The 121,896-nt window shown below is 42.1% G+C and overlaps 2 protein-coding genes and 1 pseudogene across 7 annotated transcripts; 1 reads left to right on the forward strand and 2 right to left on the reverse strand.

The window, feature by feature from the left end:
* Window positions 1–6,224: 6,224 nt before the first annotated feature.
* IL20RB (interleukin 20 receptor subunit beta) lies at window positions 6,225–33,732 on the reverse strand. Of its 4 annotated transcripts, XM_059663845.1 has the most exons (8): window positions 33,600–33,716; window positions 33,143–33,460; window positions 27,719–27,845; window positions 25,763–25,953; window positions 21,410–21,534; window positions 19,013–19,163; window positions 15,882–16,024; window positions 6,449–8,500 (listed from the first exon to the last, which is right to left on the reverse strand). In XM_059663845.1, exons 2-8 carry the CDS (start codon window positions 33,180–33,182, stop codon window positions 8,399–8,401), a joined length of 879 nt encoding a protein of 292 aa, XP_059519828.1. In that variant the 5' UTR covers window positions 33,183–33,460; window positions 33,600–33,716; the 3' UTR covers window positions 6,449–8,398. The 4 variants fall into 4 exon arrangements, with proteins under 4 accessions (XP_059519829.1, XP_059519827.1, XP_059519830.1 ...); XM_059663846.1 differs by lacking the exon at window positions 33,143–33,460 and having other exon boundaries at window positions 6,225–8,500; window positions 19,013–19,191; window positions 33,600–33,732; XM_059663844.1 differs by lacking the exon at window positions 33,600–33,716 and having other exon boundaries at window positions 6,229–8,500; window positions 19,013–19,191; window positions 33,143–33,567.
* A 14,413-nt stretch (window positions 33,733–48,145) lies between these two features.
* NCK1 (NCK adaptor protein 1) lies at window positions 48,146–117,490 on the reverse strand. 3 transcript variants are annotated; one of them, XM_059663848.1, is made up of 4 exons: window positions 117,353–117,490; window positions 66,873–67,116; window positions 51,089–51,801; window positions 48,146–49,070 (listed from the first exon to the last, which is right to left on the reverse strand). In XM_059663848.1, the coding sequence occupies exons 2-4, from the start codon at window positions 67,096–67,098 to the stop codon at window positions 48,876–48,878; spliced, it is 1,134 nt and encodes a 377-aa protein (XP_059519831.1). In that variant the 5' UTR covers window positions 67,099–67,116; window positions 117,353–117,490; the 3' UTR covers window positions 48,146–48,875. The 3 variants fall into 3 exon arrangements, with proteins under 3 accessions (XP_059519831.1, XP_059519832.1, XP_059519834.1); XM_059663849.1 differs by lacking the exon at window positions 117,353–117,490 and adding an exon at window positions 83,784–83,872; XM_059663851.1 differs by lacking the exons at window positions 66,873–67,116; window positions 117,353–117,490 and adding an exon at window positions 64,262–64,390.
* LOC132215528 (small ribosomal subunit protein mS33-like) lies at window positions 56,391–57,158 on the forward strand (annotated as a pseudogene).
* Window positions 117,491–121,896: the final 4,406 nt, after the last annotated feature.

Consider the following 121,896-nt stretch of genomic DNA (forward strand, 5'->3'; position numbering starts at 1 on the left):
CCGAGGGAGAAATTGAAGGCATAACTCTTTCATTCCATCTCAGGATAAAGCCAGGTAAGTGGAGAAAGGGAAATGGGGGAATAGAATCAAAACTTGGAATCCAACTTTCTAGCGCATGTGCCCTCTGACCTAGGAATCTGTCCTCCACACACTCACACAAGTGTGCAAAGATAGTTACTGCAACAGTATTTGGAGTGACAAACAAACAAAAACGGAAACAACCTAAGAATACAGCTGTTCATGATATGATTTTTGCTATTGTTGCGTAATTCAGTTTTACCTTTATTTGGAGTCTCCATTCCTCCTGGTGGCAGAAAATGTAACCGTGGTCAGTCCTGGAGAAAGTCAGGCATTTTATATTTAAACCTAGTCGTTGGAGATGTTTTCTCTTCTTACCTTGGCCTTTAGGTTTAGAGGCCCACCTTGGCTCATATTTTAAAAGGTGAGGTATCTGTTCCCCAAATCTCCAAATGGGAGTTTATCTCTGACCCCTCTGTTTCTAAGACCCCAAACTTTATTGGAGAGTTTAATAGCACCCCCATATGTTATAACTAACCCCCAGAGGAGGGCAGGGGGCCTCCCTTTTGGAAACCCTATTTCTCTATTACTTCCTCCCCATCTGCCCTCTTCCTCCTCCTCCTCCTCTTCCTTCTCCTCCTCCTCCTCCTCCTCCTCAGCTTCATCTAGTCTGGGGTTGGGAAGAGGGGGTAAAATCTGCCAATATATAATCTGCTCTGTCTTTTCTATCTTATATCTGGAATGAGAACTCAACAATTTGGCATATTTTGTCTGTAACAGCTTTCCTAAAACAATCACATTTACCTTTCCAAATCAGGAGCAGTCCAAGGAGGGATCCAGCGCCAAGTTTCAACACTTAGAAAAACTCCTGGAGTAAGCACCCACTATGTGCTGTACCTAACATGTGTCTGAACCCAATAATAGGTGCCTTGAGCTCACGGACCAAAGATGCAGAAAATCTCCTGACCAGGAATACAACTGGCACCCTTTCAGTGCGTGGGACAATGCTCAACCAACTGACCCATGCCAGCCAGGGCTGAACTGGAATTTTATTTTAATTATGGATATTTTTCAACCATTTCCTCTCCTATGCTTTCACTAGTTTCCTCATTCAGGAATTCTTTGTGGATGTGTGTTGAAATTTCTCAATCTATTTTCCATGACTCAACTTCTTATTCATTTTTTTAAATTTCTTCATTGTTTGGTGCTGTATTATATTTAATTTCTTTTTTCTCTTTTAATTCACTCATCTCTCATCCACTATTCTAGCCTGATGTTTACCCTACTTATCATAGTTTTTTTATTTCGAATAGCAATATTTTTCATATAAACTTGTTCAAGCTTAATAATTTCCTGGTCTCATTGCAAAGATGCTGTTCCCTCCTTACCTCTTCAATAGGTAACATGATGTTAAACCTAAAAATAATATCCAAATATTGTGCCTGTCACTCATTGAAAGGATACAAAACTGATTAAGTTGTAGGACATTTCAAAGGATTTATGAAGAGGATGTCTTTGGAGTGCTCAGCATTTCACTGCCCTCAGGGAAAGGGTGTGAAGGAGGCAGTTTATCTCTAAAACTCAACTTAGGATTCCAGGCAGAGTGTCTGATGTGTGTCCCCTGCTGTTGGAGAACAAAAAGGGTGGGTGCCGGGCTCACTTTGAGGAGGCCAAAGGGATTATGAATGCAAAATAGACAGCAGTGCTGGGAAAACCAGAGACGAGGGAGGGAAGCTGCAGCTGTGTACTAGTCTGGATTCTCCAGAGAAACAGACTACATATCGGGGGCGGAGGGGGGGGCGGTATGGGGAGTGGGGAGAATTATAAGGGATTGGTTCACATAACTTTGGAGACTAATACATCCCAAGATCTGCTGGTGGTGAACTGGAGAGCCAGGAAGACAAACAAGTGATTCCTAGAGCAAATTAAGCCTGAAATATCACTGGAGGAAAAAATGCAAAACTGACGCTGTCCTACTTTGGGCACATCGTGAGAAGGCAGGGTTCTTTGGAAAAGGCAACAGTGCTGGGGAGAATAGGAGACAGTAGGAAAGCAGTAGGCCAAACATGAGATGGGTTGACTCCATAAAAAAGCCATGGGCATGAGTGCTGTCAGCCTCCATTCACTGGATAGACCACACAACATGAGTCTGCAGGAGCTGAGGAGGGCTGCCGAGCACCATACATTGTGGGCATCACTCATTCACAGGGTCTCCAGGAGTTGGAGCCGACTCCATGGCACATAACACACACCAGGGTCCTTCCTAAAGGGGACCTAGCCTCCCTCCATTCAAGGGGCTCTGGGTCTGTAAACTAGCTCTCAAGTCTGGGGATTGATTGAAGGGGCCATGACTCTGTTTTTATGAATCAGATTAGACTCTATTCACTTGATCTAGAACTTTTCTGCTTACACAGATCAAGTGAAAATTTAGTAGGCTTCTAAGAACCTTATGGCCAACTAGCCAATGTCATAGATCTGTGTGAGTCTGATTATTTTGACCATGGCTTTGACTCTTGGTTATCCGTTACACTAGCCATGTCTACCTTGCCTTGGGTGCAGGTCACCACTTGGCTCCAGGTTCAATTGCTCCCATTGCGTTTAGGTTTCTCAATTCAATGAGTGCAGCTCCCACTGTATGGCCTAGCCTGCTGAGAAGAGTGGTCACAGAGCTCTTCAAGGATGCTGGGCCTCCTGCACAAATTTATTCTTTACAGTATTGGAAAAGGTTTGTCTTCTGGACCAGCCATGTGGGTGAGTAGGTCTTAAATGATAAAGCCACTCTCACATTCCAGTCTTCCTAAGCCTTTGAATTCCTTCCTCTACATTAAGCCAGGGGAGGTCAGCCATTTTCTTTTAAATCCTCATCTGAGGACATGATTATTGATTTTAGAAAGAGGGGAAAGGCAAGAGACAGACAGGCAGACATTGATGTGTGAGAGAAACATTGTTCAGTTGTCTCCTGTCTGTGCCCTGACCAGGGATAGAACCCACAACCTAGGCATGTGCCCTGACCAGGAATCAAATGCGCAACCTTTCAGTATATGGGACAAAGCTCCAACCAACTGACCCAACCTGGCCAGGGCATTTTTAATTTTCTCACTGTGGACTGCCTTTTAGCCCATATTTAAGTCAACCAAACTGTTGAACCAGCTCCCATTTTTTACAAAAATGCCCCTTTTGCTTTCTGCACCATGGGCAAGCAGCACATTCCTGGAGTGCTGTCAGCCTCCATTCACTGGATAGACCACACAACCAGCCTCAACCCCAGCTTCATGTGCTGAGCATGGGTCCCACTCTCTGGCCACGCATGGAGTACATTCATCTCCATTCCTACATGAACTTTGAAGCCCAGCCTATGTATACCCATTCCTTCTCCCGCTGGGCTGCATGTCATCAGCTTACTCTGAAGGTTTATTCTTCATTATTGGTCCATAAAGATGGTGTGACATGGCCCCGCCCCAGGTTAACTCACTCAGTCATTCAATAGAGTGAGATAGAGTGGACAAGCTCACCTCCAAAGTGGTAACATTTAGAGGTCCAAGAGGGCAGCTGCATAGGAGGACACGGAACTCACCCCCTCCCGTGAGCAAACTAAAATATACACAAATAGAGAGAAATACTCCTGTGAGACAACGGAGAGCTGAAAGAATCGCTTCTGAACAAAGAGAAAGAGAATAAATAGAGAAGGCTGGGAAGCCATGGGAGCCGTGGGAATTCTCCAGGCCCAGGAGCCAGTGAGCGCCATTGCTTACATCCCCCTCCACTTCAATAGGGTGGCCATGAGCTCTAATTAGGTGCTTTGACGTACCTGCAAGATCACCACAGCCTATTCACAGCTTCATTGCCCAGAGCCTTTTGCCTTCAAGCAAACAGAACACGCAGGAACACTGAGCATTGCAGGAGCAAGCAGGAACAGCTGAGCATTGCAGGAACACGCAGGAACACTGAGCATTGCAGGAGCAAGCAGGAACACTGAGCATTGCAGGAACAAGCAGGAACACTGAGCATTGCAGGAGCAAGCAGGAACAACTGAGGAAGACATATCCTTCTACCTGACAAAAAAAAAAATCTCATAAATTAAAACTAAGCAGCTTACAGTTACACATCTTTAAATTTCAGCATCTACTTGCTGCCATCTGCTAAATTAGAATCTTTATTTGAAGTACAGTAATCCTCCACCCCATTGGCCATCCATAATCTGGGCTTAATCTGAGGAGAGGGGGTTATTCCATCTTGAACTATTTCCAATTTCAAGACTCAGAAGTGAAGGTGAGACAGTGGTGAGTTAACTTCAGTGCAACAGGCCTCATCTGAGAAAACCCTTCCATGTGGTTAACGTGGGTGGGATGACATTTGAGGGCCTACTTCTGGGGTATGATCTCCTAAGGCTAGAAACCCAAGCTGATACTTGTGGGCTTCATCTTACGCTGAAGCAATTTGGTAGAAGACTTACTGGCATCTCCCGGAAATTTAGAGGTGTGTGGCCACATTGCAGATAAGTGGTTTAAGTACAGAGGAAAATGTGGGAGTTCCTGTGGTTTGTACAGGCACTTATTTTTCCAACAATCAGGTTTTTTAAAGTGGTTTTTTAAAATTTCCCCCATGGGGTCCTATGAAAGGACCAGGGGCATACACCTCCTCTACAGTAGGAGGGTTTGTGCTTTAGCTCTTGTGGCTTTTTGCAGGTTCCTGAGAAGGCTCCAGCTCAGTTTTTTCCTCCAAGGTCCTTAATGGGGTTTTGCAGCCTCTCACTGAGGGAGGCAGGAAGGGCTGTGTCTTCCTTTTGCTTGCACATGTGGCGCTCCCGCCCCTGGGAAGGATGGGTTTTTCCAGGCTTTGTTGATAGGTGCTTGAGGACCTGAAGCCTTGAGCCAGCAAGAGAAAACTGTGATTTTAAGTCAACCCTTGTATGGCATTTCCAAATTTCACAGTAGTTCCACGTGACTCCTTGTCCTAGTTCATGGCCTGAGGAACACCCCCAGAAAGTCAGTCTAGCCCAGGGATAGGCTAGATATAATGTAAATACAGCAAGCAGAAGCATTTTTTGAAACGTCATGAGTCCATAAGAATACACAAAGGAGCAAATGGGGGGAGGGGGAGTTAAGAGGTAGGAAAGGGCAGCGCAGAGGAAAGACAGGAGAGTGAGGCAGAGGCCAAGGCCCCAGCAGGAAGAGCTCTAGGAACAGAGGGAAGCCCCTAACTCTCAGAGGAACACAAGTGAGGAGACTGCGGCTCCTGAACTCTAAATCCACTAATGACAGTGAAGGTTTGTGAGGGGCCACGCCCGTGGAAGTTTTGTAATTGAGTTCTCACTCTAGGAAATTTGTCTGAGTTTTCCTTTATCTCAGCAAGTGGGAACAGAATTTTCCAGCACTCAACACAAGGTGGCGCCAGACACCCGTAGACGTAATGAGATCCTCCCCGGTGGGCTCAACTGGCGAACTTTCCCTGAAGGAAGTGAGTCACACCGGATTGAAAGGAAACAGAGATCTGCACCCACAGGAAGTTAGCCTAAGGAAAAATAAAGCACACAGAAAATAAAGGTAAAAAAATGTTAAGAGATGGGGTGGAGTAACACAGAGGTTAGGTAAGCAGATAGTCTACAATCCCTCTGTAGAAGGATTTTTTTTGTTGTTGACCATATTACAGATGTCTCCCATTTTCCCTTCCCTTGCCTCCCTCCACCCACTGTAGAAGGATCTTTTATTTTTTTTCATATATTTTTATTGATTTCAGAGAGGAAGGAAGAGGGGGAGAGAGCTAGAAACATCAATGATGAGAGAGAATCATTGATCAGCTGCCTCCTGCATGCCCCCTACTGGGGATCGAGCCTGCAACCCGGGCATATGCCCTGACCAGGAATCAAACCATGACCTCCTGGTTCATAGGTCGGCACTCAGCCACAGAGCCACGCCAGCTGGGCCCCACTGTAGAAGGATCTTAAAAGAACTTAGCCATGGAATCCCTGGCAGGACAGGCGATGGGCAGGTGCAGAAAGATTGCAAGTAGAGCAGCTGGTGAGGAGGCTGATGCAAGCGTTCAGGTGACACTGGGTCTGACTTGGGTCTGGAAATGGTGACAGAGAAAAAATGCTTCTGATTGGTATATTTACATTTACTAGTATTCTTCATTGATATAGTGAGTCAATAAGCCCAACACGATTTAATAACAAGACTAAGTATAAATGCACTCTACTCACCTTTTTTGAGAATTCATTGTATTAGCATTTGCTGTTTTGTGTATCCTTATGGACTCATGACTTTTCCAATTTATTGTCAGTTGATGTCAGCCAAGATTCTCCTTTGGGATGCTCCTTTTAGATTCTCCTTTTGGGGTTTTTGTTTATTGGATCCTGAAGGCAGGACTAAGAAAGCTGGGCTTGATCCTGGGTTCAGGCACACTCTACTGGGTTGAGCAATAACAAGGACTGCAACACATGATCAGTCTTCCATTGTCATCCTATTGGAGTTATTACTTGTGCCTCTTTTTACTGTTAAAGTGTCCTGGAAGGGGGGAAAGGAGGCCTGGGGTGTCAGGACATAGTGCTCCAGGAGAGAAGGACGTAACCAGCTACAGAGAAGGCAGCCCCTCTGGGGATTAGCTTAGTGTCTGGTGTGTTTGGGCTTCAATGAATGTATTCTGGGGACCTGAAGAAACAACAGAATAATCAATAGAACTTTCTGTATAGCCACATATACCAGCAAGAATGGATAGGCCCTGGGACAACTGTGAGAGAGACTCAAGCAAAGGGAAGTCATGGGTCATTTCTGGGTCCTGAACTTGGACAGGTACAGAGGGACAGTGGCCAGAGTGGAGAGGCTGGGAAGAGGGAAGAAGGAATGTGGTGATCAGTGAAGTAGAATAGTTTTTATTTTTGCAAAATGAAAATGTTTTCAGTGTAAGCCAAATATAAAATTAACAAATACCCTTCACAAAAGAGTCAAACAACACAAAAGCATACAAAATAGTACAAAGGGAAAGATCTTCAAGTATCTCATCTTGAGAGATCCCATCCTTTGATCACTTGAAACCCCACCAGGTGGAGAGATGGTTGTAGGCCTCTATCTTGTAGGGGGAAACACCTGGTTGAGGCAGTTAGATGGTCCCCACTGGGCTGGCTGGAAGGGGACCAGGAAGTGGGCATGGAGACAATCAGCTCAGAAGCTCCAGAGCGGTTAGGGGTGGGGGATAAGAAGGGAGAGGCACAGGCCTTGCCCATCAATCACTTTGCCAAAAAGAACTTCCCCTCTCCATTCGTTCTCTGACCCTCTTTCCCCCTCCTAGTGAAGGAGAGGAAAAGGAAGAAGCTTCCAGAGGCAGGCCTCTTAAGGAAAAGAGATCCCCAAAGGGATTCCCTGTAGAGTGAGGCCCCCAGGAAGACCCAGGAGCCCCCTGACCAGGGGAGGCTTTGGCCAGCTGCCTCAGTTGGAGTTCTCATGTGGCTAGAGGCTGCCCCCTTATTCTTCTCCTGCCCCATCCCTGACCTAAGGTCGCCCCTACACCTCCTGACCAAAGGTTGTCTTCAGTGGCCTCTCTGGACTCAAGGTCCTTGATATAACTAGAACCCTAAAGGTCACTTTTTTGGAAGAAACCAAAATGATTACCCAAGGTGGACCCCTTTCTGCTTTTAGTTCTATACTTTAACAACCCTACAGGAAAAAGGAACATAGCAAATATCGCACTTATTGACGTCCTTCTGTGTTGTCGTCTCATCATACACATACATTTTAGCTGCTGTCCTCAATGTGCACACACTATTCACCATTTACAGTATTTCATATACTCACAGCATTCCTGCACGTCCCAGTTTCATTGTAGGGCAGGCTGAGCCATTCACCTCTGCACAGGCATTGGCTTAAAGTGAAACCAACACCACTGTACCCATCCTTCCTTTCCTTTTCAAGGTTTCCTCTAGGAAAGTGGGATCTCCAAACCCACTTGGTGTACAGAGTCTCTGATCATGCCTGTTATACTTTTACATACTGCTCTTCGGAAGAGCCACACCAATTGCAATGTACAGCGTCACCAATTTCCCTACAGCTCTGCCAGGGCTGAATATATATGGTATAATAGTTGTATACTTAATCCACCCATTTTGTAATGAAAAACTGAGAGCCAGAGAGAACAAGTCACTTTCCCACGGTCATTCAGCTAGTGGATGGCAGATAGATCCAGTTCTGTAGGCACATCTGCCCCCACTCAGTGCTTTGTCTGCCAAACCACTCTGCCTCTGACAGTTGCTTCTAGAAATGGACACAGTAAGCTCTTCTGACTCCTCTTGTCCTTGGAGGAAAACAGAGACACAGAAGCACAGCCTTCCCCCTGTGTCATGCAGACCAGGTTTCTCAGCTTCATGCGGGCCTTCCCCACGCCTCCTCGATCAGGTTCTGAGGAGTTCTTCAGAAGACAGCACGGTGGTGGCACAGGCCTCCACCTCTTCCCTTCTGCAGCTGATTAACTTCTGGGGTGAATTGGTGATTTTCTGAAAAGTAATTCCCATTAATATTTATTAGATGATAGTAGTACTAAAATAGTAGTTGTAACACTATCACAAAATCCCAATTATTTGGTTAATTAACTTTTAAGCAGCAAAAAGCCCCAAAACAATTCTAACTCCTTGATCAGGGCCTTCCAGCATTTACGGAGATGTCTCCCAGTCCACTGAACAGCAGATCTGCTGGGACCCAGCTCCATCAGTGCTCCTCTCTCTGAGACCCTGCCTCATAAAAGCCCAGAATGTAATCCTGGTAAAAAAGAAAAAAAAAGTCTAATTTTATTCTACCAGCGAGCTCTGAAAATAACGACTTAGTCTGAGATGCTCTACCTACAGCACCTAGCAGGGTGTCCAGTCCAGAGATGGCGCTCCCGAAACACAAATCCATTCCCTACTCATATTTCATGTTCCTGCCATCTTCTCCCAGGGGCCCCAATACATAATCAAAGCCAGTTGTAAAAATGCAGGTACCAACTTTTCAGAGGGACACTCCCCAACCATTGCTAACCTGCTCACCTCCACCGAATTCAGGAGGTACCCCTGCAGTTATCTCCCTTGGTCTCCCCTTCATCACTCCGAAGAGTGGCAGGTGAGCACAGATAAACAGGCACAGTGGTTTCCTCCACCTCCATCCCCAGGAGACATCAGCTTCAGACAGTCCGTTGGCCTTGATCCTTGTTTCTAAAGAGGCAGCTTCAGGGCATCTCACTCAGTGTCTCGGGCAAATCATGGGAAAGGACAATGCCCACACAGGGCTCACTGAGCAGGGCTGCCTTTGTGGAACCCACCACCAGTTCACAGCTGCTGGCCCAGTCAGATTCTCAGGACACTGGCTACCTAAATCTGCAGTGTTATACTGGATTATTGTTTAACTTCTGGAGCAGCACTATCCAATAGGACTATAATGTGAGCTACAAATGCAATTTAAAATTCTCTAGTAGCACACGTTTAAAAAGTAAAAAGAAACAGGTAAAGTTAAAAGTAATAGTATATTTTATTTAAAATAAATAAATATCATTTCAACATGTAACTAATATAAAAACATCAATAAAATATTTTCTATCCTTTTTTTTAATGACTCTTCAAAATCCATCGTGTTTTATATTTACAGCACACCTCACTTGGGACTAGCCACATTTCAGGTGCTCAACAGTCACATATGGCGAGTGGCTACTGTACTGGAGAATATAGTTCTAGAACATTAAAGTAAAACAGCACAACCCCAGAATCTCAGAAGGTGCAAAACTGTTGTCCCACAGGTTAGAACAAACTTTCAAGCATGGTTCAGCTGACATGTATCAGTTTGAATTCGTTTTCAAAGTTTAAAAATCAGAAGATTTCTCATTAAAGTCTAGATTTTTGTTTGTTTGTTTCTCACTGAAAACTTGAAGATCTTGTAACACTGGCTCATGTGCATTCCCTCTTGGCAGCAACCTGCTGGAACTGAGAAGCAGCTGTCTTTTTTAGCTGGAATGTGTCTGCCATGGTCCTCACCATCTGACCCTATTGAATTACAGTCATTGCACTGCACACTCTTTTTTTTTTTTTTTTTTTTTTTTTTTGGTACCTATCTGGGCCCCAGAGGCATCTGATCTCAGAAACTCCATTTTCTATGAAGCACACAAAGTCATACTTGGGATGGTCCATTGAAGAATGACAAACTAGGGGCCATCGTTATGGGGCCACCCACATTACAGTGGAATGCGACAGCAAGAAGAGACAGAATAAAGGGAGTCAGTCTCACTTTAGCACCAAAGCCTCCATATCCATGAAGCAAGTATGGATGAAAGACAAGGAAAAGAAATTATATTTTTAGATCTGGAATATATACTTAGAAGTCTTACTATAAGTTTCCTTGTGTATGTGTTTCTGCTTTAGAATATTACTTGGTGATATCAACTTGAATGCAAAGACATTCTTAATGGTGTATTTCAGAGTGCAATCATCACCAACTATAAAATTAAAGATATGGACATGAAATATTTAATCCAAACAGATAAATAAACACAAACTCAATAGAGCTTTTTTTTTTTTTTTTTTTTAGTTTCGTTCTTTTTTTCAATAGTGTTCTTTAAAGAGTTGTCAAGGATTTCCACTTGGTAATTTTCCATGGTTTAATTGGAAAGATGTGTGGATTTTGCAACGATGGCTAGAAGTTGCTTTTTTTTTAATAGTTTGGAAGATTATCTATAACTAATGCAAATGTTGAAGTACAGCTAGACCAGTGATCGGCAAACGGCGGCTCGTGAGCCACATGTGGCTCTTTGGCCCCTTGAGTGTGGCTCTTCCACAAAATACCAGCTCTTCCACAAAATACTGACTTCTGCGCATGGGCCACGAAGTTTCAATCACACTGTACGTGTGCGCCCGCATGTGGTATTTTGTGGAAGAGCCACACTCAAGGGGCCAAAGAGCCGCATGTGGCTCGCGAGCCGCGGTTTGCGACCACGGAGCTAGACTATACCAAAGTCAAGGCTGAGAGGTAGGGAGATGGCGGTGGTGATGGGCAGCTCCAGAATCTGTTTGGGATTTAATGGATGCTAGTGATCTACTTCTCACACAGCACTATGGGAAATGCATATACTCAGATAAATTTTCCACTTAAAAAACCTAGGGAGAAACAGTAAAAATTAAAGGCCTCATGGAAAGGAATGCATGTAGGAACAGACACTGAAGCGATGTGGGAAGGATGATAAGGAGAACAGAGAAGCAAAAGTTAGTCCAGGGTAGTGATATCTACCTCCCGCGGGTGAAAGTGGTCATACTCTCATAGACTGTCCTTGTCTCTGGTCTCATCTAAGTTGTTTGGATTTCTCCAAAAGCTATTTGTAGGGTGTGGCTCATAATGCATTAGGATTCCTAGGACTTCTTCTCATTTGAGGCCTCTTCATGTGCATCTGAAATTCTATAAGGAACTGGCCCTTTACATGGCTCTTCCCCTGACCCTTTACTCTGTGCTCACTAACAAGACACTGGGTCCTGGAATGATCCTAGTGCCCCTGATCCGAGGGAGGAAACTGCTGGGCTGATGAATGTAGGACCAGAAGAGGAATAATGAGAGAGGTTGTTAGAAATGGAATGGTCTGTGAGTAGAGGGTAAGCATGGGCAACAGAGTTGAAAGGAAAACCATAAAGGGTGACTGCTTGATGGAATCCAACTGAGAAAGGCTGAACTGTTCACCATGTCTGGGGAAGAAGAGCTAGTGGACCTGCGCAAGCCAGCATCGCTTCCCTTCCATTATCATCATTTTGGATTGGTTCAGGCTCGCTGCTTTCACTGCAGGGACCCGCTTCTACTTATGCCAGAGGCGCACCAATCAAGCCAATCTCCTACAGATAACACCTTCAAAAAGTGATCAAAATAGAAAACTAGCTTCCTTGAATCACTGGAGAGCAACCGTAAGTTGACACTTGGAAGAAGGGAATGTCACTGGGCGAGTTTCCCTTTTTTTACAGTTCCTTGTCTGAGGGCAGGTCCCTCTTGGTGCCATAAACAATGACAGTCCTGCTGGCTTGAAGAACCAGGGTGCAAACACAAAAGTCAGAAAGTGACAGGACCAGAGTTAAGTGTTAATGGACTAAACATTCCAATTAAATGGCAAAGACTGTTGGAAAGTTTTGTTTTGTTTTTGTATGTTTTTTTGAAAGGCTAACTATATGCTACTATAAGAGACACACTTTAAATGTGAGGACAAAGATAAGTTTAAAGTAGAATCTGAAAAGAAGATAAACCATACAAACAGTAAGCCAAAAAAAAAAAAAAAAGCTATATTGATATCAAGATAACGAGTATTACCAGAGAAAAAGAGGGACATTTCATGATGATAAAAGGCCCAATTACTCAGGAAGATATATCAACCATAAATATCCAAGCTGCTAAAACAGAGCTTCAAAATACATGAAGGAAAAACTGACATAAAAGGACAAACAGACACCACCACACTCATAGTTAGAGATTTTGTTGTCTCTCCCTCAATAACTAATAGAACAACACAAAAAGTGTGAACAGTATCATCCAACATTTCGACCCAATTGATATTTACAAAACACTATACCATCCACTGCAGAATACACATCCTTTTCCACTCTGGGGAAGTGTGAGCCCCTCAAGTTCTTCCTGAAGGGAATGAGGCCTGCCCTGCCTCCCGTGTTTGATACACCACATTGCCTTCATGGTTAGCAGTAAACCATTTAGCAAACCGTTCAGACTGGGCTGGAGGGGGCCTGATGAAAAGCACATTGCTAAGCTTTATGAAAAGGGGGAAATGAAAGGAGTCAATACTCTATATGTGAAGCCTTCGAACAGTGCCTGTACTAATCTCAGCTAAAGTGATAACTGCCTGGAAGTACAGGAGAGAAAAGGAGAACAGGCTTCAGGTAGCAGGGTGTAGGGGTGTCCTGAAGACTGCATGAGGGAGAGCCGTTTCTCCTGCGTGGGGAGAGTACGGCCCTCCCTTCAGGGCCATGCAGCTGTCACAAAAGTGACTCCTGCCAGAGCGATTCCGGGCTGAAGCAGAACTACAGGAATATGTAGCTGGAAGGCAGCTCCAGCTCCAGTTGCTTCTGAGGAGCTGGCTGCTAACCCTCCTCCCAGGAGAGAGCTGTGAGAAGAAATCTCTGAGGTGATAGGAATGGGTTTGATTTTGTTGTTTTGTTTTGGCTTTGTGTTGCTTTGTGTGTTGAGGTTTGGCGGATGGGCACAGGAGCCAGCCAGATGGAACATGGGGGTTGGGACGGGGGGACTGCTAGAGGTCTGCTTTTGCTTCTCCCAATCCTGGCATGGGCACACAGGACTACCCACCCTGGGGAGCCTCAGACCTGTGGGACAGTGTCCTCAGGAGCGAGATAAGAATCCTGGACTTGGGAGAACCAAGATGGCGGCATAGGTTAACGCCGGAGTTTGCTGCTTTGAACAACTACTTCAAAAGTGAAACTAAAACACGGAACGGACATCACCCAGAACCACAGGAACGCTGGCTGAGTGGAAGTCCTACAACTAGGAGGAAAGAGAAACGCATACGGACACTCAGAGGAGGCGCAGTGCTGAAGTCAAATTCTGAGGTGCGGAGTGCGCGGAGCAGGCTGGCGGCGGAGGGCGCGGTTGTTGTTTTCAATCGAGAGGGAGTCGCAGACTCTGAGCTCCAGATACAGGCGAGTCTTTAGGGACCCAGGCTCAAACGGGAGAAGCGGACTGTCTGGCTTCGGTCAGAGTGAGTGCAGCTTTCTCTCCGAGCCTTGCAGCGGGTGCTGGGACTCAGAGAGGCAGAGCCCCTGGGGACAGGACTAAGAGCCGCCATAACTGCTCTCTCCGGCCCACCCTGTTGATCCTGTGCGACCCGCCCCGCCCAAGCCCTGCACGGAGGCATTTGCCGGATAGCCTCAGGCAAAGGCTAGATTAGCACCTCCCTAGAGGACAGAAGTTCTCTCACTGCTGTCACAGCTGATTCTCATAGCCACTTGGCCTGGAGGTCAAACCCTCCCTGGAATTAGCTACAACAATCAAGATTTATCTATAAGACTGCGAACAAAGACCACTAGGGGGTGCACCAAGGAAGCATAACAAAATGCGGAGACAAAGAAACAGGACAAAATTGTCAATGGAAGAAATAGAGTTCAGAACCACACTTTTAAGGTCTCTCAAGAACTGTTTAGAAGCTGCCGATAGACTTAATGAGATCTACACGAAAACTAATAAGACCCTCGATCTTATATTGGGGAACCAACTAGAAATTAAGCACACACGGTCTGCAATAATGAATATTAAACAGACGCCCGACAGCAGACCAGAGGAGCGCAAGAATCAAGTCAATGATTTGAATTGCGAGGAAGCAAAAAACATCCAACGGGAAAAGCAAAATGAAAAAAGAATCCAAAAATGCGAGGATAGTGTAAGGAGCCTCTGGGACAGCTTCAAGCGTACCAACATCAGAATTATAGGGGTGCCAGAAGATGAGAGAGACCAAGACATTGAAAACCTATTTGAAGAAATAATGACAGAAAACTTCCCCCACCTGGTGAAAGAAATGGACTTACAGGTCCAAGAAGCGTGGAGAACCCCAAACAAAAGGAATCCAAAGAGGACCACACCAAGACACATCATAATTAAAATGCCAAGAGCAAAAGATAAAGAGAGAATCTTAAAAACAGCAAGAGAAAGAAACTCAGTTACCTACAAGGGAATACCCATACGACTGTCAGCTGATTTCTCAACAGAAACTTTGCAGGCCAGAAGGGAGTGGCAAGAAATATTCAAAGTGATGAATACCAAGAAACTACAACCAAGATTACTTTATCCAGCAAAGCTATCATTCAGAATTGAAGGTCAGATAAAGAGCTTCACAGATAAGGAAAAGCTAAAGGAGTTCATCACCACCAAACCAGGATTATATGAAATGCTGAAAGGTATCCTTTAAGAAGAGGAAGAGGAAGAAAAAGGTAAAGATACAAATTATGAACAACAAATATGCATCTATCAACAAGTGAATCTAAGAATCAAGTGAATAAATAATCTGATGAACAGAATGAACTGTTGATTATAATAGAATCAGGGACATAGAAAGGGAATGGACTGACTATTCTTGGGGGGGAAAGGGGTGTGGGAGATGTGGGAAGAGACTGGACAAAAATCGTGCACCTATGGATGAGGACAGTGGGTGGGGAGTGAGGGCGGAGGGTGGGGCGGGAACTGGGAGGAGGGGAGTTATGGGGGGGGGGAAAAAAAGGAACAAATGTAATAATCTGAACAATAAAGATTTAATTAAAAAAAAAATAAAATAAAATAAAAGTGAGTAAAGCAAAAAAAAAAAAAAAAAAAAAAAGAATCCTGGACTTGAAATGAGCTGAGAAAACAGATGGAGATCCTAACCTTTAGGGCAAGTCCAGATTGTTCCTGGCCCCCAGCCAAAGCAAAGCACAATCTATGCCTCCCACATCCACACCCACGCACTTCACCCTGAGAACCAATGAGGCTCTTGGCAGGTGAACTGAATATGTTATGTCAGAACAAGTTACTGGATGCAGCTGCCATTATAATCATGGGAAGGGGCCAAGAGCCCTCGGCACACCAGTCTGGAAGGGTAAGACTGTGCGTGACTCCTGAGCTGCTGAGCATCCATAGCTGTGCTACCCCCCTGCTTGCTTGGCCATGCCAGGTCCTGGGGGCAAGCAGGAGTGGCCTACTGAAGAAGGTCCCCCACTCCCTGGAGAAGGGAGGACTCTCCAGCCCCTCTGATTAGAAGTGAAGTCCTGTGCATGCTCTTCTGCCCTCTTTATGCAAATTCTTGTCAATCAGGAAACATGTGCCCATGCCCAGCTACAGCCCAAACTACATCTGGTCAGCATTGTGCTGAAAGGAAAACAGAACACTTACCAAAGTGTCGGGGAGCACCACCCCGGGGCAACAGGAGTACCGGAGCAGCCGGCCCGTCTTCCAGATGGAGAGCGGCACAACCACAAGGATCAGCATGAAGCCAACAAATGCAAACAGGGCCAGCGCCAGGGGGAGGGTCTCTTCTGGAAATACAAAGATAAGAACAGGCTTAGGAGACACAGTGAAGATGCAATCTCCAATCCTGGGCCTCCCTCACATTCCTGGAGCTGGCTCTGCACTTGGCCAAGACAGCAGATGCCAACATCCTGAGACTGATTGTATGCCTCAGTGACTGAAATTACCACCACTGACACCATTTTTCTAGAATCCAGATTGAGGCTTGGTTTCCAGAAAGCCCCAGGGAAGATTAAAATCATTTTCTTGGGAAAAGGGAGGAGCATCAACTGTTACACCACTGGCTGTGTTAGCAGGCACAGTACCTCAGGGCCACGGCCAGGAGGACGGGCAGAGTGCCAGGCCCCAGGCAGGATGAGGGGGAGGTGCTGAAAAAGAACAGCACAGAAGGGAACTGGGCGGTAGGTGGTAAAGTGTTTCACAATTTGCTCTTGGCATTGATTCATCTTTGGGAGGAAAATATTGAGTTCAGAAAACAGGCACATGATAACTATGATATATCAAGCCCCTGCTATGGTTAAGTGACTTACCCCAGGTCACACAGGTAGGGCTGGCTCCAAAGCCTGTAGTCATTCTAACTAAGTAAATGGGTAAGAAAGTACCAAGTGGGAGCATCTGAAGATGCAGAAGGGGGCATGTGTAATTTTCCCATCATGTAACCGGAAGCAACTCATGTAGCCCCTCTAGGCTGCACTGCTCACCTGTATTGTGAAAGGTGGCACAGCCAAGGAGGCTGCAGAGAAGCTGATGGCCTCATATGTGTGGCCAGGGGCACTGTACTTTGTTTCAATGCTTTTGGAAAACATTTTGGCAGTATACATCAAGAGACACGCAAATGTTCACACCCTTTCATCCACTCCTCTGAGTACATTCCAAAAACATGATTCCAAGAAAGGAGACAATGATATGCACAAAGCAGTTCACAGCAACATCTGGACTAGAGCATCGGCCTCATAACCAGACTCCCTCTGCCCCAAGTGGCACAACTACACTTCCCACCCCTTCCAGGCATGCTCTGTGCATTTTCTTCATAGCGCACAAGGGAAGCTATCTCATCTGTTTACTTGTCTGTATCCATCTCTCTAACTAGAAGGTAGGGACAGCCCTGCTGTATCCAAGGAACTAGACCAGCAAGTGGCACATTGTCAGTGCTCAATAAATAGTCATCGAATGAACGAGTCAATCAATCATTGACCATCATCTTCAAAAGCAAATGGAAATGACCTAAGACATGGAAATGACCTAAATATCCCCAAATAGGAGATGATTTAATTTATTATGGGACATTAGTGTGGTAGATTAGGAATTCGGCTATTAAAATGAGAATTAGGACAGCCCTAGTCGATTTGTCTCAGTAGGTAGAGCATCAGCCTACAGACTGAAGGGTCCCAGGTTTCTCCCTCTCTCTTCCTCTCTGAAATCAATAAAAAAAATTTTTTTAATGAGAATTAGATACATACAAGCTTGTTCACTACAGCATGGTTTGTAATGGCAAAGATAGAAAAGCACAGAATATACCTATTATCAGAGGAGTAATTATATATATTTTGGCATATATATATTGGCTTATTTTGCATCTTCTTTGCAAAGGAGATAGAAACATGTGTACTGACATGAAAAGACGTTCACAATATACTACAGTGAAGAAGCAAGAAACAGAACAGTAAGCACAATAGTGCTATTAGTGCCTGTGAGTACTGGTATCACGCAATACCTGCAGATTAAATGCTAAGCTTGCCAAAATAAACATTCTCGGTGGAAAACATGTACCTCTTACTTTATACACTTCTGTGTTGTTTCAATTTTTAACAAGCTTGACTTATCTGGTTTTAAAAGTAGTATAAAATGGTAACCAGAAAATCCATTTGGGAAATGTGATGGATGTTTGTGAAAAAGCAGGCACAACGCCTATGTGCGATCCAACATGTGTCCAGTCCAACATGTGGGAAGGATGACACCCTTCTGGAGGGCAATCTGGGAACAGCAGGTAAAACCCGATGTGTATGCCTCTGACCAAGCAACTCCACCTCCAGGAATGTATCCTTCAAGTCTACCAGCAAGATGATCTACATACAAGGTAAAGCACTGCCAGCAATAGCAAAATATTGCGGGGGTTGGGGGAAATGAAATGCCCTTCAATATAGAGTTGTTATATATATATATATATATATATATATATATATATATATATATATATATATATATATATATATATATACAAAATGGAATACTACATAGCCATAAAGAAAGATGAAGTTCTGTGTAGATATGGAAAATCTATGATATATAAAGTGGAAAAGACAAGATTCAGAATAACAAATAGAGTATGCTACCATTTGTGCTAAAAGGAAAGGTAGGAAGGGGAGCCTCCGTGTGTATTTTATATTTTTTGAAACTAAATGTGCAAAATCATTATTTTTTAAATGCTAAAAAGTTATATACAAATATGTCACTAGTGGTGTTTTAGTGGCAGAATTGTGGGATGTGGGTTTTGTTTCTTTTCAAAGGGTTTTTAAACATTGAGCGGTTTTAGATCATAAAAATGTCAAGGGAAAAAATTTAAGTCAAACATGGAGTCTATAGACTTCCCATAGGCCCCTCCTAGCTGAAAGCATCTGTGATGTACAGGGAGCTGTCTCCTCATAAGGCTGACTCTCAGCCCCTGACTGCCTCTCCTGCCACCCGCCTCTGATTCAACAGTAAGTCAGCCTTGCCATATCTGGCCTCAGGCCTAGGGACCTTTCAGGGGAAAGAAAGTTCCAGACAGTGGCTCAAGGGACCGCCACCCAGCCCCAGAGTGGACTCTCGCCTGTAGGGGAATCGGAGTGAAGCACACCTTTACCGTAGGAACCCATCCAGCCTCAGGAAGCAGGTCAGTGAGGCCCCCGGAGACTGAGAACCAAAGAAACCCAGCAGGCAGCCAAGCATCCTCCGGGGGGGCGGAGGGGGCGCTGTCACCTGTGCAGGACCCCAGGGAACAAACAGGCCACCCTCACCTTGCACCTTGACACATTCTGCCTGGCTGAAGGTGCTGTGCCTCCCGATGGCTTTCACGAACGTCTGGGCCTTCACACAGTACACAGCCGCTGGCTCCATGGTTTCCAGGTGCACTGGAACACCCCTGCTCCTCACTATTTTGACATGTTCCTTTAGGAGACCAGAAACCAGTTACACACTGAGGGAAGCAAGACAAGAAAGACAGAGAAGAACCAGGGAAGGAAAACTGCAGCTATTTCCTTTCCAGGCTGCACACAGAATGTCCCCTCATTCATTCATTCATTCATTCATTCATTCATTCATATCTGTTTATTATGCTGTCCTGGAGCTTACGTGGGAAAAGACAGACAATATGTAAAATTTATCAGGTGGTAATAAGAAAAAAAATGAAGCAGAGCAAGAAGGTAGAGTGATTAGGAAAAAGAATGGTTGGGGAAGATCTCTCCAATAGGATAACGTGGACAGAGAAGTAGAAGTCAGAAATACTAGCATGACTGAGCTGGGGGGATAAGTGCACAGGAGCAATGGAACCAGTGGGCAGTGCCTCCTCACACATCCATCCATCCAGCCATCTGTTAATTCATCTGTACACCCTTCCACCTCTACCCACCCCTTGAGGCCTGTGCTCCACGTCTGACCCTGTGGAGGCTTGTTTGGACCACGTTTAGATGACTCAGGGTATATACTCCTCTCTCAGCATGGCCCTCCCAGTTACCATGGGTGGAGAGAAGGCTCCATCCAAAGAATCTGAGGGAGGAGCTACGTGCGCCCTCCTGCCCAGGCCCTGATCTGTCCCCTCCTCCCCCACTCCATCTTCTTGGCTGGCAATGCCATGTCCAACCATTGTTAACGCCCATTCCACCCACCCATACCTTCCAGGGAAACTACCCAAACTATAGCCCCTGTTGAGTGGATACAGAGGCATATGCCCTTCTTCCCCCGACGTTGTTGTGTGGTCAGAGGTACCCCTAGTCTAAGAAGGGTCCTCCATCAAAGGCCAGCCAGCAACCTGCGACTCCTAAGCTTGGCCTGATAAGATAAGCAGGACCAATCAGATTTCCTCTCTTGGGAATTGGTCTTGAGAATAATTGGAGCTAGAAACAGGGACTAAGGGGAGAGGACACAGTGTGGGCAGGGCAGGGCGGGGTGGGAGGATTAGGCCTGAGAGGCCTTGAGGGATGGTGAGGCACAGCCACAGAAATGTGTAGGAAGGACTGACAAAGAATCAGGGCCTGGGAGTAAGCTGGAGAGAAGGCCACAGAAAGAGTGCAATAGAAAGGACCCACCAGAGGGAAGCAGAGACTCCATAGGCAAGGGTCCTTCGGTAAGGGAGACTGTCCTGCAACCCAGCTCTGGGACAGCTCTGTTCATAGATTCTATCAGAACCCCTTATTGTACCATATTAATCCTTATGATAAAGTCTACCTTTGTCTGTGCTGACTGCAGTGGGCCTTGTCACCATATCAGCTTGGACAGAACTTCCACAGGTTTGACTATCCTCTGGTTCAGCGGTTCTCAACCTGTAGGTCGCGACCGCTTTGGCGGTTGAACGACACTTTCACAGGGGTCGCCTAAGACCATCCTGCATATCAGAAATTTACATTATGATTCATAACAGTAGCAACATTACAGTTATGAAGTAGCAACGAAAATAATTTTATGGTTGGGTCACAACATGAGGAACTGTACTTAAAGAGCCAGAAGGTTGAGAACCACTGCTGTAGTTCCTGCTCAAGTTCAACCCCTTCTGCTCCTGTGGCTGCTGCTGTTTGACCATTCCCTCTGGGAGAGCTGACCTCCCACCCATCCCAGCTTGCAGCAGCCATCCCACAGGGAGGGGCAGCACCCCATTTAGGCATTCTGTGTGACCCAGTGGCTCATAATTAGGCAGGGTTATCCAGTCCCTGGCTCTCTGCCCTGACTTCTGCACCCTGCCCAGATACACACCCTCAAGAGGCTTGTGCCAGCCTCATGCATTTTTGAAATCTTCTGGCTGATCTAGAACACCCTGGTCTGCGGTACCTAAACATACCAGGAAGAATGGCTGAGAAGACAAGCTGATGAGGGGAGAAAATGTATTGAAAAAGTACTGTGAATCCAACTATGTTAGAGTTTATAACAAGGAGGCAGCCCCCATACTTCAGTAAAGCTTGGCCTGAGAAGGCTCCCAGCCAAGGCCTGGGATGGAGCCAAGGCCTGGGTGGAACCAGGGCGGTTCTTTGAGGAGGAGGCTACTGGAATTGTCAGCCTACTCCCATCTCTCTTCTTTCCCACACTTCACTCAGCCTGGCCACCCCATACAATGAGCAATACAGGGCCAGCTTCTCAACCACCTCTCAGAGGTCTGTGATGCCTTCTCCAAAGTCTGACTCAAAGGCCAAGGCCAGAAGTCTTACCTTAGCACCAGGCTCCCTTCTCCAGTAGACCACGAGGAACTCAAACTGGGGTCCCAGGTCCTCCAGCTTAACCACCAGGTGGAAGCCATCCTTGGTGACCTCCATTCCAGGTGGGGTTAGAATGGCTGTTGGCAAGAAAAGAGGAGAATCAAAGCCAGTCCCAGACAGGACTGATTTCTGTTCTGGGAAACCATGACCAGTCATTGGTAGAAACATGCTAGGCTCCTGGCATCGGAAGGGGTTGGCTGTAACTTCACAGCTTGCAGAAGCATGTCTACCGATATCCTCCTGTACTCAGCAGGTGCTCAGTAAATGCTTTTTGAATTATAAGCAAGTTTTTTAAAATGACAAAGATTACTACAATTCCCATGGATCAGTGATATGTTTGATATTTCAAACATCAGCAAATCAGCAGCCTGTGAATGGGTTGGCCATTCTGACCTCAGCCCAAGTATTCTTCATCTCATATCCTTAATGGAGGATGTCAGAAAACCAGAGGATTTTACAAATTCCAATAATCAACTCTAGAAATTGCTGGACCCCAAACAGATTGGCCAGCAGTCCCCATGGATCTTTTCCCATCAACAGACTGAGAACAGAAGGGCCCACACAGGCAGTCTCTATCCCTGGCTGGTGATGATGGAGCCATACTTACCTCTCAGATCCAGACACTGCAGGAACAGAAGGGCACCCTGATTGTTGGCCTTGGCTTGAGAAATAGAGTATAGTCTGAGCTAAATCCCCCTGCACGAGGGTCAGTGGACACTCAAAAGAAAGTCATTTCCTGAGTTTTCAGAGAGCAAAGCATTTCCTGGCATTTGAAGAGCTGCCTGGATAGGGGACAGAAGGTCTTGGGAAGTCAGGGACCAACTATGCAAAATATACCCAGTTCAGAGGCTTCCGATGAGCACACAGCACCACCAGTACTACCTCTGAAGAACCTCCAGAAAGAAGAGAGATGTTTGACCACTTTAGTTTTAGGTCAAGCATGATTAGAATCTCCTGACCTCCATCTTTATTGAGAATAGAATTAGAAAAATTCTCAAAAAAAAAAAGAAAAAGAAAAATTCTCATTCCAGTCCAGAGAATATTTTGAGTGTTGGAGCAGGAACCTTTGTCCTGTGCACTCTACAAACTCATTTAATCCATCCAGCAAACTTAAGAAAGTAAATACTACTCCTGTTCTACAGATGACGGAACTGAGCCTCAGAGAGGTTAAGTGACTTGCCCAAAGTCACACCGTTAGAAGCCAGAATTTGAGGCTGTGTCTTTTCCAGGTTTCTAGACTTTGCTGTGTGAGTGTTTAGCCGCTGTACTGTGTATCTCAGCTCTGGCTGTGCATGAGAATAACCTGGGGGAAATGTTAAACTCCAGTGAACAGGATGCACATAGATGATCTAAATCAGACTCTGGGGATGGGCCCCAGACATACTCTTCCTGGGCTCCGAGGCACCATCCTGGGCACCATCCTCAAGTTCCTGGTCTGGCCCAACACCAATATCTTGGGCACCTCTGGGCCCAGTGTCTTCCTTGAAGAGTTCAAGACCTACCAGACAGACAGGTGGGGTCTGGCAGAGGCCAGGGGGTAGAGCCACTGGAGATGGGGCACAGCCCCTGAGTCTTACTGATCTGCTCACCCCCAGGTGTGGCCGGCCAGGTGGCAGTGAGATAGGGCAACGGATGCTGAGCCTGGAGTTGGATGTGGCTTCAGGAGGCCTGCTGGGGTAAGTGGTTCTAAAGCTCCCCTGTGACTGGAATGTGCAATCAAGGTTAAGAACCTCTGCTCTCAAAAAGGCTTCCCTGTAAGAATAGGAGATCTTGGTCAGGGCAGCCTTAAAAACAAGACTTTTCATATGTCTGGGGAGAAGTCATAGTGCAGAGACAAAGGAACAGACTTAATGCCCTTAAGCACCACGATTTCCTTCCAGCTCTGTAGTGAACTCCACCTGCCCAGGGGTCACACAGGATCACATCTTCCACCTTCTGGTGTAGTACACAGACTCCTGTTCCTCCTCCTCCTGCAACAAAACTTTTTCCTGCTCGAGAACAACTCTCCCAGCCACATAGTTTTATAGGCACTTCTTTATCTCCCTCTGGCCCATGCCTTCCTTTCCAACAACAGCTGCCAGCCCCCAGCAGTGGTCTTGGCTGGAGCCCCTTGCTCCCAGGAGCCAGAGGGAGGTGGTTTGGATGATACCCGGGCACTATGGACAGAGGCAAAGCTGCTCCACCCTCCAGTGTCCCCCAGCCTCTCCCAGGGCCTGGCACTGGGGTCCCATTGCTTCCACTATATCCTCCTAGTGCCTGAGCAGAAGAGCTCACATTCTGCATCAAAATTCCTATTGATAACATATTCCAATGGTTCCACTCCTGTCCCCACCTTTTCCTTCCTCTACTCTATAGCTCTCAAGTGGGACATGTCTAGGACAATAATAAAAACAATACTTAACAATAGCTGAGTACTATAACAGGACAGCACTGCAATTAGTATTTATGCATTTCATTTTGTATAGTTCCCACAACTATGCTTTGAAGGCAAACTGTTGCCCTTCTTATAGATGAGGAGGCAGGGAGGGACCCAACTATCAATGGCTGCGCTGGGACTTGATCCACATCCATCTGACTCTAGAGGGCCATTTCTCCTTCAAATCAATCTTCACTTTCTCAGCCAGCTTGGGCTCCCCCCACCACCATCCCCAACCCTCCTGATTCCTACCCAATCTCATACACTCCCCAGGAACCTTTGACTCATCCACTATTGTCCATGCTGCTCTTAACCTTCTTTGTCCTCACTCACAGCAGAGGATCTTCTGCCACATCAAACAACAGAGTTCACCAAGGGCCTTTCCTTGCCTCTCCTGCAGCTCCAAGCAGGACACATTATCGCCCTACCTGTCTCAGCGGAGCATCTGCCTTGCTCCTTCCTACCTCCACTCAATCCGCCACCCAGCAAGCTAACCACCACCCCCAGCATCCCATAAAGCCACTTTCTCAAGGACCCATTTAGGGGCCTCCTTCAGGCCTATCAGCAGTTCTTCTGTTCTCCCATCCATGACCTCTACCTGCCCAGCCACCTACTGGTGCTCTCCCTTCACCTTCCTTTTAAACCCTGAGGTTTCCCAGGATCTTGTCCTGAGTTGTCTTTGTCCTCAAATAATGTCCCTGGACAATTACATCTGTTCCCAAGCCATAAGCTATTAATGTTGTGCTGTGTGTCTGTCCTTAACCATCGCAGCCCCAGGGCCTGATTTCCAGCTGCCAATCAGATATCTTGGTGTGCTATCTTGTAGAAATCTCTGTCTCAAAGAGCCCAAGGCCAGAAGTATCTCTTATTTCTCAAGAGGAGTTTTTTCTCCTGGGTTCTCTGACTTGGATGACATTCTCACCAACCCCAATTGGAAGCTGGACACCATTGTTGTCTCTCCCAATGACTGGTCCCCAAGCTCTGTCCTAACTCAGCCATGTCTCAAATTTGTTCTCTTTTCCCAATCCCTTCCCCGACTCCTGGGATCAGGACCCATCTTGGCTCAGCTTGAGTGTTACCACCCCCTCCTCACTCTTGCCCTGCCCTGCATGCTTGTCCTACTCCAGTTCCCTTTCACACAGCAGCAAGTGACTGTAAGACAAACCTGGCCTAGACAATCTTTTTTCCCCATGACTTCCCTCTACTGATTTGTCAAAATCCTTCACTATGTGACCAGCTGCTTCCTTACCCACTGGCCATTCAGTCCTTGCTCCTGCTACTCCTAAACACACACACCCTTTTACACATTGGCTATTGTTTGTGCTCTGCCATATTTGGCCACCTATCTATATTCTTCCCTTACTTCTTTCTCAATCATTTGCCAAGTACTGTTGCTACAGAAAAGTTGTTTATTTCCCAGTGACCATAGAAGGGCAACTATTTCTGGTGGCTCTGCTAAATATATAGATCTTATTATGCAAGGAAAGGCTGCTCACACAGGCAACATGGGGTTAATGAGGCACCAGATGGGAGTCACTAGATAATTTATTGAGGCGCTGTCAGCGTGGAAAGAAGCAATCCTAACCCCATCTCCCCACTTCTAGAGCAGCTAGCTCTCCTTCAAGCTTTGCAATGTCAGTGTCCCCAACACCTGCAGACCCTGACAGAAATAGAGAATGACTTCCAAAGCCTCTTTCAAAATAAGAAAGAGGGCATGTGGGAAGCAGTTGGCATATTTTTAAATGAACCAGTTAAGTTGTTTGTGTTCACAGTACTCTGGCTTTGCAAGACTAATTTGATGCTAACAAGAATCCTGAAAAACTCAGAGAATATGGTTTCTGAAGGGGAAGGCTGGTGGCTGTGGGGGAGTAAAGAGAGAAGTATCTTACTTGAGTTTCGATTAAAGGGTGGCTTCAGGATGCTCCACGCTGAAGTCTGTGAGCCTAGGATGGCCTTGACACGGAGGTTGTATGGCACGGTGGCAGTGATGTCATCGGTGACGTCACATTCAGGAACTGTGGTAGGTGAGCACCTGCTGCTGGGGATCCAGATGTGGCTCATGTACAGGCTCTCATACTCTCTAGCCAAAGAGAGGAAGGCACAGGGTCACACCAGTTTCTTCCACCCAGGCTCAACGATGGTTGCAAGTAACTATCTCATTCACCTGCTTTACATGGGTCAGCAAAATAATCATTTGCTCGAAACTCCAGTTCCTTTACCCTCCTCCCTGACCAACCAAACATTCTTCCTTACTTCTTTTATGACCAATCAAAGGAAAACTAGGCACAAATCCCAATGTGTCCAGGTCTCTCCATCTCCATGGGTCACCACCCCAATCTCAGCCACTGTCATCCCTTGCCTTGCTATGGTCTCCTGACTTTCCAGCTCCCACTCCCACTATTCTTCAAACCATTCATCACTCAGCAAATCATGACATTTCTATCTTTAATGGCTTCCAAAACACTTGGAATGGAATCCAAACTCTTTCCCATGGCTTCCAAGACTCTCTGTCCTCTCTCTCACTTCACCCCTACACATGCTCTTTCCTCCACACTGGCCTCCTTGCTGAGCTCTTTTAACCTTAGGACCTCTAACCAGCTGTTTGCTGTGTCCCAAATACTCTGTCTCTGCTGTTCACATTGGCTGACTCCTCCTATCCTTCAGAAATAGACTTAAATATCACTCCCCAGACAGGCCTTCCCTGACCACCCAATGAAAAGGAGCCACAGAGTTAACTGTCTTTCGCATCAGCCTTTTAGCTTCCTCCCAGCACTGGTTGCTATCTGAAATTACCTGGAGCAGTGTTGTCCAGTAGAACTTTCTGTGATGATGGAAAGGTTCTATATTGGTGTCGTTCAATATGGTAGCCACTACCACATGTGGCTATTAGGAATTTAAAATGTGACTAGTGTGTCTTGGAAACAGACATTGTCATTTAATTTAAATAGCTCTCTGTGTCTAGTGGCTACCACACTGGACAGTGCAGACCTAAATATTTATTTTCTTTACCTTTTTACTGGATGCCTCCTCCTTTACATGCAAGCTCCCTATATCCAGAAACCTGGTCAACTGTACCCTGACTAGTATTTATTGTTAATCATATTTTGAGCACCTCTGTGTCCCTGTCACTCCTCAGTGGCTCCAAGGGCCTGAATACCTGCAAAGGAGCAGAGCCTGCTTGGCCCCTAGGCAGTTGACCTTTAGAGTCACAATTTCTTTTGGCTCACAGACAGGAAAACGAGGTCTCCCCACCCCCAAAGGATCTGAGTCTCCAGGGACCTATCCAGCTGAAGTCAGAGTCAAACTCTTAAGATTTTCTACAGCTCCAGCTGGTTTGGCTCAGTGGATAGAGCGTCGGCCTGTGGACTGACAGGTCCCGGGTTCAGTTCCAGTCAGGGGCACATGCCCGGGTTGCGGGCTCAATCCCCAGTGGAGGGCATGCAGGAGGCAACCGATCAATGATTCTCTCTCATCATCTGTCTCTCTCTCCCTCTCCCTTCCTCTTGGAAATCAATAAAAACATATTTTTAAAAAAAGAGATTTTCTACAGCATTAGACAGTTGACTCACCATTGAAAAGAAACTCCACCAAAATGTGTTTATACACTGTTGGGTTCCCAGAGGGTTCATTATCAAATCCACAGAACAATTTCCCTTGTTTCTTCAACTCTCCCAATGCCCGTGCACACAGAGGCAGCAGGTCACTGGAGATAATCTATCTCTGGGCTCACAAAGCTTCCTTGGGCTCTTTGTGGATTGAAAAAGGGGTTGCCTCCAGCAGTCAACTACTTTCCAAGGGAGAACAACTAAGAAAAAAACCAAAACACACAATTCAAAAAAACTCACCCCTGGTACTCAACAGAATAGTGGATTGTTTCTCCAGCCATGATCACTGGGCTCCATGTTAAGAGATGCTTCATGTTGGTTGACTGTATAGAGAGGTTCTGAGGGGCAGGCAGAAGGGCAACTCCATCTAGGACCAAGGCAGACAGACATGCTGACAGGTGGGCTCAGATTGGGGCACAGCTTTAAATTAGTTTCTAATAAGACTTCATATGTCTATGAACCAGAAACACCTCTAATTTCATCATACTTGTGTAAATGCTAAATATTTTCCATCATCATTGCAATTCTGCCTTTGGTGATAAAATGGCACTTTAATATTAATTAATAGTCACAATGGCTAATATTATTGAGCACTTACTATATTTTATCTAGACAATGTGCTAGATTATTACATGATTATCTTATTTAATCCTCATGACTGTACCGGGAGGTAAGGACTATTAGTTTCTCCACTGTACAAGTGGCAAAATTAAGGCACATTGTTTACAACTCTTATGCCAGATTGACCTAGATACAGGCCTTGACTCTGTCATTTACCATGTGACTCTAAGCCAGGGGAATAAATCTGAGCCCTCCATCCCTACATAGCAAACCATGCAGGCTCCTGCCAGCTCCTCAGCACCTCCCTCACCTGCTACTGCCATCCAAGGGACATGCCTACACCTCCCCCAGCAAGGCTGAATGGGGTATCAGCTCCCAGCTGGAAAGTGCAGGCTGGTCTGCTGTGGAGGAGTCCAATCCAGATAGGCACCAAGTGAGTTCTGAGACTCCACCTCAGGCAGCCTGCAGACCTCTGAGCCAGCCTGGGACACAAGCATCTGCTCGCACAGGTGTGTGTGGTGTGCCCACGTAGGCATATAGTTTGTACACAGAACGAAACAGGGCTGTGACGCTGAACATGCACTCATAAGAACTTTGCGCGGCCCTGGGGCTCATCCTGTGTGAACCCAGGGTGCAGTGCGGCTTCTCTGCTGCGGTCCTTCTCTTCCCAGTTTCAAACGTTCTTCTTTTAATGCTAACACCTGCCTCCCCTTGCTGTTACAGTTGCAGTGATAACATCGAGAGCACAGTAGGGCCTAGGGCCCTTGCCCAGGACTTTTCATCTCGGTGTCTGTCTCCAGATTGGCACCTGTTGTTATCAAGCTCCATGACCACGAGGGGATGAGGGTTGTTGCTAGGGAACCCTGCCTGGTTTCCCTGCTTCTTTTGTAATGTAGAGGCCTGGTGATGCACATCCAACCCACCCTCAGCTTCCATGGCCTGCCCTGTGAGGAAACACCTGGGGTATCCACAAGGGAGGCTTCCTGTCCTCCCCACCCGTAACCTTGGAATCACCCAGGGGGTGAAAAGAGAAGGGCCAGCTGCAGTGAGGTGGCACGGGAGGGCGGGGCATGATCCTTTCTGACATCCTTCCTCTGGTAAAGTAACAAAACATTTTTCTAGTCAGCTATGTGGGGAATGTAAGGCTATAGTTCACAATTTAATAGCTCTGAAATTGAAATCTCTGGGTCCAGATGGTTTCACTGGAAAATACTACCAAATATGTTTTTAAATTAACACTAATTTTACACAATCTCTTCCATGAAGTAAAAGAGGAAAGAACACTTTCCAATTTATTTGATGGGGCCAGTATTATCCTGATACCAAAATCAGACAAAGATTGTAGTATATATTTTTTTAAAACAAAAAACTACAGACCAATATCTCTCATGCACTTAGATGCAAAAGTTGTCAACAAAATATTAGCAACCTAAATCCAAGAATTCATAAAAAAGATTATATACCATGACCAAGTGAGATTTATTCCAGGTATGCAAGACCGGTTCAACATTTGAAAATCAATTAATATAATCCACCATATTAACAAGCTGAAGAAGAAAAATCATACAATCATATCAATTGACACATGAAAAGCATTTACAAAATTCAACATCCATTCATGATACAAAGATAAATCTCTTCAAGTTAAGAAGAGCAGGGAATTATCATCCTTGTGGTAAAATGAAAACTGCTGTTTCTTTCTGAGCCCTACAGGCAACATCTTCAATATCCTTATGTTGTTTGTATAGAGTATTCCAAATTTCATTGTTGTTTTGCCCATGTTTGTGGCACACACACATGGGGTGTGAGATGGAAAAACTGTAATGCCCATGAACTACTGATTTCAGAAGACATTTAACAGGGTAATGTAGACAGTGTCATGGCATTGCTAGAACACTAAATAGAAAATGACTTACAAGGAACCATATTTCAGCTCAGACTCCAAGTTGAAAGTGACTCTTTCCACCTACAAAAGGTTTTAAAATGCCCTTCAATTGTTAGAGAAGGCTGATTGTGGACTTGGGAACACAGAGGGAAAAAGAGAAAACTGTTATCCATACAGCATTCTCATTAACATGAAATGTCATCAATCAGCCAGGAGCAATATCTATTGAAGTCAAATCTCCGAAGAAACCAGTTAATGAAGACTACCACAAGTAAATGTCAAATGCAAAAATAAAAAAATATACTCAAGGGGAAAGAGAAACTTTGAAGTGCAGACAGGAAAAACACATTGGCCACAGTGAGGAGTGTGCAAAATCTAGATTTCCTCACCCACACTGGATGAGGGTTCTCACCAGAGCGAGAGAGCAATACTAAAACCCCCTGTATAATCTTTTTGTTCCTTGTGAATGTTTATGCTTTTGTTACTATAGAGAATTGTATTATTCTCATTCTAGTAGGTATCTCAAGAAGGTCCATTGGATGGAGGCTCTATTTCCAATAGAGACTTGAACTGGGTGACCGTGACCTGACTATTAAGATTCTGGTGCTCAGAAACTTAGGTTTGCCCACGCAAAACCAGCTAAGCAACATCTTTCCCATAGTGCTGCATTCATAACACTGATATCTCTCTCTCTCTCTCTCTCATTTTCTGTTGCTGTTGTAACAAATTACTACAAATTTAACATCTTAAAAACAACACATTTATTATCTTACATTTCTATAGGTGAGAAGTCTGACACTGGTCTCACTGGGCTAAAATCAAGGCATTCATAGGACTGCGTTCCTTCTGGATGCTCTAGGAAAGAATCTGTCTCCTGTTTCCTTGCCTTCCTCAGTTTCTAGTGGCCACCTGCATTCCTTGCTCATGGCCCTTTCCTCAGTCTTCAAAGACAACAATGGCTGGTTGATTATATTTCATACTTCAAATTTCTCCTGCCTCTTCTTCTGTCCTCCCATCTCTCTCTGTCACTGCAGCTAGGAAAGGTTCTCAGCCATCGTCTTTTAAAACATATTTTTATTGATTTCAGAGAGGAAGGAGAGAGGGATAGAAACATGGATGATGAGAGAGAATCACTGATTGGCTGCCTCTTGCATGCCCCTGATTAGCGATCAAGCCCACAACTGGGGCATGTGCCCTGACCAGAATACTAACATGATCTCCTGGCTCATAGGTCAATGCTCAAATACTAAGCCACGCTGATCAGGCGGTTCTCAGCTTTCAAGGGTTAATGGGATTAGTGTGGGCCCACCTTGATAATCCATGATAATCTCCAAATCTCAAGGTCCCATAACATTAATCACAACCTTTTATTTTCCAAGGGATTAGCGTATGCACATCTTTAGGGGACCATTATTCTGTCCACTGCATGGGCCTTGCACTGCAGAGGGTATTTGGCTGTATGAACTGACACTATGCCCTAAAATTTCTCCCTCAAATATATTGAATTATTTCAAGAGAACTACCTTGTATATCACCAGAAAAAGCAAAGAGCAAGACTGACCTAGAACTTGGCTGCTAAACCGGCTGCTGGCATCACATCCCAGCTTCAAAAAGTGCACAAACAAATTCATGCCCCAGAAAAGTAGTAGATTACTTCATGATTTTAAAATATAGTCTTAAGATCAGCAGCATCACATTCCCCAGGAGTTTATTAGGAAGGCAGGCTTTGAGGCTGCACCCTACATCCAACTGAACCAGAATCTGCATTTTAACAAGAGTCCCCAGGGAATTCATATGCATAGTAAACCTGGCTTTCCCCTTTCTCCTTTGGCCTCCTCATCTTCTCCTTTGGGCTTGCGAAGGAATGTTTCCCTGGCAACTGGTTTGTCCCACCAGCTAATCAACCAATCTACTAACTAACCAATCAGCCAACACACTTAGCCTATGCTACAGACTGTGGGGACACAAGGAAAGATGCCCAGGCCCTGCCCTCAGATCAATGCAGAAAACAGAACACACCAAAGCAGAGTAAAAGAGGCCAGGTCAAAGGAGAGAGAAGTTTAGGAGGAGTCCGTAGGTACAGGGAGCCATTTGGAATGATGCCAGGAGAATGGGATCAGGATGGGGAAAGGAAATAGAGATGGCAATTTTACTGGTGAAAATTATACCAGTAAAGGCCAGGAGGAGGAAATGAAGGTGTAATATGCCAACTGTGGTCCATATTTGTTTTCAAGGAGATGTGAGCAATAGGATCAGGACCTGAATATGCTGGATCATAAGACAAACAGCAGATGTGAACACTATGTGCTGAGCCATTGGGAACTTTGAAGGTTTTTGAACTAAGAAGGGACACCATAAACTTGATGTCTAAACCAGTTCTAAACATTTGCAAACCACCTTAGCATTGATTTGTTGCCTGGTTTAAACTAAATAGAATAATTACTTCTCAGTGTTAAAATAATAAAAATAAAAATGACAGAAAGTACGAAAGGCTCCCCCTGAGACTACAAAGTGCCCAGTATCTTCGAGTATTAAAATTAGAAATTTTTCTTAAATGCAACTTGACATGATGAAACATCAAAGACTACAGAGCTGTGATTTTGGAACACTAAAGCATGTAGGTACAAGTATCCAGGAGTGGAGCAGAGAAAATTATGTAATCTTACTGGCAGTGAAAGTGCCTCAAACCAATTTTTTTTTTTTTTTTTTAATGCTATGGAGTACCTACCTGACTGCTACCTTTTCTGCAGTGATCAGGAGAGATATCCAATTTTTACAAGTTTTGTACTCAATATTAATGAAATTTGTGTCTTTTCATTCCTGTGTATTTTGTTAGAATCTTTATTCTTGGTCCCTACAGTTAACATCTCTGAGGCACACACAAAGACTGAGAGAACTATGCTGCACCTTTTAAAACCAGATAATGAGATAAATAACAAAATGCATGGAGTTCTGCTAACCTTTAGACTATTTGTTTTGATGCTTTATCTTTCTAGATTGTTCTGTGGACATTAGGAGAGAGATTTCCAAACAGAATGCAGGCTTTTTCTTTTCTTTAGGATGTGGGGAAGGAGGTTTAGGAGGTGAGCAACCTTTTTGAAAACAGACTTAAGATGTTATATGCATATAATGCAACCCAAACCCTGGGAAAGTATCTTTCACCTTCTTAACCTACATTCAATTCCCAGTCTATTGGCTGTATTCTAATTCATACTTACCTATGAGCAAACATGGAATCAAGGTGTAGAAAAGCCACATGATAAGACTTGTCAAGATTTCTTCTAGAATCTTCGTGAGGGTCCGTGTTTGGCAGACTCAGTTTGACCTGGAACATTGTTTCCTTTCACTATGCGACATCCTGTCCATCCCAGCCATCCTTGCTTCAGAAAACAGATGTTGGAGCTGAGGTCTCAGTTGTTGTGCTGCCCGAATTGTTCCGGAAAGAGGAGCCGGCCCAGACAGCTCAGAAGGGGCGGGCCGTATAGCACCCTCCTTTCTGCCCAAACCCAGATATTGATTGCATCAGGGGGAGTGGCCTGCAGAGTTCCAGAGAAAAAGTAACTCTGGGAGCTTGAGAATCTGCTTGGGGAAGATAGCTGGACAGTGGGCTCTATCCTGGGGGACCCTGGATGTCCCTAGAAACCCCATTGGAGTGAGCTGGCAGGATTATCTTACCCTCTCATCAATTAGTTGTCCTCTTCCACGTCTTCATCTTGAGTTCATTCAAGCTGGGTATTGATTCGTTCTTTTTGCTAATACATACCCACTTCAGAAAAAAGTAGAGACGTTTTGAAAAATGTTTTAATACCTTTTAAAAAGTCAGAGGTGAAGAAGAATATAGTTTCATATTCACTTGCATTTTTCAAAAGAAAACCTGGAAGGAGATACAAAAACTAACTAGATTGATTACCTTGGGGCAGAGGAAGTGGGGACTGGGAAGATGGAGAAAAATGAAAATGAGACTCTTTGCAATATCTTTTTTTGTTTGTTTTGGGCTTTAAACTTTTTTATTGTGGTAAAATACACATAACATAAAATTTACCATCTGAACCATTTTTAAGCATACAGGTCAATGGTATTAAATATATTCACATTGTTGTGCAAACATCAGCACCATTCACCCTCATGGCTCTCTTTAGCTTGTAAAACTGAAACTCTATGGCCATTAAACAATAACTCCCCATTCTCTCCTTCCCTCTGCCCCTGGCAACCACCATTCTTTTTGTTGCTGTGAACTTGACTACTCTAAGTACCTCATATAAGTGGAATTATACAGCATTTGTCTTCTTATTCCACTTAGCATAATGTCCTAAAGCAGTGGTTCTCAACTTTCCTAATGCTGCGACCCTTTAATACAGTTCCTCATGTTGTGGTGACCCCTAACCATAAAATTATTTTCATTGCTACTTCATAACTGTAATGTTGCTACTGTTATGAATCGTAATGTAAATATCTGATATGCAGAATGTATTTTCATTGTTACAAATTGAACATAATTAAAGCATAGTGATTAATCACAAAAAACAATATGTAATTATATATGTGTTTTCCGATGGCCTTAGGCGACCCCTGTGAAAGGGTCGTTCAACCCCCAAAGGGGTCGCGACCACAGGTTGAGAACCGCTGTACTAACGGTTTACAGGTTTAACCATATTGTAGCACATTGCAGACTTTCCTTCCTTTTTGAGGCTAATTTTCCATTGATGTATATATCACATTTTGCTCATCTACACATCCATTAATGAACAGTCGGGTTGTTTCCATGTTTTAACTCTTGTGACCAAGGCTGCTATGAACATGCATGTTCAAATATCTCTTCGGGACCCTGCTTTCAATAGTTTTGGGTGCTATGTATTTTCATACTATTTGATTACTGAACCATGTGAATGTATTATTGAAAAATGAAAAACAATTTTAAATATTGGAAGAAAACTTATTACAGGATTTGGCTCCCTAAAATGCCAGCTTTTAAAGGACTCTAAACACTTTATATGTGCCAATTAATTAGTGAAAAGAACATGAGCTTTAGAGTACAACAGATTGTGGTTCCAGTTTAAGAACTTATTTGCAATGTGCCTTTGAGAAATGAATAATTTATTCATTCAACAAACATTTACTAAGGGCCTACTATGCGCTAGATCCTGAGAATTCAACAGTCCCTGCCCTCAACTAAGAACTTCCCAAGTGAAGAAGATGAACATGGGAATAATCATAAATTGGTATTGAAAAGAGTGACAGAAATATTTACAAGGGAATAAGGAAGCATTAAGGAGAAACATCTAACCCAGCATGGGAGATCAGATAAGGCTCCCTGGAGGAGGTGACTTGGGGGCTATTAAATGCTGAAAACAATTAGCCAGGCCTGGTGTGTTTAGGAAACAAGAAGTTTGGTGCAACTGGAGGTTGGAGTGGCAAGACATGGGGTCCAAAGGCAGAATGAAACAGGATTCCAGAGAGCTTTGGATGCCTTGTTGAGCTTAGAGTTTATCGTTAGAGAGCAATGAAGCTTGGAGAGCAATGAAGGTCAAAGAAGGGGTTAAAAGCTCATGTCATTTCCTGCATTTGAGCTTTAAAAAGTTTATGACTAGGAAAGATAAAACAGTAGAAGGGGTCAGACTGGAGGGAGCTATGTCAGCCAACTAGGTGAGAGATGTTATTGGCTTTCACTAGATTTCCCCATGTTGGTAGAGAGCAGTAAGCTAATCCAAAAGATGGAGGTAGAATTGACAGCTCCTAAATATTGAATGGATTGGAAGGGTGGAGGAGGAGGCAAACAAGACTTTCAGGTTCTAGGTTTGTGTAGCTGGGTGGATGGCAGCACCTCAACCGAAGTAATGAAAAGGAGGAGGAGGATGGGGTGGGGCCAGGACAGGCAATGTTGGGGAGGGTACAGAAAAAGGTTGCATGTGTTCAACTTGATACACTTGAATTTGAGATACAGGCAGGGGGGCTCCAGTATGTAAAGAATCTTTGCCTCAAGTTTATGGGTGTCTGGCACCATCTCCTCTATCTTTAGCATTTCAGTGGTAGCTGAGATTAGGAAGTGGGTGAAACATTCAAGGAGAGTATGTAGATTAAGGTAGCATGTGTATGTGCTTCTGGAGAAGACCCACATTTAAGGACCAGCATTAAGAAAAAAGAAATATAAACATATTCGGGGGGGAGGTGTAAAAATAGGTCAGAGAGGCAGACAGTTCTGGAACAAACTGGCCCTGGACATGATGAAAGATGGAGTGGTCATCAAGCAGGAGTGCAGAACAGTGAGTCATTGAGTTAATCATTGAAAAATGTCCCCTGGATGATCATTTGTAATCTCAGTAAGAGGCGTTTCAAGAGGAGAACTTGAATCAGAAGCTAAACAGTTGTAGGGTGAGGAATGGACGGGGTAAACAGTACACTTTCAATGTGAAAGGGAAGAAAGCAACTCCAGGAGCCTCTTTTTTTCATTTATAAAACAGATATGATGATGTCTTGCATATTAGTTAAGGGAATTAGAGAATACAGACAAAGCACATTAACACAATGCCAGGAACACAGTAGATCTTCACAAATGCTGTTTTAACCATGTTTTATGTTAATAACATTAGCAATAAGTACATTAGGGGTAATTTGCTCTGACTGGCTGGCTCTTTGCGTAAGGCCACTCATCTTTCTGTTTGGCCCCTGGAGAAAAAAAGAAACACTTCCAATAGGAGACACCTATTGGAGCATAGTAGTTAAAACCATGGGCTCTGGAGCCACATTGTCTGAGTTGGCACCCAGGCTCTGCCACACTTACTAGTTGTATTTTTTTCAGGCAAGTCATTTACAGTCTGCTTTTGTGTTCTCTTCTATAAATTGGAGACAGTTATAATAGTACTTAATTCACAGGGCTGTTGTGAGAACTACCAGGAAATGAATGGTATACTTAGAACAGGATCTGGCAAAGTCAGTGTACAGTAAATGTTAGCTGTATGTCTCTTTATTACACCATAGTCAAGAATGTTTGTTGCATGCTCTTTCTGATTCCAGCACTGTGAGTCAGTGGCCACATCTGTGCCATGACCTCTGGTCACAGCTGCTTGTATCGTTTCTCACTGCTCCCCTGGTGTCTGATCCTGGCTCCCCTTGCCTTTGTGTCTGGATACACCCCAACTTGAAGTGCTTCATACATGCTGGCCTCAACATCTGTCCCCCATCTTACCTTTGTTCTCCTAGTCCTAGCTTCCGGAGTCCTCTCTCCTAAATGCACTTCTGCCTAGTTTCCACATCTACACTAATAAAAGAGAAAAATGGTAATTGGCGTATGACGATACCCTTTTCATTGGCTAATCAGGGCTATATGCAAATTAACTGCCAACTATGATTGGCAGTTAACTGCCAACAAGATGGCGGTTAATTTGCATATGTAAGCACAATGCAGGGAGGAGAAAGGGAAAGCAGGAAGAAGCCCCCTGCCACTGACAGTGATCAGAAACCCACGGGGGAGCTAAGAGCTGGGGGGCAGGGCAAAGGCGCCCCTGGGGCCGCCTTTGCCCTGCCCCCCAGTCATGATCGGAGAATCAGGCGCCTTTGCCACCCTGGCCAGTGATAGCAGGAAATAGGGGTGGAGCCAGCGATGGGAGCTGGACACGGTCGAAGCTGGCAGTCGCAGGAGCTAGGGGTCCCTTGCCTGGGCCTAAAGCGGAGCCCACGATCGCGGGGCCGCTGCAGCTGCGGGTCCCCGCTGCCCGGGCCGGACGCCTAGGCCAGAGGCGTTAGGCCTGGGCAGGGGCGGAGCCTGCAACCGCGGGGAGCTGGGGGTCCCCTGCCCAGGCCTGACACCTCTGCTGGAGGCCTCAGGCCTGGTCAAGGGGCTGATCCGGTGATTGGTGATCGGAGGGTGATGAGGGTCAACTCCTCTGGCCGAGGCATCAGGCCTGGGTGGGGGGCTGAGCCAGGGATTGGGGGGATATGATGGTCCCCTTGCCCAGGCCTGAAGCCTGGGTCAGAGGCGTCAGGCTTGGGCGGGGGGTGGAGCAAGCGATCAGAGGGAGATGCGGGTCCCCTGCCCAGGCATGATTCCTGGACCAGAGGCCTCAGGCCAGGGCGGGGGTCAGAGCCAGTGATCGGGGGGAGATGGGGGTCCTCTGTCCAAGCCTGACACCTCTGGCGGAGGCGTCAGGCCTGGGCAAGGGGCCGATCAGGTGATCAGAGGGTGATGGGAGTCTACGCCTCTGGCTGAGGCATCAGGCCTGGGCAAGGGGCCAATCCTGCGATTGGAGGGTGATGGGGGTCAACGCCTGAGGGCTCCCAGTATGTGAGAGGGGGCAGGCTGGGCTGAGGGACACCCTCCCCCCGCCCCACACACACACCCAGTGCACGAATTTCGTGCACCGGGCCCCTAGTGTTAACAATAAAATCCAATTTGTACTGGGTATCTATTATGTGCCAGGAATCATCCTAAAGGCTTTCCATGATTATATACATTTCCATATTTTATACAACAGACTTGCAAGGTAAGATTTAATTCCCAACTTTTCAGGGACACAGGGCTCAGAGAAATTTACTGTATATAAGAGCTAATCAGGGATGGAGATAAGAATTCCAGATAAGGTCTGCCTAATTCCAAGTTCTTTTCACTCACCTTACTGCCTCCCAATTAGCACCAAAGGAGGACTCACAGTGTGTCTCAGGGCACAGAGGAGAGAGTGATTCGAGAGATTAGCAAAGGCTTTAGAGAACAGACAGACCTTGATATGGAGTTGCAAGGATGTACCTGTTTAGATTTGGGTAGGAGAGATGCATTCACAGTTCAGCATTCCAACTGGGAGAATAACATGAGCAAGGACCAAGGATGGAAAAGTTGAAGGGAATACTGACTGAGGAAGAAAAGGAAAAGGAAAGGAAAGAGAATGGGAGAACAATAATGGGGGGAGGAATGTTGTTCACCAAAACCTCGAGGTCTTAAAGATAGTTGACTCTACCTGGGCATGGGTCCGTCAAGATGCCCCTTTCGTACCCCACTCCTGGTACAAAAAAAAAAAAAAAAGATGCCCCTGCCCAGCTCTGCCATACTCTCTAGGCAGTACTGCCTGGCAATTTTTCACAAGCCACTGCAAGGAAAGTCTCTGTCCTGGGTTCTGCACCCCTCGTGGGGCACTGAGGGGTAATGCTATCTGCCTGTTCCTTTTGAATGACAGTCCCTCTCAGGAATGGTTCATGACAAGGCACTCAGGCCAACCAACTCTATACGGACCATGTCATTGGGTGAGGACTTCTGGAGGGCTGTGCCTCACCTGCTAGCCTGTGCTCTTGCCAGGAATCCCTGAGTCTGACCTCACATTTCTCTTGTCTCTGAGGTACTTCTCTTTCTATACCTCCTCATCAGCTGGTTGAGATCTACAGTTGTCTATGCAACATGCCAGAACCAAGCTATCCTCTAACCTGTTGCTTGCACTTCTGTTAATTTTCACTGCCATCCAGAGTTGAAAGATCATCTATTCTGAAGATGAACTCCTGAAAAAAAAATTATTTCCTATTATAAGCAGGTACAGTCTAGAAATAGGAATTTTTTTCCTTATTACACTATTAGCCACTTAAATATTTTATATTTAATTATGGAAGGAAATGCAGGTGATATAAGTTTATGGAATGATAAAGAGGCAGTGGGGAGAGAGAGGGAGGTTACTGCAAGAAAGAGCCCTGTGAGGCCTGTAGGGCTGGGACTAGAATGAAGCAAGAGAAACACTAGGGTGCAAATTTGAGGCACTCACTCGAGAATTGTGCAAGAGCAGGATAGGTCCTGGTGTCCTGGAGACTACATATGTGGCCAGTCAGTCCATTCCAACAACCCTTCCTTTCCCTACTTAGCACAGAATAGTTCTGGGCCCTTTACCAAGATTCCCAAATATGTCCTGTGTTTTAGAACATCTCACATTTAGTTTTAACCCACTTTCTCAATTATATATTTTTTGTTACACAGGGTATTTAAGCAGTGTAATTTTCTGTGTCTTAGATTTTTCTAACTCCTGCTCCCACTGAGTCTGCTCAGATATAATTTCCACACACTGTTAAGCTTTCGTTTTCAGCCCTTTAACACCTCCTCGAAACATACTTTCGTTTTTTCAACTTCCTCCCTATTGTCTGGCCACCAGTGCAGAGCATCAGGAATTTAACCTCAATTCTTTCCTTACGGTGTGATCAAATAAAGCCCGTAAGTCTGTCAAACTGTCCTTCCTGCAGTCATAACTGATTTTTTCTGTGACATTCCCCAACACCTTTTTTTCTGTTGTTGTCAATCCTCACCTGAGGATATTTTTTGTTGATTTTTAGGGAGAATGGGAGAGGGAAAGATAGAGAAATATCAATGTGAGAGAAACACATCGATTGGTTACCTCCTGCATGAGCCCTGACCAGGGCCTGGGCCGGGGAGGAGCTTACAACCAAGGTATATGCCAGTGATGGCAAACCTATGACATGCGTGTCAAGAGGTGACACGCGAACTCATTTTTTTGGTTGATTTTTCTTTGTTAAATGGCATTTAAATATGTAAAATAAATATCAAAAATATGTCTTTGTTTTACTATGGTTGCAAATATCAAAAAATTTCTCTATGTGACACGGCACCAGAGTTAAGTTAGGGTTTTTCAAAATGCTGACACTCTGAGCTCAAAAGGTTCGCCATGACTGGTATGCCCTTGCTGGAATCGAACCTGGGACCTTTTGGTCCACAGGCCTACGCTCTATCTGCTGAGCCTAACCAGCTAGGGACTCAACACCTCTTCTTAAGATGGAGAATCAGGCTTTATTCGGAATTGCTCTCTGTAGTTAAAAGTTCCACATTTAAATAAAACAAATACTATTTTATTCAATTTTAAAATTTGAAATTCAGAAATAATGCTCTGTAATAGTGAAGATCTTAACATAATTTTCAAATGATTTTGATTGCTGAATTTTCACTCAACCAGTTTAATCCTAGTCACACAATATGCTCAAAGGTCAATTTTATAGGAGGCCTCCTTTGATCATTTTACATAATTAACACCTTGATTCTCACTCTCCAACCCCCTCAACCTGCTCTATTTTTTCTTCAGAGTACTTCTCCATTAGGCATTATATCACCAGAAATGTAAATTTTATGACAGCTTTTGGACAACTTTGTCCATTTTCATTATCATATTGCTAGGTTAGAAGAGTCTAGCACCTGAACATCAAATATTTGAAGTGAGTTGGTTGGATGCTGGACAAATATCTTCAAAAACTGTTTAAATATAGACACATAATAATACACACAGATATAACAGTTCAAAACATATTTTTTCATCTTGACACCAAGTGATTAGCATATGCCCTGATGAAATCAATATTTGTTTTCTGTAACATTGCCCTTTATCTATACTCTAGAAAACATATCAAGTCAAGTTGGCATTACTTGTTCCTAGAAAAAACACGTGTATTCAAGAATTACTAATTTCTGCCATAAGGGCTTAAAAAGTATCAATTTAATAACCATTCCTGTGTTCAGCGTAAACTAGACAACACTTCAGTCTCATCCTGGAATTCACCTCTCTCCATAATTTCCCAAAGGCTATCTGCAAATTTTCTACATAGTCTAAGATATAAATTATTTGAGCCCAGAGATTTATTTAAAGCAACAAGTATCTTACAACACTGAGACCAGCTTTCCTTTGAGCTTTAAAAACAGCTTAAAAAGTAATTTGAGTTGAAACATTTAAAAATCAGGCAGCCCAGTAAGTCAATTAAATGTTTGTGTTAAGCTATTGTAGGCATCAGGCCGATTCTGAAATATTTGTGTAAGTGCTCCAGCTGGCAAACATAGTCTCAAAAAGATACATCTACCTCTGTGAACATGGCCAATGATAACTGAAAAACTCCTGTTCTTCAAAACCTTACCAAACTCAGTTTAGGTCCTACTCATTAAACAAGTCTTAGCAAATTGTATATACTTTCAGATCAAAAGAATAACTTGTTAGTAAACTAAAAAGTATATTTTGGTCCCTCTGTCACTTGGTTTAGGTCATGTAACAGCAAGAAATTTGGACGTGTAGTATGCATAGTAAAATAGCCTACAAGTGTTTAGAAGATGACAGAGTTGAGTCATAAAAACTTGCTAAACCAATAGAACCAGCTTCTCAGAAAACAGCTTCCTATCTTGCCTTGCAATAGAATCAAACAGACAAATAATGGTCTCCCCCAGCAGCAGTAATGTGGCATTTTTTAAAATAGAATTCACTGTATACTGTTCAGAATATAAAATTAGGATGTCATCTATCTAATATATCAAATGTCCTTTAAGGAAGAAGTGACTACAGTTGTAAAGCCATTTGGAAACAGTTAAAATATCTACATGATTACAAAGAATCCCCATATCTTCTAGCAAATATTAATGTGGAAAAGTTAAAGCATGCTGTAATACTACATTCTTTTTTAAAAAATATATTTTATTGATTTTTTTACAGAGAGAGGAAGGGAGATGGATAGAGTGTTAGAAACATCAATCAGCTGCCTCTTGCACACCCCCCACTGGGGATGTGCCTGCAACCAAGGTACATGCCCTTGACCGGAATCGAACCTGGGACCCTTGAGTCCTCAGGCCGACGCTTTATCCACTGAGCCAAACTGGTTAGGGCTACATTCTTAATTTATTAATTTGGACATTGCATTTAAAGTGTTCCTGATGATAGTTTCCAGAATCCAAACCAAAAATTCTCCATGTTACAGTTAAAAAGAAAGCAATAGTAACTGCATTTGAAGATCTGAAGTAGGAGGATAAGGGTTGGAAAGACTTTTTATTTTTCCCTTAAAATCAAGGGGACCATCCTTACTATGGTCTACATCAGTGATGGCGAACCTTTTGAGCTCAGAGTGTCAGCATCTTGAAAAACCCTAACTTAACTCTGGTGCCGTGTCACATATAGAAATTTTTTGATATTTGCAACCATAGTAAAACAAAGACTTATATTTTTGATATTTTATATATTTAAATGCCATTTAACAAAGAAAAATCAAACAAAAAAAAATGAGTTCACGTGTCACCTCTGACATGCGTGTCATAGGTTCGCCATCACTGTTCTACATGATAGTTGCCTTGTGGGAATTTCTCTCTAGTATTGTCAGCTACTCATTCTTCAGAGGAAACCAGAACTCTTGAATTTTATGTGAAATACCTCAATTTTCAAATGTAAACACTTTTTTAAGGATTGTGTGGGTGTAACTAGATGGTTGTATCCTGAACAGGGCACCCTAGTCAAGATGGAGTGGGGAAAAAGTCTAGATTATAGGAGAAACCAAGATGGCGGCATAGGTAAACACCTGAAATTGCTGCCTCCCACAACCACTTCAAAAATACAACTAAAAGACAAAACGGACATCACCCAGAATCACTGGAAGGCTGTCTGAGTGGAAATTCTACAACTAAAAGGAAAGAGAAAAGCACACTGAGACTCAGAGAAGGTGCGGAAGTAAAGTGCAGAGGTATGGAGGTGCACACGGAAAGGGCTGGCAACTGAGGACACAGTTGCCTTTTTCAATCGAGTGGGAGACACAAGCCCCCGACTGAACTGAACCCCAGTTCCGGGTGAGTCTCTGGGGACCCAGACTCATATGGGGAGAAACTGGACTGTCTGGCTTCGGGCAGAATTCAAGGGTGGCTTTCTCTCAGAGGTGCTTGCAGCGATTACCCCGACACTGACACACAGGGCCTCTTACGGCAGGGCTGAGGATCAGCCATAGCTGTTGGCCCTGCCCTGTTGATTCCCTGAGACCCTGCCCCACCCAAGCTGTGCGCAGAGGCTTTTGCATATGAATGGCCTGGCCCTTTGCAATCTAAAATTACCTAACAAACTGCAGCTGGGTCAGAGAGACCCAGAACATTCAAAAGAAGGCCCAAGGCCCCAGGCCCCACAGCAGCTTGCATTGCTTCATAGCTGGGCCTCATCTGGGCACCTCCAAACCCCAAACAAAGAAGAGGAATCTGCAGATCTCTCCATAGCTCCTGCTGGGTAGCCTCAGGCAGAGGCTTAATTAGCACCTCCTTAGAGATCCAAGAGCCAGTGTACCCAGTGGTCAGAGTGGGACCATCCAGATTACAACTCCACAGATCCATAAGGGACACACTCAGGGGGCAGACACAGTGAGCACCAAAGCCCCACTGAACAAGTCTTGCCTCATAAGGGTGTCTCCAGCACAGAAGTTCTCCCACCATAGACATAGCTGATTCTCACAGCCAATTGGCCTGGAAGTCAATTCCTCCCAGTGATACCTACAACAATCAAGACTTAACTACAACGAGACTGTGCACAAAGCCCACAAAGGGGTGCACCAAGAGTATCCACCTCAGGTAATTGGGGAGGCTGAGCCACTGGGCCCTAGGACACCTAGCACAGAAAGCCACTCTATCAACACAGGGAAGCAGCCAAAATGCGGAGACAAAGAAACAGGTCACAAACGACATAAATGGAGGAAGGCAAACTACTGGATATAGAGTTCAAAACCACAGTTATAAGGCTTTTCAAGAATTTTCTAGAAACTGCCGATAAATTTAGTGAGACCCTCAAGAAATCTAGTGAGAACCTCAAGGATATGAAAAAGGACCATCTAGAAATTAAGCATAAACTGTCTGAAATAAAGAATATTATACAGAGATCCAACAGCAGACTAGAGAATCGCAAGAATCAAGTCAAAGATTTGAAATACGAAGAAGCAAAAAACACCCAACCAGAAAAGAAAAAAGAAAGAATCCAAAAATATGAAGACAGTGTAAGGAGCCTCTGGGACAACTTCAAGTGCACCAACATCCAAATTATGGGGGTGCCAAAAGAAGAGAAAGAGCAAGATATTGAAAACCTATTTGAAGAAATAATGACAGAAAACTTTCCCTACCTGGTGAAAGAAATAGACTAACAAATCCAGGAAGCATAGAGAACCCCAAACAAAAGGAATCCAAAGAGGACCACACCAAGACACATCATAATTAAAATGCCAAGAGCAAAAGACAGAGAGACTCTTAAAAGCAGCAAGAGAAAAACAGTTAGTTACCTACAAGGGATTACCCATAAGATTGTCAGCTGATTTCTCAATAGAAACTATGCAGGCCAGAAGGGAGTGGCAAGAAATATTCAAAGTGATGAAAAAGCTAAAGGAGTTCATCACCAACAAATCAGTATTATATGAAATGCTGAAAGGTATCCTTTAAGAAGAGGAAGAAGAAAAAGGTAAAGATAAAAATTATGAACAACAAATACACATCTATCAACAAGTGAATCTGAAAATCAAGTGAATAAATAATCTGATGAACAGAATAAACTGGTGAATAGAATAGAATCAGGGGCATAAAAGGGAGTGGACAATTCTCGGGGGGAAAGGGGTGTGGGGATGCAGGAAGAGACTGGAAAAAAATCATACACCTATGGATGAGGACAGTGGAGGGGAGGGGGGGAGGAAGGACAGAGGGTGGCGTGGGAACTGGGTGGAGGGGAGCTATGCGGGGGGGAGGTGGGGGAGAGGAACAACTGTAATAATCTGAATAAAGATTTAATTAAAAATAAAAAAGACGGAGTGGGGGAGGATTGTGCATGTAGTATAAATTCAGACTTCTCAATAAGGAAGGGGGTTGGGCTTACCTGGGAGGAAGAAGTGCCTTTTCTTTTTCTCACAAGGTACCTGCTTCTTTGCAATCTCTGGATTAGATGATAGAATTAGAGCATTAAAGCTGGAGATACCTGATGTGCCACTTAAGGGTGACCTTTTAATTCTTTTATTTTTGGGGTATCCTTATAAAAACTTATAGACCAGCATACTATGCATACTACACACCCAAATTTCTAACAACCCAAGTTGCTCATCTGCTAGGACTTATTCTTCCAGCAATGGCAATGGATTGCACTTGGCCTTCCTATTCTGTTTAGTGATCAACCTGTGCCACACTGTCATTAATAGTGCTAGGCACCTGTGTTATGACCAACTAACAGCAGGAACAGCTTTTACTTATTGAGCTTATACAGTTTTGAAAAACATTCTTTCAATATTTTGGAGAAGTTATTTGTGGAAGTAGGCTGGGCAGTGTTATCTGTGCTGTGTATTTAACTGATAGCTAAGCATCTCCTCACAGGTGACAAAAATCCTGTAATATTGCCCTTATAGGACTCTCCTCTAGCCTAAAAACAAGCACACAGCCTGGCTGGCATGGCTCAGTGGTTGAACGTTGACCTATAAACCAGGAGGACACGGTTCAAATCCCAGTCAGGGCATGTGCCTGGGTTGCGGTCCCGATTGCCCAGTGTGGGGTGTACAAGAGACAGCCAATCAGTGATTCTCTCTCATCATTGTATGTTTCTCTCTCCCTTCCTCTCTGAAATCAATATATTAAAAAATAAAATAAAAACAAACACACAGAGGGCAGTATGTCGTGATACTGAGTACACCAGGCTGGGAACAAGGAAATCTGGTTTCTAACATAATTCCTCCAACTAGCTAGCTATGTAGATTTTTTCTAAGGTTGTTCTATTTCTTATGAAAATGGCTTCAAGTAAAATTCATGCTTATAAAACCAACCATTGGTGTGAAGACTGGTTTAAAACTTTTTTAAAAATTGCTAAAATGTTACAGCACAAAATTAAGTAGTTCCTAGTGAGGTTTTTGTCCCATTATATGAAGAGGTCAGAGTAGGTATTACTGGCATATATGGGCTATCTGGGAACTCTCTAGTTATTATAAATCTATTTATGGCACAAAAATATGCAGTTTCCAGTGCTACTCTCTTCCTAGCTATTTTCTCAAAACCAACTCACTGGGGTTTGCTATAAATAGTTCATGTCTATGATGCGAAGTATTAATTGCTCCCTTTATAAAAAATCAATTTTTTAATAAGACTGGATAAAAAAGTGGAGAAAACAAAACATCATCAAACGTTCGTTTGAAATTAAATAAAAAGATGTTTCCTATCTAGTCATTTAAAGAGCACTTTATAACTGTTTTCTTCAATTTATGTTCAAGTGATTTTACAGCAAAAAGCATACATAACTTTTATTTTTATTAAACTTATTTACTAATAATCATCTTAAACAAAGGGAGACTGATGTCTAACCACTATGCTGTACACCAGACACTAATACAAAATATTATAAACTGTAATTTTAAATATTAAAAAAATAAAGGGGGGGCTGAGAAAGATAATGAAATATAAACTAAAAGGCTTTAAATGCAGATGCAATGCAGGTGAAAGCTTGTACATCAATGTCTTATTTATATTTGCTGACTCCTGTTGCTTAGTGGGAGAAGCCAGGCCTGCCACCCAGTGGCAACATCTTTTAAAATGATTTTAAAATAATTTTAAGATTAAAGAAGTATTTTTTTACTAAAACAAATTAAAAAAAAAAAAATTCAGCCCTAGCCAGTTTGGCTCAGTGGATAGAGTTACGGGTTCGATTCTGGTCAAGGACACATGCCTGGGTTGCAGGCTCAATCCCTCGTAGGGGGTGTGCAGAAGGCAGCCAATCAATGATTCTCTTTCATCACTGATGTTTCTCTCTTCCTCTCCCTTCCTCTCTGAAATCAATAAAATATATATATATATATATATATATATATATATATATACACATATACTCATACATTAGATGACTTTAATTTTAGCATCAGTAATTCTGATGTATTAAGTGTTTGCTTATAAACATATTAAGAATGGAAACATTAATTTGCTTAGGTTGCACTGGGAAATTTTTCAAAATATATGACTTCTATTTACAAGTTTTGTGATTTTAGTAAGAACTGTCAATTAAAATACTGAAGGTTGCTTTGCTTAAATTTTAATCTATAGAATAATGGAGGGAGAAGCTGTGACCACAAAATACAACTGGTTTTCTTCTGTGACCTATAGAATTAAATTTAATACTCTACAGTAGCCTCTCATCCATACACCCAAACTTCTGCTTGGTAAACAAAAACATAATAGAAGCACTTGCAAAAATAAGATTTAAAAATATTTTCTCTAACTATGAGTTCATCCCAGGTATACATCAATTTTAGTGTCCCAGTCAACAAAACTCAAGCTGGAAGGCGGAAATAGAAATAGTAGGAATATCATGCCTGATAATTATTGATGTTAAGGAATGGGGGTGGGAGGGAGACCAAGTATTTCATTGCCTCTTGTTTACCCCAAATTTGGCCATAGCTTTTTTTACACTGGCACAGATATATCCTAACACAAAATGCTTTGGGAAAAAATAACACTAGAGCCTCCATTTACAGTTTGAAAAACGGCTTTGTTCTCTTGAATAACCAGATGAAAAAGAAGCACCCCAAGAAAGTCTTAGAAATTTAGAGATTTTTGTTTCCAACACTTGTAAATTAAAATTGTACAAGATATGTTTTCTAACCTATGTCCCATTTACAGTGAAGACAAATGAATTTTTAAAAATGGCAGACAAAACATACTTGATTGGTATTTACAATGGCTTATGACAAATATAATACCTAAAAATAATTTCTAATTTTCCATTTATTATTGCTATTTAGTCACAGAAATGATTAACACTCTCCAAGAAATTTATTTTAGCATATGTCATATATTGATATAATTTTATATGAAGAGAAACCATTGAGAAAGTGACTAATATGGTGCCCTTACAAGGAAATAAAAGAGAGACAATAAGGAAATTCTTCCATAAAAAGACTTTTGATTTGCATCGTTTTTTTAAAATATAAAACCTTATTATTAGAAGCAAAGAAAAAAACAACAAAGGAAACAATAAAACAGAAGACCAAGGAAAAAGAATCGCTTATGCAGATGCTTTGCATACGTAGTATATATGTATGGGCTGAGTTATAATAAAAATACTTATGTATTATAGTCATTCTCATATAGAGTTAGAAATAGCAATATCCAATCAAGTATGATTGGACTGACAGTTTCTCAGTCTTCAATTACATGACGAATTAGAGCTGTGCAGCAATCATTTCTGGTCAGCAGTATCATGATAAATGCTTGATAAGATACAGTTTTTCTCCTTGTTCACTTGTAAAAATTGGTGCCTTTTTGTAATGTTCTACAAGTTCTTCCATGGTGCTGAATTTACGCTGCCCAATGCAGTAGACAGTCTCTTTTAGTTGGACTTTAAAATGCTTGTTTTTCCCTTGTGCTTTTAGTGATACTGAGAAATCATTTGGCTAAAAGAGAAAAAACATGTAGGGTAAACATTTTGAAAGACATCTGTTAGCATTTTTATATTAAACTAATAACAGTTAAAATGTGAACACTTATTAGGTGCTAGTCACTATGCTAAATTACTTATGCCTCAAAACAAACCCATTTTACTGATGAGAAAATTGAGTCTGAGAGAAGCTAAATTATCCAAGATCATCCATCTAGTTAACAATAGTCAGGATTCAAACCCAAGCAGTAAGATTCCGAAGTCTCAACATGTTCTGCCTAACACCATAGCAAATCCTTTTATTTTAATATCTGAAGCACATCTGGAGCTATCTTCTCTCCAGTCAGACTACTAGAGAAAATCCAAGACATCTACACCTACCCCTTTCCAATTAGTAACGAATAGTAGCTGTCTTACAGAGTAGCTGATACAATATTCTGAATTCTCAAAGAAGCAGAATAATGTAAACTTATGAGAAGTCATAAACTCAAATGCCTACGGGGTGGGGGGGGGGGGGAGTAAATAAGTGACAGGGTAGATAGAGGGAACTACAGTGCTATTCTTCCTATCAAGCACCTGCTCTTCCTGAGGGGTTATACAAGGCCCCAGTCTAAGGGAGGTGGCCACTTAGCTGTGATTGCTGCCTTGTAGGAATATGGACTTAATGTTGACAGGTCTTCCAATTTTAAAAGGGAGGTCTGCTATCTAAATTTTTATAATTAATCTCCCAATATTTAAATGCTGACAATATATTCAAATGTTTTTTAAAAACATTGTGCAGGTCAAACAAAATATGCCTAAGATCTCTACTTCAAAAACTCTGCTGCTAAAAACAACGGTATATTTTGGTTAATATCTATGCTCAATTAGCCACAAGAAAATATACAGTATTCTGTAATTAAGCTACTTCCTTAACTTCCTTAGACTTTTTAATTTAACTTAACACTCTTTTGAATAGTCAGTATTAACCCCAGAATCCTCTTTTTATCCAATTACTGCCAAAGCTTCAAACAGTGGGCTACTTGGAAACATCCCCATACTTTACCAATCACTCCAAGGTCACTCCCTTCCTAACCCGTCCACTGCTTGTCCTGGAAAGCAGGGCCAGGTCAGGCATCCAACCGCTTCCCTATGGTCAATCACCTGCTCTTCCTGGGGGGTTGGGTATGCATGTTACAGGCTCCACTTCCTGAACTTTAGACTTTGGCAGTTCAGTCATTATCTTTCCTCCCTCTATCCCTTCCTTCCTCTTGTGCACATGTGTGCATACACACACACACACACACACACACACACACACACACACACACCTTGCACCAGATAGCTAACTTCTGACTTTTTTTCAACCTTTGTACAATCACACATTCACTTTTGTACAACTACATACACACAAACAAAACCAATACTAATCATGATTTGAAAAGTGGAAACACAGTGGTATCCTTTATCAAAGAAAAATAAAGGCCATTTTTAAGGGAAATGAGTATCATCAAATTCTAATATCCCTAGACAGTACCCAAGAGTCCACATAACTATTTTTTATGGTTTATAGTTTTGTTAGTATTAGAATAAAATTTAACTTTTATCACAAGTGCATTTTAAATACCATAACCGTTTAAAAAAAGTGTTTGAGGTACATAATAAAAGTGTATTCCAATTTCTAAACAAGCAATTTATGAAGAAACTTAAATATAAAATTTTTAAATTTAGGAATTCCCTTTATTATATGGACAATAGTGCATCCAATATGCAATTTAAGAAATGTTTTCAAAAGAAATATTTTCCCAGTTTCTCCCTTTTTCAGTTTAATGCAACAGAAAATAATTCAGGAATGCAAAACCAACAATACTAGACTAGACCAAATAATCCAGTAGAGTATCACTATTAGGGCTGTATTATATTAAAAATAAAGTTGGAAAAAACGTTGACTTAAGCTTCAGAACATTTATAGGGAAACCAATTACCCAACCTCTCCAATTTTTTTTTTTTAACACCCAGTGCTCTACTTCCATTTACCTTTGAAAACCAACTTACCGAAGACTCACTATCACGAATGAGGAAATCACCTTCATGCCCCCTTTCATTTAATGCCATTTCTGCTTGATGCCTGGTGACTTTCCCATAATACCAAGGATTGCCAGCAAACTTTCCAGTGAGTGAAGGCCTAATGTAATCACACTGTGGAGGTGATGGTTCCAAACCTGAGGTTAATGGATTATTCTGCATAATGGTAACGTAGTTTTTTGGCACCAGACCAACCATTCCATTGATCTTCCTGCATTTCCACCACTCGGGGTCATTTTCAGGTTTTTCAAGAACATCCATTACATCTCCTTTCTCAAAATTAAGTTCTTCATCATTGGATGAGCTGAATGGGTAAAGAGCCTGTACCACATGCAACACTTGCCCAGTATTTAGGTTATTGACGACTGCTGCTAATTTCTCTGACAGAGAACCCACATGGTCACCCAAAGGACTGTCACCTTCCTCAGTTACATAGTTTGAAGGGAACCATCCAACTTGTCCATTGTAGCTACCTCGCCACCACCCATCACTGCACTTCTCCATGACGATCACCTTCGTCCCTTTTATCAATGATAATTCATCCTCTCTCTCTGCCATGTAGTTAAATTTCACATATGCAGGCATGTTGAGGTCATAGAGACGTTCCCCTGGGTCAACAAAGCTATCATCAGCAGGAGATGCAGAATCTGGTACACTGGGTTTTCTTTTCACTTTTCCAATGCCTGTTTAAATTAGAAAAAATATTAATGAGAAAACAAAACAATGATAACCTAAAAAACCAATTTGCTCATTAAGAAATCTTTGGCTAGTTTTGTAAGCCTTGAAAGTTAAATTCCTTTCTTTCTTTCTTTCCACCCACCCTCTTCTCCCTTCCTTCCATTCCCATGACCAATAACTAGAAATTTGTACTTTTTGACCACCTCCTTTACCAATTCTCTTTTCATAACCACTTAACTGTAGTTATATGACAATTTACCTTTTCATCTTTCTTATCAAAGACCCTAAAATAACTGCACAATTATGAAATTGTCCTAAATTAATGCATTTTCTCTGAAATGTAAATACAGATTATTTCTCTCATACCTACAATCTAAGTACATACATAAAGGATCCACCAAACCCATCTTCTTCTTGTCTTATTTTTAAAACCTAGATTTTTATAATTAAAGTAAACAATAAATTAATTTACAACTTGATGTATACAATATAAAATTGTAGTTATGTCTGGGTAATACTCTCATTTGCTTTCTTAGTTCTAAGACCCAAGTTGCTCTTATTTGTTTCCTATGTTTATTTTAAAATAATATATTATTTGTTTGCTTCCTCTCATTCCATTCACATATAAGCTCCACAAGGGCAGGGATTTTGTTTACTTTGTTCATGGATGTAATCCCAAGGATCTCACAATGGGTGATTAATATAAACTTGTTGAAAGATATGAAAAAATCATCAAATGGTGCCATCATCACAAATGTATGTTACATCAACTCTAATCAGGCATTTTCACCACTGCTCATTTCTTATCACATGATTTTATATTCTATTTTTAGCAAGAAAATGAAGGCATTCCTAGGTAAAATTTTTCAAATACCTTCTCACTCTCTCAAAACTTTCTCATTACTCTTACTCCATTTCTTCACCCAAGTTTCTAACTACTGATCCTTCTGGGTTCTTGCCATCTTTACTGCCTCTTTTATGACACTTGACCATCCTTGTTTCCTATCTACTCTATTGTTTAAAACCACACTCAGATCACCTCTCTTCTTAAATAATTTTATTTCAACTCTGCTACTCCCTTTAAACTATGCCATTATTTAAAAAGTTGTCTTCCCTTTTTCCTTCAATTTTTTCACCATCCACTCCTAACTTCTTATAATATTAAATTTTTATTCTAAACCTTGTTATAAAATTGCATTCTATTTGTTTACTAGTCTGTCTCCTTAATAAGAGAATTAGCTTCCCTCGGATAGAAAACGATTTTATTACCTTGTATCTCCAGTGCTTAGCAGTACAGCACCTACACTAGTAGTAGAAACAAAGTCAATTTTTGTGGATGAATCCAAAGGTGAATGATTCCTTAGTTGAAAGTGTTTCCTGAGATGTCATGCTTGGACTTCCCCTATACCTCAAGGAAATCATACACTTTCATTTTCTATAACTTCTGTATAGACGGTTCCAAGGTCTCTTTGCAGCTCTAAGCTTTTTCTGGAATTCAAGCACTACAATTCCAATTATCACTAGATATCTACAGATTGTACCACAGCACCTCAAATACAAACACCCATGTCCAAATAAAATATGCATAAATCAACTCCATTCCTCCCAATTTTCTTATTTCTGGTTAGTAGTACCATCATCCTTTAAAATCCTCACATTAGAATTCCTATGGAGTAGAAAACTCTAGGCCTCCATTCATCCACCAAAAAGTAATGAATGAGCTGGCAAATATGGTCAGAATCAACTTTTCCAGAATTCTGGAATGTAGTAAAAAACTAGGGCCAGATTTAGGGAAGAAAGAAGCTGCTGCTTTGTAGCATAGAGAAAGCAGTGGCATTCTAAGTTGCTTGCCAACAATCACTTATATCCCCAATCAGTAGTGGTTGTGAGAACAGCAATCTGCACTCCTAATGTCAGAAGAAGCACCAAAGATCTTATTCTCAAAGAACTGTAGTTGTGGGTTTCAATCTATCTCAGCTACCTGAAGGACCAGCACAATGGCTTGCTTTAGTTTCACCTGACTTGGAGCATTCCCAGGGCAAGAGTGTCTTTTGCTGAAATCATTAATTGATACAGTAGTCTGGGGCAAGTGACAACAATTGGACAAGAAACAGACATTAAAAACCTGAGAAAGAAGAGTTTGCGAAAGGATATACATGGGGTAATAAGGGCTTTTAAAAGTTGCTGTGTATACCAGATAATCAAGATCTCTGAAATACATCCATACATAAATGGTCAACTGATTTTCAACAAGGAGGCAAACATCATTCAATGGGGAAAAGAATAGTCTCTTCAACAAATGGTGCTAGGACAACTGGATATCCACATGCAAAAGAATGAAGTTGAACTCCTACTTGACAACACATAAAAAATTAACTCAAAATGGATCAAAGAGCCGAAACCGGTTTGGCTCAGTGGATGGAGCGTCGGTCTGCGGACTGAAGGGTCCCAGGTTCGATTCCGGTCAGGGGCATGTACCTGGGTTGCGGGCACATCCCCAGTGGGGGATGTGCAGGAGGCGGCTGATCGATGTTTATCTCTCATCGATGTTTCTGACTCTCTGTCTCTCTCCCTTCCTCCCTGTAAAAAATCAATAAAATATATTTTTAAAAAAATGGATCAAAGACACAAATATAATAGTTAAAACTTTCAGAAAAAAACATACAGTAAAGTTTTCATGAGCTTGGATATAGCAATGAATCCTTAAGATTTGACACCAAAAAAGCACAAGCAAAGAAGATAAATTGTACTTCATTAAAGTAAACATTTGTGCAAAGACTATTAAGAAAATGAAAAGACAACCTACAGAATTAGGGAAGAATATTTTCAAATCATATTCTGTTAAGGGTATATATCTTAGAACATATATATGTTAGAACCAACAATAAAAAGAAAAATCCCATTTTAAAAAATGGGCAAAGAATTTGAATAAACGTTTCTCCAATGAATATATGCAAATGCCCAAAAGCACATGAAAAGATGCTCAATATCATTAGTCATTAGGGAAATGTAGATCAAAACCACAATGCAATACCACTTCACACCTACTGGGATGGCGATAATAAAACCAAACCAAACCAAACCAAAAAAAATAAGCAAGTAAGGGTTGGTGAGAATATGGAGAAACTGGAACTCTTCTTACATGGCTGGGCAAAGTGTAAAAAGGTGCAAGTGCTATGGAAACAGTTTGATGGCTCCTCAAAATGTTCAACACAGAATTACCATATGATCCAGTAATTCCATTCCAGGTGTTGGCCCAAAAGAAAAAAAAAAAGGTATTCAAATACTTGTACACAAATGTTCACAGCTTCACTATTCACAATAACCAAAAAGTAGAAACAACTTAAATGTCCATCAACAAATGAATGGATAAACAAAGTGGTATATTCATATAATGTAACATTATTCGACCATAAAAGGGTTGAAACAGTGATACATGCTACAACATGGGTGCACCTTAAAAACAGTGTGCTAAATGAAAGAAATTGGACACAAAAGAACACATATTATACACATTTATATTAAATAGCCAGAATAGGTAAATCCATACAGACCAATTTTTTATTTATTGACACCCACATTTTCAGAGGAGAACACTAAGATACCAGAAAACTAAGTCAGTTTTCTAAGTTAACTCAGCTGAAGTCTAAATCTGGCCTAGACATAGAGCTAGATTTGGACAGAAAGCAGATTAGTGCTTGCTAGAGGCTGAAGGAAAGGGGTAACAGGGAGTGACTGCTTAACAGGGATGGGTTTCCTTTTGGGATGATAAAAATGGTTTGCAATCAGATAGATGTAATTACGCATCATTGTTAATGTACTAAACTGCATTAAATTGTACACCTTAAAAAGATTTATTTTATGTTACATAAATTTTACCTCATAAATTTTTTTCTTAAAAGATTCCCACATCAGAATCTATAAAACAAAATAAAAAAACAAGCAAAACAGAAATAAGCTACTAAATACTGAAAACTTTTTTTTCTTCTTGATACTCCTCTCCCGAGGATATTTTTTCCCACTGATTTTTTTAAAAAGAGAGTGGCCCCTTGCCGTAACTGGTTTGGCTCAGTGGATAGAGCGTCGGCCTGCGGACTCAAGGGTCCCAGGTTCAATTCCGGTCAAGGGCATGTACCTTGGTTGCGGGCACATCCCCGGTGGGAGGTGTGCAGGAGGCAGCTGATCGATGTTTCTCTCTCATTGATGTTTCTGACTCTCTCTCTTTCTCTTTCTCTCTCTCTCTCTCTCTCTCTCTCTCTCTCTCTCTCGCTCTCTCCCTTCCTCTCTGTAAAAAATCAATAAAATATGTTTTAAAAATTATTAAAAAAAAAAAAGGAGAGTGGCCCCTTAAATCAATTTCCTGAATAGATATTTCCACCTTCACGACTTAGTTTACCTTGTTGGCTAGTTTCTTACCCAAATCTTATTAAAACTTCTACCTTTCAAAAATCTATTCAAGGACCATTTCAAATTAACAATTTTATTATTTTATTTATCTTTCCACTCCATGTTTCTCAACATCCTTCATTTCCCACCTTCACTCTCAGTAGTGAGCAACTTCACTCCTCTCTTTTTTTAAGAACTCTAGGGAAGGGTGTGTGGGAGAGGAAGGTCACCACTGGGGACTCTTCCTCCCTCCTGCCCCAGAAATGTCTTCACTTTCAGAATATGCCTTGCGCATGACTCGCCTGAGTGCCCAGCTATTTGGTGAAGTTGCCAGGCCTACTGATTCCAAATCCATGAAAGTGGTGAAACTGTTTAGTGAGCAGCCTTTGGCCAAGAGGAAGGAGACATATGACTGGTATCCAAATCACAACACTTATTTTGCGCTCATGGGGATACTGCGTTTTTATGGCCTCTACAGAGACGAGATCAGGACTTCAAGGAGGAGCAAAGACGTTTGAAGAAACTTCGTGGAAAGGGGAAACCAAGGAAAGGAGAAGGAAAAAGAGCAGCAAAAAAGAAATAGTGTTTGTCAGTGCGGAGAGAAACTTCCTCCTCTGCAACTGAGAGCAGAAGCAAGAGTTTATTCCCTTTCCCCAAGTTGAATGAGGAACATAAATGCTCCGTGTTGAAGTCTGATCCAGTTAGTGTGACCGGTTTCTTGACCACATTCTAATTCTGCAAAGTTATTTTGGCCTTGGTTTTGTAATCTGAGGTTTACCACATTCCCTAAAGAAATGAATGCAGCCTAGCCGGTGTGGCTCAGAGGCTGAGCACTGACCCAGGAACCAAGAGGTCATTGATTGGATTCCTGGTTGTAGGCTCAATCCCCAGTGGAGGGCATGGAGGAGGCTATCGATCAATGATGTTGCTCTCTCACTCATCAGTGTTTCTCTCCCTCGCCTTTCCTCTCTAAAAATCGATAAAAACATTTATAAATGTATATATATAAAACAAAAAACAAAAAAAACCTCTAGCACCTTATATTTCTGGAATCCTTGTATGACAGTGTTTCCTGTGTCTGTCTTTTAAGCCCCCCCTCCTTTTTTTAGCATAAGCTTCCAGAGAAGAGCATTCTGTCTCACTGATCTTTTTATTTTCCTATACTTTAGAACTGTGTAATAGCAGATGCTCAATAAATGTTTGTTAAATTGATTAAAATTGAATACTGATAAAAGAAAATACAAAATTTTAAACCTGGAAATAAAGGCAAGTTACAAAATGATTTTTTAAAAATTAAATTTATTGGGGTGCCTTGGTTAATAAGATACAGGTTTCAAGCATACATTTATATGATACATGATCTGTATATTGTATTGTGTGCCCATTTAAAAATTTCTGAATAAGATAACCTTTAAGACTAATTATACAGTGTCAAAAAGAAAAAGAAAAAAGAATTTTTGGACAGACCCAAAAATGAAAGTCCCTAATGGGAAAACACAAAAAATAATCTCTTTTAACCTTGGAAGCCAGAAATATTTTAGGGAAAACGTAAGCTTAGAATATTCATTTTTCTATGCAATACAAAGCCTTTTGTGATCTCTCTTTTGAGCATGTCTTTAACCTCATACCTAATACCTAATGCTATAGCCATACAAGCTCCTCAGTTACCAAAATACACATTCTATTTCAAGGATATGAGCCTTTGCACATGGTGTTTTTCTGCCCTATGACATTCACCACCCTCAGTCTTCAAGATTCAGTCATGATATCTTCTCTCTAAAGATTGTCCTATTTCATACCAAGTGTTCCATTACCATTTATCATGTGAACAACAGACAAATGTATGCATAATCAACAACTTGCTTTTTTACCCTGCTTCTACAATTCTTTGGGAAGGGCCTGTTTACTGCCCTTTGTTTCTGTTGCTAAAAAATAGTCTTCCCAATCTTTCAGCAATGAGAGTAGATGTGAAACTACTTTATAAAGTTATACAAATATAAAGTATTAATACTTCTTAATTTCTAAATTATGTTATAACTAGTAGCCCGGTGCACAAAATTTGTGCACATTAAAAGGGAATGAATTGCCCTGACCGGTTTGGCTCAGTGGATAGAGCATTGGCCTGCAGACTCAAGGGTCCCAGGTTCGATTCTGATCAAGAGCATGTACCTTGGTTGCAGGCACATCCCCAGCAGGGAGTGTGCAGGAAGGAGGCAGCTGATCGATGTTTCTCTCTCATCGATGTTTCTAACTCTCTATCCTTCTCCCTTCCTCTCTGTAAAAAATCAATAAAATGTTTTTTTAAAAAAGGGAATTAATTAGCAGAGATATTTTAATATTGCTATTTGCCCTTTCTCTATAATAGAAGTGTGAGAGATGAAAGGAAATTAGTAAAATGTATATGAAAATCATACGTAAACTTATTAATAAATAAACAGTAACAAAAGGATATAACAACAGAGGCATGATATAAAAATGACAAAAACATGATATGAAAACAACAAAAACATGATATAAAAACAACAGTGATGAAAACAATGACTGATAAAGTGATTAAACTTATTCTAATATCTCCCTGTATACCACATTAAGAGTGAAAACACTTTCAGGGTGTTGGACTAATTTCCCTTGTGATGAAGTACTTAGAACTTTAACTGTAACATCACATGCTCTTCAAACTCGAGAGAAAGTAACATATAACTGACCATGTGCAAAAACGGGTTCAGGTAGGAACATGCCTACTCTGTCTAGAGTTTGTCCTTGTGATTTATTAATAGTCATCACAAATGTTGGCATCATGGGAAACCATCGTCGAATCAATTTAAATGGGAGGCCAGTGTCAGATGGGGACAAATTAATTCTTGGAATCAGAACAGTCTCTCCCTCTGCAGATCCTGTTAATACTTCAGCTTCGATAATGTTAGGGTGTAATCTTTTGATAATAAATCTGGTACCATTACAAAGACCCCATTTACTATTGAGATTTCTCAATAGCATGATGATTGCACCCACTTTCAATTTTAATTTATGACATGGCATTCCCGAAGGAGTAATACTATTCAGAAACTTGATGGGGAAATTTTCCTTTGTTTCTTTGTTATGGGGCGGGGCCACAAAATTAGTAACAAAGAAACAGAATTAAAACTTTATTGTGAGGAGCTGCTACAGTGTTTTGGACAGGTTCAAGCCTTGGACTGATGAGAGGGCACAGTCCTCTCATTGCCACATGCAAGTCCAAGCTTGGAGGGCAGGGCCCTCCCAGCACAATTATAGCCAACAGCTGTAGCTGTAAGCTTGAACCTATGGTCTGAACACATGGCCCACATGCCTGAGTGATGTGGGCTTGACAGAGTTCAGGTGCATGTAGTTGAGTAGGATTGAAATCCAGGAGAATGTTTGTAAACATCTTGGTCATGCCCTTACTTTGCCTCATAGCATCTGCTATAAAATAAAGGTATGGCCGTGGGCATGGTCGCTGTCTCTCAGAGAAGCAGCGACCCACCGAGACCGGCTTTCATTCTCCTGTCTGTCTTTTCTAAGCCTTTCAGCCGCCCCACTCAGGTTCACCCCGTGTTGTCACGACACACTTTAGAAAGATCTGCCTCCACGCTCCCAGGGTGGGTTCCTGCCTCAAACTCCGCCCTTACAGGAAACAGCTCCGGGAAACAGCTTGGGGGAGGGCACAGCCATTGTCAAGACAACCCCTGGAGAACTGGCTTCCTTCAGCTGTATGTTTGTCTGTATTTGACCACCACCACCCATGGTTTTTATATAAGTAGATCAGCAACAATTAAATCACCTTACAAGTAGACTTGCACAGGTATTTTTTTCTTTTGTTAATCCTCACCTGAGGATATTTCTTCCATTGATTTTTAGAGAGTGGAAGGGATGGAGTAGGGGGGAGAGAGAGAAATATGGATGTGAGAGGGACACATCAATTGGTTGCCTCCCGCATGTGGCCAGACTACCCACTTGCAACTCAGGTACATATCCTTGAGCTGGAATCAAACTGTCAACCCTTTGATGCAAGGGGGGTAGGAGGGAGGGAGGGGGAGGGAGTGCTTTAACTGCTGAGCCACACTGGCCAGGGCCTCCCTCAGGTTTGTTTTTCCTAAATTCTTCCCAACTTCCCAGTTAGTATACCTCCTAATCTCAATTGGTCCCTTTTGCATTAAATCTTTCTAATCCATTGCTTGACTCTAACCTTCTCTAATCGTTAGTCAATATGGGTACAAAAGAGACCCTAAATATAAATTTCGTCCTGCTATTTACTGGTTAATTTGATCTTGGTCAAGTTATTTAATCTTCTTTAAACTCTGGTTGCCTTGCTTGTGAAATGATGGTGCGTATTAAGTACCTACCTCATAAAATTTTTGTTAAGCACTCAGCATAGTGCATAGCACATAGCAAGCAATGGCAGTTACTACTTTTCAACCCCTAGTATTGGTATTTACTTTTTCAAAAATACTTAAACCTTTATTATAGCATTATATAGCTGACCCTGGCCAGGACTGGGAGGGAAATGATCAGGTCTAAACACTGAGGATCTGCATAACTCTAAGGCATTCATTTTTACTGTTAGCTTTGTTTTGAAAAAAAAAATAAATAAATAAGTGTCAGTATACCTTCCAATCCTTCCCTTGCTCCTAACCACTGGTATAACTTCTCTCTTCCTACAACAGTTTCTTAACCAAAACAATATATGGTTAACTCTTCAAAAGTTTTTAAGAACCCTGGTTAAGAATTGTGAATATTGCATCTTCACATGATAGTTGTCCTCTTCCTAAGGTAAATCTTTGTACCCACAAATATTCTTTATGTAACCTGGTTTTCAAATCTTTAATATACTGGATGCCAGGATTTGGAAGCATCTGAGTTTCTCAATACCCCTGGTTAAAGTATGCCTATCCAAAGTATATAAACTAAGCTGCCGGGAGCCGGTCCATCCTTGCTGTTTCAAGGGACCTGGCATATATGGCATACTTTTCTTAATATGTTTGCTCACCTTCTTGGCGCTGTGTTTTAACCAAAGTCACCTCTCCGAGAAAGGTTGAATCCCCAGGTAGGGATTTTCCCCTGAAGTTAGGGAGGGAATAAAACCCCTCAACTAAGTGCCAGGCGGGTAATTAATCCCTTTAACTACGAACAATCATGCTTAAACTACATAATCTTTTCTCCCTGGAATGGAGATAAGAAACGCCCTAACCTTTGTAATAGAGATTGATAGGATTGAATCAACTGGTATAAATACAGTTGTAACAAGACAGAAAGACTCAGAACTCAGGAGACAGAATTCAGAAGACAGAACCTACACGGAGCCTAGAGACAGAAGAACTTCGCTGGCGAGAGCATGCCAGAGGATCCTGGACCGGGACTGGCCTCGGAGCCTAGAGACAGAGCCTAGCGGGAGAACATGGCAAGGGATCCTGGACTGAACCTGACTACAGAGATTGGCAGGAGAACCTGACTGGAACCTGGACACTGAACCTGACTGGAGAGCCTGGACAGAACCTGGCTGGAGAACCTAGCGAGGGAACATGGCTACAGAACCTCGCTGGAGATCCGAAGCAGAACCTCTCTGGAGATCCGGGCTGGAGATCCTGGCTAGGCTGCTGATCAACTGAACACTGTCCCCGTGTCATTCCTTCTTCGCCGACTCCGTCCACACCTTTGGGGACCCCTGGACCCGCTGGGGTTGGACCCCGGCACTAAGCCATGCTTTATTTGGCCAATATACATAGAAAGAAGCTATAGCATCCCTTCACCCGAGCACCTCATAAATTTGAATCAATGCCATTATGAACTGTCTTGAGATCTTTTAGCATCTAACTATCACAGCAGCTCTTACTAAGTCTTTTTTACTCATGCAAACCGCTGCCAGGCCAGATTCGCAACACTTTCAATTTCTTTTAAAAACTTAACAAATTTACGTTAATGTCTGTTCCTACTTATCTTGTTTATTTCTGTTGCAGTTTTTAGCTTTCAAATATATTTCTGTACACAATGTATTTGTCATTCTTCCAGCATTAGGTCTTTACGTTAAGCATGTTATTTTCCCTCCATCTAAATCACTGAGTAAATAAATGTTCAATAGACTGAGGCCAAAGAAAGTATTCTTCTTTTTTGAGGGAACTATAATTCTGTTATGTTCATACTTCAAAACCAGTTTCTCCCTCCTGGATATCCCCAGGTTTTTATGGCACATCTAAGATTGGTCAGCTGTTTACCAGGACTATAAGACGTCTAGAGCTCAAAGGGACTTTCCAGGGTCATAGTCTTGCCCAATTCTCTCATTTACAAATAAGGAACAGGAAAAGTTTAGTTATATACCCTTGGCCACATGACTAATAATTGGTGTATCTGGAGGCAGAACTAAGGAATTCTAAATACAAATATATGGTGTTCTTCCCATAACAGAGTTTTATTTAATTTGTTTGTATTTTCTGTTCATTTTTATCTACATAAAATAGAGAAATTAATGTTTTTTATTATTCTGCTTGATCTAAACTATTGTGCACTTTTTGTTTTCAAGGGTATTTTCACTGCCACACAAGGAGCACACATACTATTTCCTCAAATTTTTAAGTCCATTTAGGGAAGAGGTGGGTGAATAGCCTATATCTACTCTGACAGGCTGGAAAGCAAGATAAATGTAAATTCTGGCTTGCTGCTAGTGAGGAAAGGAGTATTTTGGTTACAAATCTCAAATCCTGACCCTAAACCTACAAATGTATTTAGGATTAACTATCAACTTTCTATGACTCAAGAGAGAATGATGATTTTATCATTGTATTGACAGTATATACTGAATCATTATATAAATGATATAATATATTCATTTTATACTATTTCTGGTTGATTTATAGTCAACATCAATTATGACCAGACTTAGATACAAAATCCACTATATAATTAATAAGTAACCACCACCATCTACCTCCCCACCAGAATGTAAATTCTGTGAGAGTATCAGTTTAATATTCTATTATTTTTGCCTTGCTTGCAGTAGGCTCTCAATAAAAATATGCTGATAAACAAATAAATGAATAAGTTAAAGAATAAACTGTAAAAGGAACACTGACCAAAAAAGCAGACCTAAAAATTTTTATAACTCCCCAAAAAGCAAACAAAAGAGATATATCTCTAGGCCACTAAAGTTAACTAAATAATAAAAGGAGTCTTAATATTACAATTACAATATTCTTTTTCAATGAAGTGCTTGCTCCTTTTCCATTTTGCCCCTTACCTTGAAATTTCGACAGGTTACACTTCGTTTCCTTACACTCCCTATGTATGAGACTTGTACAATTCTCTGTTCATTTTTCTAGAAATATCAAGTAAATGTTCAGAGACCAAATCAATTTCATTGTCATAAGATTATAAGAAGGCCATCACTAGATAGAAAGATTAGGCTCTTGTATTAGTATTACTTTATGATCAGAGCTTAAAAACAAGCCAAATAATTTCCTATTTTCCGCACTGTTTTTATTTTCTTTGCAAGCAGTTGTCAGAACTCATTTCAAACTATAAAATTTCACATTTACTGAAACAGTAACTTCTAACAATCCTACATGGATTAAATGAAAACATTGAATTTACTGTGCTTTTATTAAATGTTTTCGTCTACATTGTTCCTCTAAAATCTAAGTAAAAAGTACTAAAACAATAGTGTGTTAATTCAAATGTTGAGGATCATGTGAAAATCATGTTGACAATAAAGGAACTTGCTTACCCAATCCTTTTTTCTGTTTTTAATTTATTTAATTCACTTCAAATGTCTACGCTAAGTTCAAAGTTACTGAATTAGAACTGCATCAAACTCAAATCATTTATTTATATCCTTTTGCTATCTGTTAAAGAGTGATACAATATTTTAAAACTACATTACTTATAAAGTCAAAACTAATATTATTTATCACAAATCATTTAGCTTATGTTTAATAAACCACATAAGCACCAGCCCATATAAACCCCCTCCCATAGGTTCTCTCCATACAGTTTTCCTTTAAATTACAAAAGTGAAAAATCTAATTTGAAAACTACAAGAAAACTATGGATTTAATAAACAGATTAACTTACTGAAAAAATCTTTAAAGGCGTTTAACCAATCCATTTAGAATAAAAATCCCGTGTTTTCTTTTGTCAGTTACAGCTCAGGATAATTCTGAGTGAGCTTCCTGGTCTGTTCTGCAATACTGAAACTTCCCACACCCAAGCCATGTGACTTGGCCCACACCCAGGCAATAGAAAGTTTTTCTAAGGCTACTCTCTTTCCAAACATTCCCCCCCCCTGAATTATAACAGAACCTGTAAAGCAAGTATATCATGATGGCCACAAATGTGACCTTATTATTCAGAGTTATTTTAGAAGAAGCTTTAAGTCATATATATTTTCAACAGTTGAAAATATATTCATATATTCATTTTTTTCTGTGTTTTCTTAACTTTCAAACAATGTCTATCAGCATGATCATTGTGAAACAATTAATTATATGGGACATTTAAGTTACCAATAAGGAGTTCAGAAATTCTGAGAAAGGAGAGAAGGCTGTCTGATGCAAACGCTGAATTTACATCACTATACAAGGCTAACTACAGATCACTAACTTAAAATGAATAATAAAAAAATGTATCTAATTGGACTTTAAAATTTATATGCAGTAATATCTAAAATTGGGAAACTTATCCTCTTTGCTCTATGGTATTAGTTTTTTCACTACCTTTTGTTAATTACCATCACATTTGCTCTAGTCGCAGGATACCAGCATTCTTTAAAAATATCTATTTAGATGCGGTTCTAGTCCTTTTCGTGCTTTCATCACTATAAGGCACACTTTCTTCCCAAAAGTTACCTTAATTATCCCCAATAGCTCTAATCAACATGCTTTAAATCAGTGGTTCTCAACCTTCTGGCCCTTTACATACAGTTCCTCATGTTGTGACCCAACTATAAAATTATTTTCGTTGCTACTTCATGACAGTAATGTTGCTACTGCTATGAATCGTAATGTAAATATCTGATATGCAGGATGGTCTTAGGCGACCCCTGTGAAAGGGTTGTTTGACAGCCAAATGGGTCGCACCCCACGGGTTGAGAATAGCTGCTTTAAATAAATGTCCAGTATTCACAAAATAATAAATATTCATGGTTCTAACTCTGGTCTCTTTTAGCTACTCAAGGAAAATCTCTTTCTGGTTTGTCTCCCAATAAAAAACTAATAATGGTCTTATATGCAAAACCTTAAAAATCTCAAAAAGGTAACCTCACTACAGCAGTTAAATGTCATGGTGAAAATTTAGATTAATAACTTCATTTATTAGGTTACATTTAGAATACTGAATTTTTAGTTTAGAAACCAATTTTCTAATACTTTATATCTTACTTTGAATTGTGCAATAAATTTTTGCTATTTTATAATGGTTAAAAACAAAAAAAGATTTGTCTTCTATTGCTGATTTAGTCTAGAATAACAATAATAAATAAGAAATAAAAAATAACATAAAGTAGTTAATCAATAATATTTTATATTTGTCAGTTATGCCATATTACTTTCAAACTTTCACAAGGAAAAATTTTACTTTCTCTTCTACATATATACAAAGAATCCTTAAGTAATAGAATGTCTGCATGCTTGCCTGAATACAAAAAATGAAATTCTGTCCCTCCCAATTCCTTCCTGTCAGCCAAGGAGACTTTAATTAAAAAAAAAAAAAAAAAAAAAAAGAGGCCACTCCTCATCTGGACATATTTCCTTCCTATCAGCTCAGCCAAGGCAAGTGTGAAAGCAGGTTCTACTATCTTTTGCCCTAATGAGGGCCAGTAAAAACACACAAACTTTACAGCTAGAGCAGTGGTTCTCAACCTTCTGGCTCTTTAAATACAGTTCCTCATGTTGTGACCCAACTATAAAATTATTTTCGTTGCTACTTCATAACTGTAATGTTGCTACTGTTATGAATCGTAATGTAAATATCTGATATGCAGGATGGTCTTAGGCGACCTGTGAAAGGGTCATTCGACCACCAAAGGGGTTGCGACCCACAGGTTGAGAACCGCTGAGCTAGAGGAAGAATGAATGGGGGAAAAAGGAGAAACAAAATAAAAAAGATCAGCCTTACAGACGCTAATCTACAGTAATGAATCTAATTTACTTTTATACAGTAATGATTCACAATTTAAAATTCTTTTATCAACTATAAGAATAAAATAATGGTTTGCTTTTAAAAGTTAAGTTCAAAGTGTAAACCATTAGATATTTAAAATATAGCAACGTGCCAGGCAAAATAAACTGCCTTAATTTCAAGGCGGTAATTCTGCATCTTACTCATTTATCCCTGTATCATTTAGATGCAGAATTTGCCTAACTCCATCAGGTACTCAGAGTTCAAGAAGCCCCTGCTAGATCAGTCAGTTCTGCTCCTTAGCACCACCCTGGCTTGATTTTTGAACTCTGGCCAGACCCACCAGAGCTAGATTCATAGAAACTTCCCACAAACACTTATGATGTCCACTGGTCTCCTGATGTGAACACCTACTATGAGCCAAACTTACCTTGTCTAGCTAAAATTTCAGTTCAGCCCTTTTCTAGTCAGATCTGCCCACTGCTGCCAAAATTATGTACAAAGAACCAAGCTCTAACATCTACTTAAAAGAAAGTATTGTTGCTGTTTTAGTACAAGAATAACTTACCTAATGTATCCTTTAGGTTTTTTACAATAGATGCTTTCCGAGCACTGTTTTTCCTTTCCACATAGTTAGAAGGCACAAAACCTGTTTTATTCAAAGAATTTCGAACTCGCCACCAAGACTTAGAATCATCTAGAAGCCATAATCTCTCATTCTTCTTGATGTCCAGCTCTTGTTCTTGTTGGGCCACATAATCAAATTTGGCTACTACAACCACTTCCTCTGCCATCTTTCAGCAGCTTCAGCACTGTAACCACATAGAAAATATTTTTAAGACGTAAATAATAGCAGTCTACATACTTTTCAAAAGAGATACACCTAAAAAACCTAAGAGCACTGAAAGGTTAAAAGTAAAAATATGAAAAAACAAATACACCAAGCAAATACAAATCAAAACACAACTGGTGTAGCTATATTAATAACACACTAAAAGACTTTGAGGCAAAATCATTACTGATGATAAAGAAGTTTACTATACAGTGATAAAAAGCCTATAACCTCTATACTTATGATTGACATAGCTCCAAAGTAGATTACTAGAACTACAAAGAAAAATAGACATCTATGGTCACAGAGGAAAATTTTTAACAACATATTTATCTCAGTTAACACATTGTATGCGGGAAACGTATTTATACGTTCTACGTATTTATACGTTCTACCAGTGTAGTAGAGCGCAGGACACGTATAAATACATAAACTAAAGTTATCGTAATTTTAACTGAACGTTGCCATTTGCGCAAAAATGGCCGGCGCCACCTGTTAGCGCACGATAAAAACTACCCGCAAACAATGTGTTAATAAATAAAGGAGACCAAAAAATTAGTAAAGCTAGAACAGAACTGATATCATAACCATGTAGTTTGAACTAATCTATAATAATCTATTTTAATAATAGAGATATATGCAAAGTGTCTGGGACACTGTCACAGTAATAACAATGATCAAACAGCAGGCTGAGTGAGGTGACCAGGCTGGCGGGGGGGGGGGAGTAAGTTAGGAGAGGCCAGGCCGGCAGAGGGAGGCAATTGGGGGTGATCAGGCAGTCAGGCAGGTGAGCAGTTAGGAGCCAGTGGTCCTGGATTGTGAGAGTGATGTCCGACTGCCAGCTTAGGCCCTATAAATTGGCCCAAGGGGTCCCGGATTGGAGAGGGTGCAGGCTGGGTTGAGGGGGTCCCCTCCCCCATGCACGAATTTTGTGCACCGGGCCTCTAGTCTATAATAATAAAAGCACATAATATGCAAATCAACTGAACAGCCAAACAGCAGGATGACCTTCCAGACAAAGCTGGGGCTGCGAGGGCCGAGGCAGTAGGGGCTGAAAAGGCCTACTCTTGCACAGATTTCGTGCATTGGGCCTCTAGCCCTATATAATAAAAGTGTAATATGCAAATCGACCGAACAGCAAAACAACCAGTTGCTATGATGCGCACTGACCACGAGGGGAACGCTGCTCAGCCAGAAGCCCAGCTAACAGCTGGCGAGCGCAGCAGCAGTAAGGAGCGAGGGGCCAGAGCTGTGAGAGCCCCAGATTGCGAGAGGGGTTCTGCCTGCCGACTTAGGCCTGATCCCAGGGGTATCGGGCCTAAGCCGGCAGGCAGACATCCCCTGAGGAGTCCTGGACTGCGAGAGGGCACAGGCCGGGCTGAGGGATAACCCCCCCACATCAGTGCACAAATCTCATGCACCGGGCCTCTAGTAAACATAAAAATACTAGAGGCCCAATGCACAAAATTCATGCAAGGGGCTTGGCCCTTGCAGCCATGGCAGCTGCCTCAGCTTCATCTGGAAGGTCATCCAGAAGGTCGTTTGGCCACCTGGTCTAATCAGCATATTATACTTTTATTCTAATTTCCAAACAGACAAATATAAAAATTCATCAAATGCTAGGCAATTAAAAGAAGTCTCAAGAACTTTAATGTACTTGATATCCTACAACCACATTCTCTGACAACCATAACAAAAAGATAGCTTTTTAAAAAACCACATGTTTAGAAATTTCTAAAAACTCATGTGTCAGAAAATAAATAACAGAATTTAAAAAATATTAAAAGTAAAGTAATAAAGACTATACTGCCAACCTGTGGGATGCAGCAAAAGGAATAAATAGGGTGGGGCAAAAGTAGGTCCTTAGTTGTACACAGTTATATCAGAAAAATAAGAAAACTAAAAATAAATTAATGAACTGAGCATGTGTCTTAAGCAGTTAGAAATGCTGAAGAATATAAAAAAGGTAGATAAAAGGAAATAATACAAATAAAAGCAGGACTTAACGAAACAGAAAATAAACATAGAGGACAAAAGCTAAAAAAAAAAAAAAAAAAAAAAAACTAACAAGAAAAACCTAAACCAAAAAAACCAACCACAAAAAGGTAGCTCTTTGTCAAAACTAACAAAATGGGTATAATTCTGGTAAGATTCAGTAATGAAAAAAGGAAGATGCACAACCAAATTCTAGGAAAGAAAGGGAGTTATACTTATAGATACTGCAGACATTCAAAGAATAATTTTTATAAACAACTTCAATAGCTCTGAAAACAAGTACAATATACACATATGAAAACAAATGCAAATGTCCCTTAAGTTTGGGAAACAATGTTCAATCTCATTGTAATAGAGAAATGCAAATAAAAACTGCTCTGTAATATGATTTTTTACCTATCCGGTTAGCAAAAATCCAAAAGATTGACAACACAGATTGTTGGCAAGGCTATCAGGAAATAATCACTCTCATATATCTAATCTAATAAATGACAAACATGCAAATTAACTGTACCTTTGCTACGCCTTAAGCCACACCCACCAGCCAATCAGAGCAACTATATGCAAATTAACCCAACCAAGATGGCAGCCAGCAGCCACAGAGCTGAAGCGAGCAGGAGGCTTGGTTGCTCCAGTGATGGAGGAAGCCAAGCTTCCCAGCCGGCTCTGAGCTCCACTGAAGGCAACAAAGTTTCAATTATAGAAGGTAAATAAACCCCAGAATAAAAAAGAAAAAGAAAAAAAGGAGAGGCTGGGAGCTTCTGTCCCTGGGGGGCTTGGCCAGCCTGAAAACCGCCCTTAGCCCCTCACCCAGATTGGCCAGGCACCCCAGTGGGGACCCCACACCCTAAAGAGGGTGTGGCCAGCTTGAAAACACCCATTAGCCCCTCACCCAGGCTGTCCAGGCACCCCAGTGGGGACCCCCCACCCTGAAGGGGGTGTGACCAGCCTGCAAACACCCATCAGCCCCTCACCCAGGCTGGCCAGGCACCCAAGCGGGACCCCCACCCTGATCCGGGACACCCTTCAGGGCAAACCAGCAGGCCCCCACCCGTGCACCAGGCCTCTATCCTATATAATAAAAGGGTAATATGCAAACTGACCCTAACAGCAGAAGGACTGGGAATGACTGGTCACTATGACACACACTGACCACCAGGGGGCAGACACTCAATGTAGGAGCTGCCCCCTGGTGGTCAGTGCACTCCCACAGGGGGAGCTCTGCTCAGCCACAAGCCAGGCTGACGGCTGCCAGTACAGTGGTGGTGGTGGGAGCCTCTCCTGCCTCCTAGGCAGCGGTAAGGATGTCCGACTGCAGCTTAGGCCTGCTCCCCGCTGGAAAGTGGACATCCCCCGAGGGCTCCCGGGCTGCCAGAGTGATGTCTGACTGCCAGCTTAGGCCCAATTCCCCAGGGAGCGAGCCTAAACCAACAGGTGGTCATCCCCCAAGGGGTCCCAGTCTGCGAGAGGGCACAAACCAGGCTGAGGGACCCCCCCACCCCGAGTGCACAAATTTTTGTACACCGGGCCTCTAGTTGAGAATATAAAAAGATTAAGAGCCTATGGATAGGGAATTTGGCAATATTTTACAAAATTATATAAACCTTAAGCTTCAACTCAACATATACTGTCAAGGTTCAGATAGTATTCCTGGAGGCAAAGACCAGCAGTCATATAAATGAGAGAAGTCCCTGGAAGGCTAATGGACTCTGATATTCAGCAAGGGCTGAAAATCAGCATTGTATTACCCTGCTGCTGGCTGAATGGTTGAAGACAATCCGCTAACCTGATCATCTTTTATTGTTTACCAAACCTTGCCATTCAAATGTGTGTTTGCTTTGCTAAAGGGCAAATGTGTATTCTAGTAAATAAAAAGCTATGGATCTGGAGATTCAGGGAACCTCTCCGCTAGAGAGTAAGGTCTCCACCTGACTCCCCCATGCCTTCTAAATTTATATTTCTTGTCTAGTATATCCGTTTGTGCACAGCCTTTTCTCCAGACCTTGAACCCTAGCCGCAGATGGATGCGGCATTCACAAGTATACATAATATGTGTACATATTTTGTTGTGGGGGAGCATGAAAATTAGAATTCCCAATTTATCTTTATTCACAAAGAAACACTAAAAAAATAAAACCAAAAAATGGTTATCCTGTGGGAAGAAAAGAGAGAGAACCTCAGTATGGGAGCAGACCTCTCTGGGTGTACTTTTAGAAGCATCTAAATCAATGGTTTTCAACCTTCATAATGCCACGACCCTTTAATTCAGTTCCTCATGTTGTGGTGACCCCCAATTTCATTGTTACAAATTGAACATAATTAAAGCATAGGATTAATCACAAAAACAATATGTAATTATATATGTGTTTTCCGATGGTCTTAGGCGACCCCTGTGAAAGGGTCGTTAGACCCCCCAAAGGGGTCTCGACCCACAGGTTAAAACCACTGTCCTAGGGTTTTGTGGAAGGTATAACTGTGAGGATGAAATTGGCTATTTGGCTGCAGCAATTACTAAGCAAAGTGTTGAAAGTGTAACTTTACTTCTCTTGGATGCTTAGAGTAAAATTTGAGAAGAGAAAAAACTTAAAGATGAATTGTTAATCAAAAGGGAAGCAGAAATTTAATTTAAATGTTGGAAAATTCTCAGACTATCCATATTGCAAAAAATGAGAAAATATGTTATGAACTCTAAAGGTATGTACGGCCAAGGGACGGGAGTCTTTGATACATTAGTTTGGGTGTGAATACCAGACTCAATCAGCCACCGTAATTATGGAGAAATTAAAAATTACATGCTAGTCTGAAACAAATGCTAATTAAAATAAAGGCCTTTATTTTAAATGATAGGTCAAATAAAATGCCACCTTACACTATTCACTTTTGGAAATATCACTTTGGAAACATCCACAATATGAAAAACCACAAAATAATGACAAAGGCAATCTGTACTGGCAGAAATCAGGAAGGAATAATGGAAGATTGTTGGCCAGTCTTCTTAGATTTTACAGGATAAGACCACAGATATTCTTCAAGACAAGGAAAGAAGAACCACAAAGGCTGCCTCCTCCATTTCAAAAGGGGCCACTGCCTGGGTTTCAACCCAAAGATGTGGGGCCCAGGCCAGGAGAGCCCCTGGCATGTGATTGTAGCACAGCAAGAGCTCCCTTGAGCTGCACTCAGCAAAGCCATAGGGGAAACACAGGTAAGTATTTAATAGTTTTAAATAGAGAACATATATGAACAGATATTTCACACACAAAAAAGGAATCTGAGTGGCATATAAGCACATGAAAAGATTCTCAAATTCATTAGTCATTATAGGAATGAAAATTAAAACCACCAAGTGATATCACTACACAGCTATTAAATGGCTTAGGAAGAGAAGAGAGGTGGAGAAGAATGAAAGGGGGAAAGAAAGAGGGGAGAGGAAAGATAGAGATATAGAGATAGAGAGATAAAGATAGAGATAGGGAAGGAAACAAAGAAAAAAAAGTACTAAGTTGCCAATGAGGATGCTAATCAACTGGAAATAATGCATTGCTTGTGGGAATGCAAAAGTAGTACAACCATTATGGGTAACAGTTTGACAGCTTCTTCAAGTTCAACATACACTTACCATATGCACAGCAATCTCACTGACCTAGACTCAAAAGGCTATGTATGGCCCTGACCAGTTTGACTCAGTGGATAGAGCGTCGGCCTGAGGACTCAAGGGTCCCAGGTTCGATTCCGGTCAAGGGCATGTACCTTGGTTGCGGGCACATACCAAGCAGGAGGCAGCTGATTGATGTTTCTCACTCACTATCCCTCTCCCTTCCTCTTTGTAAAATATCAGTAAAAATATATTTTTTAAAAAAAGGCTATGTATGACATTCTAGAAAAGGCAAAATTATAGCGATTAGTGGTTTTCATAGGTTAATGGTGAGGGTAAGAGTCTGACTATAAAGCATGAGAAAATTTTATTTTCTTGAGAGGGGGTAAAGAAACTGTTCTGCATTCAGGTTGTGGTAGTGATTAACTTAGATGCACAAAGTGTGTTAACTTCCATGCACAAGGTATGTTAACTTAGATATACAAGAACAATGGACAGGGCTGCTTAAGGCAAAAACAAATCTTTTACTAAAGAAGTCATTTGCCTCTCGATATGTCTAATCTCCTTCACACTCAAAAAACGTGTGAATCTTACTATATTTAAACTAAAATAAATATATAGCAGAAAACATTCATTGCACTTTCTTATACTTTAAATGGACTTGTTTTGACTCATGTATAATTTTATGTCACCATGCACTATACATTCACTAAGTTTTGCAGATCTTCCAAATGTTGACATCTTATAAAATATCACTGCATTTCATGCAGTCTCTGGAAACTTGAGTGAAAATGAAAATTAACATCCCAGTATATGAAAATAGTTTTGGCCTTACAGACTCCCTAAAAGGTCTACTTTAGGAACTCTGTTCATCTAAATATGGGAATAACATCAGGACAAATACCTAAAAACATGTTCTTCCCCAATCTACTTTTACAAATTAATTCGGTATATCTACAGATTAATGGCACTAAGTTTGTCAAATCATTTTACCAATCATATTGTGTATGACATGTAAACTAAGCGAAAGGGCACTGTTTGCTATGTATGATAAATATCACCATTTTTGGCAAGCCAGTTGTTATATTCTGAGGAAAAAGGAACCAGCTAGTGATAGAAAAAATTCTAAAGGGAAATCTCTCAGGCAAGTACAAATACAATTTTAGAGTCTGTCGTACTTTGACATGTAACTTGACAATTTCCTGTTTCTGATAAAAATCAGCAGAGTGACAATACCCAAGTGACTAACTCCGGAAGTTTGGTTGGGCTATAGATCTCTCAGTAAACAATTAAGAGGGAAAAATACCCAAATAAGTAACTTCAATATTCTATAAGTAATGCAAAAAGACAAGGCAATTCATAAGATAATTTTATTCTATCCAATGTATTATACCTTACTATTCTGTCTAGTTATTTTAATTGTTAAATACTCTTATTAAAGAAACAACATAGACAAGAATCCCAGCATGGGGAAATTAAAAATTACATGCTAGTCTGAAACAAAGGCTACTTAAAATAAGGCCTTTATTTTAAATGATGGATCAAATAAAATGCCACCCTATATTATTCACTTTTGGAAATATCACTTTGGAAATATCCCCAATATGAAAAAGCACAAAATAATGACAAAGGTAAAAGTTATTAAATAGTTATTACAGATGAAGAATACACTGAGCTAAGGCCTGAGAATAACTATAGGCACATCAAGCAAAAATCCTGCTCTCTAAAAATATCAACTATAATTCTATTTCAACAACTTATTTAATGTCTTAGGCATTACTCCCTATAGGATTACTTTGTGAGGCATCACAAAATTTTACTTATTACCCTCTCTGAATTAAAATGTCACGTAGTGCTGTGGGGTGAGGGCATGTGCCAGGGGTTAGGGGAAGCCAGGGAAAGGTCAATGGGGAAAAAAAGGAGACATATGTACCACTATTTGTAATACTTTAAACAATAAAAAATTTTTTAAAAATGACACGTAGTGCTAAGAGGTCTATAACAAAAGTAACAGTAAGTCTAGTATCCATCTGACACCATATAGTTATTACAGTATTATTGATTATATTCCCTTACATATATTTTTTAAATTGTGATAAAATACCTATTATGGGCTGAATTTCACCCCCACCCCACCCCCAAAATTCAAATGCTTAAGTCCCATCCTCCAGTACTTCAGACTATAACTATATTTGGAGTTAAGTTCTTTAAAGAAGTAATTAAGGTAAAATAGGTGGATCCTAATCAAGTATGACTAGTGTCATTATAATTTGGTTCGGCCAGAGTGGCTCAGTTGGTTGAGTATCGCCCTGTGCACCAAAAGGCTGCCACAGTTCAATTCCTGGTCAAGGTACATAGGTAGATTGTGGGTTCGATCCCCAATTGGGGCATAGATGGAAGGCAACCTATAAGTCTCTCGGTCTTCCCCACCCCTTCCCCTTCCTCTAAGCATATCCTCAGGTGAGATTTAAAAATAATCTATATATAAAAAAAGCTAATATGCTAAGTGTCCAACCGTCCAACCAGTTGCTATGACGCACACTGACCACCAGGGGGCAGATACTCAATGCTGGAACTGCCATGACGCACACTGGCCCTTTACAGAGAAAGGGCACCACGGACTTGGCGCCCACAAAGCAACACTCGGATTCCCCTAAGTGGTACACAGGCCCTACCACCACCTCAGAGTGATACCCCACCAAATCGCAGCCAGTGGTGCCAAGACTCCAAGGCGCAAAATGTGGCCCACAGCCCAGCCCAGCCCAGCCCAGTCCAGCCCAACCCAGAAACGGTTGCTGTGGGTGCCAGGTAATGATGTCACATAACAACGCCTGGCTTCCTCTCCCTAGAAACTAGCCTCCTTGGAATTGCTTTTTTTAAAAAAAAAAAAAGTATTTTATTGATTTTTTACAGAGAGGAAGGGAGAGAGAGAGTCAGAAAGATCGATGAGAGAGAAACATCGATTGAGCTGCCTCCTGCATACTCCCTACTGGGGATGTGCCCACAACCAAAGTGCATGCCCTTGACTGGAATCGAACCTGGGACCCTTCAGTCCGCAGGCCAATGCTCCATCCACTGAGCCAAACCAGTCAGGGCCTCCTTGGAATTTCTTTAGCCCAGAAACCTGACTTGCTTTACAGCCAGGTGCAAACATTTTACAGTTTAACCAAATGTCTGTGAAGCATTTTCTGGTGCCTCATCTCATTTGATCCTCACAGAAATCCTGGAGTAGGTAGATAGGAGACTCGGTGGAATACTATTTTCTCTTTATTAGCCGGAAAAACAGATTTAGAAATCTTAGAAACTTGACCCGACTGAAAAGAAGGAAGAAATGGTGGACCTTGAAAATGACTTCAGGTTTTCTCACTGCGCAGAATATAGTAAAACACTGCTGCAGTTAAATATTTTACCCTTTGTTATCCCTGCATGATCTACAATAATAATCTGCTTCATGTTGATATTTACTGCTGTGTTGCTGACAATTTAATTACCTGAAAGAGAAGTTGAGATGCTTCACTGGGCTGGAAAAAGTTTAGCTAAATCAGAAAGCAGGTCTAATTAAGCAAGTTTACTTTATACATATAAAAGGCTAAGCTTGCCAAAACCGGTTTGGCTCAGTGGATAGAGCGTTGGCCTGCGGACTGAAAGGTCCCAGGTTCGATTCCGGTCAAGGGCATGTACCTGGGTTGTGGGCACATCCCCGGTAGGAGATGTGCAGGAGGCAGCTGATCGATGTTTCTCTCTCATCGATGTTTCTAACTATCTCTCTCCCTTCCTCTCTGTAAAAAATCAATAAAATATATTTTTTAAAAAAATTAAAAAAAAAAAAAAGGCTAAGCTGACTCACACCTGCGCGATACATATAAAGCTCTTGCTGGCGCCAATCACACACATGTGTTTTGATCTGTCAATGTCAATCGTGAATTTGGTTGACACTTCTATTATAAAGAAAGGGCAAATAGCGATATTAAATTATTTCTTCTAATAATTTCCTTTCAATGTGCATGAATCTATGTTCCGGGACACTAGTAATAAAATAAGAAGAGCCAATTTTAACGCAGACATGCTCCATTTGAAAACTATACGAAGACATTGGGAGAAGACAACCATCTACAAGCCAAGGAAAGGCCTCCGAAGAAACAACCATGACAACAACTTGATCTCTCAGGCTTTAGCCTCCAGAATTTTCAGAAAATAAATTTCTGTTGTTTAACCACCCAGTCTGTGATACTTTGCTATGGCAGCCTTACCTAACTAATCCATATAAAATGTATCATCTAAACCATTTTTAAGTGTACAGTTAAGTGGCATCAAATATATTTACAATGTTGATGAACAAGCATAGCCATCCATTGCCAGAACAATTTTCATCTTGCAAAACTGAAACTCTATACCCAGTAAAAAATTACTCCCTCATATACAGCCAAACTGGTACTGTTAGCTAGATATTAATGTGGGAAAGGAAGCAAGAGAGAGTCAGAAATTGGTGAGCATATTCAGCTGGGAAACAGAGGCCTGTTGGCTTCACCAGGAAGCTACAGCTCAGGGAACCACCAGTCCATTCCCAGCAGATCACTGGGGGAAGGGATAGAACAAAAGGGCAGGTAAACATATACGCAGTAAAATCAAAATGGTGCAGGGGGTATAGGTGACCATGGAGACCTGTCAGTCTTACCTGGGAAAAGGATCACTCGTCAGTGGGTGCACGCTATCAGAAGCCCATGAAGGTTTGAGAAGCTGACTGGCTATTTTGAATAATCTCCTGGTTAAAACCCCAGGAGAACAAAGGGCGCATTCTCTCTCTCTCTCTCTCTCTCTCTCTCTCTCTCTCTCTCTCTCTCTCTCGCTTGGGACTGTAACCGCACTCGCCCTGAGTGGTCTCTTCTTCCTGGGAGCATGCGACCCTGTGGGTCTAGTGGCCACCTGGAGCCTGAGAAAGGCATGCAGGCCCAAATGAAGCAGAAACTCTGGACATTGGCCTTGGCCTTTGCCCTGATAAAGACTCAATTGGACTTTTTCCACGGCGGGATGGAGGAAATGGGACATTGGAAAGCCAGGAGAACTCTTTCGATATTGCATCACAAATAAACCACCTTGCCACATCACAATCAAATGGCTGATTTTTACCAAGCTTTTACTTAGAAACATGTTTCCCAGGTTTTTTGAGGTCCCACTATATGCCAGGCACAGTATGAGCTATTCAGCTCATAAAGCTAAAGCTGTCATGGAAGAGTTTACAGACTAGTGGGGAAAGTTCTGTTTCTTTGCTAATATTATTTTATCTTTAATGCTAACATACTCTGCTTCCATTAACATCATAAATTATGCTAACTACCTCTATAAACTAGGTTAAATGTGCTGCTACTGTTTATATATTTAACTACCTCTGACTGGACTAATAAAACCACCTGTCTTTTCACTTTATAAAGTCTTATTTAGTCTTCAGCAGTAACTGGTTTGGCTCAGTGGATAGAGCAGGGGTGGGCAAACTTTTTGACTCGAGGGCCACAATGGGTTCTTAAACTGGACCAGAGGGCCGGAACAAAAGCATGGATGGAGTGTTTGTGTGAACTAATATAAATTCAAAGTAAACATCATTACATAAAAGGGTACGGTCTATTTTTTTTTTATTAGTTTTATTCATTTCAAAAGGGCCGGATCCGGCCCACGGGCCGTAGTTTGCCCACGGCTGGGATAGAGTGTCAGCCTGTGGACTGAAGGGTCCTGGGTTCAATTCCAGTCAAGGGCACATGCCCAGATTGCAGGCTGGATCCCCAGTAGGGGGCGTGAAGGTAGCAGTCAATGATTCTCTCCCATCATTGATGTTTCTATCTCTCTCTCCTTCTCCCTTCCTCTCTCTGAAATCAATAAAAACATATTCTGTAAAAAAAAGGAAAAAAGGAGAATAGGAACCAGTCAGGCCTGAGTTATTATTCTTAGATAAGGTGAAGCAATGATCCACAGGTTCTTGCAAACTTCGATTACTGCATACAGAGGACTAGGTCTTAAAGACTAATTCTCTTCTATCATCACTGTATCTAAGCTTCCTCCAGCTATCCCTAATCTGGAGGGCTGAGAGGTGCCTCTTAGCACTATTTGACATTTTAAGCCATGTTCATATATTACTTGCAAGAGTTTGCACCTAGTCCAAGTCGTGCTTTAATGCCCCTATAAATAAAATATGCTTATGATACATTCAATTTACTTTCTTAACTTCATAATTCTGTACTAGACACTGTTCTGCCATTAGCTATGACTCTGGGAATGTCCTATCAACCTCCCAGAAACTCCATGTTCTTATATGTAAAGCAAAAGAACTGAATCAGATAAGATCAAAAAGTCTCTTTTGAGTGCCAAAACTATGATCTAAGTTCCTCCTTAAATTTTCTGGACTAAACAAAACCAGATTTGTATTGTGTTTTCTAAGTATTTTCATTACAAGAAGTGGCAAAAAGTAGGTTTACAGATGTAATACAAATAAATAATCTATATTGATAAAAGGCTAATATGCAAAGTGTCCCCTCAAGAGTTTGACCAGGAGACTGGGAGTTCGATCACTCGCTATAACATGCGCTGACCACCAGGGGGCAGCACGGAATGAAGGAAGGCACCAGCTGGCAGCTGGAGAAGGGAGGCCCCAGCCAGCAGCCAGAAGGCCCCATCAGCCTTGATCTCTAGCCAGCCCTAGGGACCCTACTAGTGCATGAATTTTGTGCACTGGGCCTCTAGCTAGTAAATAATAATATAAGAATAAACTTGTATTTTGTGTACTCACAACTATAAGCCTACTTTTGCCAACCCCTGTATATTACCACTATTCCAATCATTTAAAAAATATATTTTTATTGATTTCAGAGAGGAAGAGAGAGAGAAACATCAATGATGAGAGAGAGTCAATGATTGGCTGCTTGCTGCATGCCTCCTACTAGGAATTGAGCCTGCAACCCAGGCATGTGCCCTGAATAGGAATCAAACCATGACCACAGGGTTCATAGGTGGAAGCTCAACCATTGAGCCACACCCACCGGGCAATCTTTATTCTTTTATATTCTACCTAGTGTCCCGGGGCATGGATTCGTGCACATAAAAAGGAAATTAATTAGAAGAAATATTTCAATATTGCTATTTGCCCTTTCTCTATGAGAAATGTCAACCAAATTATTGACAATGAAACACACGCGTGAGATTGGTGCCAGCAAGAGCTTTATATGTATCGCGCATGTGTGGGTCAACTTAGCCTTTTATAGATATAGAATAAACTTACTTAATTAGACCTGCTTTCTGATTTCGCTAAACTTTTTCCAGCCCAGTGAAGCACCTCATCTTCTCTTTCAGGTAACTGTCAGCAACACAGCAGTAAACATCAACACGAAGCAGATTATTAATGTAGATCATGTAGGGAAAACAAAGGGTAAAATATTTAACTGCAGCAGTGTTTTGACTATATTCTGCACAGTGAGAAAACCTGAAGTCATTTTCAAGGTCCACCATTTCTTATTTCTTTTCAGTCGGGTCAAGTTTCTAAGCTTTCTAAATCTCCGTTTTCTGGCTAGTAAAAAGAAAATAGTATTCCACCGAGTCACCTATCTACCTACTCCGGGACTTCTGTGAGGATCAAATGAGATGAGGCACCAGAAAACGCTTCACAGACATTTGGTTAAACTGTAAAATGTTTGCACCTGGCTATAAAGCAAGTCAGGTTCCTGGGCTGAAGAAACTCAAAGGAAGCTAGTTGCTAGGGAGAGGAAGCCAGGCGTTGCTACATGACGTCATTATCAGGAGCCCACAGCAACCATTTCTGGGCTGTGTGCTGCATTTTGTGCCATGGGGTCTTGGCAGTGTAGGCTGTGATTTGGTGGGGTGTCACTCTGGGGTGGTGGCGGGGCCTGTGTCCCACTTGAGGGAAGCAGAGTGTTTATTTGTCAGTCTCAGGTCCATGGTACTGTTTATTTTTAAATGGCCAGTGTGCATCATGGCAGCTCCAGCGTTGAGTGTCTGCCCCCTGGTGGTCAGTGTGTGTCATAGCTATCAGTCAGTAGGACGTATGGACACTCTTAAAAGTGTCACTCAAGTTGTACATATTCTCAAAAGAATACACACACACATCTCAGGAAACAATAGTACTACCATTTCCCCATACTGTACAGTGTAAGTAAGGTTAAGATTATGGCATCATTTTTAGCAACCATATTCTCCTGACACACCAAACTGTGGTCACCTGAAATCCCAGACATATTTAACATGATTTTAACCATAACATTTGAGTATCTTTCACATTAATTGCTGTCCTTAATTCTTTTTTTTAAATCCTCACCTGAGAATATTTTTTCTTTATATTTTATTGATTGTTGGTTTGTTTTTTTACAGAGAGGAAGGGAGAGGGACAGAGAGCTAGAAACATCGATGAGAAACATCGATCAGCCGCTTCCTGCACCCCACCCTACCCCGCCCCACTGGGGATGTGCCCACAACCAAGGCACATGCCCCTGACTGGAATGGAAGGTGGGTCCCCTCAGTCCGCAGGCTGACACTCCATCCACTGAGCAAAACCAGCTAGGGCCCATTGATTTTTTTGAGAGAGAGTGTAAGACAGTGGTTCTCAACCTTCCTAATGCCACATGACCCTTTAATACTGTTCCTCATGTTGTGATGACCCCCAATTTCATTGTTACAAATTGAACATAATTAAAGCATAGTGATTAATCACAAAAATATGTAATTATATATGTGTTTTCCGATGGTCTTAGGCGACCCCTGTGAAAGGGTCGTTTGACCCCCAAAGGGGTCACGACTCACAGATTGAGAACCGCTGTTCTAAGAGAAAGGGAAAGACAGAGAAATATCAATGTGAGAGAAACACATCAATTGTTTGCCTCCTGCACAAGCCCCGACCAGGGCCAGGGCCAGGGAAGAGCCTGCAACTGAGGTAACATGCCCTTGACTGGAATCGAATCCGGAATCATTCGGTCCATAGGCTGACACTCTAGCCAGAGTCAAACTGGCTAGGATTGCCCTTAATTCTAATGTTTCCTCTCAGGCCCACCATTGCTTATATAATTTTTATTCAAAAACAGTTTTAGGACATTACCACTTAGCCCTATTAAAGTTTATTGTGCTTCCCATTATCCTTTTGGCCTATGCATACAATAGGACCCATTGGAGTTACAGGAAACCAGTACACTAGTACTTAAAAACTCCCAAGTATAAAAATGTGTGCTAAATTGTAAAGCATTGTGCATGTCTACTCCATAAGCACCTCACACTTAACTTTCCCTGCAGTTTCTGCATCTGTGTTTCATAATTCAGTAAATAGTACCACTATCAATCCAATTATCTGAATTAATGAAACCTACTCAGTCAACCCCCACATCTCAAGTCATTTAGATGAAGTATAAGAAATTTCTGAGAGAATCTACCTCTTGCTGTTGGCCTCTCCTTTGATTCTAGCTGTATTTGCTTCCTACTGCTGTGTAACAAATTGCCACAAATTTAGTGGCTTAAAACACAAATTTAACTGTAATTGGAAAATAAATTAATTTTTAAAATCACAAATTTATTGTCTTTAAGTACTAGAGATAAGAAGGTTGAAACTGGATTTACAGAGCTAAAATCAAAGTCTGTATTCCCACAGGAGGCTCTAGGGCAGCGGTTCTCAACCTGTGGGTCGCGACCACTTTGGGGGTCGAACGACCCTTTCACAGGGGTCACCTAAGACCATCGGAAAACACATATGTAATTATGTGAACGAAAGGGGCCACATGCTGGCTGACCTGACAAGCTCAGGGGAGGCCTGCATGGCAGTCTTGCAAACACAGAGACCTAAAGTAACCACAAAGGATGGTCTGAAATTAAACTTTAACTAAAAGCAGTTATGGTGGGCAGTTACATTCTGGGCCAGTATCTTCACTGACAAGGTCAACCTTTACCTTAACTGAACCTATCTGTCTTTTTGCATCTATGATAACACACCTTTGAAATGTCTGGGTAACTTGTAACTTCCCTTTTTCTGGAGCCCCTGGGGCACAACCAAATGTGCTGGGGCCAGGACAGATACCACAAATTCCTTCATTATCATGTTAATTGATCCTACACCCACCTAAGTATGTGTCCATCATTTTACTTTTTATCCAATCCCAGGGATTTCCCTGCTTTGCTTTCTCCCTCCTCCTTAATCTATCACCAATGAATTTCATGTAACCCACCTATGTCCCTCCTTTGATTGCAAATGCATAAATACAAATGTAACCCCGCCATTCTCCAGAGCACTATCCCAATTCGTTGAGGTTCTGCTTCCCGGCATATATCAACAGTTTGGCTCAAATAAACTCACAAAAAATTCTTTACAGGTTTCAATGGGTTTTTTTACATTAACATTACATATTGTTTTTGTGATTAATCACTATGCTTTACTTATGTTCAATTTGCTGTTTTTAAAAAATATATATTTTATTGATTTTTTACAGAAAGGAAGGGAGAGGGATAGAGAGTTAGAAACATCGATGAGAGAGAAACATCAATCAGCTGCCTCCTGCACACCCCCTACTGGGGATGTGCCAGCAACTAAGGTACATGCCCTTGACCGGAATCGAACCTGGGACCCTTCAGTCCGTAGGTCGACACTCTAAGCCAAACCAGTCAGGGCTAATTATGTTCAATTTGTAACAATGAAATTGGAGGTCACCCCAACATGAGGGACTGTATTAAAGGGTCCTGTGGCATTAGGAAGATTGAGAACCACTGCTCTAGGGGAAAACCCATTCTAAGCTAATTCCTTAGCCCCCAGACATATCATCTTGACCTCAGCTTCCACTGCCACTTCTCTTTCTTACACTCCTGCCTTCCTCTTATGAGAGAGATTCCTTGTGATTACACTGGCCCCAGGGATAGATAATCCAGGAAAATCCGCAAAGTCCTTTTTGCCATACAAGGTAACATATTCACAATTTTAGAAGACTAGACTGGAGACATCTTTGGGAGACATCATTCTACTGACCATGATAATCTTAAACTTAGGCTAATGATTCCAGGTAGATTTGACTAAATTTCCCCATATTACTCACTGTGATTCTTTTGCTTTCTGCTCTGGGACTTCCTGAGGCAATGAAATGAGATACCACTGGGAACACAATTGGCAGGCTCTTATGTGCAGCTGAAAGTGGGGGAGGGAAGGAGAAAGAATTTATACCACACTGGGGAAACTGTCAACTGATGGGAGAACAAGAGCAGATGAGTAGAAAATATGAGACTATCTAGATCAGGGGTGGGCAACCTTTTTGTGAGTGCGTGCCAAAACCAGCAAACTCTCTGACTCAAAATTCTGCGTGCCAACCCTCATTTTTTGAGAACATGTTACGCCTACTTGATATCTCTTAAGGTGTACGTATGTGAAGAACCTTGAAGAAATAATAAAATTCATTCAAGTGACAAAAACACAGTATATGATGATGAAAAGTAAATTTATTTTTTAATGAATACATGTTATGTAAGATTATTTATTTATCTAAGATGCACCTACACTGAATTTATCTGAAAAATAAAAAAGTCAATATTAAGAAAAAAATTGTAAATGGAAGATTATAAGAGAGGGTTTCGCGTGCCAGCAAAAGTTACTGGCGTGCCATGTTTGGCACGCGTGCCAAGGGTTGCCCACCCCGATCTAGATCCTCAGAAGTTCCTACTGGAATTGAGCCCTAGCTGCAACAGCAGTGAATAATTCAATAACAGTCTTATACTGGCTTTTCTTTTTTTTATTCACTCTGGTCCCTCACTCTTGTTCCCTAAAATCATCCACAAATAAATTACCTGCACACAACTCCTTCGCTTTTAGATTGTTGTACTTTAGGGGAGAGGATGGGAAGGATAACTGGTTAAGACAATCAAGTAAAGAGTTTTACAACACAGAAAAGGGAAACACGATGACTTAACAAAATGAAAGCTATATACATAGTAGGGTATCTAGTCTTAATGCTATAATGTATAACTTTAGGTCAAATCTCTAAGTTTTATCAACTGTAAAATGAACAGCTTGACTCCTATTATTATCTACTAGAGGCCTGGTGCACAAAAATTTGTGCACTTGGGGGGGATGTGGGGGGTCCCTCAGCCTGGCCTGTGCCCTCTCGCAGTCTGGGACCCCTCGGGAGATAACTCCCTGCTGGCTTAGGCCTGGTCCCCGGTGGCAGAGGGCAGGCCCAATCCCTAGGTGCAGCCCCTGGTCGGGCTCAGAGCAGGGCCGATTGGGGAGTTGGGGCGCCGCCCCCTGTCATGCACAGAGCAGGGCGGATTGGGAGGTTGCGATGCCACCCTCAGTCACGCTCAGGGTAGGGCCGATTGGGGGGTTGGGGCACTGCCCCGTCACACTCAAGGCAGGGTCGATGGGGAGGTTGCGGCGCCACCCCTGTCACGCACAGAGCAGGGCCAATCAGGGGGTTGGGGAGCTCCCCCTGTCACGCACAGAGCAGGGCCCCTCAGGGTGTTGAGGAGCTCCCCCCTGTCACTCACAGAGTAGGGCCGATAGGGAAGTTGGGGCACCGCCCCCTGTCACACACAGAGCAGGGCGGATCAGGGGGTTGGGACGCCGCCCTCTATCACCCACAGAGCAGGGCCAATCAGGGGGTTGGGGCGCCGCCACTCTCACACTCAGGGCAGGGCCGATGGGGATGTTATGGCTCTACCCTGTCACACACAGAGCAGGGCCCATGGGAGGGGGGCGGGGGTGGGGGGTTGGGGCGCCGCACCCTGTCACACACAGAGCCGCAGGGCGATCAGGGGGTTGGGGAGCTCCCCCCGTCATACACAGAGCCACAGGGCGATCAGGGGGTTGGGGAGCTCCCCCGTATCAGGCACAGAGCAGGGATGATCAGGAGGTTGGGGCGCCTTACCCTGTCACGAACAGAGCAGGACGGATAGGGAGGTTGTGGCCCCGCCCCCTGTCACACACAAAGCCGCAGGGCGATCAGGGGGTTTGGGCGCTGCCCCCTGTCACACTGATCCCGGTGCTGGGAGGCATATTACCCTTTTACTATATAGGATAGAGGCCTGGTGCATGGGTGGGGCTGGCTGGTTTGCCCTGAAGGGTGTCCTGGATCTGGGTGGGGGTCCCCACTGGGGTGCCTGGCCAGCCTGGGTGAGGGGATGATGGCTGTTTGCAGCTGGTCACACACCCTTCAGGGTGGGGGTCCCCACTGGGGTGCCTGGCCAGTCTGGGTGAGGGGGTGAGGGCTGAAGCTCCCAACTGCTCCTTTTTTTCTTTTATTCTGGGCCAGCTTTAGCTCTGGCTCCAGCTCTGAGGCCTCTGCTGCTGAAAGTAGGTATCTGGTTTGTTTGGGTTCTATAATCGAAACAATGTATAACTCAAGCTCTGAGATCCCGGCTAGCTGAAAGCAGGTTTCTGGGGTTTTGTTTAGCTTCTATATTTGTTACAATGTTTCAAACTGCAGGCTCAGAGGCCGGCAGGGCAGGCGGGGAACGTTGGTTTCCTCTGTCACTGAAGCAAGCAAGCCTCATGTTAGTTTTAAGCTGCCTGGCTGCCGGCAGCCATCTTGGCTGGCAGTTAATTTGCATATCGCCCTGATTAGCCAATGGGAAGGGTAGCGGTCGTACGCTAATTACCATGTTTTTCTTTTATTAGATAGGATAGCTCCTTTCAACTGTAAACTTTTATGACATAGTATAAACATCATTATAGATTGGTGAAAAGGGACAGCAGAAAGGCAGAGTACTGAGATTATCACCAAAGAGACCAGCCAAGGAAATTCTGAAATAAGCCAGTCAGCAGGTAATATGATCTGGATTTGAAAAGCCATGGAAAAATTAAAACCCTCATACAGTGCTGGAGGGAATGTAAAATGGTATAGCCACTTTGGAAAACAGTTCAGCAGTTCCTTCAAAAGGTCAAACATAGTTACCATATAACCCAGGAATTCCATTCCTAGTAATACACCAAGAGAAATTAAAACATATCTATCTATCCTATCTAATAAAAGAGAAAAATGGTAATTGGCGTACGATGATACCCTTTTCATTGGCTAATCAGGGCTATATGCAAATTAACTGCCAACTAAGATTGGCAGTTAACTGCCAACAAGATGGCGGCTAATTTGCATATGTAGGCACAATGCAGGGAGGCGAAAGGGAAAGCAGGAAGAAGCCCCCTGCCACTGACAGTGATTGGAAACCCAGGGGGGATCTAAGAGCTGGGGGGCAGGGCTTTGCCCTGCCCCCCCAGCCATGATCAGAGAATCAGGTGCCTTTTCCGCCCTGGCCAGTGATAGCAGGAAGTAGGGGTGGAGCCAGTGATGGGAGCTGGGCACAGTCGAAGCTGGCAGTCCCAGGAGCTAGGGGCCCCTTGCCTGGGCCTAAAGCGAAGCCCACGATCGCGGGGCCGCTGCAGCTGCGGGTCCCTGCTGCCCGGGCCGGACGCCTAGGCCAGAGGCGTTAGGCCTGGGCAGGGGCGGAGCCTGCAACCACGGGGAGTTGGGGGTCCCCTGCCCAGGCCTGACACCTCTGCCGGAGGCCTCAGGCCTGGTCAAGGGGCCGATCCGGTGATTGGTGATTGGAGGGTGATGAGGGTAAACTCCTCTGGCCGAGGCATCAGGCCTGGGCGGGGGGCGGAGCCAGGGATTGGGGGGATATGATGGTCCCCTTGCCCAGGCCTGAAGCCTGGGTCAGAGGCGTCAGGTTTGGGTGGGGGGTGGAGCAAGCGATCAGAGGGAGATGGGGGTCCCCTGCCCAGGCATGATTCCTGGGCCAGAGGCCTCAGGCCTGGGCGGGGGCCAGAGCCAGTGATCGGGGGGAGATGGGGGTCCTCTGTCCAAGCCTGACACCTCTGGCGGAGGCGTCAGGCCTGGGCAAGGGGCCGATCAGGCAATCGGAGGGTGATGGGGGTCTATGCCTCTGGCCGAGGCATCAGGCCTGGGCAAGGGGCAGAGCCAGCAATTGGAGGGGTCTGGGGGTCCCCTGACCAGGCCTGACGCCTGGGCCAGCGGCATCAGGCCTGGGCTGGGGGCAGAACCAGTGATGGGGGGAAATGAGGGTCCCCTGCCCAGGCCTGACTGAGGCGTCAGGCCTGGGCAAGGGGCCGATCCTGCGATTGGAGGGTGATGGGGGTCAACGCCTGAGGGCTCCCAGTATGTGAGAGGGGGCAGACTGGGCTGAGGGACACTCCCCCCCCACACACCCCGTGCACGAATTTCGTGCACCGGGCCCCTAGTATGTATATAAAAGGCTAATATGCAAAGTGTCCCCTTGGGATTTCGACTGGGAGACCGGGAGTTCGATTGCTTGGTATGACGTGCACTGACCACCACAGGGAGGCGAGGAACAAAGGGAGGCCCGGCCGACAGTTGGAAGGCCCCGATCAGCCCTGATCACAGGCCAGGCATAGGGACCCTACCTGTACACAAATTTCGTGCACCAGGCCTCTAGTACAGGCAGTCCTCGGATTACGTTGGACTCGTTGTACGTCGTTTTGTGGTTACGTTGCCATCTCCCATTTATTTATATATATATAAAAAGGTTCCGTCATTTCGACATATGTACATATGTGCTTTATGTTTTTTATTATTTATTTACCACAAGTAAAGGTCAGGAATTATTATCTTTCTTTTAAATTTTTTTACTGTTTCACTTCATTACTGCTGTGTATGTGCTCCATGTGAGTGACGTAGGTGTTTATGTAGGTGGGTTCCAATTTACGGCAAAAATCACGTTACATCGCGCCATAGGAACGGATCTCCAATGTAACCTGAAGACCTACTGTATTCACATAAGAACATAAAATGAAGTTGGACCTGTACACTACACTTTGTGCCCCCCCCCCCGAAATAATACAAAACAAAAAACCCTAAAATGAATCAAAGACCTAAAATAAGAGCCAAAACTATAAAATTCTTAGAAGAAAAAAAGGCAAAAGCTTCATGGCATTTCTCAGATCTGACACCAAAAGCACAGGCATCAAAAGAAAAAAAAGATAAAGTGGGCTTCATCAAAATTAAACTCTTGTGCACCAAAGAACAAAATCAGGAAATGTGAGATAATAGTTGCAATATATCTAATAAAGGATTGATATCCAGAATATATAAAGAACCTTACAACAAAACAACAAAAACAAACAACCCAATTAAATAATGTGCAAAAGATCTGAATAGACATTTCTCCAAATAAGATATACAAATGGCCAAGAAGCACAAGAAAAGATGCTCAACCCCACTGTTGTTAGAAAAAAGCAACTCAAACCATAATGAGATACCACTTCACATTTAATTAGGATAGCTATTTAGAAAAAGAAAATACACAGAAAATAACAAGTATTGAGGAAGACGTACAGCAAGCAGAACTCTTGTGCAGTGCTGGTAAATATAAAGTGGTGCAAGTTCCTCAAAAATTTAAAAATAGAATTATGTACCACATGACTTAGCAATTCTACTTCTAGGTCCATACTCAAAAGAAATTAAAGCAGGATTTTGAATGGACATTTGTACACCCAAATTCATAGTAGCAATATTCACGAAAGAAAAAAATTAGAAGCTACCAAAGTATCCATCAAAAAATACATGGGCAGCTCAGTAGGTGTGGCTCAGTGGTTGAGCATCAACCTATGAACCAGGGAGTCAAAATTCGTTTCCCAGTCAGATTGCGGGCTCAATCCCCATTGGGGCGGGGTGTATGTGTGTACAGGAGGCAGCCAATCAATGAATCTCTCCCCTTGATATTTCCCTCTCCCTTCCTTTATGAAATCAGTTTTTTAAAAAAATAGGTAAATGTGAAATATACAATTAATGGAATATTACCACCCTTAAAAAGGAAATTCTTTTTTTGTTGTTGTTAATCCTCACCCAAGGATATTTTTCCAGTGATTTTTTTAGAGAGAGTGGATGGGAGAAGGAGAGACTGAGAGACACATTGATTGGCTGTCTCCTGCACTTGTCCCTGCAACTGAGGTACATGCCCTTGACTGGAATTGGACCCGGGACCCTTCAGTCCACTGGCTGTTGCTCTATCCACAGAGCCAAACTGGCTAGGGCAGGAAATTCTGACAGATGTCACAAAAAAGATAAACCATATAGTATGCTAAGTGAAGTAAGTCAATCATAAAAGGACAAATATTGTATGATTCCACTTATATAAGGATCCTACTAGAGTAGTCAAATACATAGAGACTGAAAGTAGAATGGTGGTTGCCAGGGGCTAGGGGGATGGGAGAATGGGAAGTTAGTTTTTAATGAATACAGTTAAGGAAGATGAAAATATTCTAGAAATAGATGATGGTAATGGTTGTTCAACAATGTGAATGCACTTAAAGCCATAGAACTATACACTTAAAATGGTAAATTTTATGTTATATGTATCTTACCACAATAAAAAACTTGTACATGAATGTTCATTGCAGTATTACTCATAACAGTCAAAGGGGAGAAACAATTCAAATGTCATCAACTGATGAATAATTGATATATCCATATAATGGAACATTATTCAGCAATAAAAAGGAGTGAGTACTGATACATGCTATAATATGAACCTTAAAAAATTATGCCAAGGGAAAGAAGGCAGTCACAAAGGACCACATATTGTATGATTCCATTTATATGAAATGTCCAGAATGAGCAAATCTATAGTGACAAAAAGCAGATTAATGGTTGACTAGGGTAGGGATAGGGAATATAAAAAGGTGATGACTAAGAGCAGTGGAGTTTCTTTTTGGGGTGATGTAAATGTTCTAAATTGTGGTGATAGTGAAAATACTAAAAGCAACTGAATTATATACTTTAAGTGGGACAATTATATGCTATGTGGATTATATCTCAATAAAGCTTTTTTTCTTTTTCTTTTTTTAAGCCAAGACTCAGTGGCTGAATGGAATTGTAAAATAAAGCAAAGGAATGAATTAAAGGATAGTTTGAAATCTTGCTCTGCCATTCATTATGTGTGTGACAATGAGCAAGGTACTTAACCTTTCTATGCTTCGGTAACACCTACCTATAGGGTTGTTATAAAGATTAAACAAAATAATATGTAAAACACTTAGTACAGTGTCTGCTATACACCACTGTCCTTCCTTACCCTCTCCTCCTACCTAATGCTAAAAACTCCACCACCAGTTGTATGGAAATATAAATTCAATAATAGTAATAATAATAATAATAATAATAATAATAATAATAGTTATATCTGAATTTCATGATAAGGAAGTTATGTTTATTCCAGGTAGTAAATAACCTAAAAGTTGCCAATTACGCTACTAAGAGCAATTTTCAAGTGCTAATTCACTGCAAGTTGAAACCCAAGACAAATGAAAATAAACGTTAGATAACGCTTTTCACCAATTATCTCAACAACAGTTCCCCCTTCTTCCTTCATTTCCAAACACTTCTTTCCTTACCTACCTGCCTTTTTACCTTATCCTTTATTTAAAACTATTCTTACTTAGGCTGTTATTAATAATGAGAAAAACAACAATAATTTACTTTTTTCCATTGTAATACATGTTAGGATTTTTAAAATGACTTATGCCAGCTATGGGACAGCATCAAACTCTGCCCCAGTAACCCGCCAGAGTTTCTTGAACAAAATGAAGAAACTTTAAAAGATGAGAATAAAAAGGAATACAAGAAAGCTCCTGCTTTCTCTTGTGCCATAGCTGTCTTACTTGTTTATCCAGAGACAGAATCCTGTGGCATCTACAGAGAAGAACTACAATTTTTCCACATTATCCATAACCAAGTTCCACTCCCAAAAAAGTCAGATGTTCTAATAATTTGGTATTAGTACAACTTGGCATACAAAACTATACATTTTAAATTGATCCTCGTTTCATTTTAATGTTAAATAACAATTTACTCTCAAATTATTTTAAAGGACAATGTCTTTCAAAGGAGCACCTGCATTATAAATACTTCCGGAATAAGATGCAGTAAAAGGATGTGGTTAAGAAGCATAAACAGATGAATTGCCATTGTATTGTTATAATTCTGTACATTTTCAAGATCAGAAAATTCCTACTAAAAACATTTCAAAGTAAATTCATAAATGTTATCTCTATGTAGGCTTTCAGTACAATTATAACTTATTGTAACATTAAAAAAGACTATCTCTAAAGAACAGTTGCTACAACAAGCTCAGAACTCTGTATTGCCTAACTTAATTTCTCCTTGATGCCTAACTACATTGTCTCATTGTATTTCACTTCAGAAATGTTTACTGGACACTTAGTACAGAGAGCAAGTATGCCAAGTACTTTTAGTACAATACGTTAATAATTCCCACAGCAACCTTATGAATTAAATTACCATTTTATAACCTTCACAGAACCTCCAAAGTACATCACAAAGAATAGCTACAGTGCAAGCAGCCAAACTAACCTCCCTCTTTCCTACACGCTGATGGTTTCCTTGGCCCTATATTAAATTGGTTCTCCTCCTCTCTTGCCACCTACTCCTGGTTTCTATTTCTGGCTCCTCTTTTTTCTCCCCTTCAGCCATCTACTCTTCTCAATATATACCCTCCTCTCTTTAAATAGATCATCCATTTTTATGACTTCATCTTATCACCTTCGGCCACTTGACTCTCCAATCTGTAAGTCCAAGTGTGTTCGCTAATAGAAGCTACCATTTTTCAACATTTCTACTTGAAAATCTTGTTATCACCTCAAACTCAACATGTATCATTCCCAATTCATTATCTCCAAAAAGCCAACTCTTCCATCCTCTTTACTAATTTCTGTTAATTACACTATCATCCCACCTATCCAGTCTCCTCCAATAAATCACACAGCAATTTGTGTAGGTTTTGCCTTTGAAATGTCTATGGTTCATCTTTTTCTGTTCCACTGACACTGCCACCACTAAACCCCAAGCCCTCAGTAATTCACCTAATTTATAAGAGTTCTTGGTTATAATTCATTCCAGTCTATCCACTTTAGTCTTTTCTGTATAATAGTCAGTCATCCATACAACATATTCACTGAAAGATTAGTGTGTGCTAAATAAGCATCAGCTACTTACGGCAGGGATAGGACAATGAGAAGGATATCTCTTTCTAGCAGAGGATACAGGTAATGCAAACAAAAGTTTTCTCAAATAAATAATTATTGACTTTGATAAATGCTGTGATAGATGTAAACACAGTGCTACAATAAGGACAGAGAATAGGAGGGCTACTTTAGGTAGAGACTTTAGTTAGAGATGGATTTTATGCTGATACTTTAAGAAGAAAAGGAGGCAGTCATGTAAATACCTAGTGTGCTCCAAGCAAAGGAAACTACAAAACACGCAGTCGGTTGTAGGAGGGGAAAAGCTTGGCATGTTACGAGATATGACGGAGCCTCATGTGCCTTGAGAATAGTAAGAGAGAAAGTGGTACAAGGTACGGTTGGAACAGAGGCCAATTTTATTCTATGCATATAAGTAATTAAAGGGTTTTTTTAAAGCAGGGGAGTTCTAACTCAATATACACTGTGACAGAGACTATTCATTAATAGCTGTGTTCTCCTCTCCATTAGCACACTGCTTTATTACATTCCCAGGCACTCCTGTAATTAGGTGTGATCATGTGACTCAGTTCTGACCAACAAAATGTGGGTAAAAGTGATATGTGCTACGTCCAGCCTGGGTCCTAAAATCTTCCACTGTATTCTCTTCCCTTCTCAAGACAACCTCAAAAGATACATGGTGATGATAGTGATGACTTAAAAGGATAGAGGAACCTGTGTCCCTGAGTTACCGCGTGGAGTAGAGGTGTCCCCCCCACTCCTATTCCATCACACATATAAACTAGATTGTGATGTAAGAAAGTAATATAAACTTCCATTGTTTTAAGCCACTACAATTTGTTGCTTATTAGAGTTGTTAGCATATCATGACTAATACTAACACAGAAATCTAAAAACATTTCTCTGACTGCTCTGTGAAGAATGAGTTAAAAGGGAAAAAATAGTAAAATAAAAAGACCACTTAAGACTCAACAACAAAAATGTAAAGCATAGGACTTAAACAGACATTTCTCCAAAGATGTCCAAGTGACCAACAAGCGTATGAAGGATGCTCAACATCAGAATTTACTAGGAAAAAGCAAATCAAAACCACAAAGAGGTATCACTTCACCCCATTACAACAGCTACTATTGTTACTGCTTTAATTAGCTAGTTTTTAATATTAATAATAGGAAGAAAGCAAAAGCGAAGGGCAGACATTATGAGCATGTTCATCTGGGCAGCTTCAACTTAATACTCCCCAGGGGACCACTGGTCCATTCCCTACAAATCACTGGGAATAAGGAAGATGGACCCATGTGCAGTGAAGTTGGGGTGAGTAGGAAAAGTGCTTGCCTGTCAGTCTAACCTGGGGAAAAGATCACTGGTTAGCGGGGATGGAGCCACTGCAAGTAGGCAAAATCCTGAAGGATTCATTGAATAAGTTCCCAGTTAAATCCCTAAAACAAAAAGTTCTGTCTCTTGTTCCTCTTGCTTTGCTCCTGTTTCCTTGCAGTCACTTGTTCTGCGACCCACAGTGCTCGCCCACCATGTGGCTGTAGAAGCTGCATGGCCTATATGGTCATGGGGACCCCAAAGCAATGGACTGCAGCTGGGAATACAAGCTAAGCTAACCAGATGATGGAATGGACTATGCCTCAACATGGAATGGAAACTCTGGGCAATGGCTTTGATTCTAGCTCTAAAGACAAAATGGAACTTTTTCCATGGCAAGACGAAAGGAGACGGGACCTTGGAGGGAAACTCCCTGAATGTTACATCACCAAAAAAGTTTCCACAATACTTCATCGTCCCATGGGGACCTCCAGAAATTCTTTTTCCTACGGCACCCCAAGAAGCCCACTTCCACCAGTAATAGGTGGAGACATGGAGGACACCCCACCAATAACACTATTAGGGAAGGAGGGAGGGAGAAGGGGAGGGGGGAGGAAGGGAAGGAGGGGGAAAAATAATTTATGAGGATGTGGAGAAATTGAAACCTTTGTGTACTGTTGGTGGAAATGTAAAATGGTCCAACCACTATGGAAAACAGTACGGCAGTTACGAAAAATATTAAACAGAGCTATTCCTGAAAGTAGAGATTTGGATATGTATTTGTACATCCATGTTCATAGCATCATTATTCATAATAGCTAAAAGGTGGAAGCAACCAAGTGTCCATCAAGAGATGAATGGATAAACAAAATATGGTGTATATATTCAATGGGATAATACCAGCGTTAAAAGGGAAGGAAATTTTGACGAGGCAACATGAATAAACCTTGAGGACATTACAGTAAGTGAAATAAAGCAGTCACCAAAAAGACAAATACTACATGATTCCCCTTACATGAGGTACCTAAAGCAATCAAATTCATAGAAAAAGAAAGTAAAATGGTGGTTTTCAGGGGCGAGGAGAATGGCAGAGTGGGGAGTTGTTTAATGCATACAAAGTTTCAGTCTTGCAAGATGAAAAAGTTCTCAAGATTGGTTGCATAACAATGTGAATATTAACAATACTGAAGTGTACACTAAGTGGATGGTTAGATGATAAATTTTATGTGTATTTTTCCACAATAAAAAAATAGAGAGGGAGGGGTGTAGAGAATAAAAAGACCAGTGTGAATGAAAAAGGGGCCTCAAACTAAACCTGACAAGCTCAGGCATGGCAGGCTTTACAAATTCAGAGACCTTAAGAACCACATAGGATGTGGTTACTTAAATTAAAACTTCCTAACTAAAAGCAAGTCATGGCAGGTAGTCGTGTCCTAGGCCCATATCTTCCTTGACAAAAGTCAATCTTACCATAACTGACCCTACTGTCTCTTGGCATCTAGGATAACATAACTTTAGAATGTCAGGACACAATCTCCCACCAGAGCAGAAGACCATGGATCCCCTCATTGTTATCTTGTTCCCCACATACTATTTCTATGTGCTATAAATGTTTACTACCCTGTACCCACCAATATAAAAGAATTTTTCTGTTTTACTCTTTATCCAATCTCAGATTTCTCTGCTTTGCTTTCTCTCTCCTCCATAACTACCACCAAAGAATTTCATGTAACTTTCCTTATGCCTCCTCCTTTGATTATAACATATAAAATAAACTGCAAAACTGCCATTCTCCGGAGCATTTTCTTAACCTACTGATATTTTGCTTCCCGGCAATTGTCAGTTTGGCTCATATAAACTCATAAAATCTCTAAAGGTTTGGACGTTTCTTATATTGACACTAGCAAGTACAGTCATCATAATGTGCACCTGAAACTAATATAATACTATTATGTCAGTTATCTACATATATAAAAGCTCAGTGACCGGAAGGGTGGAACAACCAGAAAGACTGAGACGACGGGTCACTATGACATGCACTGAGCAGGCAGGCAGGCAGGCGAGTGGTTAGGAGCGGGAGGTCCCAGATTGCGAGAGGGATGTCTGACTGCCTGCAGGGATCAGGCCTAAACTGGTAGTCTGACATCCCCCAAGGGGTCCGATTGTGAGAGGGCCCAGGCCTGGCTGAGGGACCCCCTCCCACCCCGTGCACAAAATTTGTGCACCAGGCCTCTAGTCCTGAAGTTGAAGCAGGATAAGACAGAGCTATGTCCTCAAGATGTTAGAAATTCAGTATGCAGCCAGGAGAGGGGTGCCAGGACGCTGGGAGCAGGGGGGAACTTTCCCGGGGTGGGCTTTAGGGAGCGGGGAGTAGGGCCCGAACTTCTGCAATGTTGCCGTGGCAACGAGTTCCCGCCCCTTAGCTGCTTGCTCATTCACTTACCTGCTCATTCACTCACTCATTCACTCACTCATTATTCACTCACTCAGCAAACCCTCTCAGGTCCATGGCACCAGGTCAGGCACTGAAGTTGAAGCAGGATAAGACAGAGCTATGTCCTCAAGATGTTAGTAATTCAGTAGGGCAAAGCAGGTACATGAACAAGGCAGTTGTATGCACAGATGCAGTGTACTGGGTTCTGTGAGGGCTGTAACTAATGCCAACTTTGTTCTCTTGATAAATTGGGGCCTTGGGAGCCAGGCTGCCCCAAGCCTGTAGGCCTATGCCTCAGCCAGGAGTGGCCGGGGTCCCGGAACATGACAGATGGTGCAGGTCGGGCTGAGGGGTCTGGCCCCACTCCTCACCCTCACCCCTGAGTGCACAAATTTTTGTGCACTGGGCTACTAGTCTATATATAAAAGGCTAATATGCAAAGTGTCCCCTCAGGAGTTCCACTGGGAGACTGGGAGTTTGATCACTTGCTATGGCATGCGCTGACCACCAGGGGGCAGCACGGAATAAAGGAAGGCCCCGTTGGGCAGCTGGCAGCTGGGGAAGGTCCCGACCGACAATCAAAAGGCCCTGATTGGCCCTGATTGCCGGCCAGGCCTAGGGACCCTACCTGTGCACAAATTTCATGCACCAGGCCTCTAGTATTTCATAAAATAACAGGATGTTACAAATCACCAATCAAAAACAATCCCACAGAAAACAGAAGGCCAACAGTCCAAGTGAAGATAAGATGAGTGGTATAATGACCATCTAGATAGAGAACAAAAAAATTCAAGTTGTATATAGAGATGGAAGAGACAAGACTTGATGATGGATTGAGGGGTGAAAAAGGAGTCAGATATGACACCTACCTGGCTTATAGCTACTGAGTGGATGACACCACCATTTAACAAAATGGTAAATACTGAGGAGTGGACAAATGGGGATGGGGGTGCAGATTAAGAGTAAAGGAATGAAGACTTGTTTTTATTATCTTTAAGTTCAAAATGCCTATGAGATATCCAAATGGCAATATCAAGGAAACAGATTGATATGTGGCATATTGCATTTCAAAGACAGCTAAGATAGAATCTCCCATCCTATTTGTTTTTCTTACTAAGTGATTTAGACCACACCTCCAAATGGGAGGAGAGCCAGTGAATCTGGGTATGCTTATTACTATGCAGAATTAAAGCTACTCAACTTCTAAGGCTGTCATAAATGGTATTACAGCTTCTGCCGAACACCCTAGAGATGCTTGTTTATGGAGCTATGATGAAGCCCAAGCAGCCTCTATAGAGATCCACATGGAGAGGAATCAAGGTCCCTAACCCACAGCCAGCCAAACAGGTCTCAGCCAACTGTTAACACCAACTTGTCAACAATGTAAATAAATTTATTTTTAAAATAGAGAAAATGATATCCAAGCTAGAATTCTTTATCCAGACAAAATTATTGAGCATAAATATAGTGTAGACATTTTAAGACATACAACCAAAAATTTCTCTTGCTGCTTTTCTTAGAAAGCTATTGTCTGATTTGCTTCACCCACCAAAAAGGAGGAGTAAACCTCAATGAAAGAGGACAATAATACAGGAAATTAAATTCTAGAGAGACAAATGGGATACCTAAGGTGATAGTAAAGAGGATTCCCTGAATGCTAACTGATCCTATATAATAATCCTATATAATAAAAGGGTAATATGCAAGTAGACCGAAATAAATCTTTCAGGCCAGCCTAAATGATAACACATGGAACTTAGAAACAAGCCATCTCCACCCAAACCCTCTCCACATGCAAATCACAGAAACATTGGGAGGCGGGGGCAATGCGGGTAAGGGAGGTTATTGTTTAAGCCATTCAGTTTTGGAGTGATTTTTATACAGCAGTAGATAATGGATATAATATGACTCTGGCATTCAGGGCAGAGATCTTCCCTAAAGACATAAATTTGTGAACCAGCCACATACCAATACTATTTAAAATCATAGGACAGAATGAGATCATCTAAGAAAGAGTGATGATGCTCTAAAACAGGGGTCCTCAAACTTTTTAAACAGGGGGCCAGTTCACTGTCCCTCAGACCATTGGAGGGCTGAACTATAGTTTAAAAAAAAAACTATTGCCAAAACCGGTTTGGCTCAGTGGATAGAGCGTTGGCCTGTGGACTGAAGGGTCCCAGGTTCGATTCCGGTCAGGGGCATGTACCTGGGTTGCGGGCACATCCCCGGTGGGAGATGTGTAGGAGGCAGCTGATCGATGTTTCTCTCTCATCGATGTTTCTAACTCTCTGTCTCTCTCCCTTCCTCTCTGTAGAAAATCAATAAAAACAAACAAACAAACAAAAAAAAACTATGAACAAATTTCTATGCACACTGCACATTTCTTATTTTGAAGTAAAAAAACAAAAAGGGAACAAATACAGTATTTGTATTTGCATGTGGCCCGCAGGCTGTAGTTTGAGGACCCTTGCTCTAAAACTTCAATATAAAAAGCTAAACAAAGAAAAGACATCACTAATTCAACTTTAAACTCTTTGCCAATTGCCTAAATTATTGTCTAATACAGACATCAGGTATTCTATTATTTTCATTTTCAAAAATCTACCATCACATTCTCACATGCTCAAATCTGGAGTTACTGTTCTTTTATCTGATAACGAGAGGCCCTTTGCATGACATTTGTGCACTGGGAGGGGGGGGGGGAAGGGACGGTGTCTCTCAGCCCAGCCCAGGCAGGGAGCCCTCGGGGGATGTCCAACTTAGGACGGCTCCCCGTGGGGAGGGGGAGTGGGCCCAAGCTGGCAGTTGGACATCTTTAGCCTCTCTCACCACCGCCACTGCACTTACCAGCCATGAGCACAGCTCTAGCTGAGTGGCACTTCCCCTGTGGGAGCATACTGACCACCAAGGGGCAGCTCCTGCATTGAGCATCCGTCCCCTGGTGGTCAGTGCTTGTCAGAGCGATTGGTTGTTCCACCATTTGGTCTACTTGCATATTACCCTTTTATTATATAGGATTATTATATAGGATCAGTTAGCATTCAGGGAATCCTCTTTACTATCACCTTAGGTATCCCATTTGTCTCTCTAGAATTTAATTTCCTGTATCATTGTCCTCTTTCATTGAGGTTTACTCCTCCTTTTTGGTGGGTGAAGCAAATCAGACAATAGCTTTCTAAGAAAAGCAGCAAGAGAAATTTTTGGTTGTATGTCTTAAAATGTCTACACTATATTTATGCTCAATAATTTTGTCTGGATAAAGAATTCTAGCTTGGATATCATTTTCCCTCAGATTTTGAGGGCATTGCTCACAGTCTTTTAGCTTGTGAGGTTGCACTTGAGAATGCTGAATCTCTGAAATGTGACTCATTTGCCCCCTAAGGAAGTTTATAGGATCGGCTTTGTCCCAGATATTACAAAATTTCACGACACACCTCAGTGTCTGTGTATGTGGATTTTTAAGCTAATAGGCTTCAAACCTACTCTATTCCACTGTGCTTTGTAATATGGGAGGGGGGCTGGAACCCTGCAAATCACACTTCTTTGCTAGCATGCTCTATCAGATAGCGTATAGGGGCACCAGAAAGACACTAGAACAAAGGAGGGAACAAAGAGATACTCCTTCAGGTCAGCATCAACCAACAACCAACAACCAATGACCTTCACTCTGCCAATAGCGGTGGTCTCAATAGCAGCATTGGTTCTAAGTTAGCCATTTTTTGCTTTTGTGTTTTACCTACCATTCCCAGACCAACCTCAGCAAGTCTCCTAAGATACCTACACTTCCTGAGCAGGCAGCTCAGAAATCTGAGTTTCACCTCCTCAGGGCCACTCTTCAAGTTTCTAAATTCTAATAAACCCAATCTCTTTCTTCTTCCAGCCCTAGGGACTAGTAATTATAGTAAATCCTCACTTAATATAGTTGACTAGTTCTGTGATTGTAAGTGAAACAATTTTATCATAAGCTAATTTATATAACAAGAGTTATATTCCTATGGCATTTCATTGAACAAGGAAACATGGTTGAACAAAATGACTTTATTCCACGACTTTAAGGATCTGCTATACTTACTAAAGTTACTGTTTCTGTGATATCTAAGTGTTTGCTTATTTCCTTTTCAGCTCCCCAATTATCTAGTGTATTGGTTTCTGAGGGCTGCTGTAACAAACACACAATGGGTTGGCTTAAAACAGAAATCCATACCACCTTTGTGGCCACCAGAAGTCTGAAATCAAGGTATGGGTGGGCCATCCTCTCTCTGAAGGCACTAATTAGCCAGTTAACTGTCACATGTCCAAAACAGAAACCATCCCCACACACCACGATATTTTGAATTTAATTGTGTCTATATATGCTTACGGTGTACAAAGGGTTAAGGAAGGATCTGTTCTAGGCCCTTCTTCCAGTTTCAGGTAGCCTCAGGCATTCTTCTGTGTGCATCTATGTCCAAATTTCCCGTTTTAAAATGCCAAACATATTGGATTAGAATACACTCTAATGATCTCACTATTAACTTGATTATCTCTATAAAGATTCTATTTCCAAATGAAATCATATTCCAACATGTTAGGGGTTAGGTCCAGCTGTGGGCAAACTACAGCCCACGGGCCAGATCCGGCCCGTTTGAAATGAATAAAACTGAAAAAAAAAAAGACCGTACCCTTTTATGTAATGACTAGGGGCCCAGTGCACGAAATTCGTGCACTGGGGGGGGGGGGGGAGTGTCCCTCAGCCCAGCCTGCCCCCTCTCACATACTGGGAGCCCTCAGGCATTGACCCCCATCACCCTCCAATCGCAGGATCGGCCCCTTGACCAGGCCTGACGCCTCTGACAGAGGCGTCAGGCCTGGGCAGGGGACCCTCATTTCCCCCCATCACTGGTTCTGCCCCCAGCCCAGGCCTGATGCCTCAGCCAGAGGCGTAGACCCCCATCACCCTCCGATCGCCTGATCGGCCCTTGCCCAGGCCTGACGCCTCCGCCAGAGGTGTCAGGCTTGGACAGGGGACCCCCATCTCCCCCCGATCACTGGCTCTGACCCCCGCCCAGGCCTGAGGCCTCTGGCCCAGGAATCATGCCTGGGCAAGGGACCCCCATCTCCCTCTGATTGCTTGCTCCACCCCCCGCCCAAGCCTGACGCCTCTGACCCAGGCTTCAGGCCTGGGCAAGGGGACCATCATATCCCTCCAATCCCCAGCTCCGCCCCCCCCCCCCCCCCCCCAGGCCTGATGCCTCGGCCAGAGGAATTGACCCTCATCACCCTCCGATCACCAATCACCGGATCGGCCCCTTGACCAGGCCTGAGGCCTCCGGCAGAGGTGTCAGGCCTGGGCAGGGGACCCCAGCCCAGGCCTAATGCCTCTGGCCAAGGCATTAGGCCTGGGCAGGGGACCCCCAGCTCCCCACGGTTGCAGGCTCCGCCCCTGCCCAGGCCTAACGCCTCTGGCCGAGGCGTCCGGCCCGGGCAGCGGGGACCTGCAGTGGCAGCGGGGGGCGCCGCGATCGCGCAGGCTCCGCCCCTGCCCCTGCAGGACGCCTCTGGCTGAGGCGTCTGGTTTGGGCAGCGGGACCTGCAGCTGCAGCGGCCCCGCGATCGTGAGCTCTGCTTTAGGCCCAGGCAAGGGACCCCTAGCTCCCGGGACTGCCAGCTTCGACCGTGCCCAGCTCCCATCGCTGGCTCCACCCCTACTTCCTGCTATCACTGGCCAGGGCGGCAAAGGCGCCTGATTCTCCGATCATGGCTGGGGGGCAGGGCAAAGGCGGCCCCAGGGCTGCCTTTGCCCTGCCCCCCAGCTCTTAGCTCCCCCCTGGGTTTCCGATCACTGTCAGTGGCAGGGGGCTTCTTCCTGCTTTCCCTTTCGCCTCCCTGCATTGTGCCTACATATGCAAATTAGCCGCCATCTTTGCTGGCAGTTAACTGCCATCTTAGTTGGCAGTTAATTTGCATATAGCCCTGATTAGCCAATGAAAAGGGTAGCGCCGTACGCCAATTACCATTTTTCTCTTTTATTAGTGTAGATGTTTACTTTGAATGTATATTAGTTCACACAAACACTCCATCCATGCTTTTGTTCCGGCCCTCCGGTCCAGTTTAAGAACCCATTGTGGTCCTCGAGTCAAAAAGTTTGCCCACCCCTGGGTTAGGACTTCAACATATCTTTGGGGGGAAGGGGCACAATTCAACCTATATCATCTTCCTAAACAACTCTTTATATTAAATTCTGTTATAAGTGGTGTGGCCTCCATTTTCCTGACTAGACCCGATTGAAAGTGTGTATCTATTTTCAACCACTGTCCTGGGCACCCAAAGGGCTCTCAATCTGCAAAATGTTTCTCAATTGTGGATTTTAAAAATACTTCACTGATATTTCTACTCTGTTCTTTCCTGTTCTCTCTCACTGGCACTAGTATTACTTGAAAGTTGATCTCCTAAACTGACCTTTTAATTTTCTTCTTCACCTATCTTCCACCTTTTCCTGTACGTTATGAGAGGTTTTCTCTACTTCTGCCCAATCTTTTCTTCTTCTTCTCCTCTAATTTTCAGCAGTTGTTTTTGTTTGTTTGTTTTTGTCTTGATTGGTCCAAATTCTTTTTTTCTATTTGTTTTGGTCTCATATTAAAAGCTTTTCTCATATTTAAAAGTAGGCTTTAAAAGCTGATAATGAATAACATAGTTTTTCCTCTTGGGCGAGTATAATAGTAAAAAGAAGCATCCTCTAAGTTCTGAATTGATTACCAGGTTCTGGGAGCCAAATAGGAGAGGTGGTTTCAATAAGGATCCTAACACTAAGCATATTTAATTTAATCCAAGTGTTTTCAGTAGGACACCTGCCTTTCAATTATGGTATGTCTACTGCCCAACCCTCTCTAAAAGATGCTTTATTTGACACCTACAGAGAATAAATTTTCAGTCTTCTGACAGGGAAGTCACTTAGCTATACAAATTGACAGAGACCTAGGTTGAAGCTTTTTTTAAAATAGCTTACTGAGATATAACTCACATGCTATGCAACTCACCCATTTAAAGTGTACATTTTCAATGGTTTTTAGTATATTGAGTTGTGCAACCATCACCACAATCAATTTTAGAACACTTAATCATACCAAAAAAAACCCTAGTACCCTTAATCAGGTATTTCCCTCGAATCTTCTCCTGCTCCAGCCCTAGGCAACCACTAATTTATTCTGTCTCTATAGATAATATATTTTCTGGATATTTCATACAAAGAGAATCATACAATATGTGGTCTTTTTGTGACTGGCTATTTCACTTACCATAATGTTTTCAAGGTTCACTCATGTTATAACATGTATCACCACTTCATTCCTTTTTATTGCCAAATAATATTCCACTGTATGGATATGCATTTTATTTACCCACTAGAGGCCCGATGCATGAAATTCGTGCAAGAGTAGGCCTTCGCAGCCCCGGCTTCGCCCAGAAGGTCATCTGGATGGTCGTTCTGCTGGTGGGCCGTTTGGTCGATTTGCATATTACACTTTTATTATTATAGATGATTCAATTGGTAGAAATTTGGGTTGTTTATTCTTTTTAGCCATTATGACTGACTGGGCTGGTTCATTTTTTGTTTGTCTTGTTAATCCTCACCTAAGGATATTTTTTCCCCACTGATTTTTAGAGAGCCCTGGTAGGTGTGGCTAGAATGGGAGGGAGGGAGGGAGGGAGGGGGGAGAAAGAGAGTAACATGGATGTGTGAGAGAGACATGGATTGGTTGCCTGGGGGGCAGAGGAGGTGGTGGTGAGAGGGGCATGATTGACCCACACTAGCCAGGGCTGAGCTGCTTCTTAAACAGTTTCAAGCAATCCTATTTTTAGCACCATTCTCACCCCTTTGACAAAAATGCCTGATGCTACCTATCTATTCCTGAGCCTGAGGATTCTTTTCTATTAGGATTGAACACTTTTTTAAGTCTACTAAGAAGTTTCTATTAGTCCATTTGCTTTCCAGTTTGCAAATTTTATTTCTTCTTGAATACTTTTTACCTGTGTAGTTCAAATCTTTAAAAAAATATCCTTTAGTGTATCACCTTAGTAAGCTTTGTAGTTAAAGCAAATGCATCTTTCACTTACCTACTTTTACCCAAAAGTCCTCTTAATTGTTTTTAGCCTTTATTCTTTCTACTATATGCATTTCATGGCTATAAACTTTCCTTTAAGCATGGCTTACCTCTTGCTCTTTTTTTTTTTTGTTATTAATCCTACCCGAAGATATTTTTCTGATTGATTTTTAGACAGAGTGGAAGGGAGGGGGAGACAGAGAGAAACAGTGATGCGAGAGAGACACATCGTTGGTTGCTTCCTGCACACAACCAAGCCTGCAACCACGGTACATGACCTTGAACGGAATTGAACCCAGGATCCTTTAGTCTGCAGGCTGATGCTCTATCCACTGAGCTAAACTGGTTGGGGCGGTATCTCGTAAGTTATATGTCATATTTCCATCACTCAGTTCAAAACAGTCTAATGTTATTTCTTCTTTACTCTCTGGGTTGCCTAGGAATATATTATTTAGTTTTCAAAACAGCTGACAATTTTTTAGTTATTTTTTTTGCAATAAACTTCTGGCTTAATTCCAGTATTTCAAAGCATACACTTTTCATATTTTTTTATGGTCCAGCATATGTCAATTTAGGTAAAATTTCCATAGGCAATTGAAAAAAAATCTATATTCTGCAGGTGCTGAGTGAAATGTTCAATGTATGTCATTTAGACTCATTTGTTAATTATGTTGTTCAAAATCTTTTTTTTACTTATTGTTCTACTAATTATTCAGAGAGTTATGCTAAAATATACCATACTATACTTATGAATTTGTCTAATTCTATTAGTTCTGTCAGTTTTTGCCTACTAGGTTAGCAAAAATTAGAATAATGACACAGAGTTAAGGAACACTATTTGTTGGTAAGATGTTTGTTTATGTTTTTATGAATAGCAGTTTGGCAACAGAAACATTTTAAACATTTATATCTTTGGACCCAGTTAGTTCACATCTAGAAATTAATTCTAAAGCTTTTAAATGTGCATCAAACACTGCTTAGCAGTTAAATGGATTAACATTCTCATTTAAACCTTATAGCAGCCATGGGCAAACTACAGCCCGCGGGCCGGATGTTTGAAATGAATAAAACTAAAAAAAAAAAAAAAAAAAAAAAGACCATACCCTTTTATGTAATGATGTTTACTTTGAATTTATATTAGTTCACACAAACACTCCATCCATGCTTTTGTTCCGGCCCTCCAGTCCAGTTTAAGAACCCATTGTGGCCCTTGAGTCAAAAAGTTTGCCCACCCCTGCCTTATAGTAATCTTTTGATTAGGTATCATCCCCATTTTACAGATCAGAAAAATGAGGCTTACAGTGGCCTATGCCCAAATAGTTATGAAGCCTATGTCAGAATTTAAGCTGACTCCAGAATATTTAAATTTATAAATACTGACATAGAAGAACATTTATTTATAAGGCCAAGTCAGAAAACAATATATAGCATGTGATCCTATTTTTTTTTAAGTGAGCATAAATTTGTATATTCATAGAAACAAATCTGGAATATAATATACATATTAAAAAATAAGTGACAAGATACCATTTAGAGGAGAGAAAGAATTACATAAGAAAACTGTAATGAGACTCCTCATACAATTAAGACTAAACATATTTGAGTATGTTTGCAGTCAGGACTTTAAAGAAAAGATATTTCCTATAACAATGTAATTCCTATTTCTCCCACTCTGACATCTGGCATGTGGCTCACATTAATACTCCCTCTCATTTCAGGTAGGAAAATACAATCACACATATATGTATGCATACACACACACACACTCTAGAGGCCCGGTGCATGAATTCATGCACAGGTGGGGTCCCTAGGCCTGGCTGGCAATCAGGGCCGATCAGAGTCAGGTCAATTGGGGACTGCCGGCCAGGGGAGGGACAGGCTGCATCCACCACCACCCACCCTTGGGTCCCCGTCCCACGGGCGGGGTTGGGAGAGGTGGTGACAGTCGCCAGCTGGGCACAGAAGGAACGGACGCCGCCAGACAGCCACAAGTGGTTGGCTGTGGGAGCGCACTGACCACCAGGGGGCAGCTCCTGTGTTGAGCATGTGCCCCCTGGTGGTCAGTGCGGGTCATAGCGACTGGTCGACCGTTTGTTCCGGTTGTTCAGTCCTAATGGTCGCTTAGGCTTTTATACATATAGATACATGTATATATACACATACTTACACATATACAGATTATTATGACCACCTGACGTTTGTAGGCAAATTAGCTATAATTTTGCACTGAAGTTGCTAGAAGGCCAGACCATTATAAATAGGGAAGCAGGTTGTTTACCACGACAGTAGAAGTGATATTTTTCTGAAGGTATGGGTAAACAATGCGATTTAACAGCCTTTGAACGTGGGATGATTGTTGGCGCTCGGAGCCATGGAGCAAAACAGCTGAATTTGTTAAATGTTCAAGAGCAGCTGTTGTTAAAGTGTTTAAAGACTGGACTATCAGCTGAAAATCTGGGTCTGAACATGCGAATTGTGGCTGTCAGCGACTAGTCAATGTTAGGGCAGAACGGAGAGTGGCAACACTGGTACAAGACAACTGAAGGGCAACAGTGCATCAAATTACCACAGATCTTAATCAGGGATCCTCTCAAATGATCTCTGAACGCACTGTTCACCATACACTGCATCGTATGGGATATGGAAGCCGAAGACCTGTTTGAACACCTTTGCTGTCTGCAGTTACCAAGATAAAACGTCTCCAATTTGCACAGGAACACAAGGATTGGACAGTCGAGCATTGGAAAAAAGTCATGTGGTCCAATGAATCACGTTTCCAGTTGCATCATGAGGATGGCAGAGTGAGAATTTGGCGGAAACAGCATGAAAGCATGCACCCCCACATGCATGAATAGAACCCTTCAAGCTGGTGGGGGCAGTTATGGTTTGGGGCATGTTTTCCTGGCATGATTTGGGCCCTTTAATTCGTGTGGAACAACATCTGAATAGCACAACATACCTAAGTATCGTTGCTGATCAAGTTCATCCTATCATGTTGATGGCGTATCCCAATGGAGATGGCTTCTTCCAACAAGACAATACGCCATGCCATGGTGCTCGTACTGTGCAGGAGTGGTTTCAAGAACATAAGGGAGACTTTACCTTGCTTGGGTGGCCACCACAATCACCAGATCTCAATCCAATTGAGCACTTGTGGGACGAAGTTAAAAGAGCCATCAGGCAGCTAGTTCCACAACCATCAGATCTCACAGAACTGGACAGTGCTATTCATCAGGCATGGTGTCAGATTCCTCACATCACCTTTCAACATCTCGTGGAGTTAATGCCAAGAAGAATCGCTGCAGTATTGAAGGCAAAACGTGGCCCAACGAAGTACTGATGGGGTGGTTATAATAATCTGGCCACTCAGTGTATATGTACTAGAAGCCCAGTGCAAGGCAATTGTACACTGGGGGTGGGGGAGTCCCTCAGCCCAGCCTGCACCCTCTCGCAGTTCTTAGCACTGCTGTGAAGGCAGGAGAGGCCCCCGCCACTGCCACTGCACTCGTCGGCCGTGAACCCGGCTTCTGGCTGAGCGGCACTCCCCCTGTGGGAGCACACTGACCACTAGGGAGCAGCTCCTGTGTTGAGCGTCTGCCCCCTGGTGGTCAGTGCACCTCATAGCAACTGGTCATTCTGCCATTCGGTTGATTTGCATATTAGGGTTTTATTATATAGGATATGTATTGTCACTGCCTGGAACAGCTTCTTGCCCAGAGCAGATTTATTCTGCCAGTTATGATTTTCCAACTACAGAGAGGGCTGATGAAAATGACTCATTTAAAATATGACTTGGGCTGTTCTCAATATTACAACTGCCCCTTTTCCCATTCTTCAAAGTACAAGCACCTATGTTTTGCACTTAGATGACAAGACAAAGAACAATGCATACATACGCATATTATGTGTTCTGTGACTTATTTCATCAACATTTTGCTTTTCCCACTCTTTGATATTTTACATTTTTTTAAAATCTCACAGCTCTGATAATAGAGTATATCCTACCAATTCTTAGTCATTACTTCCATGACATGCACTAAACTAATTAAAACAAAAAGCTCCAGGAAGTTCCAAGATTGTAAAGCTTGAGTGCAAGTAAAAATAGTAGTAGGCTAGAAACAGCTTTATTAAAGGAAACGGGAAACTTTGTAACAAGGACAGGGTAGGCAAATTTTTTCTGTGAAGAGCCAGATAAATATTTTAGGCTTTTTGGGACATACACAGTCTCTGTCATATATTCCTTTTTTATATATAAATCATTCTTAAATAAGGGCAGTACAAAGAGCATTTTTGAGGAGTTGCAGTTAAAACGGTGGAATACAAAAAAGTTTTTTAAAAAAGAAATTTACACAGGGCAAACAGGAAAGGAAACAATAAGCAACAAAATATCGGAAGCTAAAAGACAGATGGACAATGGCAACTACTCAGTGAACTCCAGAAAGGTGAAGCTAACCCTAACTCCTAAATAGGAGTTGAAAAATCCAATTTATACCTTGGCATTCTCAAAAGATTCAGGAACTGGTAGTACCTCATACTACTTAAATTGAGGCAAGTTAAATACGGAAGACTGGGTAAAAGTTGAGAAGCAGTTAAATCCCCAAATCTACCTGATGGTTGGCTACCCCACTCTGCTACTTAAATTGAGGCAAGAGTTAAATACAGAAGACTGGGTAAAAGTTGAGAAGCAGTTAAATCTCCAAATCTACCTGATGGTTGGCTACCCCACTCTAAATGAGGAGTAACTAGATGTAATTAAAGGTCTGCATACCCTACCGAAAGTGGGGGAATGAGAAATCCAGTCCCCCCAAACCCCCTCACACACACATAACCCTGGTGGACAAACTTTCAGTCCTCAAGCAGACTGAGTTTTCCCCTCATGAACCTGACACAAGAGGAAACACCTCTCATATAACAGGGTTTTCTCAAAAACTGGCTCACTCAAACCACCATGCAATTAAGTCCAGTATTTAAGTCACCATTAAATCAGGTTTATTATCAGAAGATAATAGCCAAAAATTAATGACTTTTGAAATAAGCCTCCAACATAAAAGTTAAAGGTCAATATAGAAGAAATAGTCTGCAAAAAGAAAAGAATATTTTTAAAGAAATAATAATTTGTAGCCTCAGAAATTAGAAAAGTACAACAATGAAACAAGTACAGGATGCTCTCTATACAAAAAATTTGAGAGAATAAAAAGAGCTCTTGGGAAATCAAATTCTTTTTTTCCCCCCAATAGTTTATTGATTTTTAGAGAGAGAGAGGAAGGGAGAGGGGGAGAGAAACATCGATGTGAGAGCATAGCATCCACTGGCTGCCTCCTGCATGCTCCCTACCAGGGATCAAGCCGGCAACCTGGGCATGTGCTCAGACCAGGATTCAACTAGCAACCTTTCAGTGCACAGGACAATGCCCAACCACCTGAGCCACACAGACCAGGGCAGGAAATTAGTATCTTGACAGCAAAAATGAAATTTTCAACAGAAGGCTTAGAAAATATTAAAGAAGCCTTTCACATAAAATAGAGCAAAAAAGATTATGAGATGAAAAACAGCAGAAAAAAACGAAGAGAGGACTAGCCTAAGAGATTCAAACAAATAAGAGAAGTTTCAGAGAGAAACAGAAGGAAGAGGAAACCACCCACTGTAATGGACTAAATTGTGTCACCCCAAAAATTCATGTTGAAACTCTAGATAAGGACTATAACAGACAACTGAGGGTAATGAGGTCATAAGGGTGGAGCCGTAAATAATCCAAAAGGACTGATGCCCCTAAAGAAGAAGAGAGCTAGAAAGATTCTGTGAAAAAGGAGACTGTCTATAAATCAGGAAGACATCTCATCAGAAACCAACCCTGACGGCACCTTGATCTTGGACTTCCAGTCTCAAGAACTGTGAGAAAATAAATTTCTGTTATTTGTCCCACCCAGTCTGTGGTATTTTGTGATGGCAGTCCCAGAAAACTAATATAACCATCAATGAAATAATTGAAGACTTCCCAGAACTGATGAACATAATTTTGCAAATTTGGAGGACACAATATCCAGGAAAACACAAAAAATGAATGCATGCCAAGTCACACACTCATTAAATTTCAGTACAAGAGATACAAAATTCCAGAAAAGCAGAAAACATTAGGATTAGGAATCAGAATGTCTTCGGAATTCTCAAAAGCTAGAAAATAACAGAGAGATGCCTTCAGCATTTTGAAGAAAAATTATTTCCAATCTAGAATTCATTACTGAACCAAATCAAGCAGGAAGACAAAAAAAGAAAAAAAATATTTTCATTAATGCAAGATTGCAACCTTTCACAGGAATCTATGGTGGTATATACTCCATCAAAAGGAGGCATCAAGTCCAGCCGGCAGTCGTTGAGTGTCAAACCTATGAACCAGGAGGTCAAAAGTTGGATTCCAGGTTGCAGGCTTAATCCCAGGTGGGGTGTGTGCAGAAGGGAGCCAATCAATGATTCTCTCTCATCATTGATATTTCTATCTCTCCCTCTCCCTTCCTCTCTGAAATCAATATATATATATATATATATATATATATATATATATATATATATATATATATATATTTCTTTCTTTTTTTTTTTTTTTTTAAAAAGGAGGGATCAAATTCACGGGCAACAGATTTAACACAGGGGAAAAGCAGAGTCACCAGTTTTGTTGTAAAAGGAGAAAGCTGGATCAAGCCGGTTCAAAAACTGGTAGACAAGGATAGTGCAATTCTACTCCCAGGTATTCATACCAAAAAGAAATGAGTTAGTCCAGCTGGTGTGGCCCAGTGGCTGAGCATCAACCCATGAAGCAGATCACAGTTCAATTCCCAGTCAGGGCACATGCCTGGGTTTCGGGCTCAACCCCCAGTAGGGGGCGTGCAGGAGGCAGCCGATCAATAATTCTCATCATTGATGTATGTGTGTGTCTCTCTCTCCCCCTTCTCCCTTCCTCGTAGAAATCAATAAAAACATTAAAAATAAAAAATATGTGTGTATGTCTACTAAAAGACTTCTAAGTAAATGTTTTTAACAGCTTTATTCATAATAGTTAAAAAACTGGGGAAAACCAAACACCCATTAGTAGCTCATTTTTTAAAATTGTGTATTATTTCAATGGAATACTATCATCAGTGGGGGAAAAAAATAAAATAAAAAAACTATTGCTGCACCTAATATCATGGATAAATCTCATAAACACAATGCTAAGCAAAACAGCCATCCACAAAAGAGTACATACTGTATGGTTCCATTTCTATTAAGTTCAAGAACGGGCAAAAATAATCTAAGTCAGAATAGTGATTTCTTTTGAGGATAGGAGATACTGATTGAGAAGCATGACAGAGTATTCTGGAGCACTACAAATAGTCTCTATACCTTGATCTGGGTGATGGGTATATGTCTACAAATGCAAAAATAGGCCTTTTAAAGAAAAAAAAAGAAAGAAAAAGAAAAACTTCCCCTGGAAGAATTCTGGGAAGAAGGGGTTGTACACAAAATATTCTAAATGTTTCTAAAAGTAAAAATTGTTATCATTCAAGAACATGTAGTACCTTGAGGTGATCAAGCATTTCCAAAGAAACATTTCCAATGCCTTAAACATTTCTGTAATATAGCTGGAATACAAGGCACATTAAATTCTTCACTATATCTATTATTTGAATTGATCTAGAGGCAAGATGATTTGGGAAACATGTACTGAAATTTTTGGAAGGCTGATTCTTTAAAAACAAACAACAAAATCCTTTTCAGATGCATCTGTTTTTTAAAAGATTTCCCCAAGCCATATTCTCACTGCTTTATTCAATTGGTCTGTATGAACAAAAGTGGAAATTATTCATACCATACTTATGTCCTTAAGTACAATTTCAGGAATAAAAAAAGAACAAGAATCAGTGTTTCAACTGTTTATTTTAGCAGATAGTTTACTTAAACAAATAAAAACCATTATAAACAACCAAAAGTTAAAAGAATAATAGCTTCTAAACTTGTTTCAGACCAAAAGAGTAAAGCATCCTCTCCAGAGATATTTCACCTGATAGCTTTCTGTGCTACCTACCTGTCTTACATCATTCAACTCTTGCTATATAAATAAATGTGAAAAAGCAACAACACCGCCGAAACCGGTTTGGCTCAGTGGATAGAGCGTCGGCCTGCAGACTGAAAGGTCGCAGGTTCGATTCCGGTCAAGGGCATGTACCTTGGTTGCGGGCACATCCCCAGTAGGAGGTGTGCAGGAGGCAGCTGGTCGATGTTTCTCTCTCATCGATGTTTCTAACTCTCTATCTCTCTCCTTTCCTCTCTGTAAAAACTCAATAAAATAAATTTTAAAAAAAAAAAAGAAGAAAAAAAGAAAAAGCAACAACACCAAGGCAGCCCTAGCTGGTTTGGCTGGGTAGATGGGGGTCAACCTGCGGAGTGAAGGGTCCCGGGTTCGATTCCAGTTAAGGGCACATGCCTGGGCTTCAGTGCTCGATCCCCAGTGGGGGACATGCAGGAGGCAGCCAATCAATGATTCTCCCTCATCATTGATGTTTCTCTCTCTCCCTCTCCCTTCCTCTCTGAATTCAATATATATATATAAAAATATCAAGGCAACCCTGTGTGTGTGTGTGTGTGTGTGTGTGTGTGTGTGTGTGTGTGTGTGTGTGTATAAATATCAAGACTGCTATTCAGAGAACTTTAGAGTTAAGGGGGGGGAGGGAGGAATATGAAGAGCAAATGTATGTATAAAAGATCTAACTTCCCAAAAAGAACAAATGATTTTTAGAATGTTTTGCTCAATAAGTGGATTGCTCAATAATATGGTTCTTCACAGATGAACAAAGTGACAAAGTAGCAAAATGTAAAAGTGTTACTGTTCTAAGAATCAACAAGATCACTTTTAGAAAAATCATTACATTTATCAGCGGTTCTCAACCTGTGGGTCGCGACCCCTTTGGCGGTCAAAGGACCCTTTCACAGGAGTCGCCTAAGACCATCCTGCATATCAGATATTTACATTACGATTCATAACAGTAGCAACATTACAGTTACGAAGTAGCAATGAAGATAATTTTATGGTTGGGTCACAACATGAGGAACTGTATTTGAAGGGCCAGAAGGTTGAGAACCACTGAATTAAGGGATAAAGCCTCAGGGGTTTCCTCCAAACCATCACATTGTTCCCATTTACTTTCAAGGCCCCCAAATATTCAGTCTCTTTATCAAGAGATTCAAACAAACTCCAGCAGTAAAACTTTTAAGAGATTCATTCACTTTTTAGTGAGTCAGAAGACACAACTGTAGAGAACATTATTTTTGTTTGTGCTGTTGATACATCTAACAAGCATAGAAAAAGACTGCAAGTATACTTTTAAATCATTGTTTCAATTGATCATGAAGGTTCCCCTGTCCTCATAAAAAAAAGTTCTGAATTTATAGAAGGCATAAATACACAAAATGCAAAGTAATATGAAGTAAGCAATAAAAAACAACATTGCAAGAGATGAGTAGTATAGTTTCATAAAGAATAAACAGAAAATTTGTAAAAACACACAGTACTAGAGTTAGGAAATCAAAGGTTAAGTCTCAGCTCTGACACCATCACTAGATGTGTGCATTTTAATTCAGATATTCTGTATGGGTTGCATTTTCCTTATAAACAGAAGGTGGAATTCCAACCTTCCCACAATACTGTCCCACGATATGATGATACAAGCCCACATCAGATTAAAAAACTAAAGGAATGATAAAACAATAAAGGCTATGGGTTCAAAAGAAAACAATGCAGAGAACAAAAGATCTGGAAGGCTGCACTGATGGACCAAAAATGAAACTTAACAAAATTTGAGTTCCTTTGCTATTTGGGTACCTTAGGAGGGCAATTTTCTTTTAAAAGACTAGGCAGGCTATGCGTAGACATTCAAAGTCTCAACAGATATAAAGGTAGAAAAATACAAAGTCTAAATGAGAACCAGAGATTGGTTTGGTTAGGTCAGTGGTTGGCAAACTGCGGCTCGTGAGCCACATGCGGCTCTTTGGCCCCTTGAGTGTGGCTCTTCCACAAAATACCGACTTCTGAGCATGGGCCACGAAGTTTCAATCACACTGTACATGCGCACCCGCACATGGTATTTTGTGGAAGAACCACACTCAAGGGGCCACCGAGCCACATGTGGCTCGCCAGCTGGAGTTTGCCGACCACTGGGTTAGGTGGACAGTTCCTACAGAGAAACTGTGCTGTCATTAGGAAGAACAGGTTTTGAGCAGATTGTTAAAAGGCTAGTAATGTGAACCATAGTCTATAGCAGCGGTTCTCAACCTGTGGATTCGCGACCCTTTCACAGGGGTCACCTAAGACCATCCTGCATATCAGATATTTACATTACGATTCATAACAGTAGCAACATTACAGTTATGAAGTAGCAATGAAAATAATTTTATGGTTGGGTCACAACATGAGGAACTGTATTTAAAGGGCCAGAAGGCTGAGAATCACTGGTCTATAGGTAACGGGGAGCTATTGGTTTAACAATGAGAGATACATTCAAAACATTATTTTATGATTAGGACAGGCCAGTGTGGCTCAGCAGTTGAGTCTTAATCCAGGAACCAAGAGCTCACTGGTTCGATTCCTGGGTTGCAGCTTAATCCGCACGAGGGGGTGTGCGGGAGGCAGCTGATTGATGTTTCTCTCTCATCTCATGGATGTTTCTCTCTATCCCTCTTCCTTCCTCTCTCTCTAAAAATCAATAAAAACATATTTTTTAAAAAACAGATTAGGCAGAAGGTTGGATATACTGAGTAGGAAGAAAAGGCAGACAGAAAACTTAGTTAAAAGCTTGAGGAAATAAACAGGTATCTGAGAGAAATTTCAAAAAAATGGCTGAAAAATTAGCCAATGATATGTGAATCGAGGAAATCAAAGGTAAAACCAAGATTTGTGTCTGGGCAATTGAAAGCATAATATCACCATAACATATGGAATCAATTTTGAAGGAAAGACTATAAATTCTAACTCTGAAATAGTTTAGTGAGGATCATCCAGACAAAATTGTTGCCTTCATCTTTAAATGTCATTTCTGGCCCTGTTAGTTGTCTTCCTAAAACAGCACAGCAGAGTATTTATGAAGATCTTTTAAGTGCTTAGTGATTTCCAGAGTTTCCTCTGATTTTTATGTATCAACTAAATGATGATTTAATCTTCTGGTGTAGGTAGAGAACATTTGGTACTTTTCTATATTAAAAGTTATAAAACTATGATAAGAAAAAAGGACTACATCTGTATTTATCAAATCAAGTCTTCCTGACAAGTAATTTGTAACAATAATCACATCAAATCTACCTTGAACTTTGGCAGGTCCAAAAGGTCCATAAGAAAAATAAACCCAGGGCACAAAGTCTCTCTCAATAAACTAAAAAGACATTGTATGTATGCTTCAAGTTTTATTTACATGGACTAAAAGATAGTGCTTAGAAAAATAAAGTACACGATTTAAAATTAAGCAAGTGAACAAGCACAGTTAAGGAGTCTTGAACACTTGGCAACTAGTGTTCACAGATACCACAGCTAATTCTCACAGATCACAATTTTCCCAAAGAAAAAAATCTCAGAGTTTGTAATCAAGATGGAATGAAACTACCAATGCATATTTCTTGACTATCCAACTGTGAATGGGATGCCTATTTAAAAACTGAATATTATCGACAATTCCCAAACAAAACCTTCTTCCTGAATTCTCACCCTTCACTTGGTGACCTCGCTGAAAACTGAACCTTTAGGCACAGTGCTCTCCAGATGCTTAATAAGCTGTACAGTTGAGTTTTCATAAATCTACCAAAGATTTTCAAAAATGAGTAACTTCTGCAACACTTACCCATTTTGACCGGACACTGAGCTTCTTTGCTTACCACCCAAGGTGGGATTTAAAAAAATTCTCCTTAACTTCATTCTTCCCTACCTTGTCAGCTTTCTTACAGAATCGAATGGGTAGAATTATTTTTAGCTGATCAGTTCATCAGCTCGAATTTAATTGAGCGTCTATAATGTCACTGTTCTCAGCCCTGAACAAAACCCAGCTTCCTGAGCTTCTAACGGCAAATTTAACTTTTATGGGAACGCATAAGGTTACCAAATCAGCCAACCAAGGTCGGTTTTTACCGGATATATTACAAGGCAAGTCAAAAGCTCACAACCCAAGCAACTCAGGTAGGAACCTACCACAGGTCCCTCCGATGAAAATACCCCCGATCTCCCAAGGACCAGGGAACCGGCTGGGGCGGGGGCTGGGGCTGGGGCTGGGGGAGGGGCAGAGGGAGCATCCCGAGGATGTCCACCCGCCGCACGGGGCTCAGGCTAGAGGCGAGCGCCCCCCTTCCCTCCTCTCCCACGTCCCTACCTTCCTGCCTGCATTAGGTCACAACCGGCAACGGGATTTGGGGAGGAAAAGAAGCAGAGAAGCACGCACGCCGCACACTGGACCTCCCAACCTCGCACGGGTGGCCGCCCGGGGTGCTCACCGGGACCGAGCACTCCGGAGGCGGACAGGAAAGCCGCGGGGCCCCGCCTCTCACCCCCGAGGTAGTGGCCGGAGGGTCGCGCGAAACCTCAGTGCAGACGCCCAGGCCGGGCCGACGGGCCTCCCCGCCCCCTTCGGCTCAGCTCCGGGCCGGCAGACGGCGCCCGGGGCTAACTTCGCCTGGGAAGAGGAAGCGACGCCGCGAATAGCAGGCTGTGTGAGCGCCAGGGACAAGGAGGGGCTCCCCGTGCATCTGCCCGCCGGCAAGGCCGTCTCTCCGTCCCTCTGCCGAGCCTCGGCGGCCCCAGCTCACCTGACGAGAGCACCCAGACGCCGCCGCGGCCGCCGCGATGGCCGTTACGGCACGAGGCCTCCGCTCAGCCGCCGCGTAGCTCTGGGGAAAGGGGCGGGGCTCGCGCAGCGGGCGGGCGGAGATGCAACGCCGACTGGCCGCGAGGCTGTGGGCGGGTCCGCTCGCAGGAAACCCTCTCTTGACCTCCTCTGATAGGCTCGGTCTCCCCGTCCCTTCCATCCGCCGCACCGGGATTGGGCGGAGCTGCCTGTCAGTCAAGCGCTGTGCTGGGCGTGGACTGAGCTGAGGCTGCGCGGCGGAGAACGAGCCGGAGAGTGAGAAGCGCCGGCCTTCATCAGGCTCCCGTCGCTTTTTTCCTCTCCGGCTGCCTGCTGTGGGCCCTCCTCCTCCGCGCTGCGGAGAGAGACTCCACAGCCAAAAAAAAAAAAAAAAAAAAAGAATGACTGCTTCCCGAGGTCAGCCCCAGCCGCTCTGGGATCTTCCTTCGGGTCTCTGCACCTGAAAAGAGTCTTGGCAGATGAAGATTCTTGGGGGCAGACAGCAAAAAAAGAAAAACCAAAAGGCCTGAAAATGGGAACTTGGGAGAAAAATGTAAGACATATGCTTAATTTAAGCCACAACCTGAAACAGAGTCCGAGGACCTTCGAAGGGTCCTGGTGTGTAGGGAGCATCCAGGCTTGCCTGCAGTGGTCATGCTGCGAAGAGAAAGGACAGTGACTTTCGGGGACAGGTCTGCCGGCTCTCAGGGGCTCAGCCCCAGCCCCCTGCCTGGCCATCAGGAGCCCGACACGAGCTGCAGCCCCGCAGCCCGCAGCCGGCCCCATGCCTTCCTCGCCAACTTCTCAGGGACCCTGCGTGGGGTGTTGGTCTTTTCCCCATCCACGCTGTTGAAGTAGTTTCCCCGCATCCTATTTAAACTCCTTTTAAGGTAGGAACCATACCAGCTTTCAGTTTTCCCCCAGTGCCTGGCACGCGATAGCACGTCAGTAAATATCGTTGAAGGCATTATCAGTACCTCGCCCTTCCCCAACTTTCATCCCGGCCCTGACTTTACGTCCCACGAGTTCACACCTTTCTGCATTGAACTTCAAAATTATTCATTTGAATACCGGTGATTGTATGTGGTTTGCTTGCCATATACAGGATCCCAAGGTCGACCTCAAATCACCAGCGGCCGCATCCTGGCTTCAAGTAGGCTGAGGCAAATAATGTCATGAAACTCTGAACAACAGCTACTCTCTCTCTCTGTTTACATCTTATTATTGGCATCTGCAGTGAATAATGTAAGTGAATTTTGAATTTACTATTAGGATCTCAGTGCCGTATTTTATCATGGCTGCCTCCCAAAACTTATATATTGAACCCTAACCCCCCATCTGGCTATATTTGAAGATAGGGCCTTTAGGCAGTAATTAAGTTGACTGAGGTGGTAAGAGTGGGGTCCTAATCTTACAGGATTAGTGTCTTTATAAGAAGAGACACTAGAGAGCTTGCTCTCCGTCTTCACCATGAGAGGACACAGTGAGAAGGCAGCCATGTACAAGACAGAAAGAGAGATCTCGCCAGAAGCTGACCATGCTGGCACCCTGATGTGGAACTAAGCCTGCAGAACTGTGAGACATTTTTATTGTTTGAGCCACTCACTCTGTGGCATTTTGTTATGGCAGCCTGAGCTGACTAATACAACACTTTTTTTAAAAATATATTTTATTGATTTTTTACAGAGAGGAAGGGAAAGAGATAGAGAGTTAGAAACATCGATGAGAGAGAAGCATTGATCAGCTGCCTCCTGCACACTCCCCACTGGGGATGTGCCCGCAACCAAGGTACATGCCCTTGACCGAAATCGAACCTGGGACCCTTCAGTCCGCAGGCCGACACTCTATCCACTGAGCCAAACCGGTTAGGGCTACAACACTTTTATTGATACACCTTATAAAGTTTATGGACTGAGGTATGACACTCATTTTTTTAAGCTGGAGAAACCATTGTCCAGAAGTTAAAAGTATTTATCCAAAATCACAGTGCGAACTGTTAGGGAAACCTAGCTCAATTCAATACTATTTACACATTTAACGTGTTAGGGGCAGGGGGATGTGAATACAAATACAATGGGTAAAGTAATCCTTGCCATCAGGTAGCTTATGCCACCTACCTTAAGTAGGGAAAATATACCCAGGAAAAAATATGCTTAAGTCATAAGTTTAGTTTTTATTTTGAAAAGGAATATGTATTTTGAATGGGCCAAGGATCAGAACAGACCCTTCATAAGACTGCAGATTTCTTGACAACCATGTGCCACCTGTTTAAACAATAGAAGAATTAAGGGATTTTAAAGTGTTTTAGTTCCTTGTAAATATGTTTTTTTAAATATATATTTTTAGTGATTTCAAAAATAAACTAATCTCATTTAAAGAAGTCTAAAAGAGCCCTGGTGGGTTTGGCTCAGTGGTTGGACCATCAGCCCGCAGACTGAAGGGTCTCAGGTTCCATTGCTGTCAAGGGCAGGTACCTGGGTTGCGTGATTGATCCCCAGCACATCAGCATCAGTCTGGGTGCGTGCAGGAGGCAACCGGTTGATGTGTCTTTCTCACATTGATGTTTCTGTCTCTGTCCCTCCCCTCCCTTCCACTCACTCTAAAAAATCAACGGAAAAATATCCTCCGGTGAGGGTTAACAACAACAAAAAGTTGAAAGACCAAATAGTTAATTTATTTAAGACTTGTTAAAACAAAAAGTTATACCTAAGCCCAGCCAGCATGGCTCAGTGGTTGAGCACTAACCTATGAACCAGGAGGTCACTGTTCGATTCTCGGGCAAGGAACATGCTTGGGTTGTGGGCTCCATCCCCAGTGTGGGGTGTGCAGGAGGCAGCCAATCAACGATTCTCTCATCATCATTGATGTTTCTATCTCTCCCTCTCCCTTCCTCTCTGAAATCAATAAAAATATTTTTAAATGAAAAAGAGAAATTAAAAGTAAGGAAAGAGCGATGAAAGAGGAATGGTAGATAGGCATAAAGTAATATATCAAATTGTAGTATGATGTAGTTAACAGGAATGGAGTCCATGTTCTTATGGGGTAGGAGTTATTCCAGAGGCTTCCTTTCACACGATGTCTTCCCAACTTCCAAACATAAGCATGCATGTTACTTCTTTTACCAGAACTCAAACGAAAAACAGTAATCACCCTTGCTAATTAGTGCTGAGTGGACCAGGGTCTAAGCAGAATAAAATGACAAAATTTAGGTCAAAAGTTATAAGACCTAAGGACTGGAAATGGAGCTTTAGATGGGTAGCTAATCTGTCTGGGATGAAAACTTGCATTAATTCCAAAGGAAGCATATAGGAAGACAAGGAAGGGAAAAAATGAGCCTCCATGTCTCAAGGCCTTTCCCAGGAAACTACTGATAGCTCATGGTTAGAACTGATTCGAGAGCATGATCTGTTTTAGCATTAGCAGGCAGGGCTCTTTAGGACCAAAAAGAACCATATCTACTAATCGAGAAGTATCTAATCACAGGCTCAACTGTGAGGTATAGAAATTAGTGGACCCTGGGAACTAAATTTCTGGATTGAGCATTGCTATGCTTTTATGGGAATTAATTCAACAAAAATGTTTTAAGAATCCACTCTGTAATAGGCACTATAATAAGTGCTGGAGATCTAAAGATCAGTCTTAAACTTAAAGGAGTTCAATCCAGTGTCAGAGAATGAAATTTAAACAGATACTTATTATTAATAGAGTAAGTACAGCAATACTATGTACAGGGGAACATTAAGCCACTGTGGAAGGGGAGTTGCGTGGTTAGGCTAGTCAGACCATTAAGTAGGCAAAAGAAGGGATTCTTACATAGAGGAGTCTGCATAAAAATTCTATTACACAATAGTAGAATATTGCTGGAGCAGAAGATGACTGGAAATGTAAGCAATATTGGGTTGTTGAAGTTAAGGACCTTAAACTTTACCCTGTAGACAATGAGAAGCCATTAAAGGGTTTCTTTTAGCACGTTAACATGTCATTCTGTTCTTTTTTGGCCTCATTGTTTCTGATAAGAAACCAGCTGTAATTCTTTTTTTTTTTTTTTTTTTTTTTTTTTTTTTTTTTTTTTTGTTTTTTTTTTTTTTATTGCTTAAAGTATTACAAAGGGTATTACATATGTGTCCATTTTATCCCCCCGCCCTAGACAGTCCCCTAGCCTCCCCTATCACCCAGTGTCTTATGTCCATTGGTCACGCTTATATGCATGCATACAAGTCCTTTAGTTGATCTCTTACCCCACTACCTCCTGCCCCCCAACCCTCCCCGGCCTTCCCGCTGCAGTTTGACAATCTGTTTGAGGCAGCTCTGCCTCTGTATCTATTATTGTTCAAAAGTTTATAATGGTCTCTATTGTCCATGAATGAGTGAGATCATGTGGTATTTTTCCTTTATTGACTGGCTTATTTCACTTAGCATAATGCTCTCCAGTTCCATCCATGAAGTTGCAAATGGTAAGAGTTCCTTCCTTTTTACAGCAGCATAGTATTCCATCGTGTAGATGTA

Source organism: Myotis daubentonii, chromosome 14 (genome assembly GCF_963259705.1).
Source record: "Myotis daubentonii chromosome 14, mMyoDau2.1, whole genome shotgun sequence".
NCBI classification, from domain to species: Eukaryota; Metazoa; Chordata; class Mammalia; order Chiroptera; family Vespertilionidae; genus Myotis; species Myotis daubentonii.

Coding starts and splice junctions, on each gene's coding strand:
- NCK1 (XM_059663848.1), bottom strand. CDS start 67,098: ATGGCAGAGGAAGTGGTTGTAGTAGCCAAATTTGATTATGTGGCCCAA. Junction 51,802..66,872: donor AAACCTAAAGGATACATTAG/GTAAGTTATTCT, acceptor TAATTTAAACAG/GCATTGGAAAAGTGAAAAGA. Junction 49,071..51,088: donor TTCGTGATAGTGAGTCTTCG/GTAAGTTGGTTT, acceptor TTTCTCTTTTAG/CCAAATGATTTCTCAGTATC.
- IL20RB (XM_059663844.1), bottom strand. CDS start 33,182: ATGTGGCTTTTCTACACCTTGATTCCATGTTTGCTCATAG. Junction 25,954..27,718: donor TATTCTGTTGAGTACCAGGG/GTGAGTTTTTTT, acceptor CTCTTTGGCTAG/AGAGTATGAGAGCCTGTACA. Junction 21,535..25,762: donor ACCCTTTAATCGAAACTCAA/GTAAGATACTTC, acceptor TCTTGCCAACAG/CCATTCTAACCCCACCTGGA.